We start from the raw sequence: 144,179 nt of genomic DNA on the forward strand, positions 1-144,179 counted from the left end.
ATTTAAGGCAGCCAGCCCATGGCACTCTGGGGCAAATCCGAGGGTTAAGTTTTTCCTTATATAGAATAGAAATATATATCTTCCCCTTTTTAACTTTCTCCTCTAAGACCTGGTTCTGATTCTGGTCCTTGAGGTGTAGCATTATAAATCTAGTCCCTTTTCCACTCAACAGTACTTTCAATATTTATCTCCTTTTCACCATCTTTGCATGGCATAGTTTGGAGTGCTATTCTGGTCACTTTCATGATAAACGTTAGCTTCCTTTCTAAAATGTGTTACCAAGAGCTAAAGACATTTTTGATTGAACCAAGAGTGAATGCATTCATGTGCCTTTCCTCACATGCACATTGTCATTTTCCTTTTTGGCTTCATTGCCTGTCTGATAGATATAAAGTAGAACCTGAGTTGTGGAAAGTGTTTTAACATTTGAAATGTCACCCATTTCCTTTGACTCCAGTTATAGCCCCTTTGAAAAGAATTTGAACACCCTTTTGGTATTATTTTATTTATATTAAAGTATTGTTCTGGCAAGGGCATTATTGAAAACAGGTGTGATTCACTTGTGTTTTCTAAAGGTTTTGAAAATAACTTTGGTGCTGCTGTCTGTACCCAGCTTCCCAGATCATTTGGAAGACATGGGCACAACAGGAAGCTATTTCCTAAAAGACAGTGTAGGCTACCATAACAATTATATTACAGGGGTTAGGCCTAAAATATGTGATAGGATTGGGAATGTTCTAACCTCTAATTGACTACAAAAAAAGATCAGAGCTAATAAAAATATAGGGCAAGATTAAGAGGCAGAAAATCCTGGCTCAGAAAGACCTGAGTTCAATCTCTGACATACACATAAAGGCTTATGGAGAAGGTTCAATTCCCCCCTTTCAGTGGTTTTAGCCATACAATGTAATTACAAATGCTGAGATTGGTGTTAACAGAATGTTAATACCCTATCATCCCTTTAGGAAGTATGAACACCTCTCTGACAAGTCAGAAGGGAGGAAAGGAATAACTTTCAACTGCCATTGAATTAACAAAATTCGGCCACACCTTTGCTGGGCTTTAAATAGCTAAACCCTGGGGACAGATGGCAGTTCAAGAGCTTAGAGCAAAAGAAGAAGGGAGAGACAAAGAATCTAGTTCTTCACTTCTTGGGGGAGGGGGAGAGGGGATTTTCTCTTCTTCATTCCTCCTCTACCACGTTGGTCACTGTTTAGTTGGCTTCTTGACAAAAATACCGGAGTGGTTTGCCATTTATTTCCTCTCTAGCTCATTTTATAGATGAGAAAAATAAGGCAATCAGTGACTTGCTCAGGGTTTCACAACTAATAAGTATCTAAGGTGGGATCTGAACTCAGCCTCCAGGACTGGCATTCTATCCATTGTGCTACTTAGCTGTCCTGACACTGTATTTAGTACTATTTGCCCTTGGAGATAGCCCTTCCAGCAACTGAATGGAGAGCTCAAAACACTGTTGACCAAGCAGAGACACAATCTGGATGGACATGGATATAGAGAAATAATCACAGGGAGGAAGCAGGTTTGAGGAGAGATATCTAGCAGCAGAAAAACATAACTGGCTTTGGACTGAAGAAAGAACGAGTTCTGGTGTGATAGGACCTTTTCCTGCTGCAGCTTCTCTGACAGAGCTTCCTGGTCTAGAAGCATAAAAGTTCCCAGTTGCTTGTAGTTGGAACCTTTCTAACCTGACGGGTGCCTGAGATATACAAAGTCACCATTACCATACTCTGATGGCCTACTGACTTACTGACTAGATGATGGAGACGACTGACTTACAGACTTGCATCCAGGGAAACTAAGTTCCACTGAACCCTTGCTGTGTTTGGGCAAAGTAAATTTCCTTTGATAAATTTATAATAACTTAAGAGGTTTTTTTTTGGTCTCAACATTGAATTTGAACTAAGAGGGTACTAGTGTTAGAGCAATAGCTACAACACTTGGCAATCTTTTGCTGTTGTTGTTCAATTATGACCTCATTCTTACTGGAGTGGTCTGCCATTTCCTTCTCCAGCTAATTTTACAGGTAAGGAAACTGGTGGGGTTAAGGGACTTGTCCAGGGTCACACAGGTGATAGATATCTGAGACCAGATTTGAATTCAAGGATGAGTCTGCCTGATTCTAGGCATGGCACTCTGCACTATCGCACTATTTAGCTACCCTAGCAATCTAGAGTAGAGCTTAAGAGAGAATGTTACAAAGAGAGAAATGACTTGCCAGTGTGACCAGCTTTAGCCACATGTGTTCACTACCTATGTGCATCACCAGTATTGCATTCCAGGTTTGTATCCATTCTTCCTCTAGAGGCTGCATATATTTTGTGGATGACTGTGCCCAGGTTTCAGGGACAGAGGAGGAGGAATGTTTTTATGGTTGTTTTACTATGCCATCGTTTTAAGTGTCTTAATCAATTAACCATATCTACTGACTTATAATTAAGGGGAAGCACACAGGTAGGGGCTCACAAAGTAGAATTTTTAAAAGGTTTCTCCACTACTAAAACCTAAGCCTGGTAGCAGTAGTTGCCCCCTGGGGACCCAGACCATGAGTGCAAAAAAAAAAATAGGTTAGAGGAATAGATGGGGTAATTGTCACTTAACCTCTTAGTGACCCCAAGCAATTCTCTAAGATTATAAGTTATAGAACAATTACTGATACACAACGATAGAGGGATTTTCTTACCAGGAGTTTTCCACACTAATAAAATAATGTCTCAGATTTTAAAAATTAATTTAAAATGTGGAACTAGCCATTTAAAAAGTCCGCTGTCCCATTTCTGAATACCCAGAAGGGAGAAATACCAAATGATTTGTACTAGCTCAACATGTCATGCAAAACAAAAATCAGATGCTGGATTTCCACAGGCCCCAAACCAAGTACTCTGGGTTACATAGATAAATGCTAACAAGAAGTAGAACCTGACAACCTCATCCTTATTAATATGTAAAAAGGAGATGAAGTTAAATTTGTGCAATAGTGTCTTGACCTCATAAGCTGTCAAATCCAGCATAAATGTTTGATGATGAACAAACCCAAAGAAAAGAAAATGTAGAAAATAGAGGACAGCTAAGTAGTTGAAGATTTGGAGTCAAAAAAGAGCTGAATTAAAATCCTGCCTTAGAAACTTACTGGCTATGTGATTTTGGGAAAATCATTTAATCTTTCTCAGCCTCAGTTTCTTCATCCACAAAAATGGGCATACTAGTAACAGATCTTAGCATAGTGCCTGGACCATAGTAGGTTAAGAAAGTCTTGCCAAACATCTCAGAGGGTAGTTGTATCAAAGAAAATAACACATGTAAAGAGTTTCAAAAAATCATACATTGCATTGTCATCATCATCATCATCATTCTTATTATTATCACCAGAGCATGGTATTAAATTTGCTGTCTGACTGTTAGCATCAAGTCTGATGGCTATTGCAAAACAATGTAACTAATCACATATGGCTAGTTAAGCCTCAGGAACAGAGTGAGGATGGAGAGAAGGGGAGCAAAATCATACAAAGAAAGCACCCAGTACACAAAAGATAAGGTAGAACAGTCTGGATTTTGTTTATTACTTTCATGTAATAAAGAACTTTTTCCTTGCCTTTTTTTGTCTTTTCTTTTTTCCTTTTCTTTTTCTTTCCTTCTTTCTTTTTTTTTTTTTAAACAACAAACATTAAGTTGTGAATCAGATGTTAGGGGATGTGGAAGTGGAAGGAAAAGTGGTGACATCACAATTTTTTTTACAACTTTACAACAAATAGGAGTCTGAGTCTGTTGCACCTACCAATGTATAGCAAGGGTGGAAAGGAAAGGCACACTTAGGTTTATGGACCCTTCTCCCCACATATAGAAGGGAGAAAAAAAAAGAAAAAAAAAGAGGTAAGTGAAGAAGACCCACCGGATATATTAATGGACATTTCAGGGTCAACCTGGTAATTGATCTGATACACATTACCAGACAGGGGGTTCTTTACTGTGGCAGGCGTAGCAATCTTCTGGGTCTGGTTTGCTAAGGGGCAGTCATGAGTATTGCATTACATCTGGTATTTTCCAGTGCCAAGTTCTTAGGAGAAGGCTACAAGGTGAAATTCCTTCCTTCTTCCCTTCTCTGCCCTCATCTTCCTAGCACCTATATTTTTAAAGAAAGATTACAATTCCTGCTTAGGGAACAGAGTTATTGACTTCAGAAAGCATGAACCATAGAATCTGAATAGTCAATCCATTAAAAAAAAAGGTGTGATAAGAATAATGGAATAGAAGGACATGCATTTACCCTTGTTACACACTTTGGTCTCTAGACCTTTCAGATTCTCTAAATATCTCCTACACTCTAACTGACTCAAAATGGTTCACGTCAGTCTTTCAAAAAGTTCAAAACAAAACACCTGCAGAAAAAAGGGGGAAAAACCCAGAAGAATTCCCCTATACACACTATACTGTTCATCTGATTTAAATGTAAGCAAAAAAACCAACACAATAATAATGTTCACTTTCTACAGTATGTAGACACAGTTTTTTTTTTCATTTTTATTGACATATTAAACAAAAAAAAAAACCCTGTGTGCATGGACAAATGAAAACTGAGAAAGAAACTGACACACAATCCCCCCTCCCCCTTAAAAAAACCCCACAAGGAAACAAAAAACAAAATTAAAAAAAATCCATTGCCTAAGAAGGCTTTTGCATCATCCATTGTGGTTGGCCTTGTACTCCAGGTTATTTATTAATCACAGCAGGGACCAGCCTGCCCAAATGAATTTCCACCTCATTTCATTGTGTACACTGCCTGTGTTCAGTGGGCAAATGACTGGGGACTCCTCTCAGGCATCGGCCCAAATGCCCACAGTGTGCACATGGCCTGTAGACACACCAGAAATGATGATGGTTACTTTAGTCTCTTCTCTGCTGGCTGAGAATGTCACCATATTGAAATGATATGAAAATATAAGGGGGAAGAAGGAGATGTGCAGGAAGAAAGGGATCTTGCCACCCACAACACTGGGGTCCATGCTGGCAGCACAGCCTAAGGGTGGTTTGAATTGGCACAACTAGAAAGGTAATTTGAATTAGAGGGTGTGGTACTGCCCTAGTTTCTCAAGGGATGTGAAATTATTATGATAACCACGACATTCTTCTTCAAACTGCTTGACTCCAGTTTTCTAGAGGGTTTTAGGGGAGGGGAGGAAAATAAATATCTGATTTTTTTTTCCAAAAGGGGAAAAAAGTTGAACATACTATAGCTCACAAGTATACACAACTGAGGGTGTAAGGCACAAATTTACATGTGGAAGAAAACAGGCTATTCACAGATGTAATCCCACGAAAAAACCCGTGTGATCAAACCATTAATTTATGCATGGTAACAGCCAGCATATTAATGAGTTCACACCATTTGTGTATTTTGTTTGCCATCTCACATGCAAGGTGAAATGAGAGGGCACATCACAAGCTGGTGCCTTCACAGAAAGTATTATCGATTGACACCGCCTTGTTGGCAGCAATGTTGCACTTATGTGCTTTTTTAAAGTTTCTTGCAATTGTTTTAGAAGTTAAGATCTGGGGGCATTTCTTTTTCTCATTCCTTTTTGTGTGTGCATGCCACAGGTCAGAGACCCAGCCAGAAAAGTAACTGATGGACTTAAATAAATATTCCCCTCTTAATTTTTTTTTCTTTTAGTTAAGATCAGACAGTCCAAACAAAAAGTTTAGAATTCAAGTTCCAACTTATTTACTCAGTGAATTTATTGGAAAAATAAAGTGAACTTAATTACTCCAGTTAATGGGATTCATGTTAAATAGTATAACTTTCAATGGGCTTTCTGAAGAGCTGTTCTTAGGATATGTGAAAAAAGTCATTTCCTTAAGAAAAGAAAAAGGTGAACAATAAATAAAGGAGTTATTTGCGTTAACGGTCACGTTATTCATTAAAAGAGAAGAGTAGCAGAAATCTATGACATAATAGCCCAACATGGCATTAATTTGCTAGAACAGGAGGCTGTAACACTGATGGGCATTTCACAGTATCTGCACATAGTAAACTTCTGCCATTGTTAAAGTCTGAGTTAGATTTATCAATGAATTCTTTACTTTTTTTTGTCTTTTTTTCTTTCTTTCATGATTCCTTTGAATGGACTTCAGTTGCAAAGGACAGAATGCTAGGCCAGTTCGGCAATGTCCAATGCAGTCATGGGCGAAATGTCGCAGTCGCTGTTCACCTGTGTGTGTGTGTGTGTGTGTGTGTATGTGTGTGTGTATGTATGTGTGTATATATGTGCTTTTGGCTCATGTTTGTGATGTTAACTTAAGTCTTTTTTTTTTTTTTCTTGTGAGTCAGAGCTGTTATCGAGTGGAAGGGGCAGGGGAAGATGAGGGGTGAGTCCTGTGGTTGTAAACCTTCACCGAAACACGTGGCCCAGTTTTAGAAAGGATTCCACTTTATCCCAAAGAAAAGGACTGTGTCCTCAGCAACACTGCAGCCTTCTTTGTAAGTTTGGAACTTATGAGGCAGTTTAGAACATTGGCTGAGAGGGGCCAATTTCGCTTCACTGTTGGTTTACCACCTGTCCCCCTCCCACTGGGATTATGTACATGCGTCATTAGGTTTCATGGATGTGGAAAGGGGGGCAAAAGAAGGTTTGGGAGGTACATCTGGTTTTAGTGAGGGTGTGCGCTTCAGCCCCGACCGCGTCAGTGAGTTGTATGGGTTCAGGCTGGGTTGCCTTGAAACAGTCACTGCCTGGGTGGGTGGGGTACCATGTACCTGTATGGAGTCCACCCTCTGGGGGGCAGGGGGTGGGTTGTCTCCCCTGCCAAAGCTCTGATTTCTAGAAAGGTGGGAGGAATTAGAAGAGTTAGTATTGTTTCTTTTGAGGGTGGTTGCTTGGTGGCTCCTGGTTAGAGAGTTTGTGGGATAGCTCCTCTTATAGTCAACGCCGTAGGAAGAGGAATGCATTTCCAGTCGTTTGCCCAGGCCATTCTGAGACAACGAGGACCCTGGGGGTCCCAGGGAGGCCTCCCTTTGGGGGACCTTTGGAGGCAGGCTATCCAGGTTCTCCACCAGATTGACCCCATGGTTGGGGCTCTTGCTGCTAAGATGTTCCTTGATGGTCTTGTACTCAAGGGTAGCTGCCTGGTCTTCCAGGGACATCTGCGTTACATCACTCATTTTTGGCTGGTCCACATACTCATGTTGATAGCCCTGCTGAGTGATGGGCAGGACCACCACACTGGGGATGTGGCTCGGGGAAGCCCGGAGGGGAAGTTCGGTGGGAATCACAGGTGAGGACATTGGGGGCATGTCCTTTGTACAGGCATTAATGAGGTTCTGATTCCTCTCCCACTCCCGACTCCCTCGACTGGGCTTCCGCTTTTGTTGTAAAGTTGGAGTGGACTCTGGAGTGGGCAGAGCTGCCAGGTCAAGGTGGTGCTGGTCAGCTTTGATGAGTATCTTGGCAGTATTGCTGGGGGTAGCAAGTTTACCATTATGCATCAAGGGGGTGAGGATGGCTTCTGGTTTAGGGTCCTTAGACTGTGTATCCCCAAAGAGGCCGCTGAGCTTGGTCACACTGCTCATGGAACCCCGGCGTGAATGGGTCAACTCTTTCTCCTTCCTCTGCGCAACAGCCACATCCTTGCGACGATGATCACAAATGCAATAGACAATGATGCCTGAGAAGACGGCCCCCATGACAAAAGCCAAGATGACTGCAATGGCCAAGAGAGTGACTGGAACGAGCTGATCATGGCCTTTCAGATAACTTTCCCGAATCACACCTGCAATAGACATTATACAAGACATTATGAAAAGGAAATAGACTTTTTCATAAAATTTAACATTTAGTATATTAAGTAATAACAGCAACAATTAAACAGCTACTTCTTGTCTTATCTTCAAAGCAAGGTCTTACAAAACAGTAGTTAATTATTCCCTACAACACCTTTGCTAAGTAACAAATAAACTTTGTTTGATGTCTTGTTTTTGTTCTGAAAAGGATATTTCAGGATCTCAAGTCCACACCCATCCTTCATTTGAGAGAATGCCACATTTTTTAATCTGCAAATTTTCTTTCTTTCTTTTTTGGATTTCAAGTCAGGAAGACTTGAGTTCAGATTTGGTCTCCTTCCTCTTGTTCTCTCTCATACATCTATGGTAACTCCAGAAATGGGAGGCCTTTGTTGTTGTTGTTGTTAACCCTTAAATATGGGCTCCAGGGCAAGAAGAGCTAGGCAATTGGGGTTAAATCACATACCTAGGAAATATACGAGGTCAAATTTGAACCCAGGACCTCCTGTCTCCAGGTCTGGTTCTCTATTCAGTGACCCACCTACCTGCTGCCCAAGGAAGCTTTTGAATGGAGATGACAATACTTTATTACACAAATTCTACAGTAAATTGAGCTTTCTGTCTAGACTTTTTTGGCCATCGTCACTGACAAATCTAATTCTAGGGGCACATATTTAGTCCTTAGCAGAAAGGGAAGCTCTATTTATATTCCAGATAACTATGAGAAAGAAAGAGAACTATGAACCAAAAAACATTGTAAAATAAAGAATAAATGCCCACAGATTTCAAGTGTCAATATCAATGTGATTTTTCATTTAAAGTAAAAAAAATGCTATATATACTCTTAATGCCAGAAGGGAAATACTTCTGAATGTTTGAGTGAGGCTTTTTCCTTAAGACATTTTAAAGAATTTGCAGCAAGAGGATCATTTTGTGGCATTTGCAGTGAGCCTGGAGATGTGTCAGGTCCCATTATTGTTTATAAAGCCTGCTGTCACAGTGAGTCTCTTTGTTGGAGTTAATTTCTTCAATTTAATAAAAATTATGTGACTACACCAGTCAATAATCTTACACAACATTAACCAGGATGCTGCATTTTTAAAGAAAGTTACTTTCCCAATTCCTGCTTAATCAGGCACCATGCTGGCAGAAGCTGATCAAAATCAAACAGAGCTTTTTCTTTTTAAAACTGAGTGAACAAAAGTGTCACAATTGTCAGATCAGAAGTGCCTGATGTGGTAGTTTAAAAAATAAAATCCAAAAGACCTCAATTCATATGTCTGGAGAGCCAGAGAACATGAATGCATTAAAGGCATTAACATGCTCTGAGGAAATGTAAACACGATTCCTATTCTGGAAGAAATAGCAAGATAAAAAAAAAATACCTTCAAAGGCCTCAGGAGACATATCCTTCATCTACCAAATCCAATCTTTCTAGAATATGTTTCATAAATTTTACTGGCAGATATCAGAGATACCAATTAGGGTTATATACACACATGCATTAATATTTATATCTACATCTGCATGTAGATATAATCCCATCAAAAAATAAAATCCAAAAAGCATAAAATTTTTCCTGATAAAATACTGGTGCCACAGGAAAGACCTTAGGGGAAAAATATACATTTTTTTCAAAGAAGAAGTTCAGTGATGTTACAGATTTTTCTGTTAATATTTTGAGTATTGAGGAGAAAGGTAAGAGATGCATAAGCTTCATGCTTAAGAAGAGTTCATTTGCTCTTTTTCTCCATCCTTTCTCCAACCTCGTTCCTCTCATTGTTGGTTGCTGTGGAAATGATTGCCCTGTGACAAAGGGCTATGACTTCTAGTAAGGAATAAATAGTGAAAACAGGATGATCTCTTGAGAACCAAAGATCCTGTGTCTAAACACACGTCCTTGATAATAAAGGACAACCACTGCTAAACATCCCTTAAAAAGCAAAAGAAGGCCGAGAAATGGAAGGATTTCCAAATATAATGTTTTTAAAAAAACTTCAAGATTATCTTTGAAAAGCAATAACAGTAGGGGACTCCAGCTACAACTCACACCTTTTATGATGTGGCAGTCTCCAAACAGTGGGGTATCTTACATGGCAATATATTTCAAAACTAAACTAATGTATGTAATGATTTTAAATTTATATTTTCTTAATGTTCTACAAAAACTGTAGTTTTTTCTCAGTGCTACCAACAGGTTGTTGGGTTACTAAAAATCTACAATGGCAAAAAAAGTGTTATTTTTCCATTTTTCAATGACCTGATTGTTTCACTGAAGAGAACATCATTGAACGATGAATATTTTTCAGCTAAGTGCATTTATAGGAACCCACTCTTACTAGTCTTTAACATAACTAGAGAGCAAAAGTTCAAGAAGTAATTCCTAGTTTTTTAAATCACATTTAGAAACTAGAGTTACAGGCATTCCAAAGATAGCCCACTTAATTTGGAAATCTATTTCAAATTTTCTACACAAGTGGTATGTATTACAAATATAATACCCCCTGTGACCAATTCTTCCTACTCTCTGGTAATGTTACTATCAGGGTTGTCAGGGAATCTTACTTAGAAAGACTTTGAATTATATCTTTTACTTAATATTTCTTTTTCTGTTTACTGTATTCTTATATTTCCCTGACTTAATGGATCTGTGATCTCAATGGGGAAAAGGCAGAAGGGGAAGAGGGTTACTGTCTTCTAACACTGAAGATCCTTTTAGGCTTTGTATTCCTGTTTATCTCTTTGTCTCTGCCCTTCAAAGATCCCCTAAAGACATCAGTATAATATTTGGGCTGCTCATCTTCTGTCCCTTGCATTCCCTATGTGACTAGCTTAATTGCCTTTCTGACCAAACTATGAAAATATTAGTCTATGTATTGGAAAATGTAGCATTCCTCGACTTTAGGGCAAATTTTTTAAAATCTGCAAATATTCTTAGTAGCTACTAAAAGGCAATAAGGTAAGAAATTGATTTTTAAATAATTCCATATAGGCTCATGTGACTCTAAAATGGATTGTCTGTATCCAGTTCAGAAATCTATGCTTTTGAGGTTTGTGGACTCCAGATTAAGATTAGATCTAGGGAATGTTGAGTGAATTAATAATTTTTGCTATAATAGATATGTAGACACAATTGATAATGATATGTTCAGTCATTTTAGTTGTATCTGACTCTTTGTGACTCCATTTGGCAACTGAGGTTTTCATTCTAGGTCACCAAAGCAGAGTAGCAAACTTTCATACTATTCTTCCCTCTTTTGTTGTTATTCAGTCATTTTTCAGGCATGTCCAATTCTTCATGATCCCATTTGGGATTTTCATAGCAAAGACACTGGAGTTGCTTGCTATTTCATTCTCTAGGTCTTTTTACAGATGAGGAAACTGAGGCAATCAGGGTTAAATGACTTGCCCAGGATCACACAGCCAATGTCTGAGACTTGATTTGAATTCAGGAAGAGGAGTCTTCCTTACTTCTAGCTCGGCACGATATCTATTGTGCCACCGAGCTACCTATACACATATTTTTACATGGTTATTCTAATATTTGAGGCCCTCCTTTCCTTGTTAGGATTTTTGATATTACAGAGTATTTGTATGTAGGTTCTTAAGTGGAAAATGCAATGGACACCTGTATAAGATCTTTAATATTCTAGAGAAAATAACCCAAATCCATGTTCCCAGAACTGATCAGGTAATTTAGAATTGATTACTATCTTGTACACTTATGTAGTTTTAATTACTTATAGATTTCTTTTGCTTTGAAATCAGCTGAAGTCTCCCCATTTCTGCAATTACATTTTCATAGGTAAGTGTCCATTTGGGTCCAAATGATTCTATACTGCCCGACATCACTGATAGGGTTCCCCATCACCTTCTGAAGTAAATGAGAATCCTATATTTTCCTTCGACCAATTCCTACTTAAAGATCAGAACATGGAATCTGGGAGCCAAGTCAGTAACACATAGATCCCTATTGGTCATCATCATGGAACACTCTGAAAGAAGGAAGCATCTTTACGGTATCTGAGATGAGACTTTTGTTTTTCAAAAGGCAAAGCTGAGAACTCAACTCTGGAAGAGTTACCATACCATCAACCCAATCTGGATGCAAAATTGGAGGACCAAAGCACCCTTTTCTAGCTCTAGTGACTCTAAAGAATATACACTAATAAGGGGTCAGCTGGGTGGCTCAGTGGATAGAGAGCCAGGTCTAGAGATGGGAGGTCTTGGTTTCAAATCTGGTCTTAGACATTTTCTAACTGTGTGACCCTGGGCAAGCCACTTGACGTCCATTGCTTAGCCCTTGCTGCTCTTCTGCCTTTGAACCAATACACAGTATTGATTCTGAGACCTTAAGTAAGGGTTTAAAAATAATATTCACTAGTAGATCTCTCTGGACATGAGTTCCATGTATGAGTTTTTTCTTTTTCTCCTCTCTAGTGAAGGTGCTTCAATAATAGTTAACATTTACTTAGGGCTTACTATATGCCAGGTAGTGTGAAAAATGCTTTATAATTATTATCCCATTCAATTCTCATAACAACCGTGGGAAGTAGGTGCTATTATTATCCTCATTTTACAGATGAGGAAAATTAGACCTACAGGCCAAGTGACTTGCCCAGGGTCTTACAGCTAGTAACTTTATGAAGCTGGATTTGAAATCAGATCCTTCTGACTTCAGGTCCAACACTGTATCCACTATGACACCTAGCTGCCTATCTTCCTTATTGTCACTTACTTGGAGGGGCATTTGTCCCCAAATGTAGGAAATGAAATGGGCAAGAGAAGTTGATCAGGTCTTTTTTATTTTAAAACTCCTGGAACTTTCATAGAGAGTCCTTTCTCTAACTGTTGTGGCTAATGGTACTAACTTGGAAAGTCTAGAAGTCTTCAAGAAGTTAGAAGCAGCATCTCCTGATAGTGAAATGATAGAGAATTCGGGTCTCCCTCTATACATATATGTAGATATGAATGTGTACATGTATACACATGAGTACCTAATGTGGGAATTCACTTAGCTTGACTATACATGTTTATAATAGGGATTTTTTCCCCTTGCTGTTTCAATTAGTTGGGGGTGAGGAGAGATGGAAAAGACAGACTGCAGATCTGAAAACATAGTAAAATTGAATTTAAGGGAAGAAGAAAATGATGTTAGAGGCATCAAAGTGTCAGGTATAGGGCTTAGAATTCTGGACTTGGAGTCAGAAAGACCCGAGTTTAAATTGTGCTTTGTACAGTTACAGGGTATGTGATTTTGGGTAGGTCATTAATCCTTAGTCTCTGTAAAGATGGGAATAATAATAGCACCTAACTCTCAAGGATCTTGTGAGGATCAAGTGAGATAATGTGTAGAATGCTTTGCAGTTATTAAAATACAATGTCAATACTAGCTATTATCATTATAAGAAGTGTATATAGTTCTTGTTCCCACTTCATTGTATCTATCTCATTGGAGCTACTAAGAAGGAAGAGGGGTAGATGGGTGGCACAGTGAACATAGTGCCAGGTCTGAAGTCAAGAAGACTCCTCTTCCTGAATTCAAATCAAGTCTCAGACATTGGCTGTGTGATTCTGGGCAAGTTACTTAACCCTGATTGCCTCAGTTTCCTCATCTGTAAAAAGACCTAGAGAAGGAAATAGAAAACAACTCCAGTATCTTTGCTATGAAAACCCCAAATGGGATCATGAAGAATTGGACATGCCTGAAAAATGACTGAGCAATAACAAAAGAGGGGAGAATATTATGAGAGTTTGCTACTCTGCTTTGGTGATCTAGAATGCAATCTTTAGTTGCTACTTTTGCCAAGCGAAAATGGGGTGTTGTTAATCAATCCCTTTCCTCTAAGAAAAGTATTTTGAATTAATTTGTTAGCCACTAGTGATTTCTCGCCATGCCCTGAGGTAGTAAAAGATTGTCTTTTCCATTTTACAGTTGTAGAAATTGGAGTATACAATACTTCAATGATTTTTTTTGGATCCATTAAGAATGTAATCTCCTTGATGCTCCATCTTAACACTCAAGATTTTTCAGGCCCTAGAGTGATACTTGAACCTGTTCACTTCAATCATATTCCTTTTTTAGCACAGTGTTCTTAATCTTACAATAGTACTTGGACCTCCCATTCTAAGAGATTTTATTTTAATTTAAATTTATTCATAATTAGCTTTAATAGTAAATATAGATTTAATTTAAAATAAATTAAGTCATTTATTCAAGTATTTGGGAGTCACAAATCATAGGATCACATATTTAGAATAGGAAGGGAACTTAGGGGTCATATAGTCTAATCCCCTCTTCTTTTTTCTTTTTTCTTTTGCTGTTGTTCAGTCATTTCAGGCATGTCTGACTTCTTGTGACCCCATTTGGGGTTTTCTTCACAAAGATCCTCCAGTGGTTTGCCATATCCTTCTCCAACTCATTTTACAGATGAAGAAGCAAAGGCTCCAAATTGAGTATTCATCCTCCTAAGTAGATCTGAATCTATTATTATAATATAATTATCTATTACTAGTCAATCAACCAACAAATATTTATTAGGTATCTATTGTCTGTTTAGAAAAGAAATCAGTATCAATAAGATTTTTTTTTCCATTTAATGGATTTCTCAGTCCAGACAGAATCCTTATTACCTTAAAAAGAAAATGTGAATGTCTCTCCCTTCATCTTTCATACTTTTCTAGACAAAGGGATCTCTTTTTGCAACTCCATCAAAAGGCATTCTTTTCTCTCAGTATCTCTTGCTTTATGATCTCAGTGGCTCCCGTGGATTTAATTATTATCTCACTGTAGGTCTATACATCTGGCCTTAGTCTTTCTCCTGAGTTCCAGTCCTGTATCACCAACTGCTCACTTGATATTTTCAACTGGATAGCTTTTACCTATTTCAAAACTAATATGTCCCAAGCAGAACTCATTATCTTTTCTCTCAAACCCACCCATCTTTTGGAATTCCTCACTACTGATGAGGATATCATTCAACCATGTTTCCAACCTTGGTGTCATCTCAACTCATTCTCTCTCACCTCACATATCCAATTAATTGCCAAATCTTACAATTGCTTTCTTCATGATATCTCTCTCATTTACCGCCTTTTTTCTACCCACAAAGGCATCACTCTAGTTCAAACTCTCATCACTCCTTATTTAGATTATTGTAAAAGTCTATCAGTTGGACTCTCTGCTTCAAGTCTCTTTCAAACCATCATCCACTCAGCTACCAAAGTCATTTTCCTAAAGTCCTACCATGCTATCCTTTCTTTACTCAGTAAATTACAATGGCTTCCTATTACTTTGAGGATCAGATACAAATTCCTTTTCTTGACATTTTAAAACTTTTCCCAATCTGGCCCCATTCTATTCATCTAACAGATTATTCCACTCCATCTGGTCTATGGTCTAACCAAACTAGACTATTTGCCATCACTGTGTTCCATTTTCTGCTTTCCATGACACTTGTCAATACAATTCGTCCTCATCTCTACCTCTTAGAATATTTGGCTTTAAGGCATAACTTAAATTCTGCAGGTGGCCTTTCTGGATCTTCTCCCCTAAATTGCCACCCTTTTTTCAACCAGGATTATCTTCCAACTCTTAACTCTCTCCATCTCCCTCTCTGACTCCCAGTCCCTCTCCTCCCTTCCCCCTCTCTCCTCTCTCTCCTCTCCTCTTCTCTCCTCTCCTCTCCCTCACCTTTTCTCTCTCTCCCTCTCAAAATGACTCACATCTCAATTTCAAATAAAATATAAAGAAAACGTCTCTCTTTACACTTCCAGAATTCAGTTCTAAAATCTCAAGCAAAAACTTCTCTCTCATATCCTCCCTGCTTCTTGTGGTGTTCCCCACTCCTCAATCAGTGCAATGGGAAAAAATCCCAACATTTTCCCTTTAGGTCTCAACTCATCTTCAATCAGTTAGGTCTGACAGGCCAAAGAATTTATTTTGCCAGCAGAAATTTATTCTTCAGTATGTGATTTTCTGTAATCCAAGATAATCATGGGTTATACTGTGATGCTTTTTTCCATGTTCTTTTAAACACAGAAAACTTGCTTTTCCTTGAAATCAGCCCCCCTCTGACTGTTCTCTAGTACTATATTCATGCTGCCTGATCTACTGAGCCATACTTTTTGCTTCTTATTGCCTCTTTTAGGTCCTTCACTATCCATTTATTCTCAGGAACCTTTTCTCCTTTGAGGTTTACTCCATCTAGAAATATTGCCCTTTCATATCCTGGTGGTTATTTTCTACTGAATCCCATGTCAATCTCCTTCCTTTCTCAATTCATTATCTAGCTACTGGTCTTCTCCTTCCATCCTACCTCCTGCCCTTATACTTGGGGACTTTGACTTACATGTTTATGTCTCAAATACACCTGCTCCCAAGCTTATCAATTTTCTCTCTTCTTATGGTTTTCAGTTACATTGGATCAGACACTTGGGACTGGAAGGAGGGACCTTAGAGACCACCAAGACCATTTTACAGGTAAGAAAATTGAGGCTTAGGAAGGTTAAGTGATTTACCTAGTGTCACATAGTTAGTTAAATATCTGAGTCAGGATTCAACTCCAGATCTTTCTGATATCATATCTAGTGCTCTATCTACTATAATTCCACCTCAGCCACAGGAATGGTCATAACCTTGGCCATCCACAAACATTTTACTTCTCTAAAACACAATTCTGAAATTCCTCCATCTGATTAGAACCTCTTGATTTTCTGGTCTCCCTATGCTCAATAATCTTAAACTTGTTCTCGGTCCTCATTATAATCTTCAGTCTCTCTCTTTCCCTACTTTGCTACACCATTACCCCTGCACTAGCCTCATTTTCTTCTCTTGAAGATCCTGGACTTTTAGTTAACCAGTTCAGATTTGCACCGTTCTTGGTCCCTGAGTCCCTAGACCCATTGTTTTAGCACCATTCATCCCCTTTTAAGCTCTAATCCTGTGTTATTCCTACCATCTGCTTTCTCCATTTCCTTCTGCTGAATATTGATGGAAGGAATCATTGAACTCTATTGACTGATTCCACTACAAATTTATGTGATTCAATCTCGAATAGACCTGAACATATGCAAACCATCATTTTACTCTTCCTTGATTGACAATTTATCATACAGCAGGTATCCAAACTCTGTATTCTTTTCTCAAACCGCTTATGCCACCACTTTCTCAGCAGAGGGACCCTGCCTCATAATTTCACTGAAAAGAAAAAGACTATCTGTCAAAAGTACCCTCTCCACTTCACTCAACATTTCAAATTGCTTCAGCATTATCCCATATTCTATAAACTATTTAAAAATATTAATAAACAACTAGAAAAGAAACAATGACTTAAGAGATTAAAATGGCTTATTAAAAGTAGATCAATTTGATTTTCTTTTTTGACAGATTAAGCTAGTAGGAAAGGATATGCTATAGGTATTGCCTGCCTAGATTTTTAGCAAAGTGTAAGATGTAGCCCACAATGTATAAAAAAATGAAGAAATAAGCATATGATAATCATTGAATCGCATGGATTTGAAATTGGTTATACATATGGCAGGTAGACTCTAGATCTTTGCTTTGTGCTGTATGACACTTAACAATTTGTTGGACAAAGGCATAGATTGCATGTTTGCCAAATTTGCAGAAAACAAAAAACTTGGTTATTCTTCTACCTATTGCTTCTTCTCAATATCTTTTGATGGATCATAATACATGTTCTTCTCTTCTTTCCTCTTCTCTTCTCTATACATATTCTTTCTCTCGGTGATCTTGCCATTACTCATGGATGGGTATAATTATTTTCTCACTGCAGATGTAATCTATAACTAGCCCTGGTTTCTCTCCCAAGAGCCAGTCTTATATCACTTTTTTGGACAATTTAAACTGTATGCTTTGTAGGCATTACAAACTCAATATGTCCAAAAGAGAATCCATTGTTTTCCCCCTCAAACTTTTCTTCTGAACTTCCCTATGTTTCTCAGGGCACTGCATTTCTCCACATAGATCTGCAGCATTGAAGTTATTCCTCTACTCTTTATTCTGCCTCACTCCACATAGCCAATCAATTGCTAAATGTTTTTGATGCCATCTCCATAACTTCTCTGATATCTGCCCCATTTTCTCACTCATCCTTTTCCAAGTTGTACCAGATATAGCCTAATTACTGAAACAGCTAGTGGCTCATAGAGTTTTAATACTATCATATCCAAAGTGCAACTAGGTTGCCTGAATGCTTTCACCTCTCCATCTTTTAACTACTCTTCTCTTCCATTTTAAAGAGAGTGCTGAGTGGTGCTGACCATTTACTAAATCTCACCACTTGAGCTAAATTTCAAAGAAAAAAATTCAAAAGTCTTTTTTAATGTTTTTGTTATAAAAAACACTAAAAGGAGAGTAACTTCTTATAGTTAAGCCAGGATTCTTTTTTGCCTTTCTATCAATTCATTAGATTGCTTGTTTCCAAGTTAGTGTGATATGATGAATGTGTCTGTCTCCATAGTGAAGTGATTAATAGGCATCTGTGTAAAGCAGACCCACTGACCACAAAGACAACAAAAACGTCTCTGTGTCCTTTTGAAAAATATGCATATGCAAAAAGGGTGAAAATCCTCCCCCAAGCAAGAGTGGATTTGGTTTGTCTTGGCCCTGAGTGCTCAAAAAGATGGCAAAACATCAAGAAAAGCCCTTAGAGTAAGATCCCCTAAAAATAGACTCTCAACTCTGCTTTATAGTAAGACAAGACTGCAATTTCCCTCGAAATCCTCATGACAACTTGGGTGAATGGAATCTAGCAAACCAATTTTTCTTGTTTGAAAATCTTATTGCCATAAAATGTCAGGCATACAGTCCAGCAAGACAGCAAGAATAAGAAAGCCAATCATTTTGCAAAAGCATTTCCATTGCTACACTAGTGCTAGTTATAATATTTATGAAAAAAAAAGTAAAAAAAAATCCCCCAAGTCCCTGAATCCCACATTTTAAAAAGGAGGAAGAATTCCTAACTGGAGACAATTTTAATGTCCTCAAAGCCACACCCAGGCCAATCAGGATGACCACACTGAATATGAAATGGGAGCTCTCTGTGGTTATCACTGCAGGAAACAGACTTTTTATTGTCTCACAGCATAATGTGAACCAGATGGCCCCAAAGTAAACTGAAACACCATCAGACATGGAAATAGAGCTTATTTTTATAAAATGAATGATGAAGGGTATCTCTTTTTGTTGTTGTTGTTGTTGTTGTTGGGGTTAAAGGCTACATTTGGAGAGCTGGTGGTAACCCATTATGTATCAAGTTTACTGTGATTGAATTTGCCTATGTCCAGGAAGCTTACTAACTACCTCAGTATCCTGAGCTCTGTAGTTATTTAAAATTTCATTAATTAAAATGGTATTAATTGTGGCTAACTACAGATGAACTCACTTTACATTCTACCAATCAATCAATATTTATTAAGTGCCTACTATGTTCCAGGCACCATGCTGAGTTACTGAGGGGACATGCTTAGGGCTATTACCCCTGTAATAACTATATTTTGTGCTATGCCATTTATAGAGGAAGAAGATAAGGGTGTGTATGTGGGTGAAATCTATTAAATTAAACATATTAAAAATAAAATAAAAATGAAAATACTGTTTTTCTCTACATGAAAACATGAATTTTTTGTTGGCTGGCTTATGCTTATGTAATTCTCTCCTGATTCACTCATTACCAATGTAGTGTTATAAGCCCATTATGGATGAATGGCTGATGCTTCCAGACATGAATCACAGAATCTTACATTTGTAAGTAACCTTTAAGGTCATCAAGTACAATCTAATCTCCTCTATAATAGGTTTGACAAGTGTCAATTGTCAATTGTTTGACAATTTGACAAATATTAAAAAATCCCTAGTGATAGGGAACTCAGTACTTCCCAAAGCCATGTTTAATTTTTAGACATCACTAATTGTTAGAAGGTTTTCCCTTATATTGAATCCAAACCTGCCTCTTTAGCTTCTACCCATGGCTCCACATTTTGTTCTTTGGGATCACAAAGAACATGTCAAATCCCCTCACGATCCATTTATAACTGCTCAGCAATTTCGACTAATTTAAGTCACAACTATTATCTTCCTATTATGCCGTTTCTTCTTTGACCACACATCCTTAATTCTTTCAATTAATTCTTATATGTCATGAGTTTTCTTTCCTCATTATTCTCAATTCAATCACAGAATCATAGAATATCTTAGAGGTCCTTCAGGTGTAGTGAGGGGGGAAAACAAACAATTAAAAATACCCAAAACACTAATCTGGGAATCTGTAGGTCTGGACTTAAATACTGGGTTTGACTTATGTAATTTCTGTGACTATTGGCAGGTCAATTCTCCCTCCTTGAATGTCATTTGTAAAATTAAATCAATCCTTGCATTGCCTACCTTAGGATGTTGTGAAGAAATCTTAATATGCCATAGAAATGCAAGTTAATACTCTGAAGAGAAGTAACTTGAAACCCTGGGTAGCTGGATGGCAGAAAGGAAGGGTGCTAGATCTGGAGTCAAAAAGACCCACGTTCAAATCTAACCTCAGACACTTGCTATGCGATCCTGGGCAAGTCACTTAATCCTATTTGCCTCAGTTTCCTTTTCTGTAAAATGATCTGGAAAAAGAAATGGCAAACTACTCTAATATCTTTGCTAAGAATACCCCAAATGGGATCACAGAGTCATACATGACTGAAAAATGACTGAACAACAAAAACTTAATACCCAGATATGAAGTGACATCAGTTGGTTCTAAGTCATTGGTTCTAAACCAATGTATGGATCCACAAACCATATATTGATCTGTCATCTTGTCAGTATGGGTGATTCCAAGTATTAGGGCTCTCGTCACATAATATATGATGCTGGGAAAGATTATTTCAGATTCATATAGCTTTGGGAGATTGTTTATGTATATTTTTTCTTCCCTTTGATATATTACTACAAATGAACCTGGGAACCCAACATCTATGTTGATTCTGAAACCAGACAAAGCATTTCTATTTTCTAACTTCCTGGTCTCATCTTCTTCCTTTGAGGTTTTATATGAAGTTAAAACTGTAGGATCAGAAAATAGGCTTACTTAAAAAATTATAAAATCTAGCTAATTCTTTGTGTTATTTTCAGTATGTATTCCCCACCCACTCCTACAAAATAAAGGGAAAAACAAGCTCCAATAAACTGGTCTTTTTTTGGAGTAACCATACCATATCCAAGTTGGCCTTCCTATATAATAATATATTCAGGGTCCACAGCACAAGACAGCTAAGGAAACTTTAATGAGATTTTTGAGAATTTCTTTCAATTCAATTACTTTGGTTAAAATCCATCTTTTTCCCATGCTAATAATACCAGCTAGCATTTATATCATATCTATTACATGCCATATACTATACATATACAAATATCTCATTTGATCTTACAAATATTATCTCATGTAATGAATAAAAATACCACACTTCAGTGGGTCATATGATATAATAAAGTTCTATTAGATAATGGTTTGAGAGAGAGACTGGACTTGTAATTTTGTTGCCAAAAGAAATTGCCTCTGGTAATGCAGGACAGCAACTTAGAGTCTAAGAGATTTTCCTAGAGCTCTGAGAGGTTGAATGATTTGCCAAAGAACACACAATCAAAATGGGTCAGAGGCAAGATTTGAACTCAGGTCTTCCTGGTCAGCTCTCTGTCCGCTAAGATATGCTCTCTCTCTCTCTAGTTGTGTGGAAATGAATTTTAGAACACCACAGGAAAAAAAAAGAATTGAAAATAGTGGTCTTTGAATAGTGGTCTTAAATAAGAGACTTGAAAAGTACCAAGACATCCTGAGTAAAGAATCTCCTGAGAAAATTTACACCACAATCCAAATACCTTTGGTCTTTTTCAACTTCTTTGGCATTGAAAAATAAAGAAATTTTGCACATCTTCATGACTACCAAGATTGACAAATATTTGGTTTTGTAGTTTTCATGCACTGCCTAGGTTTATACTACTCAAAGGTAATTGTATAGATACTGTACAGACACATAAAGTACTTTTACCATTGATACAAGTGGTTTCATTATTAGGGCCAGTCCCCCTAAAAGGGGACTGTAATAATTAAGGATTGATTCTCTTGATTGCCAAAAATGTGTATTCATACCTGCCTAGAAAGCAGAATAGAGGGGGAAGGAGAATGGAAAAACACCACTTTTCCTCTATTTTGAAGCTGAAGTCCTGATCTAATCATCATAATCTATCAGACGAATTCTTGCACATAAAGGAAGAAGATACTTTTAAAATTAAATATAAATTCCTAGAATTAGCAAAAGTATTGTTTTATGAAGTTTTTACTAATTTCCTTAATAATGGCTACCATTTACATAATACTTCAAGGTTTGCAAAACACTTTACAAATAGTATTTCACTGATCCTCATGATAACTCAGAGAGGTATAATTATTACCCCTATTTTTTTTAAACCCTTGTATTTCAGTGTATTGTCTCATAGGTGGAAGAGTGGTAAGGGTGGACAATGGGGGTCAAGTGACTTGCCCAGGGTCACACAGCTGGGAAGTGGCTGAGGCTGGGTTTGAACCTAGGACCTCCTGTCTCTAGGCCTGACTCTCACTCCACTGAGCTACCCAGCTGCCCCCTATTACCCCTATTTTACAGCTGAGGAAACTGAGGCAGAGCTTAAATGACTTGCTCAGGGTCATATAGCTAGTACCTGTAAGAAGTCAGATATGAACTCAAGCTTTCTTGACTCCAAGGCCAGTATGCTACCTACTGTGTCATTAAACTATATATACATAAAAATGCACTTGGAAATTTTACATGTATTATATACTAAGTTCTAGTAGGCAAACCTCATCATTTCTTAGGAAATAAGTATTGTCTAACAAATGAGAGATGCTTATGTTCTGTAGAATTTATTATTTATGAAGAACAAGAGACTATAACTAGAAGTTAATGCTTTTGAATGTACAAAAGGATAGAAGTAATGACACAGTTACTTTCATACTTCCTAACACTATTTCCTCTACTAATAAAGTGTCATCAATGTTTTACTCAACCTCAGTTATTTCAAGCATAGTTCATAATTTCCGTGCTTTACTTTTGTGAGGCAATGCAATTTCAAATGAATATGTGGAAAGGAAAAAACTACTTAGAACAAGAATTTTAAAACTAGCTGAGATGGAATCATTACAATTTTTCTTAGTTGGTCAGTGGCATTTATTAAGCTCCTACTATGTACCAGGCACTATAATGAGCAATGAGAATTCAAAAAAGGTAAAATACAGTCCCTGAATTCAAAGAGCTCACAATTTACTGGGGGCAGAAAACAAGCAAACAAAAATGTACAAATACGTTATGTATAGAATAAATAAGAGATCATTAATGAAGGATAGGTTCTAGGCTTAAGAGAGATTGGGAAAGACTTCCATTAAAAGTGATTCTCTACAGTGGGGTAGCAGTTAGTAAGAATATTGATTTGTAGTTACAATGACTTCTCCTCTAAATTTACCTTGATTCTGCCAGATATATATCTTGTTTATACCTTTAAGTATACATGTTGCCTCCCTCATTTGAATGTAAGCTCCTTGAGGGCAAAGATTCTTTTAGGCTTTCTTTGTTATGCCCAGGACCTAATAGTGCCTGGCACATAAAAAGAGCTTTATAAATTCTTATTGATTAATTGATTGTAGGAGCTCAAATTCATGTTAAAAATGATGTCTGATCATCATATTACCTCTAATTGGGCTTCTGAAACAGCTTATGACCCATTCCATGTGCCCAAGATGCATTTCAAATTTACTGAAGTTTACTTTTATTTCTTCGGTTTGGCTAGTGAGAAATAAATATACTTGGCATGAATATGGATACTTCAGGTCTTTAGAATAAATCAGCAAACAGTCTAACCCTCCATTACTTCCACAATTTCTATGGGACCACAAAATATTGTCTCTGTCTCTGTCTCTCATTCTTCTGCCCCCAACTCCATCTCTTTCTTCTCTCTTATTTTTCTCTTTCTGTTGACTTTTCAGACTTCCCATGCTCTCAAGGCATCACTTATGTACAGTGTTAAGAAAAGAGATGCTAAACTCAAAATTATCTGGTGGCTGATTTGCTCTTCTCCCATATTGAATACTTTCAATTCTACCTTCTATATGTTATGGAGAGAAATACTGTTGGTAGAATACCAAGCTAACCAGAAGTTTTAAACTCTCAGACTACTCTCTCATTGAAAAACATAATATTTAGATCTTAGATTAATTTTTATCAATTATGTAACTATTATTATAATGTATAATAATATAATATAACATCTAATAAAATAATAAATGATTTCTCAAAGATTTTTTTAAAGTTTTGGCTAAAAGCAAATAATTAAATGAACAGGGTAAAGTTGTTCTAAAGTATAAATTATTAGATATTCCAGAAGTTCCATTAACAAGAATAGGTCAAACACTCAGTCAATAGATCTTAAAAAGCATTAAGTTGTCAAAACTAATTCTGGCCTCAAGGATGTTTTTTATAAAAGAGAGGGAGGAAGAACAAAACATAGTAGGAAAAAGAGGGGGAAAGGTGTGAAGAAAAAGGGAGATGAAGAAATAAGTCAAGGAGTGTAGATGTGAATGGAAAAGGTGATTTCAATTTTAATAGTCTAAAACATTTCTCAAAGTTGAATGATCATTTTATACTGCAAAGAGATAATTTTGAATGGAAATTTTAATTATTTTTTAAACCAAGTACATAAATAACAGCTTTAAGAATTCTTTTCTTTTTGGAGTAAAAGTATAATGGGAGACAAAAAGGGTTAGGTGCAATCAAAAGTGAAGATGAGCCAAATATTTGTGTGCCAAGACAGAAAGAAGAAATTAGCTTTCAACATAGCTGATATTTAACTTTGATTTTTTTCTAGCCTTTCCATGATAATCTCATCAAGAGTTTAGATAAATTCAGCAAGTTGTCAGGAGAATACAGAATTAATTAGACCAAATCTATGACCATGCCTGCATGACTGAAGGAACAATTAAGAGTCATCCACATGGGTCTTTTCAATTTTCTCCTCCCCATTAACAATGACGTATACATTAAAACTACTAAGTAATTTATTTAAGAGCCCCAGTACATGCCTTGTTACAGCATTCCCTCATTTCTTTCAAGAAAAACCATGAACTTGAATTAGACATTCCTTTTTATTTTTCTTTGACAAGGGCACATTAATACTATAAAAGTGAATGATGATGTTATCATTTCTTATGTAATCTCCTTTCATTCCAATCCCCTTTCCTTCTTCCTCTTTTCCTGGACAATCTTTGGTTTACCACTGATTTTACCTGGGGTGGGGTTGCTGCTATAAGGAAGACTTAAACTTTTACAAAATGGCAAGACATCTGTCTACTTCATTCACTATATCCAGTTTTAACTTGAATGGCAAGAGAAATCCAATTTAGAGCAATAGTCTGCCAGAAGCTTAACATGGATAATATCCTTAGCTTGGTGTAGAATTGTGGTTTTTATTTTTTTGTTTTTAGAAATATGGCACTGATTATAGATTGTTGTTGATATTATTGTTACATAGATCCCAAAATATTTGTACAGTTTTAAGCTATTAAAGCTTTAAATTACCTTCAAACTTTAACAGCTTAAAACTGGATGCAGATTTTTGGGACATATAAACATATGATTGTTGTTGTTCAGTCATATCTTACTCTTTGTTATCCCATGGACTACAATCATCCATAGTTTCATGGCATTTTGGCATTTCCTTCTCCAATGGATCCTTTGTCAGGCAATCAGAGGTTAAATATCCCATTAGCCCATTATCACATAGCGAGGAAGTTTCTTAGGCTGGATTTGAACTCAGGTCTTCTTGACTCCAGGTTCAGCATTCTATCCATTGAGCCACTCAGTTGCCTTCTTCCAATATACATATGCATGTAGTATTCCATATTGTATGTGTATATTTATGTCTGTGTACATCTACTTTTAATTTCTATCTTTGATTAATTCAAGGAGTTACTTCATTTTAATTAGATTCAATAATTGTGTTTTGAATGCCTACAATTATTTATTAAGGTGGCCACAGTTTTGTTCAGCAAATATCAGTTATTATAGGGAACTGTCCAGTGTTGGCACACCAGTGGATAGCACCTCAACAAATGCCATCTTCTTGAATGCTATTATGATTATGATTTCCAGGTTCCTTTATATGACTCAGTTTCAAACCTATACTACAATGAAAAAAGTATGAGGTTTGTAATCCAAATATATGGATTCAAATCTCATTTTCCTCACTTATCTATCTTACCTAATGAAGGGTAGAGAACTAATTAAATAGAAAAAACCAACAAACAGTTCAAAGAAAAGAAACAAAGGACAAAAATCTCTCTGGGCCTAAGTTTAGTCATCTGGAAAATAATATGTTTGGACTCGTTAATTTCTAAGGTCTCTTCCATCTTCCTATTATAGATTCTATGAAAGCAATAGAAAAATATATAGTAAACATGTACATATACATACACACAACTTATGTAATTTAGAGAGAAAGATAGTTTACCTAAAGAAACAACTTATAAAATTGAGTTTATTCAAAGCTAAAACAATAGGCCTAATCATTCTACAGTCTGAAGCATTTTTATTTCTGCATCTTCCTAAGGAAGCATTTTAAATTCTGCATTGGATTATCAAATAAGAAATAAAATTCAACTCTCTATTTACTTTTCACCATATTTAAGGCATGTAATTAAAGTGATTTATTGTTTTTTGTTAGCTAAATGTGAATTCTACTTATAGGATTTTAGATTTTTTCCTTAAATCATTGTATGAATTTTCTTGACAGAGTAGATATTTACTTTGTTTACTCTATTTACTCACAGAAGTGATAAGAATCTCTCAATTGATTTGCCTCCAAGTTTAGCACAGATATACTTTAGGCTTACTCTAAACCCTAGGAGATTAAATAGGTTATAAATGGTTATTTAGAATATCACATCTCTGGGAGGCAAACTTATACATGATTTATAAATTAGTGGAGTGCCAATGGACAAAATCAAAGGTGTTGGTTTATTTCATCATTTACAATTGATGACAGTAGTTTGTTTTTATGGGGATGATAACAGCACAGTACCTTTCAAGGATGTTGTGAGGATTAAATGAGAAAATATAGAAGGTACTTTAAAGCTCTATGTAAATGTGAGCTCTATTATTTTAAAATAAAATTTCTTCTGATTATTCAGTCATATGTAATAATAAAAACTTGGCATTTATTGAGCATTTCAAGGCTTACAAAGCACTCTGCATACATTATCTCACTTGATCTTCACAACAACCCAGTGAGCTAGGTAATGCTGAACTGTATCCCTAGTTTGTAGATGAGGAAGCTGAGACTGAGTGTAAGTGTAATAAGCAAGTGACTTGCCCAGGGTCACATGGAAGGAGGGTTTAAACTTTGGTCTACCTTGACTCTAGGTACTCCCTTGAAACAACTGGGTGAGACTTTAATTCAACATTTCTATTATACCACTGGTGGTGGTGGTGGTGGTGGTGGTGTGTGTGTGTGTGTGTGTGTGTGTGTGTGTAAACATTTAATTATAATACCAGCCAAGAAAGTACTGAAAATTAGAAATATGCTAATTTGTATATAAGGATATGTAGAAAAACGAGACCTATTTCTAGATTTCTTATTCTAGTTCCCTGCCTCTCACCAACTATGTTTTTTGTTGTCATTTTACAGAGGAGAAAACTGATAGGGTTAAGTGACTTGACCAGGGTCATATAGCTAGTATCTGGGGCCAGATTTAAACTCAGGAAGAAGAGCCTTCCTAGCTCCAGACCTAGCACACTATCCACTGCTCTAGATAGCTGCCAAATCTATTCCTTTCTCTGGTCATAAATGCCCCTTTTCTGGAATAATCTCTATTTAGCACAGAAAAATGAGTTTGGAGATTATCTGGTATACTTACTAGAATTAGTGGTGTAAAGAACAAAGCACCATACTGAGTCAAAGGACTTGGATTTCAATTCTGCCTTTGCAGAATTTAATCTTTCTGGGTGAGATCATACATCCAGGCTCTTAGTATCCATTTAAAAAACCCAACCCTTACCTTCTCTCTTAGAATCAATACTAATTTTGGGGGCAGCTGGGTAGCTCAGTGGATTGAGAGTCAGACCTAGAGATGGGAGGTCCTGGGTTCAAATCCGGCCTCAGACACTTCCCAGCTGAGTGACCCCCATTGCCTACCCTTACCACCTTTCCACCTATGAGCCAAATACACAGAAGTTAAGGGTTTAAAAAAAAAAAGAATCAATACCAATTTTGATTCCAAAGCAGAAGGGAGATAATGGCTAGAAAATTGCAGAAGTAAGTGATTTCTCCAGCCACTAGGAAGTGTATGAGGCTAGATTTGAACCCAGGACCTCTCTTCTCCAGTCCTGACTCTATCTATTGAGCCATCTAGTTGGCCTGCTCTTATTATCAATTAACATCTTAGCTCAACTATATTTTCTCCTCAGTAGAAAACCTCTGAGTGTGTAGGATAGGTAAGTTTTACTGGAAGAGGGAAATGGAAAAATTGGTGCCTGAAGTTCTACTTGGCACAGTGAGAAGCCCTGGGCAACATGAGGAACAGGTACTTACCTATGTAGTGAGAGGGTTTCATTCAATCAACAAGCCTTTGTTAAGTACTTTCTAGATGTTGGGCACTGAATGAAGGAAACCTGAAGGCCAACTATGTACTTCACCATTTTGCCTGGAGGCAAGGCGACCTCCCTGCCTATTCTTAACTTCTAACTTGTTGTTAAGGCACCCTTTGCCTGCCACACATTTTCCAAAAAATTTCTCTTGAATTTGTTCTTGAGAAACACAATCCTTAGAGAGACAGCTGGTATATGGGAAACTTGGTATTGAAACAGAAGAAATTGCAAGTAAACTTGGAACAACCAATGGTCACCTCAACTAATCAAAGTATTCACCAAACTAACTGCCTTGGAGCACTGCTATTTTAGGTCAAATGAAGAGTAGTCCCATGAGAAAAGTTTGTAATATTATTTTTATCTCAAATATTAAATTATCTGTGAATTTAAACTGTGTGCAGGATTTTAAGTATAAAATAATCAAAATTCCTTCTATTCTGCTACAAAATTTTATTTCAATGATACTCTATATTCCAACCCCTCAATCCTCCAGATAAATCAATTAATCAACCAACAAACATTTATTAAGCATCTGCTAGGTCCCAGGCACTGGCTAACATTTATGATTTCCATAAGCTTATTTTGAGACTCCAGATATTTCTTGGCTAGGTTAATTTGGGAAATACTGCTTTGCAGCCATACTAATTTTTTCCTAGACTAAACCTCATCCCTAGTCACAAAGTTCCACTGAATAACAACAGATATCAGAGGAGCTAAAGAGAGAATTTATCACTTGTTCTTGTCATGTCTACCAAAGAGAAAGGTATGGATTTCACTAAACCTCATTTAAAAAAATCTAGGTAACCAGTCAATGACAAGATCAGATTGGAGTCTTTTTTTTTTTTCTACTTTAAGCTACAGTAAAATTTTCAAGGAAAAGAAAACAAATATTGACTATGAAGTGTAATTTTGATCAAATCTGAGGCAAAACAGAATTTAGTTATGATTTCTTATAAAATGTGGAAAACTTTTTTCCTCCTTGATAGCCTTTTATGACTGCTACTGGTGTGTATCTACTCAAACTAGAAATGAGATTGACTAATTAAATAAATGGCACATAATTTAGAGCTTATTGATGTTAGCTTGATTTAAATTGCTTACTTGACCAAAAATCTAATTTTGTTATATATCTTTTCTTTGAACACAATGGGCATATTTCCAAATCATTGATATTACCATCTTCCAAGTAAAATAATCTTATTTCAGAAATATTTCATTACCCATATATATGCGATCCTAAAACTTCTGATTGAGTAGAAATGCTTTAAGAGTAGAATGTTTCTGAATATTAATTTTTAAGTATTTTTTTAGATAATTCACAAAAACACAGGATAAGTCCCATTCACTCTTGCTATCATTGTTTAAATTATAGACTTCTTTGGTTCTCATTTTTTGTGTTCTCCATAAAGGTGATACCAATTTTGATGGAGTCATAAATAAGGCACACCTATTTCTTTGAAACCAGTCTTATAATCCTGCTACTACATGTCTATATTTGGTGGGAAATAAAGAACCCATTGAGGGCTATGGTGATGCCAAACATGACTTAAAAGAAAAAAAATAGTTTTTACTCTTCTTTGTATCGAGCTATGAGAAAAGTAAAATTGTACTCTAAAAATAAATGGGTCTTGGCTTTCATATTTAAATGAGAAAGCCCACCTCAGTTATTAGAGGATAAATAAATTAAAAAATTCAAAACCTGAGAGGAATCATTAAAGTAGAAGTCATGACTACATTTAATTTGTCAACTCTGTGATTAAAAGACAAGATGAAGAGGCTATAGACATCTAGGGACCAGATAAAACAGAGCTATTAGCTGCTCCTACTAACGAATCTAGGACTTAAAAGATATCAAGTAATTCTTAAAAGGGAGTAAGGACAAGAGAAATTATACAAGGTTATTAGGGTAATGAAGGTCAAGGTCAATTAGTTACTGGCAAGAAAAATTACTTCATTTTCTGAAGCAACACATTTGAGTATTTTTATATATCTATTTTTGGGCTTTGTTAGTATGAGTATACATGCATACTGGACCGTCATGCTACTTACAGTTTAGAGGGTAAAGCCTTGGAACATTCCACAGAGGGGCAGAGGGCTAGTCTTTATTATTTTGAAAGGGGGAGACTAAATACAATGGCAGCAGAAGGGAAAGTTTAATTGTGCAAGGGGAAGAACAGTGAACGGTGTTTTGACAAAGGTGAGAAACACATAGAATTAAATCAATATTGAAAACACAGCAAGGAAAGAAAAGGAAAACAAAAGCAAACATACTCTGGAAATGTAGCCTTACTAAGGATAGCTCTCTGCAACCAGCAGCATTTAGATAAGGGCAGATGTTTATTAATTAATCTATGTAACAGTCAAAAGGAAAAAAGGGAATCAGGCACCTGATTCCTGGTTTGGCCATCGAATGTATTATTTTCTGCTTAGTGAAGAAAAGAGAGGTATCTTAGAAACAATTCCAGAGCATATTTAGCTTCCGAAGCTGTGGGCACACAAATGTCACATTTCCATGAATTAACCCATTGAAAGAATATCCCTTTTTCAGTGGCCCACAGATGACCGAAAAGACACTTATACCGAATTGGATGCTGAACACAGATGGATGTGACATCACCAAGGCACCAGGATCAGAGAAAATAAAGAAGCAAATGGATTAAGAATCACTTCAATTTAAGAGACATACATGTGAATGAGAAAAAAAGAAAACAGATCCAAAAGAATAACCCAACTATTAAATCACATCACAGAGCACACTGCAAAATGAAACTGAAGTTTAAAAGAAATTTGTGATGCTTAAAGAAAAGAAATCTACAGGGGTAGGGGGTGTGGAAAGGAAAAAATAAAATCATGGTAAAACATTAAGCTAAATTCTTTTTGAATTTTGCATAACAACTCATTGGCATTGCCCCCCCAAAGCACTTAATCAATTGTACTAGAAAAGTTGCATTTGATTGGGCAAGGCAAGGAGTTAAAAGCACATGTGTAGTGGTAATGGTAGAGACCCACGCAATCACCTCTGCCACCATTGTCTGACAATATGTAGACTGCTTCCAGCTTTGTCAATATTCATAATTAGACCCCAAAGAATGAACAATGCAGAATTTTTAAACTGTCAAGTGTTAATAAGACTCTTTGATAACGTCTACTCCCTGGGGAGACAACCATTCAGAGCAAGCTACCAACTCTATTAGTTAGTGAATTGAAGTGAAAATGATTACAACTGAGAGCTTAAACATTCTGTTAATATTTTTCTTGCATTTCTGGAAGCCTCAGTGTGTATACAAGTTGTTTTGAAGAATTTGCCTTTTGTTCATTGAGAACACAGATGTGACAAACAATTCAGTGACATGGAACCACACAAAACAAATCATAGCTAATGCCCATAGCTTGTACCCTGCTGTGACTGGATTCTTACCCTATCACAAATTAGCAGGGTTTATCCTTGGGAGGTTAAGGGCACCAAGTACCCCTTCAATATAATGAAACTGTTGAGACCAGACCAACAATTTGCTTACTTTTGGGGGGCAGGGAATACTAAAAAAATGATGAAGGCTAAAAAACAAAGGTTAAGGGAAGGTACTCTAAAGAAAAGATTAAAAGGACTTAGCCTGCATTACAGGCTAAGCAATAAGTAGGCAGTAGGACATAAGACATTCTAGTATATAGTCTGAAGAAGATTGATAGAATTAACTTGATATATGAGGACTGAAACAGAGGAAATAGGAAGAAATAAAGGAAAGGGAAATTTAGGATGAAAACATTATAATGGTAAGTGGTAGCCTTCCAAGGGTCAAGGTGTCAGCTCTATCCCTTGAGATGCAGAACAGTGAACTGGACCAAATTCTTGAAAGCAGACAGGAGTAAACAATTCTGAATGGAGTGGAAAGGCTAAGCAAAATAACTGGCCTTTTCAGTTTCTGATTTGCAAGACTCTTTTCTGGACAAGTAAAGGCTTCTTTGGTTGCAGCTGTGACTAAAGTAGCATGTGTTAATGAGGCTCAACAAATGGTGAAAAAAGATTACATTTCCTGTCCCTAGTTGACCAAAGAAAGGAAAGGAAAATTTTGGACAGTTCAAAGTATAAACTCTTCATTTACTTTGGCTTCCTTTCCACTTTTAACAAGTAATATTTCTGCTTGATTAAATTGTATTTAAATTTTCATTTTTAAGGGCAATTATAGTGCATATGAGACTATGGTCCTGTGCAAATATCCTATGGTTTTGGAACTAAAGCATTTGGACAGTTTCTCTGTGCTTTGTGTCAAACAGGAATACTGTACAAAAGTTAGATTCCCCCTCCCTTAGTGATTAGCACATTTGCAGAGCAAAAAGCTGGAAAAGACATTTGTTAAATAAAAGGCACTTTAATCTTTTGTTGCTCTTTTCCGTGTTACATTTTGGTTTTATGCATCTTCACTTTTTACTAATAAGATTGGACCTCTGAAAGATCTTGTTTACATAATCCTTATACTCAGAAAGGCTCATTCCTGCCATTTGTCTATGGTTACATTAATTCAACTTGTTCTCACTGCTTTCTTTGCCTTACCTCATACAGGTGAAAAAGAAGGCGAAAAAAATCACCAAAGGTCTGTCAGTTTTGCTCAAGGCAAGTTACTCCTTCTATTTAACTGAGGAAACTTTAATTTCAAAGGAGTTTATTCCTACTTCTTTCAATAATAATGAGAATACATATATATTATTTGTTTTGTGTGGCTTCCTTATTCAGTGGATATTTTGGTTAAGACCTAAAAGATAGGAAGATTTTGTTTCTGATTTTTCATAAGATTTTAATAACCATGCAGTGCAGATTTATGAAGTATTACCAAGATTTAGCTGGAAGCAGTTACATAGTCTTCCCCCCCACCCTTTTCCCCACAGGAAGAGTTATTTCCAAGGCCTTACCCTTCTTGTCTTGGTGATTATGGGATGAGACTGCCCCAAAGGGATCTGTGCTGTCAGATGAGTCAAGCAGATCCTTCCAATCCTGTATGTGTCCCCCAGACTCATAACCCTCTTGACCCGTCGTATCTGAAGTGGTCGTGCTGGGGAAGAGGGAACTGGAGTGCCCTGTTTTCATCACAGATACAGTTAGGAAAAAACATCATCTGTAAGCTATCCATCCCTTTTTCTGACAGCCCAGAGTTGACACATATAAAGCCAAGAAGTTGACTGAAGACCACTGGGAAAACTGGTGGGTACTGTCTTTATTCTAGAGGGGAAATATAGGCATATATTTTCAGAGATTCTTTGTTGGGGGAACAATTCCATTATTTTACTTTTTTTTTCTCATGTCAGTAATGAAGGGTCCTTCTGTGACTCCACAACTAACTCAGAATTCCTGAGTCCTCAAGTCCTTTGTTAGATATCACAGTGGAGAGATCTGGGAACTTATATTTCTGAAGACTTTGCATTCAAATCCTCCTTAAGACACTTATTAGCCATGTGATCCTAGGCAAGTCACTTAACTTCTTTTCACCTCAGTTTCCTCATCAGACAATGGGGATAATAATAATACCTACATCACAGGATTATTGTGAGTCTCAAATGAGTTTACGCCTATAAAGCATACCTTTTCATTTTACAGATAAGGAAATAGAGGCCTGGTAAGGTGAACAGATCAGTAAGTGGCAAAGCCAGGATCTGATTCTAGTTATAGATTTATGTTCTAAAGCACCAATGGGACTTCTGTCTTTCAGTATAAAATAATGCTATCTGAAAGGGTCTCCCCTTTTTTTTTTAAAAGCCAACTAAGCCCCACCCAGCAAAAAAGAAATTCTTTCTATGTTTCTATAGCTATTAAAAATATACTTGTTGTATCCTGTTATAATAATAAGCTGTCAAGACAGCACATTTGGTGTATAGTTATCTCATGGCTCCCATTGTATAGAAAGGTAAGTATAGTCTTTTGATATGCTAATAACAGATAACATTTGGTTAGTGAATCATAATGTGGTTATGGTCGATTTTCATATAATTGAGGCCTCAGATTCACCCACAAGGCTCAGATTAGAAAGGAAAATGTTTCTGTGGAGGGAGCAGGTGTAGGATGGATTGCGAGAAGCTTGACATGAATGGGAGTTATGGCAAAAGCATTAAACAATTGTTAGGAACCTCCTGTGGATAATTCTGTAAGTCCTTCAATAATCACCTGGCAAGGTTAGAATGCTAATCTGTGTCAGTGAAAAAGCAGTTGCTTCTATTAAGCTTTTGATTTAAAGAAACTCTGCTATAACCTGGCCTTTGGTAGAAATGAAATGCTGCCATTCTGTGGCTTTCAAACTGCGTCCTTGGCATAGTAAATTAATGTGCAGCGGCCCTTTGGACAATGTGGAAAAATACGTAAGTACAATTACTGTGAATGTTTAACTGTTGCATTCTGTAAGGAAGTGGGAGAAATCTACAACTCCACCCTGGTTCCAGTTTTGGATTGTCACAAATCCTTTATTTGGTGAATGAAGCATTCCAAATTTCAGATGGAGAGACAAAGAGCTTATGTTATTTATCTGCTCTAATAAGGAATTGGTTTCTACCAACAGAACTTAATAACATAAATTATAAGCAATACTTTTTTATGAAGGAGTTGATTTTTTTTCATGAAATTTTGCTTCAAGAGAAAAAAGGAGTCAAGGAGATTATCTACTTAAAAAAAATTCCACATCAGCCACAGCACATTGCTGAAGGCATGGGTAACATTTCAGCACAGTGGTTTCTGATCCAAGCTTGTTTTGGGGTCCCACACATACCATTCTTTCTTGCAAAAGGTTGATTCAGATTTAACTACTAAAATATGTTCGTTAAAAACTCAGGAACTGTACTTGTGGATAGAAAAGCTTTCAGTTGCTACATTTCTTCATTTTGTCACCCCTGCACTTATCTTCAAGTTCTAATAGGAAAAGGGTTGGAAAAAAGAGTCTAGGAAATGGAAATTGAGATTTCTCTCATTCCCACTCATTTGTCTTGAGATCTGAAACACAGTCTCAATTACAGTACTCTCGGGTTTGTGATTGCTGTACTGAAATATGTGGTCCAGCTTAAATTAGAATTCAGCCTCCAACATGAGAAAACAATTAACAATAGTTTTGTGAGGATCTGGGAATTGCAGAACATACCACCAAGTAGCAAGGATTTCTTTAACCCACATTGATATGCATTTTGTAAACTTTCCATTTAACAGTGTTCAAGGGGTGATTTTATGGTAATGTTGTAAGTACAGTTTAGGGAGAATGTTTCTAAATATGGTCATCTTGGGGAAATATATGCCTGAGGGACACATTTTCTGAGGAAAGATTTCCTGGACCATATGCTGCAAATACATGGAGAGCTCATTGGTAATGGAAAGCTATGGCTACAAGAGGAAATTAATGTGGACCAGATGGTAGTAAGGTAGGAGAGTGTTTTACACAAATGTAAGAAATCAGCTGATGCTCTCTATCACTAAAGTGTTAGTCTAGTACACACAGACAAGATTTCCTATATGCAAATGTAGAGAAACCATGCTGCTTATGATTTACTTAGCAGAAGAAATCAAGGCAGTCATTTTTTAAACTTGTGTTTCTGAGTACAATATAAGCAACCTGTATCTCTGGTGAATTAAGCAATCCAAAAAAGCAATACCTGACTTTTCATAACATTTTCAAAAAATCCCAGATGGAAAGAGCACCATGAAGCACACATTTTATCTTTTAAAAAAATCAGTCATCTCTTCTCCAAGTTAAAACAAAAGATTTAAAAAAACCTCTTATCTTTTTTTACAATCTGACATAAGAGGTTGTATCATTTGTTATGCATTCCCTATGAGACTCTTGGAACCACAATAATGCCACAAAAACAGGCACTCATTTGTAGATACAGTACTGCATAATGATAGATTTGTAAGCTATAGCTTTGTTACTATTAGTGAGCTTTACAGTCAAATGGGAAAAGGTCAGATTTCTCTAAGTGGAAACTATGCTCAATTATTCTCATAAAGTCAAAAAGATACTTTTCTTTTAAGGCAAAGTAGACTGCTCAATATGCATTTTATTGTTTCTCTATATCTACAAATCATTAAGATTCTAGAGGTTAAGATACTTTATATACTATCCTATTAACCACTACTTCAATCTAATTAGACACTGACAGCCTACATCAACACAGAGCAAGAAAAGAGGGGAAATAATTAAGGCCCAATTCACTAAAATGGTATTTTTGCTTATGTAGCAATATTTTTGCACAATAGGGGGGAATTTGAATGGTTTTCGTTGACCTAGAAACATTCTCTCCATAGCTTAGTGTTTCATGGAGGTCAAGCTATAGATTTGAGTTCAACATTGTACCTTCATTACGGATGGAAAAGTTCATAACTGAAATCCTCATGCAATTTGATTTTTTGATTCATACTCTTGGCAGACAAGAACTCTGAAGATAGTAAATATTAGTCTTTGTCTTAGGTCCTGTGCCTTCTCACAATATTATTATATATATATATATATATACACACATATACATACACATGTGTATGTATATATGTTTCAAAACAGGTATATCTCACATTTTTTATGAAATAAGCAATATGTTAGAAAGGCCTCTATTTGTCCATGTGCACACCTGTTTATAGTTAGTAAATGTCCTTTTTCTGATGGCTGATCTATAATTTAATCATGTGATAATGGAGAAGAATTTGCAGGGAGAAAGGATGAGGTCAACAGTTATGGATCATATAGGAGTCAAGAGCTCATACTTCAATTTCTCCCTGCAAGAAAATTTACCTGGTGACCCCGTGTTACAATTTATCTCAGCATGTATGATTGCTGAATTCAAGGAAATTTGGGACTTAAAGTTTGGTCCATTTCTCCATTCCATCTGACAAGGATTATTCCATTATGGAAACTGATCAGCCTTGACTCCACAAATGATAAGAGTTAGAAGAATCTCTTTTGAATGGAGACGACCATTTCTATAGGACGGTTTATTATAAACTGCCTTTCTTTCTATGGTACATTACACTTCACATTTTTGGTGGGTAATGTTTTGGTTTCAATGAGACAAAGGGTAAAACAGAGCTTTGTGGGATACATAAATCCATCTTACTCCAAATGAGAGATCAGTCTTAAGGACTTGTATAGATGATGATAGTTGGGGATCATATTTGGACATATGAGCCAAACCATAAGCCCTTTTATACCATAAATTCATATAGCAAATAATTTTTTCAGTCCTCAGATCAGGAAGAGCATGGTATTTAGTGATTTCTTCCCTATTTTTCATTATCAGTAAATAATATTACACCTTCAACTCTAATTATACGATTATAGCCACATTACACAATTAACTATAGATTAGTTAGAGGAGGTATAATATTATACAGTTTCCAACATAATTCAAAGTCTAAATTCAATGTCATATGTTTTCAATTTGTCATGGGGGGGGTACTTTTAGAAATGGTAAGTGGTATTTCCAGCTATTCAAATAAGAAGCTTGATATAATCAATCTCTATAAACAATGTTTTTGATTTATGTGTTTCTCTTATCATTATCTACAAATTTTACAAAACACAGCATGGACTTCAATAATGAGATTTTCAATCGTCCATATATCACCATTCCATTCACCAATGTTCCACCATTATTTTCTCACATTAAAAAACCAAAATATAAGATTTTAAAGGTAAATTCCATATCTAAAGATAATCACAGTTATTTTGAGCCTGAATTTTGATACATGAGTGATATTGGAAAGCCCTGACAATATTGGGCTGAACTTTTAGGCATCATATTGGCCTTCCTTTGGAGCAAGGGTGTCCTCTGACTTAGAATTTCTTAGTGTGGGCAATGTCTGATCAGTGGAGCATGGATTGACTGTTTATAAATATTATTTTCCCCATGAATACACCTGTGTACACAAGCAACCCTCAAGAACTTGTTAAAGTTGGAATTAGACTATCTTATACTTTGAATATTTATGCTGAATGAATTACAATATTTAGGACTCCATTTCTGGTATCAATTGCCTTGCCAGTAAATTTTGAACCAGTATTAGGATGTATTAAGTTTAGTGAATTGGGCCCCCCACTAATAAATTATGCAGTCTCTGATGTTAAAGAATGGAAACTATGAAACATACTGATGAATGACTTGGGGAGAAATTTTAGAAATATTCATAAACTGACCATGCACTGTGTGGTAAGACATTTCATGAGCTGGTGGAAGAGTTGAAATGTCTATGAAAGAAATAAATCAGGACAAAATAATCAATTTAAAAAACCCAAGGCTTAAAAATACTCAGAAGATTAATGAGAAATATGTTCAATTAGATTCCTCAGCTATTAAATGATGAGAGTAATATTTTCTTACCATTCAGTGCCACAAAGGAGTCTGAAAGACAAAGAAGAAGAAAATTACTTAGTACATGATATATTCATTTTCATAATTTTTGAGGGGCATTCTTTTCATCAATGGAAGGTAACAAATTCCCTCTTTGAGTCTAGCTCAGCTGCTACTTAGGAAATAGATGATGATACGATCTGATGATAATTAGGACAAAATTCAAAGTCATCTCAGTTTTTTAGGATGTATGAGAGACCAGTCTACACTAACTTTACCACTGAGGACCCAGAATCACCCTGAAGCTACAATAGAGCATAGAGGAGGATTTGAGCAGAGGATTATAATTGTTATAATTTTATTCTTTAGTATGGCATACAAGTTTCAAGTGAGTGGCACAATGGATAGAGTGCTGGACTTGGAATCAGGAAGACAAGCTCAAATCCTGCCTCAATCACCTATTTAGCTGTGTGAATCTAGACACTTAACCAGTTTCAGCCTCAATTTCCTAATGTGTAAAATGAGGGTAATGTGTCTACTTCATTGGGTTTTTGTGGGGATCAAATGAGGTAATAGATGCAAAGTATTTTGAAAACTATAAAAGGCTACATAGATTATTAGCTGAAAGATATAGGAATGTGTTGTTTTCATGTTTTATTCCCAGGACATAATAAGAATATATTGATGGATTGTTATTAATAATATCAATAACTAACATTTATATAATCCATATTTCTTCTCCTTTTGATAGCTAACTCCTAGAAAAAGCTGTTTACTCTAGTTGCTCTTTACCTCCTCTTTTCCCCTCTTCTTACTTCTCCATCTCTTGCTATCTTATTTCTGACCTCATCATTAAAATGAAATTGTTCTCTTCAAAATTAAAAATAATTTCTTAATTGCCAAATCGAATATCTCATCTATGTCTATAATTAGTGGTGCTCCAAGGCCCCAGATGTATTCTCTCTATATGCTTCTTCCCTTTATGTAGTACAGACAAATGAGACATCTTGCTGTTCTATATACATTTATTCTACATATCTGGAATGCGCTTCTTCCTCAGTCTCACTTTTAGAATCCCTAGTTTCCTTTAAAGTTTAGTTCAAAAGCTTTCTCCAACAGAATCTTCCTTCAGCCATGCCTCCTCCTGCCTGGCTGTGGTGCTCCAACCCAGAATTAACTTTGAATTTGCTTTGTACATTTTTTTATATCTACTTATATATGTTCATGATGTTTTCCCCAGCAGAACATAAGCATTTGGAGGGCAAGACTCAGCAGTTAAATGCTTGTTAATTGCCATGTTTTCCTAATAATAAACTATGGAGTATATAGTGAAAATGTGAATATCCTCACCACATATAAATAAACTCAATATCTAAATGGTATCTCATTATCACAGAGCAAGTAATTGACCAATGTGGGATATGAACTTGACTCTCCCCACTCTGCTTCAACTGAATTAGCACACATACACACTGCAGTAACAGGCAGTCATCAATACAAAGTAAATGCTCTTTCATTTCTCTGTCTGCAATGCAGAACTTTATAATTTTTATTATTTAATATTATGTTCAATTTTTGTCTGGGCTCCAGTGCTCCACCAATTGCTTCCTTTGAAGTTAATGCCTTAGCCAAAAGGCAAAAGATGCAGGAAGACTGGAAACAGAGCTAATACCTGATTCTGTCTGACATTGAATTTTTCCTGAACACACCACCCAGCTTCCAAAAACCATCTCAATATTTTGATTTCTATTCTGTTCCCTGATACTTGACCCCCTGCTGCTTCCCACATTGCAAGGTTAAGAAGACAGGAAAAAGTGTGCTTCGAGCCAAATATATTAAAGTTTACCTACAGAAACAACATCCCATGAAAATGGGACCAAAGGGCAATAGGAAGAAGAAGCAAAGCTCATTAAGTGCCTGGTTATCTTATGCCCTGAACACATTCTAATATACATAACCAACATAGTGTAGGTACACGTACCCCAAAATATTTCACATTCATATATGCATATATATCACATTGACAAGATTGCCTTCATTTGTTTCTTAAGGCCTGAAACTCTATCTGTAGGCACAGGAGATGGGACTTTGTTCCTAATATTAGTAGAATTATAGTTCTGACATGAACCAACATAAGCTAGGAAATTTTAGGAAAAGGTTTATTGTCAGTGATCCCAGTGGACCTGATATCAGACCAGATTATAACAAATGAGCCCATAATGAAATAGTAGCCTTAACTATGAATTTCTACGACTTGGAGAACATTTTTTAAAAAACATTTATCTCTTGTCTTAGAGTCAACACTAAGTATTCTTAAAACAGAAGATTCAAAGGCAATTGGGGTTAAATGACTTGCCCAGGGTCACAAGTAAGGAAGTCTCTGAGGCCAGATTTGAACCTAGGTCCACCCAACTCCAGATCTATTGAGAACATTTTAAAAGCGCCATGTAGACATTTTATTATGACTTCATAAATATAAAACAAAATCACATGGCTAAGACCCTACAGTTAATGTAGAAATGATTTCTTAATAAGAGTGATTTAAAATTTTTCTTTCTTAATTAGGAGAAATTTTAGTTCCTTAGTTTTAAAAATTAAATTAACACATATCAATGAAAAAAAAACAAAAATATTTTTCAGTAGTGTCATATTCATTATTCTATACCATTGTAGTCAAAAATTATTTTCCATTGCATCTAAGAGACTACAGCAGAGCAGAGTGGGTCACTTTCTCCTTTAGGACCACTGAAGATATTTTGACAAAAGGTTATTTATGAAATTGGAACTACAAAGTTACTTTAAAAGTTCTTTGAAATAAAGTCTGCATGTGTGTTCCTTCAGAGGTCAGCACAGGTATATGGGTTAACATTTTTCAAAAAGTGATATTTGACATTTTCAGCTACTAACTACTTAGTTGGTTATTTCTGAAATTCATTTTCCCTTATCCCCTAGAACCTGTGTCTCAAATGCCGAAGGGCATGGTCTCACCTTGTAAAATGGATTACTTTTAATAATATTTTTTAGCAAATGTGGACAAGTAAAGCAGAACTCAGCACAACAACATTCCAACTTCTCATTTCTGAGTTTTCTAACTCAAAAATGACTAAACTAGTTTAGTTAAAAATGTCTAAGACAAACAATGGCTAGTCTTTTGACTATATTTGGCAGGGATCTTGAGTGTGAAAGCACATCATGTAAAGGGCAAAAATGTTAGTTTTATGCTGTAAATACTGACACAAAAATTCATGTCCTCCAATAATTAATGCGTTTTAGAGCTCAATTTCTCCCAAAACATAATTTCTATGAAACATGTACTAGCATGTGTAACATGCCCCCCTGCAACATACACATCCTTTAAAAATATTGTTATTTTAATTATTTCTGTTGCTAATGTGTTTTTCAGTATTATCAACAACAGCACCGTGCAAGGAACAATGATTTGGGCATCTGTAAAGAGACTCTGACCCAAGATAAATACTGGTAAAAACTTAACTTACTTTGGCAGTCACCCAGGCCATCTGTATTGCCGTGTTCTATGTCTTGTTCAAATGCCAGTCTTTTTTTTAAGGCAGAAAGGAAGGAAGAAGGAAAGAAACACAATAGTATGAGTAATAACTCAAAAAACATCCTTAAGTTTCATTACTGAAATAATGTAAATTTAATAAACTGAGGAGGTATAAAGACGGACTAGTTGCTTTAATAGTCTAATAAGAAGCCAATAAAAAGTAAAAACTAGGGGAAGAAGTTCTTTGCAGATATTTGAAGATATTTTTTATTATGGTTCAGGGATGATTATTTAATTTGCATATGGAATTTATGCATAGAATTGCAGAAATGTACAGTGGAAAAACATCTTAATGATGTATATGAATATTAAAAATGATAGAGGCTTGTATAAATATATAAATTAGTATTTTAATTAAAGCCATGTTGATAGATAAAATCATTAGACCACGCGCTTGTAAGCATTCAAAACTGCCGCCTCCATACTGCCTCCTAGCCAAGCCCTACTCGCCAAAGAAGAGAGCTTACTGGCAAAAGAGAGCCACTCCCTCCTAACCCACGAGATTTAAGCGCTCCCCTGCGTCAAGACGTCGGAAACGGAAACCAGTTGGACCATGTTGGATCACGGGAAATGTAGTTTTGATACATTTCCCTTGTCCATAGAAATATATACACTTTTAGATGGTTTTTTTTTCAATTTCCTTTTTACATGTATTCCACTTCTGTTTTCAATTCAAGTGAATGGTTAAAGAAAATGGGAAGGAACCCACCTCCTCCATTTCTCTGAGGTCACTGGGAACCAGTTCAGGTATGTGAGATATATTAAATAATGATATTGATTTTTAATAGTAGCTTTATATCAATTTAAAAATTAATTTATTCATTTAATTATTTGTCCACATGACCTCTGACCTTCAAAGAAGTCTTCTTCCAAGACTTCACATAATCCTGCCACTGTTCAAAACGTTTCTGAAATTATAACTCCCCTTTTGAAATTGCCTTCACAGAAAACATATGAACCCTACAATAAAACTGGTCCCATTGTCCTAAAACTACTCCATGTTGTTGTTTAAAAACAGAAAGAAATATATATATATGCATATATATATATAACTTCCAAATTGAATTATTCAGTTTTATTACCATCTTATTCAAAAATTTGGTTATTACCAATAATCAAATGCCCCTTCAAAGGATAAAAATTTACTACCATTTAAAAGTATATTCAAAAGAATGTTATGCAGACATCAAGAAATGTTTTCAGTAATCACAGAATGACCAGAATAATTGTTTTACTTCTCAAGAACACTACTTTGAAGGGGAAAACACTCTTTTAGATGTATAAGTTCTGTTTTTTTTTTACTAAAACCAGACTCATTATCTTATAGTCCTCCCATATAGAGAGAATAATCATTTTTTAAGATGCCTAACTTTTCTTAGATCATATCTTTTGATCGCTTTTCCTTTTACTTGTGAATTCATGTAAAAAGAAATGAATTTCTAAAATAAACCATCAGTTTTGCTCCTTGTTAGTAGTTCTGATAAGAGTCAGCTACTAGGTTGATTTTAAATATTTGGCAACAGCCCAGTATAGTTTCTTTATATGCAGTATAGTTTCTTTAAACTAAGGACGTAGTCTGTCTGTCTCTATTTATCTACCTCTTCTCTATAATATAGCTACTACTCACTTGTTTAGTGGAATGGTGATTAAGGATGGGAATTACCAAGATTCTGAAATAGGAAAATGGCCTCAAGGGAGCATGTAGAGTCAGAGATAAATGGTTGTATCTCAGCTCTTCTCTTTTCTGTCTTAGGGAGGTAGAGAGCATTGGTGTAAAAAAGCTCCATTGACTGTTATGGAACCTGCCTGTGAAAATACTGTCTCCTGAATATTTCCAATGTTGCCATGAATGCACTAGAATTGTTTCAGTAGGTTTTTTAAAAAAAGCCACTAACTGGTGTTAATAAAGTATCTTATTGAAAAGTAGCAACTAAAACAAAACTTACAGGAGGGGAAGTTTCTGAATCTAGCTATCTCGCTAGCAACTTGCCAAGAATTGATTGATTACATGTGGAGTAACAAGGTTAATTGTATTCCAGTGCAGAAGAAAGGACTTATTGATGTGAATACCATTCTCACTGTACAAATACACTGTTTTACAAATATGAACAATCTCTCCTTAGTAATGTAATGGGAAATGAGTAGAAAGCTGCTTCTTTTGTTTGACCAAATTGCTTTGGGAAAATAGCAGGGCAATCCTACAGCTTTGGAACCCAGCTGCTGTAGTATCATGGTCTAGACATGTTCCTAACATTCCCTCTCTCTGGGGAATGTTTGGAGGCCCCCTGTGTTTCCTTCCTCTATATTTTTAACCAACCTCAGGACAATTCACTGCCTGCCAATTTGCATCACATGATATTGTGGAGTCCTATTTAATCCCAAGGGGAAAAAAACAAAACAAAACTGGATTGATGATGTTTGCATTCACAGGTGTATGTGAATGAATGTCTAATTTGCATAAAAGCTAATTAATGCTGGTAATTTCAATGCTCTCCTCCTCTTGGTATTCTGTTGCTTACTTGGTATGGGGTGACAGATGTGTGCATGAACCTCCTTCCTTTACCCACCCACAGTATGGATCTCTGGAGGCGATACAAGTCCTGCAGGAAAAAAGAGGACCAGGATCATTAGGAATCATTCTAACCATACTGTAGTTTTCAATAATGCATGATATAAAAATGCATACTTTTTGCACTTTCCATGGCGTTCACACCGGCCAAGTGGAACCTTTATCACACAAGTAGAGAAGGCCACGTATAGAGAACTACTTGCTTTGTCCAGCTGCATCCCCATAATCCTCTTGTCTTCTATCCCGTCATAACTGCACCTGATTTGACAAAGTAGTATGGCATAATGAATGAAATCTCCTGGGTAATTTCCCCCCTCAAAAAAAAAGGTGATTTTCCTAGCCTGAGGGGGAGAATTTCCCAGGACAAAATGATTTAGTAAGGTGAATTAACAAAGTTGGTTACATTTTCTTTTTCCACCAGAGGAAAAATTTCTGTATGAAACAATTTCACATTAACTTCAAAACAATAACAGCACTAAAATTTATGACATAAGGCAATTGAAAGTACAAAATTAATCATATCAATATGGCCTCATGATATATAAAACTTATATATGCCATGATTTCTTTTTCACAAAATTGTTCTAACTGCATGATACAGAAACATCACGTTTTCACACATAACTACTTATACAGAAGAGAACGTTGTACACACTTTTCAGGGTTGTAAATGTTCATCTCCTCCAGGAAAAGGCTATCATTTAGGAAACCATTGTTTCCTGTCCTAGCCAAGAACTTCAAGATGATTCCTTTCTCTGATCCCAGGAAAACCACAGTGTGGTTCTGATGTGGCCCGGCAGCAGTATCTACAGCAATTTTGGTCAGGCGGTATCTGTAATGACAACATTGCTTTAAAAAAAACAACTCATAATGTTACTCTATCATTGAAGTGTTCTTTTTCCCACTTCAAAAACTTATTTTACTGCTTTCTAGCAATTACTTGAAGGGAAATATATGCATATAAATAATGTTTTTGAGCTGAGTTGGCCTTTGTTTTCACATGTAGAGGATTAGCACAGCTCCAAATTTGGAAAAGCTCGTATAAGTGGGTTTAGGCAAGGTCCCATGGTAAAGGGTCACCAATAATCATCTGTAACCACTTAGTAATGTTACTCCAATAAATGGGAATGAGGAGAAGTAATTGATATATTTTGTAACTTTCACATTATTCTCATAGATGAAAGGGTTGAACATGATTTTTCCACATTTTTCCATTAAAGAGTGATACCTTTGTCAACACACTGTCAAAATGAAAGTTTAATTGTATAGCCAGACTCTGGGGGGAGGTCTGAAATGGGTGAGAGGGAGCAAAGACTTTGCTTTTCATATATGAAAAGGGGCTTACATTCAGAAAAAAGAAACATATGCATGTTGAAGCCAAGGGATGAATTAACTCAGGCAGGTAAATAGAAAAGCACACAGGTGTCAAGAACAAGCCATGTTAGGTATCCTTTCTCTAGCAAGGGAATTTTCAGTTAGGAAACAAATACCATGTATTTGCTTTGCACTGAGTTATTTATACAAAGCAGGCAAAAAGAACTGACAAAATGGGTCTTATACGTGCAGGAATGAAGAGCTGGCTTTTTGTTGTTTTTGTTTTGTTGTTTTTGCAGCCTTGAAATCTCATTTCTATCTGTGAATACTTTAGCTCAATACTTGAAAGAAGCAAACTTTTTTTTTGGTCTGGAAGACTACCAATTTCAGGTAGAACTTCAGAAACCTCTTAAATTGTTTGGACATCACTTCAAAAAGATTATAGGAGAATTATTTAATTATTATTACATAACTATTTTCCTTATTGTTGCCTCATTTCTGGATAAGGACTAGAAGTATAATTCTTTCTTCCAACATACAAATGCAAACGCTATATATTTTGATCAACAATTCCATATTCTTAGGAACAAATCTAGGCAACTCTCTGAAGCAAAAAGAAGTTGGGGAGGAGGCAGCTTGGTGAATCAGTGGATTGAGAGCCAGGCACAGACATGAGATATATGGTATTGATTCTTTTTTTTTTAAACCCTTACCTTTTGTCTTAGAATCAATACTGCATATTGGTTCCAAGGCAGAAGAATGGTAAGGGCTAGGCAATGGGGGTTAAATGACTTGCCCAGGGTCACAGAGCTAAGAAGTGTCTGAGGTCATATTTGAACCCAGGACCTCCCATCTCTGGGCCTGGCTCTCAATCCACTGAGCCACCTAGCTGCCCCCTACAGTATTGATTCTAAGATAGAAGGTAAGAGCTTAAAAATTTTTTTTAAAAATAAAAGACCGGAGTGAAGGTATCCATCTACATTGTTAGAGGTAATCTCTTCAACAAGGAGTTCCCTATGCTAATGAAATCACAGGTCCAGTGTTTACCTCTACACTTATTCCTATCTTTGTTTTGTTTTTATACATTTGATTTAAGTGGTAACCTGAAGGAAAATTCTTTGCATTTCCTCTACAAGTCATCTTATGTTAAGCAAGATTGAAAATGTTTGAAATCTTTAGCTGAAAAGTTTATAATGGAGACTGTGATTTCAATTCAATTCCATCCTATCCAACTTCTAATCTGTGGCTAGATCTATGTCTAATACAATAGAAGAAATTTGTGAAATTTCAAAGCATATTTCAGGAATATATCCTTTTGCCATATTAATGAGAGAAAGTTAATTTGGAATCATGGTCTGAATGATACTTACCTGACCATTGTTCTCAAAAACCATGGCCTATTGACAATGGAAGGTACTGCTTCATCCATGAGGGGATGTGTCTTAATGAAGTTTAGGGTATCATCAGGAAACTCATTGGAGCTTCCATATTTTTCTAATGATGCTGAACCAGCACAGCAACCTGGTCTGGAAGAAAGCAGGAGGGAAGGAAGAATAGAGCTTATTTAGTATCTTATGGCAAATTCTCTGCATGAACTGCTTCTCTAAGCACTTAACATTAGACAAGAATGTACCACAGGCTGAGGAAAGGAAGCTGACCAATGCAGAATACCACCAAATAAAGTATGCTTAGATTTGCTCTGGGCATGTTCATTCTTTAGTAGAAGTCTAGGACTCAGTTTTGCCTAGGTTGGGAATAATTTGGTTTACTACCAGAGGTACAAATAAATCTCAGTAGATGGACAATGGTGCTTGTAACAAATGAATAAATTCAGGGTCTACTTATTTGTATATTCTTTAGGACAGATATTGTTCACTCCTAGAGGCTTAACTATACTCATTATCACATTGATGATGATCAATTCAGACTTTTACTGTTCAAAGTGAGGGAAAAATGAGTGGAGTCTTCCAATATTGAGAAACAAAGCCATTCAAAATCTAGCCAAAGGGGGCAGCTGGGTAGCTCAATGGAGTGAGAGTCAGGCCTAGAGACAGGAGGTCCTAGGTTCAAACCCGGCCTCAGCCACTTCCCAGCTGTGTGACCCTGGGCAAGTCACTTGACCCCCATTGCCCATCCTTACCACTCTTCCACCTATGAGACAATACACCGAAGTACAAGGGTTGTTAAAAAACAAAAAACAAACAAACAAAAAAAAACAAAAACAAAATCTAGCCAAAGGTTCATATTACTCAGCCTCAATGGAATCATCCCCAGCATCAAGAATTCAGATTACATTTTGTTGCCTTACTTTTTTAATAGACAAGTGTCAAAAGCAAAGGAATTACCAAAGCTCTCTGAGGAATCATTTAATTGGAGCAAGAAGAATAAAAATCTGACTGCCTTTCACTAAATTTTGTTGTGTTAGAAATCATGGGACATTCTATTCATAAAACCAGCATTTTCTGGTACAAAGCTCCTAGTGTGTTCTCCTGGGTGTGGAATTATGGTTAATAAGTTCAGTCTAGACCAGTGGTTACCAAACTTTTTTGGCCTACCGCCTCCTTTCCAGAAAAAATATTATTTAGCACCCCCATCACATACTATCACCGCACCTTTACAGTTATTAACTGCCCCCAAATGCACCTGTGGCCATCACCGCTTCCCTGGATTGCTACAGCACCCACCAGGGGGCATTGGGGCCCACTTTGGGAATCACAGGTCTAGACCATTGAATTTCACTCTTTTGTATGGCCACAGTTGTACTCCTAACCTAGGCCAGGTTTGCAAGTACTTTAGAGGGGGAATTGGGCAAAAATATATGAAAGGATCAGTATGCATACAGCATTTTGATACATTAAAACTTCAAAGCATACATCACAATTGAACTGGGTGAAAACAATGCACAGGATTATTATTATAATTATTATTTTAACCCTTAACTTCTGTGTATTGGCTCCTAGATGGAAGAATGGTAATGGGGGTCAAATGACTTGCCCAGGGTCACACAGCTGGGAAGTGTCCGAGGCTGGATTTGAACCTAAGACCTCCCGTCTCTAGGCCTGACTCTCAATCCACTGAGCTACCCAGCTGCCCCTTATTATTTTCTAATATAGCATCTCCCTGGGTTGACTCAATCCCTTGGTTGTCTAGGAAGTAGCTGATCCAAAGTAGTGCCTTCAATCAATTAGCAAATTACTTATAAGTTTTTTGCATCCTCAGGAATGCCTCGCATTGTTAATTTTTAGTTAATCTGCTGCAACTGAACAATCATATAAGGCATATTAAGCTTTCCAGATATATCTTCCTGAGAAGGTTTCTGAACTGGGCAGGCTGTAATCCCAGGCATCAAAGTCCTCACAGCCTAGATTTCGCTATAGTTCTCCATAAGTTAAACTTGTTCAGGATCCTATTGTAGCTTTAGTTAATCAGCTCTATATTCTGTATGAATTTCCCTCCTTCTTGCCTTTTAATTTCTTCTGATTATGGACTTGACAAACATGAAAAAAGACTGTATATGAAGTCATGAATTTGAGTATAAACAGCTAAAGAGAAAATACAACTAACACTACTCTTCTGGATGGCATGGATGGTATTAGTCCCCACCCTCAGTCTCAATCTCAGACACTTGGTTCAACATTGTTGGTTCTGGCCTTGGCTAGATTTGGGTTTGTTTTTGTTTTTCTAACTCTTGGGTGTTGGTACTGTACCAACAGGTACTCTGAACAGTCTCTGAACAGAACTCTGAATATTACACTGATCTTAGGTATCCTACACAGAATTCCTCAATCACTTGTACCCTGGTTCTGAGTTAACTTTATCTCCTGCTTTAAAAGTCAGGGTATCAACTGGGAGGTTAGTTCTGTTTCTGCTCTGATCAGCCAGGTCTGAAATTTGGCTTCAGGTACCTACTAAGTAGAAATTGTGCTTGATTGTGTACTATCATGTTAGGAGCAGAAGGTGCCTTCAGGTCCATTTTAGGGAGCTTGTGTTAGCTTCCCTAGCACAGCTTTTTTTTTTCTAGCCTTCAATGACTTCCCAATCTTTTCCTGGAATTCATACTAGTTTCTCTGGTCAGGTAACTCAACCAAACCTCTGACAGCTTCTGGCTATCTTGTTGCTAAGTTATATACTGGATAGAAGATCTTAATTTTGTTTCTCTGGTTTTCTTTATTATTTGTAAATTGGTGCCACTTTTTAGATATTTTCTGGTCTTCAAGTGGGGTCCTCTTCAACATATCACACTGCCATCATAATTGAAATCTTCCCCAATATCTTAAATTTTTAAGTGGTACATCTTAATGGTACATTCCAACAAATCACTTCTCAAGAAACAATCTTCCTCCTCCTACCCCAATACCTTCTCATTAAAAATCAATGGGTTATATTCAACTGCCCAATAGAGTTTATATATTCCCTTTAGGGAAATGAATTCTGGGAAACAGTATAGTTTCATCAATTGAGTGCTGGACATGGAGTCAGGAAAACCTGACTTCTTTGAATCTCAATTTTCTCATTTGTAAAATATCAAAGTTGGACTCAATAACCTCTAAGTCTTTTTCTAGCTCTGGATCTATGAATCTATAACAGCAAGGATAAGTCTATTTCCAAGTTTGAAGATTAATGTACAGACTGCCAGACCTAGAGATTATCAAAGCCATTCCTGATCTGGAGATTCTTTAGGAAGTTTATTCTTCAGCTGATGTAAGACTTCAATTATGCCAAAACAGGGACCTTAGGGCTGTGTTGGCGAACCTATGGGAAGTGTGCTGGAGGGGGCTGCTCCACTCCCTCTCTCCACCAAGCATGAAGACATTTTTCACTTCATCCACTCCTCTGCCCAGCAGCCCAATGGGAGCACTTTCTCCCTCACCTGTCTGGGGTAAGGGGGCAGCTCACACAAGGCATGAGGGTGCAGTTTGGGCACTTGGTCTCTAAAAGGTTCCCCATTACTACCTTAGGGTCTGAGTTCTCCCCATTTGAAATGAGCCAGAAATATCCCAATCGTCAACTGCACTAACCTGGGCTTTGAGAGGAAGGTGTAGCATTTTTATCTGACACTTCATTAAATATTGAAAAGCAATAATTGCTTTAAAATATAATGTTACATCATGACTCAGTGGAAAGACATCATCTGCAAATGGGGGCAACTAGAGAATCTCATCGTCTCTAGGGAGTGGCTTTTCCATTTGGACTCTGTACAAGAAATTTCATTGATATCACCATAGGACGCTGGGAAAAGTACTTGATTTGGAGACAGAGAATCTCAAAATTCAAGCTATGGCTCTGCCACTTACTATCTGTATAATCTTGGGGTAATTTTGGACAGGTCACTTCATCTTTTTAAGCCATAGCTATCTCATTTGTAAAATAAGGGAGGAATGAATTAGACAATATCTAAAGTCTGTTCCAATTCTAAATTGCTACTCCTTTGATCACCAAGTGGAGTGCTGGTAGACCTGGGAGGTGTCCCAGGCCATTCCCAGTTATCTTGACTTATGTCTTGCCAGAGAGTAAGGCTGATGACTTTGTACAACCCTGCTACACTTAAATCCAATTCATGTGCAAGTCAAGACATCATCTTATGATATCACTGGTCCTCTTCAGAAATGAAGGACAGACAACAACTACAACTATCTTAATTCTATAGCTGACAAGATGCATGCTTAAACTCTCTGACCTTAGTCTTATCTGTACAATGAGAAGAGCTAGAGTAAATGATCTGTGAGGTCCCTTCTAGCATGGGCTAAGCTAAGCTTTAGAAAGTTAAGTAAAATATCAGCAAGTGACTATTCCTTAGTTTAAGGTTAAAGAGCTAGAAGGTGACAACATGACATGTAGGCACAATAAGCATTTTCTACAAGAATCCATTTCTATGTTTCACTGTAATCTGTATTTTGCATTTCCAACACAAAACGGATTAGTACTTTGGTAGGTGAATATATGTTCTGTAAATGCAAAATAGCAACATTACTATCCACATAAAATTGTAGTAGATAGGGATATACCTGGGTTTGGGAACCCGCTCATCAGGAACTGGTGTCCATGTGGAATCTGGAGATTTCTGTTCTTTGAATCTCCCAGTGAAAACATTGGCAATGTCAACCATGTCATAGGCACAGACTGCAGACCCAGGGATGCTGCAACATAGCATTTCACCGAAAGTGTTACCTATACAGTAGTGATGCATATATTTTTGACTTGAAAAACATGCTTTCAGAAATCTTCACGTCATAGGCAACTCGGTTCAAAACTTTCTAATTTGGAGATTTTGATAGTTCAATCTTTGAATTTATCAGAACCTTTTACAATTTTTTCTTTCCTCCTAGCCTCACTGCCCTTTAAGACTGATACCATTCAAAGTATGAGGGGAGCAATCTACGACTTGGTTATTTAAAAGTTTTTCTATTCCCAGATATTAATTATCAATCAATAACCCTCAGAAGTCAACCTCTAGAGAGTATTCTGCATGTCTAATATCTATGGAGCAAAAATACTCTTCATTCACTGGTGCTGACCAATACTTTCCTATTTATTTGGTATACTTTTGAAAAACTGCCTATCTCCAAGAACTAACCCATTCCATTCTGCTGCTTAAGCATTCCAAATGTAAAAAACATTTTAAATCAGACACAGTAAATTTAAATTTTGACTTCCTGTTTATCTGCATAAGACTAAATAACAACCTTATAAGTCACTACAAAGCACTGTGTAAATAAAAAAGTATTATATAAATGCTAAGTAATAACTATGATAATAATCTCCACCTATAATTACATCTTTGAAGATACTTTTGGAAGGACTTATAGGTTTTTCTTCAGTAGTAGCAAAGCATGAATTATTCATTCATCTCTATTGTTTGCACATAAACTCATGTTTGTCTGAAGGTAGCTAGTCCATTTTGATCAAGTAAATAGTAAGCACCAGCTGGCTGAAGGTTTTAATCAGGCTTTTAGGTAGTGGGCTGTTATAGTCCAACATCAACGAAAGACAGGGGACACTAGCCCTTTTAAGTGTGGGAACATTATCAAAGAGCTGAGAAAACCAATTTTGATACATTGCATATGCTGAAAATGATATGGAAAGGATTTCACAAGTGATTAGGAGGATTTTATGCCCTCTTAATTTCATAATACAATTATTAACATGTTAATATAAATTAAAAATATAAGTATTCTAAGTGAGTTTTGTATAAAGGGAGAAAAAGTAGACATAAAGGCTAAAGTCCTGAATTTTAAAGTGAGCAACATGTATTTTTCATCAATTTGACTAAGAGGGATTTCTAAACATTCTAGAATTGTAATTATTTTTTTAAAGCCTTTCCTTGACTATTTACCTTTTATCAGAGGCAACATGTCATAGTAAATAGAGCTGGCCCTCATGCCAGGAAGACCAGGGTTTAAGTGTTGCCTTTAACATAGTAGCTGTGTGGCCTTGGATCGGTCACTTAATTTCTTGGTGATTCTGACTATTCTCTAAGACTCTCATTTGCAGAGACGTGCCAACTTGAACTACTAGAGGGAGTTTCCTCACTCAGGAGTTCCCTATACTAGTGAAATCAGAAATTCAGTCTTTATCCTTATCGTTCTATATCTCCTAGTGATAAGTACTGCATGGCTTTTTTTGTGTATGTATGTTCAAATTAAAATAAATTTTGCTTTGAGAATTTCATATCTCTTAAAATAACTAGAAACCCCTTAGGTAGTTGCCAAACCAGAATAGAAAATAACATTTGGATCTGGAAAGAGAACTGGGTATATTTAAGCTGGGAAGTCATATGTGTGTGTTTTTTTAATTGAACTGAACAAATGCCAATTTTCAGGATGTAGAAAGGAGGATATGGTAACATGGGCATGTAGTTTGTATGTATGTACGTACATAAATACATTTTAAAAGAGTAATTTTAGAAAAATGCTTTGCATGGGGTTCTATATTACTTATAAGCCAGTTACTATATATTGGCTGCAACGTTAACCATAAAATGGGCAGCTAGGTTTAGGAATTAGGAAGACCTGAGTTCTAATACAACCTAGTGACCCTGGGCAAATCATTTAACCCCATTTGTCTGAGTTTCCTCATCTGTCAAATAAAGAAGAAAATGGCAACCTATTCCAGAATCTTTATTAAGAAAAAACCTAATTGAGTTTATGAAGAGCCAGACATGACTGAAAAATGACCACAAAATGGTCCAATTAAAGGGGTGCTACAAAGGGTACTAGCCTGAGTTTCTGAATCCAGGCAGACTATCTTTAAAACAATGTTAAACAGGTAGATCTGTATTTATTAAAACAAACAAACAAACAAACAAACAAACAAACAAACAAACAAACAACAAATTGTAGACTTGAGATTGCACAGTTCTCTCATCACACAGATGAATGTAACAAAATATTTGGGTGTCTTAGGATTAGCTGTCCTGTCAGTGGAGTCTTAGCCCCTACAGGGAATTCTGAAATGTGTAGTCCCCAGAGAGAGGGCATTTACTTCTTACCTTAATAGAGACTAGGACTATCACAATCTTTGAGCTAGAGAGATAGACTTCCTGTGGTAGTGGGAGCTTTTGAAGAAATCTGAATCTGTAATGGAGTGGAAGGGGAAGAATATGCCTGCTGGAGACAAATGGGATAGAGTGGAGAGAGGAACAGCAGCAACAGGACCATGCTGACTGGGTTCCAGCAGCTGACTTGAATTGCATTCTAAAACTAGGAACAGGGCAAGCTCTGCTTTATGTACTCAAAACAAAGAACTACTAAAACTCATGTTATAGACTGGTCCCTTTAATGATACTCTGAGGGTTACTTAAAAAGTGAGGAAAACTTCAGAAAGATTTTATTCTTTCCAATTCTCCTTTCTTCATACCTGCTTGCTAATAGTTGCTACTATATGATTTTTCATGCTAGTCCTTTAAGTTGTTTCTTAATTCTGATTTATGAATGAACCATGTTCATTTGTAAATACTTTGTTTACCATATCTGCTATGTATTTCATGCAGGGAAAGAGGAAAGTGAGAATAACAGTAACTAATTGGAATTTACAGTTAAAAAACAGATATGATGACCATATTTGAGTCTGACCTACAGAACCTATGGAAAAGAGGATGTTATGGTGATGTTTTTATTAATAAGTTATATACAAAAATATATAAATATATTTTAAAAGCAGATATATATATATGCATATATATACATAAAAGCTCCCTAAAATGTCAAAGAAAAGAAACTATGTAGAGCACAAGGCCTCTAGGCTACAGAAGGAGTCTTTGCCACTTGGGCACCAGACCCAAAATGCAAATCTGCAATTTCAGATAGAAAAGAAAAGGTGGTTGGGGGCAGCTAGGTGAATTAATGGATTAAGAGCCAGGCTTAGAGATGGGAAGTCTAGCCTCAAATACTTCCTAGCTGTGTGACCCTAAGCAAGTCACTTCACCACCATTGCCTAGCCCTTGCTGCTCTTCTGCCTCGGACCAGGATTGATTCCAAGATGGAAGTTAAGGGTTAAGAAAAAAAAAGAGGAAAGGTGGAATGGAGATGTATACCAAAGGTCACATCCTTTTAGCTACCTAGTAGAAGGATAAAGGTGTGACCTGGAAGAATCTGAGTCCCCCAAATTATACAAAGGTTGAAAGTAAAAAGATCTTCCCTGCCAACTTTGCTCTACAGTGACACCTACTGGTTATACTAACAATCCTTTCAGCATCCAATGGAAAAATTCATAGTATAAATTTGAACCCATTGGGTCATGTTTGCACTCAGGAAAGTAGTTGCCTTTTCTCCACATAATTGAAAGGCAACGTATTATTTTTTAATTTTAAATTTTTTTTTAACCCTTGTACTTCGGTGTATTGTCTCATAGGTGGAAGACTGGTAAGGGTGGGCAATGGGGGTCAAGTGACTTGCCCAGGGTCGCACAGCTGGGAAGTGGCTGAGGCCGGGTTTGAACCTAAGACCTCCTGTCTCTAGGCCTGACTCTCACTCTACTGAGCTACCCAGCTGCCCCCACGTATTATTTTTTAACTTGTTCTTTTCATATCTTTTTAACTTGTTCAAGGCTGAATCCAATATATCAAAATTTCTTCACAGAATCTTTTACTTATGATTTCATCATCACAGACCTGGAGCAATTATTCGATAGCATCACTATTTTGCTATCATTTAGGATCTCCCCAAGTTTTCTAAATAGCTATTGTAATAAATACATAAAATCATAGGATGTTACCACTAGAATAATTTTACAAAAACTTTTTAACAATTAAGTCCTACTGAGAGAAAATGACTTGCTCAGGGCCATATAGTTAGAAAAGAGCACAGCTAGAACCTAACCTCACATGTTATAGCTCCAACATTACACCAAGCACTTAGAGGATTGTATTCTCCTTAGAATACCACAAGACCTACAAAGAGCTCAGCTTATAGTCCTTTGTAGTCTGCTTTTATAAATAGGCCCAGACTTATAATCACTCTTTACACAGGAGTGTCAAACTCCTATCAGGTTATAAATGATTTAATTGTAAAGATAGAGAAATTATAACTAGGGATGCTCATACCAAGTTTGTTTTTAGAATGGTTTTCCTTTATTCTTGGTAGGATTGAGCTATTTTACTTTTTCTGTGCCTCAGTTTCCTTATTTGATAACAGAAAACAATTAAGTTTAGTGATAGTTGACATTCTTGAATAGACTATTTTAGAAATATTAATTAACTCCATTATATCCTAATCGTCGGCTCTAAAATTGTCCTTGAGGTCCATTATAGGGGATAGCTTTAAAAGTAAAAATGCCTTGGGTAACTAAATATTCTTGGACAGGGTATAAGATGGATTTGATTTATATCAAATTATATTCTAAAATGGTATTTCAGTCACCAACTCACATTTTAAAACATTTTATGGAGAAAGAATGTGACCTCCAGGTAATTTACTTTCTCCTCCACCCCACCCATATTACCTCTAGTTAATTAATGTTAGAATCAAGATGACAAGTCTCAGATTCCCCTAATTCATCAGCTTCCAACACTTACTCCTAAGTCATCTCCCTTTTATGAAACCAGCTCCAAGGCAACTAACTATAGGGTCACACCCAAGTGCCTGCAATCTGTGCCTGCTTCAGAAATAAGCTTAAAAAGATGAATATGTAAGTGACCCGGGTGCCATTTTCATGTAAAAGTCCTTTGTTATAATACCCAGAAGAGAAGCTCTGCAAAGCAATCTGTAACCAAGTACACTAGTCTCTAATGTTCAGGGATGTCTAAAAAATGGCAAATAGCTATTATATTTGTGCCAATTAACTCTTTAAAATGCTAGTCACCATCTCCTTAAAAGATAGAGAAAAGCACAGAGAGACAAAGATTAAATTGAAAGCATGAGAATAGCCTTGTATCTAATTTCTATTAAAAAAAGACACTAATCTAATGTGTGCTCATAAATTACAGAATTTATTGATGAAAACTGGATATTAACTGCTTTTTAGCTGCACATAAACAGACAATTTTCTTATAGTTGCTAATATGGTACATTATAAAAGAAACCTCCTGGAAAGGGTAGAAAAAAGGACAAGATAAGGTCAGCAGGCACTGCATGGTTACCTGTTGTAAGGTGTGGAGAAGGTTGCTAGGACAACATCACGGCCATTAATATGGATAACATCTGTAACTGCCTGAAGTATGTTGAAATAAAAATGTGAATCACCAGGAACTGAGCAGTTCAAGCGAGCCTTGAGAAAGGAAGTCCACTGTTTTTCCAGAACTCTTTGTGATCCTCCCATATCATTCTTGCAAACCTGAGCAACTCTTGGGAAAACTACCTAAAAAACAAGCAAAACACAAGGGGAAGATGAACATGCTTGTACTGTGAAAGGGAGGACCTTAGCAGAATTCTGCTTTTCTTCAAAAATTGAGCTGGAACAACAAGGTGCTTAATTTAATCCTGTGTTTCTATAAGCTGTGGAAAATAAAAACTGGAATACTCAGCTTTGGAACAGTGTGCTATAAAAGATAAGGCTGTGGCATTTAATACATAAATCCTTGAAGAGATCGGTTGTCAGCCACATTAACTCATTTCCATATGGATTGCTGCTTAACTTTTTATTTCCTCAAACAAAGGCACATTTTACATTAAATATCCCTGAAACCCACTGACTGCCTTGGTGCCTGATATCTCTACTCCTTAAAACACTTCAGATTTAGCTGGTATTTTATTTATGCCCTCCACCCTTGGTGACCTGAATCATTTCATTGTATTTATCTGGAAAGCCATTGTGTCCAAATGTTTTTGTCCAATATTCTTAAGACAAAAAAGGAAAAGCCAAAACCTTCCTATGTTTACTCTCTTTATCCTGGACTGCCTATTGTACTTGAGAGTCAGGTTTCTCAAACTACTTGAAGCTATTTTTGGAATCAAGCAAATATCCGTGGGGTATATTTTTTTTGGTAGAAATAGTTTAATACTCCTTGTTACTGTTATAAACTGTTATACTGTTCAAATCGTGGAGTGAATACTGAGAAAGCATGATGTTTCACTTTGACCAAATGTGAGCCTCAGCAGCAGGACCTTCTCAAAATGATGACCCTGTCAATATGATTTATGGCTCTCATTGCAAGGTCATTCATAACGACATTGCTCCTGAAGTAGATTCCCCAGAGTATTGCAAAGGAGGCCACAGTCTCCTCACTTACCTTTCCCATGCTGTTGTATTCTACTGCAATTTCCCTAAAGAAGAAGTAGATATAGTCACCATAATCCACTGCTTGGACAAAATATGGTTCTGTGAACAAAGAGATACTTTGATTGGGGATATGTGATACAGGGTAAAAGAAAAAAAAAGTTATAATTTATTCCATAGTCCATGGATTAATTGAATACTTGGAACCATTAGATATTTGGTAACTATTCATTCTAATGACCTTATAAATATGTGTTGATAAGGCACATTATGGAAAGTCAAAAGCAATCGTACACAGAAATGAAAAAAAAAGAAGTTTTGACAGTTTCTGCCATTTTATTTTTTTTTTAACCAAGAAATATAAACACTTCAGAATAGACAATAAACATTTCTGAAAGCAGCTGTGAATCTTATGGAGCCTTTACTTCCTTTCCCTAACATTCTTCTGTACTCTATGCCAGACTACCAGTAAAATGTGATGGCCCTATCATATGGGATGCTAAAATGAGAGTTTAAAGCAGAAGAAGATGAATGTAATGTATTTGATTGCACTGACACTGGTAGTTTTGTTAACACCTCTAGTAACTCACAGGAAGGAAAAAATGGAGGTAAATAAATCATCTGAGATAAAAGAGGCAATTTACACTTTCCTATCTGTCAGAAGCTATTGTTAAAATGAAACTACAGTATTGTCTGGAAAGACTTTAAGTCTCCCACCAGACATGCATTTTTTCTCTCCTTTCCTTTTCTTCAATCCTCCTTTTCATTGTTTACTCACCTTTCAACCATTTTGAGTCATGTTTGACTGTCCTCAGGGTTGGGCTGTCTCCAAGGCTCCGATAAATGACTGCATCTATTGCAAGGAAGTCAGTCACTGTGGCAGAATACAGCTTTCCATCTTAGGAGAAGAAAATAATGGTTAGAGAGGAGGACAAGGTGAAGAAGAAAGGGAAAATGTAGTAAAGGTGTGGAGAAAAGTCAGGCAGAAGGCCTTCTGATATTTGGTAGAGGAGAACAGACAATTGTGATAAGCCAGTAATCTATAAAAAGAGAAGCCCCCAAATCTTACCCTTATAAATTGAGAGTATGTGAGATTAAGTTTAAGGGAAAAAAATCCTGGTAATTTCTAAGCAGTTTGCTCTGGAATAAAAGAGCAAATGAAAAATGTTCATTGTTTTACTTGATTAGAGAAGACTTAAATGATACCCTGAGGCCAGGTCTCCTTGGGCACTACTGCTGCCCCCCAAACAGCAGGTAATTAGACATGACTGAAGTTAGAAGAAGAGGCCACTTGTATCACACCTAATTACAAGTACAAATGCAATTAATAGAGTAGCCTTTAACCTGAATAAGTGAGTGAAGTACAAGAAGGTGTGGGAAACGGATCAATTAATCAATGATCACTTCCACAGTATCTACTCTGTGTGAAGCACTCTGCCAAGCTCTGAAGATACAATAAGAAAAGTGACACAGTCTCTAACCTCAAGTAGCTTACATTCTAATGGAGGATATATACATATATGTATGGATAGGCTATGTATATTTGAATAAATATAATAGCTAGATTCATATAACATTTTAAGGTTTATAAAACACTTCATGAATCTCAGTATATGCTCGCAACAATCCTAAGGGGTAGGTGCTATTATTATCTCCTTTTTACTGATGAGGAAGGAAACTGAGAATGAGAAAGGTTAAGTATGATTTTCCCAAGGAAACTAGTTCATAAGTGTCTATGGTGAAACTTGAATTTAGATCATCCTGACTCCAGGACCTGCATTCTATCCATTTAATAATATACAACTGTTTCAGCTAAGTTGTGTAGTGGATAGAGTTCTGAGGGAAGTCAGGGAGACTAATATTTCTGTGTTCAAATATGTCTGCAAACACTTACTTGTGACCTTGGTTGTTAATTGGTGACCTTGGGTAAATCACTTAATCCTGTTTGCCTCAATTCACTCATCTGCAAAATGAGCTAGAGAAGGAAATGGCAAACCACTCTAGGCTCTTTGTGAAGAAAACTCCAAATGGCATCATGCAGAGTCAAATATGAATAAAAATGACTGACCAACAAGTTCCACTTAGCTTCTATCTATCTATCTTTCTATCTATCTTTCTATCTATCTATCTATCTATCTATCTATCTATCTATCTATCTATCTATCTATCTATCTATCTATCTATCTTTATATTTGATCATATAAGTAATAGGGAGGTTATTGAATAGGGAATTAAAGTGGTCAAAGCTGTTACAAGAAAATAACTCTGATAGCTACTTGGAGAATGTAATGGAGGGGGGAGGGGCCTGAGATAAAGAAACCAAATAAGGGGCTATTGAAATAGACCAGATGAGAGGTGATGAGGGTCCAAACTAGCATGGCAGTTTTGTGAATAGAGAAGAGGGGTGTACCGTAGACACAAAAATTATAATATTAGACAACTGACTAGATATATAGAACAATTAGGAGTGAAGAGTTAAAAGAGACACTGAGATTGCAAAGTTGGGTGACTGGAAGGATGAAGTACTTTTGACAATAATGGGGAAATTCAATAGAGGGGTGAGTTTGAGGGGGAAAATAATGAATTCTACTTTGAATATGTTTATTTTGAAATGCTCATAGGACATATACTCAGAATGTCCAGTAGGCATGTAGTCCTGGAGCTGTGAAGAGAGATTAGGGTTGATCCATGGACCTGGAAATCATCTACATAGAGATAATAAATAAATTCATGGCTTATTATGTCAATAAATGAGAAAGGATGACATAAGGAAAGAGCAGAGACCTGGGACCTTGACTTGAGAGTACATTCACCATAGGAAGTCAGATTGCATAATGTTTAGATGAGAAAGAGGAAAGGGAATGGAGACACTTGTGTAGACTGCTTTTTCAATGAGTTTGGTTGAGAAAATGATGAGAGAAATGGAAATATCTGGCAGGTATTATAGGATTTAGTTAGAGTTGTTTGGTTTTATTTTGTTTGGATATCGGAAACTAGGAAATATTTGTAGGAAGCAGGGAAGGAACCAGTAGAAAGCTAAAAGTTGAAGACAGATAATGATTTGGGGGGGAAGGGAACAATCTGCTGGAGAAGGTATGAGATCAATGGTACAAATAGAGGGGGTGACTTTGATGAAAAGGTCATCTCTTTATAAGAGACTGTAGGAAAGTAGTGAATGTCAAGAGAAATTATGTGATCTGCTAACTTTCGATGAACTCTCTATGGACCCATAGGCTTCGATAAAAGTAGCTCTCTTGAATCTAAGCTACTAAGGATTGCCAGTTCTTTTTAGCTGTCCTGCAGATGAACTATCTTAGGTGTATTGTCTATTCCAATTAGAATATGAGCCCCTTCAGAGTTGGAACAGTGATATTTTTCATTTGTACCCTAAGTGCTTAGCACAGTGGTTGGCACATAAAAAAATAATCATATTAAACAAGCTATCAAACTACCAAATTCTATTAGCATGAATAAATAATGAAAAAATGATGATGATGATGATGATGATGATGATGATGATGATGATGATAGCTAATATCAGCATAGTATTTTAAGGTCTGCAAAGTACTTCGCAGGTACTGCTTCATTTGGTCCTTATAACAACCTTGAAAGGTAGGTCCTATTATTAGTAGTAGTACTTTATAGTTGAAGAATCTGATGACTTGACCACAGCCACACAGCTAGCAAGAATTTAAGGCAGGATTTGAATTCAGGTCTTCCTAACTCCAAGTCCATAACTCTATCTACTGCTCCAACCAGTTGCCTAAATTAAATTATATTTAAAAATAGAAAATCATTTTGTTGATGTAGTTTTTTAAATGGATTATATTCTTTCAGGAATAAAATGGCAAAATAATTGCATGGTTTATTTTCCATTAAGAAATTGCACATTTATTTTCCATTCCTTAGTATAGTCCATTGTTTAAAAATAGCTCCCACAAATCATTAAAACAAGTCTTCCAATATCTACATCATTTTGCTTCTTCAGCTTTAGTTCAGGTAAAAAGCAAAAGGCATTTGCATCACATATGCCTTCTTTCAAAAAGCATTGACATTTTAATTGGTTCAGAGTGGCCCTAAATAATTCTCCACACTTAAGTAGGACCTGTGAGGCCATTTACAAATAAGAAATGCTAATGAACTATATCTATCTAGCTACACACTTTAAATACTTTTGATTATATCAAGGTGGCCCTTGAAAATTTCAACTCCTTCACCCCTTAGTAGATATATTATGAGTTGCTGTAGCCCAAAAAATCCATCAGCTCAGCAACCATCTGGCAATAAGCCCTTTCACATTTAGCCCATTCAGATGGTCCCTGAGCTATAGACATACTGACTTTGAGTCAGAAGATTCAAAGAATTTCCACCAGTTAGTGTTTGTTTTAGAGTTTCTTTGCTGGTATTGTCAGTGAAAGAAGGAACCTAAGATTACCTTGATACAGCAGTGAAGTATATTGATACATATATGTGTGTGTGTGTATATATATATATATGCATATATATATATATATACACACACTGAAATGGAAATCAATGGCTTACTGTCTATAGCCCTTGAGCTAGGAAGGAGTAGCAGCCCAAGGTTAGGAACAGCTTTTACTCCCTCCATTAGAAGAAGCCATCTGCAAAAGTTTGGAATAGAGACTTAATATCAAAATGCTTTGTGAGATCCATAAATCCTTGACATATTTTGCATTATTTCTAGATTGCCATTTATATGCTTCACTGTTATACATATATGTATAAAGGCAGCATTGAAACCACCACCATTTGGCTATGATGCCTTGATTAGGCAAAAATATTTTTGATTGAATCAAATAATCAGAATTGAATAGGGCATGTAAACTTCCTTCAATGAAAGCCATTGTGTGGGAAAAACTGGAACACAACCCAAGTAATTTGTATAAAAGAGAGAAACTATCTCTGAATGGGGAAAAGAGCAAATGAACCAATCGAGGGTCGAGCTGTGGGAAAGAATAGAGTCATTGGTTCCAAAGGGATATCAAAGAGGAGAACCTAGGTTAAGGCAGATCCCAAGAAAAAGGCAGATCTTCCTCCCAATTTCCTTATCAGATTCCCAGTCACTATAATGTAATCTGCTGGGTTTGGGGTTTCCTGGAAACTGAATTTTTTTCCTACCACAAAGAAGTCAGGGGTTAATTGGAGACAGGTATAAAAGTAAGGTAGAAAGCCCAGACTCTGCCCAAGTGTTAGGAATTTTCCTAACTGGAGGCTCATGATAATTATAATTAGACATAAAATGAATTCTTTTAAAACTTTATTTTTTAAATTTAGAATATCTTTTCATGGTTACATGTTTTATGGTTTTTCCCACCCCTCTTTCCTCCCCACTCCCAAAGCAATTCCACTGGGTTATACATGTATCATATAAAATGAATTCTATAAAGCTAAAGAAGCTGGAATTTAGGGGATCTAATTGGCTGTGCTTTATATTGCCCCTAGACTTTAAGCTAGCATTACTGTAACAGGATATCACTATACATATATATGTATGTATACATATATATGTATATATATGCAGGCATATATACACACATATATAATTACATATACAAGAACAAATTTAAGGGAGAGCCCTTTTCAGTCTTAGCCAAATGGGAAGATGAAATACTTTTGAGTGTGAGCTATTTATGTGCTTATGTAGGGAAAAGTCACTTCAGGTATGTGTTTCATTTATATTTTCTAAAAAATGCAAGACTGAGTAATTAAATAGCATGTTAAAGGGCCAGGACAGCAGATATCCTGTAGATATTAGAGGGGTAGCAGGAGCTGTGCAACTGAGAAGATGCTAGGGCATTTCTGCTATTAGTCTGGCTCCTTTCTAATTCTCCACACAGGGTTCTGTGATCATATGCATTCTTTTACAGTGCTGCTCCACAGTAATATTGTGCTGGAGATTAACCCATGTAAGCTTTCTTCTATACAACTTACCTCTACAGTGTATGTGTTGCGGAATCAGGCTCATTGAGGGTGCTTGATAATGGTAAGGGTGTGTGTGTGTGTGTGTGTGTGTGTGTGTGTGTGTTAATGGTAAGGATGTGTGTGTGTGTGTGTGTGTAACATCCTTGGAGAGACACACACATACATATAGCGTTTGCATGCCCAGACTGCAATTACAAGCTGCCTATGAGCCCCCCGCATTACCTCAAAGAGGGGAGAAAGGAAGTGCTCACTTTGGTAGGCTGGACAGAGAGGTGGGGCATGCAAAAAATGTCCTGGGGGCTGGCAAGAAGGGGAACAGAGCAGTTCTCTGAGTGACGGCTCTGCACTAATGCCAATACTTCTCCAATGTTTCTCTATAACAAAACCCCTCATATTTTCTTTTCCTCACCATACCATAGTGTACGCTTTTAGTTTTTATGAAGGAAATTATAGCCAACTATAGCATATACTCTACCAATTTCCCCTATAGCTACCTCACATACACCGCTGATAATAAATTCTTAAATAAATTTCTAATTAAAAAATGAAATAGAAATCAATGGTTTATCATCTCTAGCTCTTGAGCTGTGGAAGGAGGCCCAACCCAAGGCCGGGAACTACTCTTACACCATATACTTGTAGAATCCATCTGTCAAAGCTGGGTGGGGTTAAAATCAGGGATGGGAACAACATGGCTCTTGGAACTCCATAAACCCTTGAGTTTTTGTGTATTATTTCCAGATTGCCTTCTTCAGGTCCCAGTGTTAATAATCATCGCTAATGGATTTAAGACTATACCTTGACCTCTTCATGCTTTTGCTACAATGACTGAAGTCTTCTGGTATGAGACTTAAAGCCTTTTTGATTCCCCATAGTCTCTTGAATAATGACTTTCAGTCCATTTTAGATAGTCTACAAGGTTTTATGCTCAGCAAAATCCTATCCTAGGTAAGCATTTGCAAGGCTGGAGGGGGAAGTGGGGTGATACTCTTAAAGAATAAGCACCTTCCCTTGCCAAAACAGGGAAATGTACTATGCACCTATCTGGTCTGAAAATCACAAAGGAATGAATCAAGGTGGCAGAGAGGAAAATGTATAATTTCTGAATTAATCACCAATGAGGCCACTATTAGTTATAGTTGTCACCTGGGAATCTAAAAGCAACTCTGAATTCACAAATACTCCCAAAGGAAATTTATATTGCCAGGCTTAGATTTATGAAATAAAATGTAATGAATAAAAAAATCCAGCAAATTTAGGGCAGATTATTTACCTGCAAACAGGGCAACATTGGCATGCTTGGCATCATAAGGGCACCTGGCCATTCCACTGAACTCATCACCAAAGGAGTCCAAAGTATCCATCTAAAAAAAAACAGTTGCATTTATTCAGTAACAAGAACTAGTTTCTTTGGGAATGTTCTGGAACATTTGGAAATGCAGGTCACTGTCAGTAAAATAATAACAACTAAGGCAAACATCTGGACATTTCAGGACCATACAAATCTTTTCTCTTTTCTTCAATTTTCCAATGACCTGTGTCATGAATTATGAAGAAATGACTAAATTTTTGGATTTTCTTTTTCCTATGGAGACCTGACCGATGTAGGTCAAATCCCAGAAGAATCAATTTTGGGCACTTTTCCTAGGTTTTAGTTTTTCGAGGAATGTAATGTAAGTAAAGCAGAACAAGGAATAGCTACAAGTATAACATTAGAAGCCATTTTAAACTCACTTTAAATTCATTATAGAGGTACAAAGGACGATAGTATTTGTCTAGACTAAATTGGCTTCCCACTCCCAAGAGAAGTGATTTGTCCAAAAGGTGTGTGTGTGTGTGTGTGTGTGTGTATTAATATTCTTGGAGAGACACACACAGAAACATATACATATATATACCCTTGAACATATATATAACATATACATACATATATGTCAAAAAGCATATATGGAGAGACTTCCGGGTTAAGATGTTGGCTGAGTAGAAGCTGGGCTACTTCCTCTCCTTACCAACAGATATAGTATACATCCAAAGGAGAAGAAAACAAAATCCAGATGAAAGAAGGGACCCCACGATAGGAAACAGTATGGAAGATACATGGCATTTGGGCACTTCCACGCTATAAAGGGGGGAAATAGCTCCCATCAAAATGCGAGCAAATCACCCTTCCCCCAACCCACCCACAGTACCAGAGTCAGAGGCTGCGCTCCAGAGTTAGAGTGAGCGGGGGCACAAAATCTAGCCCCTAGGTAGCTAGCTGGCACTACAAGGAGCTTGCCCCTGAGAGCAACAAGACCTAAGATCCCAGGTGGCTGGAAAACACATACCTTGGACATGGGAGTGGGGCTGAGAAAGGCAGCAGCAGCACCCAGAGTGCTCAGACTCAGGGGAAAATCTCAAGTGGAGGAGCAAGTGTGGGCCAAGTCCAAAGCTGTGGGCAGCTGTCTAGGAACACCTGCTCGACCCTAAAAACAGCTAGAACAGAGACCCAGAAGGGTCCCCAGAGAAGACAAGAGACTCACAAAGTAGCCTCAGGCAAAAAACTGCTCCCTAACTCCATACAAAGAGAATCAGATTGCCTTACTCAGACTTCAGGCAGATAAAACAAAATGATACCAGTAAAGGCCAATCAAGAAATAAACAAGAAGGACAAGAAAAAAGCTCAAATATTTGATAACTTCTGCACAGAAAAAACCCAGAAAACAGAAGAGGACAAACAATTAAAGACATCCAAACCTTCCCAAAAAAATGAAAATGGGTCACAAGATCTTAAAAAGTTCAAATCTGAGATTACGAGAAAGATAGAAGAGATCTGGCAAAAAAAAAAAATAACAGTTTAAAAGCCAGATTTTTGCAATTTGAAAGTGAGGCTCAGAAATCAAATGAATTGATAAGCAAACTGAAGACCAGAAATGACCAGCTGGAAGCTTTGAAGAACCAGACAGACCAGATTTAAAAGGAAAACCAGTCTCTAAAGGCTAGAATTGGGCAATTAGAAGCTAATAATCTCTCAAGACAACAAGAACAAATAAAACAAAGTCAAAAGACTGATAAAATAGAAGGAAACATGAAATATCTCAATGAGAAATTGACAGATCAAGAAAACAGGCCTAGAAGAGACAATTTGAGAATCATTGGCCTTCCTGAAAAAACAGAAATTAATAGAAATTTGGACTCCATACTAAAAGAAATTATTCAGCAAAATTGCCCTGAAGTTCTACAACAAGAGGGCAATATAGACATTGAAAGGATCCAAAGATCACCCTCTACACTAGACCCTGAAAAGACAACCCCCAGAAATATAATAGCCAAATTCAAGAGCTTCCAAGTAAAAGAAAAAATATTACAAGAAGCAAGAAAGAGACAATTCAGATATCAAGGGGATAACACAGGACCTGGCAGCCTTCACACTAAAAGATCACAAGGCTTGGAATATGATATTTAGAAAGGCAAGAGAACTGGGTCTACAATCAAGGATCACCTATCCATCAAAACTGACTATATATTTCCAGGGGAAAGTATGGACATTCAACAAGATAGAAGATTTCCAAGTATTTGCACAGAAAAGACCAGGACTAAATGAAAAGTTCGATATCCAACCACAAAAACCAAGAGAAACATGAAAAGGTAAATAAGAAAAGAGGGGAAAGAAAGAAAATTCTTATTCTTAAATTTACCTCTTTAAGGGTTTTAAGATTAAATTATTTGTATTCCTATATGGAGAAATGCTATGTGTAATTTTCAAAAACTGTATTCACTATTATAGTAATTAGAAGAATTATTCATAGGGAGAGGTTGGAGAACTAAATGGTCTAAGATGAGATGGGACAGGGAAAAAAGAGGGGGGGGTGAATAGTAGATGGCATCAAGAGAAACTTGAATGAATAAGAAAAATAGGATATTCTATACCACACAAAGAGAGCATGGGAAGGGGAGGAGATCGATACTATTATAAAAAGGAGAGGAAGAGAACATTAAGAGGTAATATTTAAACCTTACTCTCAGCAGAATTAACCCTGTGAGGGAAGAGTAGCTATATCCATTAGGATATAGAATTCTATCTAACCCTACTGAGAAAGTCAGAAGGGATCAACCAAGGGCAATAGGGGAGTGGGGAGGTCAAAAAAGGAAGGGGAAGAGAGGAGGGAGGGAATTCATTAGGCCTTAAAAAATAAAAAGAGGGGAATAATAAGGGAGGTGGTGGAAAGGGAAGTAAATCAAGGGAGGGGACAAGAGGGACTGGTCTAAAACAAACCACTGATTTAAAAGGAAATAGGCTAAGAAGAAGAGGTAGAACTAGGAGAGGATACCAAAATGTTGGTGAATACACAACTGATAATTATAACTCTGAATGTGAATGGGATGAACTTGACCATAAAATGGAAGCAAATAGCAGAATGGATTAGAAACCAAAATCCTACCATATGTTGTCTACAAGAAACACATATGAGGCGGGTGGACATATACATGTTTAAGGTGAAGGGCTGGAGCAAAATATTTTGGGCTTTGAATGAGAAAAAGAAGGCAGGAGTGGCGATCATGATCTCTGACAGAGCCAAAGTAAAAATGATTTGGTTAAAAGAGATAGGGAAGGTAATTACATCCTGATAAAAGGCAGTATAGATAATGAGGAAATAACAGTGCTCGACGTGTATGCACCAAACAGTATAGCATCCAAATTCCTAAAGGAGAAACTGGCAGAGCTCAAGAAGGAAATAGATAGTAAAACCATACTTGTGGGAGATCTAAATATTCCCCTTTCAGATTTAGATAAATCAAACCAAAAAATAAATAAGAAAGAGATAAGAGAGGTAAATGAAATCCTAGAAAAATTAGATTTAATAGATATGTGGAGAAAAATAAATAGGGACAAAAAGGAATACTTTTTTTTAGCTGAATACTTCTTTTCAGCTGCACATGGTACATTCACAAAGATTGACCATGTAATAGGGCATAGAAACATCACAAACAAATGCAAAAGAGCAAAATAATAAATGCAAACTCAGATCACAATGCAATAAAAATAATAATTAGTAAGGGCACATGGACAGGCAAATCAAAAACTAATTGGAAGTTAAATAATATGATTCTCCCAAACCAGTTATTTAAAGAAGAAATCATAGAAACAATCAATAATTTCATTGAAGAGAATGACAATGATGAGAGATCCTACCAAACTCTGTGGGATATAACTAAGGCAATACTCAGGGGGAAATTTATATCCTTGAGTGTATATATTAACAAATTAGAGAGGGCAAAGATCAATGAACTTGGCATGCAAATTAAAAACTAGAAAGGGACCAAATTAAAAATCCCCAGCTAACGACCCAATTAGAGATTAGAGAAATTAAAGAAGAAATCAATAAATATGAAAGTAAAAGAACTATTGAATTAATAAATAAGACTAGAAGCTGGTACTCTGAAAAAAAACGAACAAAATTGACAAAGTACTGGTCAATCTAATTAATAAAAGGAAAGAACAAAACCAAATCATCAGTATCAAAGATGAAAAGGGAGACCTCACCTCTAATGAAGAGGAAATCAAGGCAATCATTAAAAATTATATTGCCCAATTATATGGCAATAAATATAGCAATCTAAGTGAGATGGATGAATATTTACAAAAATATAAATTGCCTAAATTAACAGTAGAAGAAATAGAATACTTAAATAATTCTATATCAGAAAAAGAAATTGAACAAGCCATGAAAGAACTCCCTAAGAAAAAATCCCCAGGGCCTGATGGGTTCACAAGTGAATTCTATCAAACCTTCAAAGAAAAACTAATTCCAATACTATACAAACTATTTGACATAATAAGCAAAGAAGGAGTTCTACGAAATTCCTTTTATGATACAAATATGGTTCTGATTCCAAAGCCAGGTAGATCAAAAACAGAGAATGAAAACTACAGACCAATTTCCTTAATGAACATAGATGCAAAAATCTTAAACAGAATACTAGCAAAAAGACTCCAGCAAGTGATCACAAGGGTTATTCATTATGATCAGGTGGGATTTCTACCAGGAATACAAGGATGGTTCAACATTAGGAAAACCATTCACATAATTGACCATATCAACAAGCAAACCAACAAAAACCACATGATTATCTCAATAGATGCTGAAAAAGCCTTTGACAAAATACATCCATTCCTATTGAAAACATTAGAAAGTATAGGAATAGTAGGGCCTTTCCTAAAAATAATAAACAGTATATATCTAAAACCATCAACAAACATCATATGCAATGGGGATAAATTAGAAGCCTTTCCAATAAGATCAGGTGTGAAACAAGGATGCCCATTATCACCTCTATTATTTAACATTGTACTAGAAACACTAGCAATAGTAATTAGAGAAAAAGAAATTGAAGGTATTAAAATAGGCAATGAGGAGACTAAGCTATCACTCTTTGCAGATGATATGATGGTCTATTTAAAAAATCCTAGAGAATCAAATAAAAAGCTAGTTAGCAAAGTTGCAGGATGCAAAATAAATGCACATAAATCATCAGCATTGCTATATATCTCCAAAACATCACAGCAGCAAGTGTTAGAAAGAGAAACACCATTTAAAATCACCCCAGACAATATAAAATACTTAGAAATCTATCTACCAAAAGAAACACAGGAATTATACAAACACAACTACAAAACACTTTCCAAACAATTAAAACTAGATCTAAACAATTGGAAAAACATTGATTGCTCATGGGTAGGATGAGCTAACATAATAAAAATGACTATTATACCCAAATTAATTTACCTATTTAGTGCCATACCTATCAAACTACCAAAAAACTTTTTTACTGAATTAGAAAAAAACTATAACAAAGTTCATTTGGAAGAACAAAAGATCAGGAATATCAAGGGAAATAATGAAAAAAAATGTGAAGGAAGGTGGCCTACGAGTACCAGATATTAAACTATACTATAAAGCAGCAGTCATCAAAACAATATGGTACTGGCTAAGAGACAGAAGGGAGGATTAGTGGAATAGACTTGGGGTAAGTGATGTCAGCAAGACTATCTATAATAAACCCAAAGAGCCCAACTTTTGGGATATAAATCCACTATTTCACAAAAACTGCTGGGAAAACTGGAAAACAATATGGGAGAGATTACGTTTAGATCAACATCTTACACCCTACACTAAGGTAAATTCAGAATGGGTGAATGACTTGAATATAAAGAAGGAAACTATAAGAAAATTAGTTGAACATAGAATAGTATACCTGTCAGATCTATGGGAAAGGGAAAAATTTTAAACCAAGCAAGAGTTAGAAAAAATTACCAAATGTAAAATAAATAATTTTGATCATATTAAATTAAAAAGGTTTTGTACAAACAAAAACAATGCAACCATAAAAAGGGAAATAACAAACTGGGAAAAATCTTTATAACAAAAAACACTGATAGAGGTCTAATTACTCAAATATACAAGGAGCTAAATCAATTGTATAAGAAATCAAGACATTCCCCAATTCATAAATGAGCAAGGGACATGAATAGGCAATTTTCAGATAAAGAAATAAAAAGTATTAAAAAGCACATGAGAAAGTGTTCTAAATCTGTAATAATTAGAGAAATGCAAATCAAAACAACTCTGAGGTATCACCTCACACCTAGCAGATTGGATAAAATGATAGAAGGGGAGAGTAATGAATATTGGAGGGGATGTGGCCAAATTGGGACATTAATGCATTGCTGGTGGAGTTGTGAATGGATGCAACCATTCTGGATGGCAATTTGGAACTATGCTCAAAGATCTCTAAAAGACTCCAGCCATAGCATTGCTGGGTTTGTACCCCAAAGAGATCATAGATAAACAGACTTGTATAAAAATATTTATAGCTGTGCTTTTTGTGGTGGCAAAAAACTAGAAAATGAAGGGATGCCCTTCAATTGGGGAATGGCTGAACAAATTGTGGTATATGCTGGTGATGGAATACTACTGTGCTCAAAGGAATAATAAACTGGAAGAATTCCATGTGAACTGGAAAGACCTCCAAGAATTGATGCAGAGTGAAAGGAGCAGGACCAGGAGAACATTGTACACAGAGGCTGATACACTGTGGTAAAACCAAATGTAATGGACTTCTATTCTAGCAGCAATGCAATGTCCCAGGACAATTCTGAGGAATTTATGGAAAAGAACACTACCCACATTCAGAGGAAGAACTGCAGGAGTGAAAACACAGAAGAAAAACAACTGCTTGAACACATTGGTTGATGCGGACATGGTTGGGGATGTGACACTATACAACCACACAAATGCAACTATCAATAATATGTAAATAAGTCTTGATTGATCACACATGTTAAAACCAGTGGAAATGCCCGTTGGATATGGGGGGGGCTTGAGGGGGGAGAAGGGGAAAGTAAAAACAAGAATCGTGTAACCATGGAATATCTTTCTAAAAAAATAAAGTATATAAAAAAAGCATATATGTGTATGTGTGTGTGTATGTATGTGTGTATAAACACATATGGAAGGAGGAAGAGGAAGGGAGTGGGACAGAAGGGGAGAGAGAGAGAGAGAGAGAGAGAGAGAGAGAGAGAGAGAGAGAGAGAGATGGTCTAAGAGATGACTACAACCCAGATCTCTGGATGCCCAATCTAATGCTTTCTATTATTAAATAACCCCTCCTTGGTCCATGAAACCTCTCAGAAATGCAGCATTTAAAGCACATTAAAGTCCATAAAGAATTCTCTATTCCATGCTTTTAAGCATTAAAAAAATCTTGTTTCTATGAAATTCAAGTCATTGATTATGTAGAAGGCAGTAGAAGGTACAGAGGACACAAAAAAAATCTCTTCCCTTAAGGTGATCATATTCTGCTAAGAGCATATCATAGACAAGCAAATAACTATAAATAAAAGGCAATTTGAGAGGAAAGTACTCCCTGGTAGGAAAGAGGGGTATGAAGAATAACTTTGTAGCCATTATTTATGTAAGGGGGGGGGCTGATAAATAGGAGTTCCATTCTTCAATCATATTCATTATTCTACCTGCTTCCTATGATTGGAGTTATGTAAGCCTGCCTCTAGGCATGCTTACTGGAGAAGCCTTGATCCCTAACTTTGGGCTTCAAGTAGATATTCTGTTTCCAGTCTACTAACCACATGGTGAAGATTTGTGATTGGCTGCTGAGCTGGAACTGGGTGTGCATTCAAAAAAGCCAGAATGAAATTCTCTTTCCTGCCTGGCTTCATTTGAATGAGTGGGCAATGACTGTTGTAAGCCTACAAGTTGGAAGAGTTAGTGCCAATGGCCTAACTCTGGGGTCAACTTGTGACCCATAAATGCAAAGATATGCTGTTGTTTCAATTCTGTTGCATATATTCTTTCCTGACTTGGGTGGATTATTGGAGATAGAATAGCTTAAATTGTGACCTTGTGAGCTTTTAAAGTTTGGGAGACACATCAGAAGTCTGGGAGTTGGAATGTCTAACAATTTGTGGATAGCTGAGCCCAGTCTATCAGAACAGTTAGTATACTGACCCCAAAGCCAAAATGCCAGGTCCTACAAGAGGGAGGGATTCATCCACTAGCTATTTTTCATTTAGAAAGTGAACTTGGTGGGGTAAATACTTGGAAGAAATGTCTTTAAGTTTGAGCCTCCTCTCTCCAGAGGCCAGTTTGGTTTAGGAGAGAGTGTGTGTTTTAGGGAAAGACGTTTGCTTTGACTTTTTTGTCCCATCATTCAGGCAGAAATACCTCTGTTCAATCTAACTGATGACTATTGTTTAAATGATATCAGTTTGCTAATCACTGACAATTGATACTGGGAGAAGACACAGAAACGGTCACTCAAGCCTACTCAGTAGAGAAGAATCATCCCTACCCTCTATGAGTTTGAGGGAGAGATGGAGCCTTGTTTGCTCAGGACCAACTCCTCAGTGTGAATGGGAGTTGGGATAAAGGAAAGGAAAAGTGTTAAGTGCTTTACAAATATTGGTATGTGCTATTATATCCTTACTTTATAACTGAGAAAATTGATGCAAAAATAGTTTAAAAGTCTTGCTCAAAGTCACACAGCTAGGAAGTATATGAGGGCACATTTAAACTCAGGTGTGGAGGAGGAGTGCCTCCACACTCAACACTCTATTGTCCCATCTGCCTTTTTCTTATAAAGGCTACATTTAGTTATGTTTCACTTTATATCTGGGTCCTAGTTGCTTCAGCTAAGGGCAGTTAAGGAAACTGAGATATAATAAAGTTAAGTGCAATAAGCTACAAGATCATTTTTGTATTAATTAATTCAAGGAACCTAATCTTATTATCAGGAGAAGAAAAGGAACATCAGAGGGAGGACACCCAATTACTAATTTTGATTCCATCTCTTGTGAATAGTCTCTATGATGTGATAGGTCTCCTCCACTTCAAAGAATTTTGAAATGGCTTTTATTAGAGCTGTGGATTTTTAAAAATCAAAGTTGAGAATATAAAACTATAGTATTTTTTAAAAAAGAATCTTCCTAAGAAAACATGACTTTCAGACACTTTAAAATAAAATGATCTTGTTGTACTGCCACTACTATCCCAATCCATTTTTACTAAAACCTTTTGCTGATATTTTATCTGAACATGGGCTTTCTGATGAACTGTGACAGACTCTGGTCTGCTGGCTCTGGAAAAGATTCAAGAGCGAGGCTTTTCACTCTTACCCAGAGCAGTGCATGCTCTGTAAACTCTGCAAGAGAGAAACAAAACACTTGGGGAGGGAGGGGAGTGGGGGCAGTAAGAGAATTTCTTCTTTGTATACCTACTTCTAAAATTGTGGCTGTAGCTAAGTTAGAGCTGAGAGATGATGTGAAATTATTCTCTGCTGATTTGGATATTTGGAAGGATATGGAGATTAAACAGCATCAGCAGAATAGTCTGGGCCATAGAGAAATCCTATTTCCATGAAGTAAGAATTAATCCATGCACTAGTCATAAAATCTCAGACCTAACAGCAACCCCTGGGAAATTAATTCACCATAGGATACAGATAATTATACAAATAACCAAACTCAACCTTACATTGAAGTTCCAAAGGTTTTAGTGAACAATGGAGAAGGTGTATAGAGGATTATAGACAGAACTGTAAGAGTCCTTAGAAGCCATCACATCCAATCCTCTTTTTTTTTTACAGATGAGGAAACTGAGGTCCAGAGAGCATAGCTTAAATTCACCATTCTTAGCCTTAAAAGTTAGGTATTAGCAAATCTATTTCATGTTGTAATCTTTCCAACACATTCACCTTACTTGAGGGGCACAGAGTGTACATAAATCAAAGGCAGAGTTCAGTCAGAGACCATGAAAAAATAATCCTTCTTTCTCAAGTTATTCTAATAAACCTTAAGCTCTTAAACTATGGGACTTAACTTACACAAAGGATGATCTGTGTTTTTTCTCATTATTTTTAGTCTTTGTGTTCAAATCTTTTAACAGAAATCAGTCATTTCTGAAAGAAATACTCTAGGATAAAAACACATTTGAAGTGTCAAGTTTTCCTTCACTGAAATTCTATATTCTAGCCTCATCTGCTCTTTCACCTTCTGCCTTTGAGAATTGATCTTCTCAGTACCATGCCCAGGATGCCTCAGTGCCAACTATATTGTTAAGATATCAGGGCAAGGAAAATCACTAAATGTATTCTTGTGACTTCCTAAAGGTCCCTAAGGTGTATCCCAGCAGTTGTAAGTAGTAAAGCAAAGATGAGTATCAACATGGGTTATGTATCATGAGGAATAGAATATCTGAAAAATAATAAGCAAGACCATTTAAATTCTTTGTATTGTAATGCCAAGAAAACCTGCATTTATAATAAAGGAAAGCTTTCCAGCATGGGATTTGTTAGGAGCATTAAACTTAATGAGGACTAAACAATGACAAACAGGAATCGAATACTAAATGGTGGATTTGATTCTGAAGATCCAGCTGTTTGCTATGGGACAATCAATTGAGATTTGGGGTATGTTTGGGTAAGTAGAACAGGTTGCTACCAATTACAACCTAATACCTAGTATTAAAAATATGACCAGGGAGAGAGATGAGTTTGTACCCAATGCAGAAATTTCCTTCAGGAATTAACTAAACACAAAGACAGAGTTGCCAAACTGGTCAGCATATGTATTGCTGCCCTTTCCATTGTAGGATCTTTGAAGTTTCTTCTCCAAAGAGACAAAGGGAAGGGAACAGCAAAGTGAAACAAATGGAGATGGACTCATATATTACTGTTATTGCTGCTACTGCTGCTTCATCTTCTTCTTGTTCTTGTTCTTGTTCTTGTTCTCTTCCTCTCCTCCTGTTAACTACTGCTACTACTACTACTATGGATACTAAGAGCTCCCTTTTTTCTTCAGGGATGCTTCTAACAACAATTTAATCACACCTAATTGGAAGTGTTACATTTCAGAGAAATGGTTGGAAATGTTTTTTGTATGATGGACAGTGTCAAGTAGGACATTCTCCTTGTCATTCAATCAGAAGATTAATTTAAGATTCCTAAATTCTTCAAAGTTGCCTATTCAGAAGTAAACTTGCAGTTTCAGATGCATGTTCTTGAAATTAGGAATGCTCTTAAAGTAAAAAAGGGGAGAACAAGAGAGAAGGGAAGAGGAAGGGTGATAGGAGAAGAGAGATGAGGTGAGAAAAAAGAAAGACGAGGAGGAAAGAAGAAGGACTTATTATAAACTATATATTGGGGAACTGGACAAAGAATAGGGTTTTACAGAAACTAACTTTGCTCTGTAGGAGCCCTAAAGATGTGTCAATCAATCCTGATCAAACAGGAAGTTGGGAAGCCTGCTCAAGCTCACTCATGTGGAGCCATACATTAAGTTGAACAAGTGAAAAGAAACTGGATAGTGTTAAATTATAGTTCTTAGCTTGTTGCAGATACAGAGTAAATTACAAAGTACCTCCTAACCATATGGTTCCAGACATATAAAAGTAACATTTACCTTATAGTTTCTGCAAGAAGGGTTGAAAGCATTGGTTCCACAGACGAACAGTGTATCATCATTTTTCTTTAGAAGAACTTTAATAAAATTGTGACACTCGTCCTGGGGGGAAAATAGTTCAAAATGTACTTTTTCAGATCAATTTCTTTTAATAGAATCCATCATTCATTTTGTATTGTGATCCATTGTCATCAAGGTTAAAATGAAGGAAGCCTAGTAGTTATTCTTCTATCCAGGTTTTTCCTCTCCAAAGATTAGGGTGATAAAGAATTTCCATTTTTTTAATCAATCAACAAATAAATCATTTAATAAATTTTCATTAAGGGCCTATTTAGAATGTATCCTTGGAGGGATAAACTTGGAATATATATAGTTCATTGTACTTAGGTTCTGAAAAAGATATAAAATCAGCTCATCAAAAACAATTAGTATCTCCAGGCACTATCAGGTACTGGATGAAAAAACCTCCCTCCTTTCCTTCCTTCCTTCCTTCCTTCCTTCCTTCCTTCCTTCCTTCCTTCCTTCCTTCCTTCCTTCCTTCCTTCCTTCCTTCCTTCCTTCCTTCCTTCTTTCCTTTGTAGATTGGTGCCAGGTTGTGAAGAACTTTAAATGACAGACATAGGAATCTATATTTGGCACCTATATAGGCAGGGGTAGGCTAAAGCCAGTTTGAAATGCTGAGAGGTGGCTTAAATTTTCAGAGGTATAAACACCTTACAAATTGGCAAGTGTTACAAATCTGGGCTTGCTTTATTGTTTTACTGATTTCTAGATATAAGAAAGTGATGAAAAAACATTAATGTATATTAAACTTAAAAATGAGTTGTATTTCTTACTTCACCCCCATAGAACTGGCTGTTAAAACATTTGCCAGCACATTCCTGCCTAGAGGTAAAGGGAGTCATTGGAATAGTAGGATGACATGATCAGAACTATTTTTGCAAAATCACTTTGGCAACTATGTGGAAGATAGATTACAAATGGAAGAGACTAGGAGGCCAATATACTAGAAAGGAAATGAGGGCCTCAACTAGGCTAGTGGTCATTTGAAGAGACAGATGTGAGAGATTTGGTACAAACATTAAAACCTGGCAAATAATTGTCTATATGGGGTGAGGGAGATTAAAGAATTGAGCATAACTTCAAGGTTGGAAACCACATTACTGGAAGGAAGTAATGATATAAATAGGAAAGTTCAGAAGAGGAATGAATTTGTGTTTGTATGTGGAAAGATGAGAGTTGTTTGGAATAATAAATAGGGATAGAGATGGTGGCTGTGATGTCACTGGTATATGGAACTCACATGTAAGGGAAAATCCCTCTACCAATACAAGCTGGCACCTTCTCTGTGATTTATAGTCTTGATGAGTTGTTTAAAGCTGTCAAACTCAAATAGAAACAGGGGCCACTAACCTATATGTAAGGATTCCTTCAGGCTACATATTGACTTTATTTTAAAATATAATATTATCTTGCCTTCTCAGTGGATTGGGGAGGGGTCTGAAGGAGGGAAAGAATTTGGAATTCAAAAAAAAATTTTAAGCTATAAATAAATAAATTTGAAAATGCAATATTATCTATGTTCTATTGCATTTTTATTTATCTTGTTAAATATTTTCCAATTGCATTTTAATCTGTGCTACTTTTTTGGACCAGGAGCTTGATTATCTCTGATCTACAGCACTGTGAAATTAAATGACTTGTATAAAGTTAACCTGCCAGAATATGTCAGAGGTAGGACTTGAATTCCTGGGTATGAGGCCAGCTCTTTACTATGCCAAGGTGAGTTTTTATTCATTGGTATTACTTATTATTTTAGAGTATTTCTATATAAGTATAGCATTACATATTTGTTATAATATTACTAATATATGATGCTTTATTTTTCATATTAGACATAAAGCATATTATTATATTACCATATGAATATAACATTTGTGTTTATATTAATTGCGCAAATACATTCTATTATAGTTAATATAATAAAGACACAATACTCTAGTTATATAAAATGCTATATAATAAGGACAAATAAAGCCCCCAAAAGAAAGGTTAGTGTTTATGTTGCACAGGCAATACTAGAACTGAAATTTCCCAGTATTAATTTTAATATCAGGTGTTCCTGCAGTATCTTGATATAGCTAAGACTCACAATTCGAGTGTCTTTTTTATGTTGCCACATTACCAAAGGCACAAAACTCTGTATTTCTACTTGCAGTTTTTTTTTATGAGTCCTTAAAAGAAACTCCCAGTGCTCAAAGAGAAGCAATGTTTAGCTCTTTCAGACAGTACACCTATCATGGTGTCCACAATCCCTAGTGCAACAAGAGCATTTCACAATGCTGCTCTGGCTGCTGTCGTAATGTTTCATCACATTAAAAGCAAACTATTTTTGCAAATTAGAGCCTTCAATAAGTTGATGGAAAAAGCCATTACTGGGAAAGAAGTGAATGGCAGTATCTATTCCACATCACAGACAACGACTTGATTTAACAGTCAAAAAACCTAAACCAAAGTGGCAGCTTCAGGAGGAAAGAAAATTGCCTACCTTATGTTTTCCCTTCATTCTGCATGTGTCTACATCAGCCTGTCTAGATTTCCATGTCAGTTTCTGCAGGGATCAAGAAAGAAATCAATTAGAGCTCAGAGGTTGTTGCATTTGATTTCAAAAGTAAGAGTTCCCTTGGGGAAACTAGAAGCTGAACATATATTTATTGAAAGCTTTCAGCACCCATTCCCCATGATTAATTCACCATAACAACAAAAGATCAGTGATGCAAAATGTTCATTTCATTTTGAGCTGCTCTATATTCATTAAACTGCAAAATAATCTTCTGTTACTTGACATGCCTAAAAAAAATCAGGAAGTAGATTTAAACAAAAAAGTAGCCAAACTAACTTTTAGACATGTGTATTCTTTTCTAAATCTCTTATCCTCACTTTTCATTTGTTATCCTTTTAACAAGGGAGCTCTTTTTTTTTTAAGTATAAAGACTCTTTTTTGGTAATCACCCTAATGTTTAGGTTTATTTTAAGTAGGCAAAAAAAATTATCCAATTTGTCTTAGGCTTATAGGTTAATGGGCTGAGTAAATTTTCTGATTGTATTAAACTTAAGGAGATTTTTATAAAACCAAACCATTCTCTTGTGTTGTTTTAAGAATCTCAGGATAGATTGTTGTGCCTATCTGAAATGAGTAATGGTTACACAAGGGAGAGCCATATATGCTTTAGAATAAGAAGAGATTTTAGAGATCTAGTTTCTCGCTTAAATGAAGAAATAAGGGCTAGGGTCATTAAGTGATTTACTCAAGTGAATTACTGAAGGAGTAATTAGCAAAGCAGCATCTAAAACTAAGTCCTCTCACTTCAAACTCTGTGCTCTTTTCACTTTTCACTTTTTTTTTTTTAACAAATGTAAAAGGTCAGAGCAAATTTAAAATGCCAAGAAATGGGAGCACTGCACCTGAGTGATTAAATCTATGCTTTGGGATGTGCCTATGCACATGAAATGATTCAAAATGATATTTTCCAACACAAGTACAATTAAAATATTATGAGAGCATATAAATTGCATAGATTTCTACATTGCAAACAGAGTTCAAGTAGAATTATCAAAAATTTTAACTGAAAGTACCTTATGTATGTCATCTAGTCCAACTTTCTCAAATTTAAAAATAAGAAAACAGAGATGAAGTCACACGTTCTAGGTCACAAAGCTAATGGAAATGAATGTCATTACCCAAGTCTCCCCACCTCCCTGATTTCCCCCTTCCTGAGTCCAATGCTCTTTTTACCTCCCCAGGATGACCTAGTTTCAGAACACAAAATCTCACACACGGTGAAAATCCCCCCCACCCCATTTTTTAATGCACAACATATTTGTGCTAGTATCCTTTAAGAGAGGTTAGGTACTAATTTGTGTATTTTCAAATAAGCACTAGCTGAAAATGAGATCACTCCTTCCAATTGATTCCTTGATTCCAGAACCCTGGTTTAGAAACTACTTACTTTGCTACAATAAATTTCTTCTGTGTTTGATGTGTCTATATCAACAGAATAAATATGGTCCCTGTAAAGAAAGGAAAATTAATATAAAGGCAATGCAGTAGTCAAGATAGTTCATCTTCTTTTGAATTAGTCATCAGTGGGTTGATAAAATGTTGCTTATGTGTAAGTACAGTATTCACACACACACACACACACACAATTATGAACACATACCAGAATGGAAAAGGCAAAGAGAAGAATTCTTATAATAGTCTGCTTCTACTGATAAAGCACAACTGAATGTAAAACTATATCTTATTCCAAAGGAAGAAATCAAAATCCTTTCTGATAAAATTTAAAAATATGCATATAAGGAGTTCAGGAAAGACAATTCTATTTGTTTTCTTGGTTTATAGATGTTCATCTGCCCTAAAATTGGCTAAAATTCCATTTCAAAAGAACCTTGATACTCATTATGCCACATTTATTCAGCCAGAAAGATAACAAGAAGTTAATGTTCTTTTTATCTCTCTTACACATCTCACTATAGCTTTCAGCTTTGATGGTTTGACAGACAAGTCAGAAAAAGAGAAGATGGCAATGACAAAATTTTTTCTAGAAGGCGCCTGCACATCACGATGGTCAGTCAGTTTAGGTTATATAAGGCATTTTCCTGCAAAAGTTTACATTTCTTTCTTCTGTTCTCCTCCCTGTCTTTACTAAGAATTTGCTTCTCTTAAAATGAGCTGCCAATCACCTCTTGGAGGAGGGAAACAGAACACCTCAGGTGTGGGGCTATATTTAAATATTCCCTTCTGTGTGAGCTGAGCACAAGGACATTTTTGTCTGAAAGTCAGAAGAAAAGGAAAGAACTACACCAAAGTAAGGAAATGAGGAGGGGGTTCGGAATGAAAGCAAAACATCTCATTTTCCCTTGAAATAACATTGAATTTTTCTAAAATGCAGGAAGTCCCGGGGCTGGAAAATTACCCAAGCTTTAAACTAGGTTCTCCAGGCTGAGAGATTTTCTGCCAGCCAACAGGCGACCCTTTCTCACCTCCCCCATCTCTTTTAAAAGTCTCTAAAGCCAGGATTCACTTTATTTTTATCAGTTCTGGCAAAAAACAGGGTATGCTTCTACTAAGCAGGGCGCACAATGATCCATACAACCACACAGAAGAGTAACAAGCAGATCTCCTCTCACGTGAAGGGGCGGGGGATGGGGAGCGGGAGCAGAGTTGTTAATGGGAACTGGTTTAAAAGAACAAAATCCTTTGCCTGCCACTAAACACTGAATACTTGGGGGTGGAAGGCTGGCTAGTCGGCTTAGAAAATTGCTGAATTGGGAAGTTTCTTCAGGCGTCAGTAGGAAAACAGAACTGTCCTTTACTTTCAAACCTTCGTGGATTATTTGTTTGACTTCACTGGTGGCGCCATGGTCCAGGTCATTACTGGCATAAAATTACCTATTACTTTGTTATCAGCTTTATGGATGACTTCAGTTCTTTCTTTTTCTCCACCACTCCCCTTTCCCTGCACCCCCTACACAAAAGTGAGAGTCATGTATCTGAATTGTAAATTAAGAGCTAATTATTATGCATTGGCAACACCTCAGAAAGTTCTCAGATTGTCCTCTTCTTGCAAGGCCTGTTTATGTTAATTAGTAGTTGAGATTTTTCTTTTAAAAAAAACAAAAAACAAAACAACTAACAGCAGATAAAACTAAATTGCGATTCAAAAGAGCTCTCTATCCCCCAATCCCCAGATGCTGAACGCTTTCTCAAGCAAAGTAATCCTGGGAATTGAGGAGACTTTTCCAAAGGTGAGTGGGAGAGGGAAGCAGGGAAAAACATGAATGAAGCAACCTGCTTTCTCGGCTAATGACAAGCACTTTCTATGTGCAAAATCTCAAAATGGACCAGCCCTTAAAAGTGCTCTCAAGTATGAAAACTGCAGGTCTGTAGCTACAGGCAATAAAGGTAAAGAGGTGTTTTTGTTCTCCCTATCCCACCACCACCTCCTAGAGCATTCCCCAAGGGTACAGCTGTTTGTTAATTAAGCTATTCTAACACAAACTGACTTAATCCTAGTATTTCCGATTTCCCACTTCCAGTCAGCAAAATTGAATTTTGTGGCAAAGGCAGGAGCCACAGGGAGGAAGGAAATTTTAACAATGCAATTGGCAGGTTCCCTGGCCACCCAGGAGGAGGGGCTTTCAAAGTGGCTGCAGTGAACACCTTCTAGCCTGGTTCTCTGGGTCTTTGCACTGGGAAAGTAGGGGCAGGGGAGAATAGAAACAAGCAAAACTGGGATCCCAGGCAGATTGCACATTTTCAGCAAGGTGGCATATCTCCTTTGGGAGAATGAAGCTGTTTGTTAGATTTTTAAATAGACGTATTGAGTATTTTCAAGGTATATTTGCTTAGATGGCACACCTCTGGTATATAAAACCTGCAACTGATCTGTTTAGTTATAGCAAAGTTTTTCTGTCTCATGAAACATAAGCACCTTACTCATATTTGAGATTCATTCAGGATTCAAGTTTTTCTTTATAACTACACTAACCTTATCTCTAGGGTTAAACTGGGAGGCACTTTGGGGATCTCTGAATACTTTCCTTTAGAAAAAGAGGGATATATAAACTTCATCTAGCTCCCTTGAGTTACAGATGAAAAACAAGCCCAGACAGCTAGCCTCAGTGACCTGCCCCAAGCCCCAGTGGTAGAGACAGAGATGGGATTAGAACCCAGTTCTCCTGAGGCATATCTAGTGAGGCACTCTTTCTACTACACATTACTGGAGCTATCTCATCTATCTGTGTTTACTTTCTTTTTTTCCCTTCCAGAGAAGCAACAGCAAAGTGAACAATTCACAGAGGATTTTGAAGTCTGCTAACATTCTCACAGATAGGCTGTTTAATCATTTGTTTTGACCAGGTTTCAGATAATTGAGTACAAATGTAACCTTTAGCACTGCAACATTTAGAAAAAAAAAATAAAAAATGACATTCAAGAAAAGCTGATATTATGCCTAAGGGATGGTTGCTGAAGACATTTTTCAATTAATTCTGCTGAGATGCTCTTTGATAACTGTCTATGGTAGCTGTGCACATAAGTGACCATGTTTAGATTAGCTCCTTACAGCTTTATGTGGTAACAGAGAAAGAGTAAAAAGTTAGGTGTTTCTCATCTTGGCAACAATTCTATCCTAGTCAAAATGGGGGACATTCTTCCATATTTACCCTTCCTCAGTAGTTTTACTCCATATAGGAAAGTGTGCCTGCTTATTTAATTAAAATGAACCCCATACGCTGACCCTGAGAATGGACTCTTGGCCATAAATGACAGATACTATCAGTATCATGCTGATAATCTTGTCTGCCTTTTTCTTTAAAAATTTCAGAACTGATTTTGTCAAATCCCATGCCATGTTTCACAACTCACCAAGAAAGGAATTTCTTGTCTCAATTATTTCTTCTCAAAGATTAGGCCTATCCTTTCATCTAGTCATTCTCATGAATGAAGAATACCTATTCAGTAACCCTTTTATGAACTAGAAGAAGTGCTAAAGAGAACCTTGTCCATTTGATCTCATTTCCCCACCTTTCCTTGCACTTCTTGGTAAATATATCCTGGTCCAAACCCTCTTCTTTGTCTTTCTTTCTCAACATTTCCTCTAGGTTTCCTTCTACACCTTCCCTCTCCCATTTGCTCATTTGACTTTCTAATCTTCCTTACTTTTCTCCTTTGTCAGTTCAATTCTGGTGTTGAAGGGAGTTATGGTGTGGCTGAAGAGGATTATTCCCTCTTCTTTGCCTTCAATCTTGTCTGAAGCTTTAGGAGTTCTTATAAAGAACTCCCCATATCTAGACATAGTTCACCCTAACCATATTAACTATGATCCTAGCCACAGTTTACCACCATTTTCTTTCCATGCCACTATAATAACTCCCAATTTCCCTTCACTTTTTCACTTTTTTCCCTGGGTATAAGAGGCAAATAAATTACTACCACTACCTCTGGATAGGGCATGACAAATGATTGTCCTATGGAGCCAATCATAATCCTCATGAATTCCCAAATCTAATGTCTTCCCCTATTGGAATGTACTTATGGAAGGCAGAAGCTGATTTTCTTTTTTATTTGTAGCCCCAAAATTTATCATAGGGTTTGGCATATAGTAAGCATTTAAGTAAGTATTTTTCTTTCATAAATTCATTCATACCTTCCCCTAAGTCTTCAGTTTACATTCTTCCTCAGAGGCTCATATTGTAAAGTCTTTTTTCATTTTTTTTTTGGTTGGTCTGGGAACTCTTTATTTTTTTATTTTTATTTTTTAAAGTTTTTATTTTGAATATTTTCCCATAGTTACATATTTCATGTTCTTTCCCTCTCCCCCAAATCTCCCTAACCCCGCTTAGCCAACGTGCAATTCCACTGGGTTTTACATGTATCATTGATCAAGTAAAGCCTTTTTTTTTTTTAAATAATTGTTCCTCTCCTCTATCTCTCCTCCAAGTTCTACATAGATTACTCAGGTTGTATTTCATAGACCTCACACAGTCTTGATTAGCAAGATCATAAATTTAGAACTGAAAAAGTTTGAGGTCATCTAGACTAACCCCATCATTTAGAAAAAGAGGAAATTAAAGGCTAGAGAGGTGAATTAATTTGATTAATGCCCCCTAGATAGTAAGAGACAGCCAGAATTCAAAACCAGATCTTTTAACTTTATGATCAGCCTCCTTCCCACTGTTCTATGGATCCTTGTCCTTGATCTCTCACCCTCTCCCTAATACATCTCATCTTTATTTCTTTTATACACTCATCACATTTTTTTAAAGCCCATACCATTTGTCTTAGTATCAGTTCTAAAACAGAAAAGCAATAAGGACTAAACAATTGGGGTTACGAGACTTGCCCAGGGTCTCACAGTTTCTAAGGTCAAATTTGAATCCAGGACTGCCTGATTCCTTGCCTGGCACTCTATCCACTGTGCTACCTAGCTGCCCACTCACCACATTCTATTTTGTCTCTGTCTCACTCCCCAATTAGACTGTAAGCTTCATGAGAACAAGTCCCAAGTCTAACCTTACTCTTATAGCTTATCTAGTACCTAATAACAGTGGGTTATAGATAGTAGGTATTTAATAAGTGATTGCTGAATGACTGTTAAATTGGACTTCTGCTAGGCCTAGTACCTGAGACGATTCTTTAGTAAGTTGTAGCTACTACATACAATCCAGCATCATGTTCTCCTTTTCAAAACAACTAAATTCATGATCACCTTGTTGAATCATATTTACCTAGAAGGTCTCAGAAATCCTCAAGGACTTCATGTGCATTTCATTTGCTATACTTGCTCACAGCCAGTTCTTCCCAATGTCCTGTTTATGAGGCTTGAATTTCCTCTTTACATTAATAGCCCCAGGAATTGTTGCTCTTGAATGCCCTATTTAAACAATTTTAAAAATAGGACCATATACTTCTACCACTTGTCAAGATTAGTTTGAATTCAATTTCTGTTTTCTAAAGGGATAGCCGTGGTAGATAAGTATAGTAAATAAAATGCTCTTATCAGAATCAGTGATGGAAACCTTTTCATCTAGGACAAGGACCAACCAGGTGTTCATGCCCTTCATAATACCTCTTCCCCTCCAAAAACAATTTTCAAGTCTTACTTAAATGACTCTTTTCTAATCATGCAATCTAAGTGATTTCCCCCATTTTCTGGGTATTATGTTTCTAGAACATAATTTTAAAATTTCCCTCCAAGATAAAACAAGGCTTCTAGTGTGACTCCCAGACTCATACTGGAATTCCTTCCATAGCACTCCCAACAAGTAGTTTTCAAGTCCTTGTTAGAACACCTTCAGGAATTCAGTACTTCATAAGGCAGTTCATTTCATTTTGGAAAGGCTCTGATTATTAGAAAGTTCATTCTTATATTGAGCTTCAATCTGTGCACATGTAATTTTTCACTTCCTAAATCTGCCCTACAGAGCTAAAAAGAATCAATTTTAATCCTTCTTCCATATGATAGACCCTAAGATACTTAAAGACAATTATTATAACCTCACTTAGTTTTCTTTTCTTTGGGCTAAATTTCCTCAGTTCCTCCAATTAAACTTTATATGAACAAAATTTAGTGTCTCCCCATCAACCTAGTCACATAATCTATTTTATGCTCCAGTTTGTAAATGTTCTTCATAAAACATGGTACCTTAAAGTGCATACCCTAATCCAGATATGGGTAAAAAAAAATCCAGACTATTTTGAATTCTATGCTTCTATTAGTGCAGCTCAGATTCTCATTAGTTTTTATTTTCCCCTTGTGGATGCATGTTGAGCTTAGGTTCAACTAAAAGCCTCGATTCTTTTTCAAACAAACTTCTGCCTGGTCACATCTTCTCTATTCTATACTTATATTAATTTTTTTCTGAACATTAGAGCTGAATTTACATTTATCCTTTAATCTTGTTATAATTGAAACCATATTTCCAGTCTGCCAAAAATTTTAGGACCCTGATTTTATCAGCTGACATGTTAGCCAGCCCTTCGAGTTTCTTGGCATCCATAGATTTGCCATTTTTGCCTTCATTTGTTGATAAAAATGATGACCAGGAGATAGGTGAGAACTGAGCTTCCTTCTAGGTTTACAGTGATCCATTATTCATTAAGACCATAAATTTAAAGCTGGAAGGGTCCCTTGGAGATCATATAATTCAAGGCCTTAATTTTCCAAATAAGGAAACAAAGTCAGAAAATGACTTGCTCAGGATTACATAAGTATTAAATAGCAGAGTTGTTTGGAACCCAGGTCCCTTGACTTTCAAATCCAGTGCTCTGTCTCACACTGTCCCAACTCTTTGGGTACTATCATGTAACCAGTTATGCTTCTTTATCTTGTCCATAAGGAAATCATAAGAGAGCTTTTCAGATGACTTGCATAACTATGGGTGCCCTTTGCTCACATAGGAGCCATTCCTTCCAGTTTATCAGTTGAGCAATATTGTATGAAAATAAGCTTATTGATACATATAATCATTTAGCTTATTAATAAATAATTATTGCTTGAAATGTTTTCCATGTCTATTTCACCTGAAGACTATGCCTCTCTTAAGGCAGCCCAAGACTGCATTAACTTTTTTGGCTGCCATGTCACACTGTTGACTTACATTGAATTTAAAGTTTACTAAAATCCTAGGTTGTTTTCAGAACAACTACTGGTCAGCCATTCTCCACTGAGATCTTGTACTTGTAAAGTTGATTTTTTTTTGTACCACAGTGATAAGCCTTAACATTTATCTCATGAGATTCTTCTTCAGCCCAACATTCTAGTAGTTTGTCAAGATCCTTTTGGATACTGGCTCCATCATTCAGTGTGTAATTTATCCTTCCCAGCTTTGCGCCAATTTTTTTTATCTATGCCTTGATCCAGAAATTAGAAAAAAAAAAGGTAAACAGCATAAGACCAAGGAGAATTCTCCTTGCTTTTGGGGCACCAATTCTACCTGGCATTGGGGTTTTCATTATGACAACGGAGCAGATAATCTGGCAGGTCCTAACCAGGCAGAATGGCTTTGAGTAGATAACCTGAGGACCAATTGGGAGAAGTTAATCACCTGAAGATTATCTATTAGGTAATTTTTTTGAGTCATAATATGCGAAGACTGGCTACTGATGGAATACATTCACAGTTAATCAAATCAGTTCAAGATTTTGGCCTTTCCTAAAGAATTTACTGTAAATTTTTAAAACAGTTTTTAGAACAGAAACTATACTGAGCAACAGTACATAAGTATATAACGTGGGGCAGGGATAGTTATAATTTAGACTGTCAAAAGAAATACCGCACCAATGAAATAACATACCCATAAGGTTGTATGTGTGTGTATACATATATATGTATATATAGATAGAGATATAGATAGACAAGAGATATAGATACATATAATACCCACATCTATAAAGAAGAGAGAGGGGGCAGGATAGAGGAGATGCAGAGGGAGGGAGACAGAGAGACAGAAACACAGAAGCAAAGAGAGAAAGAGGGAGCCGGCTAGCCTCAGAGTCTTGAAGACCTGGTTTCAGGTCCCACCTTCGATACATATTGGTTATTTGACCCTGAGCAACTCCCTTAATCTCAGTATCCAGGCAACTCTTTTAAGACTATATTTTAGAAGATGATGACTCATATTGGTTAGAAGAAGTTCCTCACTGAAAGTTTCTGATGAAACCAATGAAACACAGATCTGTTAAAAAAAATTACACATACATACATGCACACATTCAATTTTACTGTAGATTATTTGGGTTTAAGTTCCTGAGACCTACAATTCCCTCATGAAAGCCTAAATTAAAGTAATAGACATGGAAAATCTTTAAATAAGTAATGATAATTTTAACAATTGCATGAAGATTTTAAAATTACTGTATATTTTAATCATTTAAAAAATTGTACCATGAAATCATAAAATAAATTCATGACTGAATAACTTAAGGACTTTGGGATGTACAAAACTTTCCCTGGAAGGAATGAGGAAAAATGTCACTGACCTGGCAGCAATGTAGAGGGTTCTATTCATTATCACAATCATCTGGATGTCCAGTCTGTGCCTTTGTGTGGCGTTCCGTCCTGGCTTGTGGCCCACAAACACCGGATACTGTTTTGTATCTGTGAAAAGCAGAGTGGGTAGGGAAGTGGAATACAAAAGAAAACCAAGGGAAGCAGAAGGAGGAGGTTTTTAAAGGGGAAAAAAGAGAGGACAAGATCATAGAAATAAGGCATGCACATCACCCTCCAATATTGCTAACATTTCTAGACTCTGGTTCTCGTTTCTCTTTTTCCAATAGGAGATACAAACTGATTAAAATTTATTTACAGATTTTAAAAGAAGTACATTTACAATTTTTGTCAGTTTAAAATTATGTTCTTCTTCCCTTCCCTCCCACCTCCTCCATCAGCCCCCATAGATCTAGTCTTTCATACTGTTTTCTTTTCAGTGTTAAGCCTTAGGGGCTGTCTGCCAAAGATTCTCCCTTGATACAAAGTTATCCGAAAGTAGCCCATCACTGTAAAGTCAATATGGTCTAGTGGTGAGAGCTCAACTTCAAGACCCAAAGGATAAAAAATATACTCCCCACTGCCTTCCAGTCAAATTGGTCTAATACTGCTGGCTGGCTGTTTTGTTTTCGAGGAATTGTGGGCAGTTTATTGTTGTGAATGTCTAGCCGATCTCTTTGGGGGTGGATATGGGAGAGGAGACAATCACATCAAAATTGGTCCTGAAGGAACATGGAAAGGCAGAGACTTTTTTGGCAAGGCATATTAGAAAAAAATTTTCACTTAAAACATACTTTTAAATTTAATCTGCTTTATTTTAATTAATTAATTTTAATTTAATCTCCATTACTGTCTCTTTTTAAAAAATAAATATAATTTCTTCAGTTTATTTTAGTATAAACTTTTTATTGAAGTAAAATATTTTGGTTTGAATTACCCATATGGGTTGATACAATGCTAAAAATTTAAAGAATCACTTAGAATTAGATAATTAAATAACTATTATTTATTTAAAAGACTTACTTTAGCTCAGATACATATTATATGTAATTGGCTTTCAGAAGCACAAAGACCAAGAAATTAAAAGGATATCTATACATCTAATAAATGTGCCTCAGGCTAACAGTAATTTTAGATGAATCAACAAAACAGTATATCAAACTCTGATTTATAGGATTTACCAATTTCCAAGATGTAAATACTCGCACTGAAAATTTAACAATCAGCTCTCAAGAGTCCGCATACCTCTGAGGCAAATAATTCTGCAACATTATAACACTGACAGCCATTGATGAGAATGTTTTCCTTTTGAGCTCTCATTGGCTGAGGACATGTAGTTGCTATTAACACCTTAATACTCAGGGATAGAACACATAAAGAATAAGGAATTCAGAGCTATCAACTTAGACCTCATAGATTTGAACCCCTGGTTAATTTATAAGGAGATTGAAGGCCAGGGAGATTGTAATTTGCCAAAGGTCACACATATAACAATTAATAGAGGCAGGATTCTGAGTCCCATACCAATAAGTGTTCTACTATATCATACTGTCTAAATCCTAACATTTTTCTGTTACAGAACATATAGAAGCCAGCTCCAGAAAGCACTGTCACCCTCAGGTATACCTTCTTAAGAAATTGAGAGGGAAAGACCCTCAGAGTCCTTATCAACAAGAAGGAGGAGGCCTGGCAACTGCCAGTGAATGCTATCTATAGTTTGACTAAAAATAATACAAACCCTCATCTCTTGGTTAACTTACATGGCTAGAAGCATAAGTGTGACTTTGGAGAATTTTTAAAAAGTCCATTGAGCTGTTTCTTTTATTTAGCAACTCCTATGCTGTTTTCATGACTCGGCTACCGGCTAAGTGTAGATCCATGAGAAAGTCAATAGATACTCTGACACTTAAATCTGTATCATTTCACCGAAAAGCAGAAGTTTCTTCTTTAAACTGAAATCAAGATTTTTTTTGGGGGGGTGGTGTTAGGGGAAGTGGGGTATAATAGTAGTAGTGATGGTGCTAAAATAATAAACTGAAAATCTTTTAGGATTCAATCTCAAAAATCAAACTATAAAGTTCTAAAACTCTGATTTATGTTAATGCTAAACATTTTTTAAATCTTAGACTTTTCTTATATCCACAGTGGGAATTTTTACTAGTAGACCCCCACATAATTCATTTATCACCCAAGTTTTACCACCATTGTGATGCTCGACTGAAGAGCATAGGGTTTTCAGATTTTAGGGGCAGGGTCTCTACCATGGAATTTCATCTATCCTTTTGTCCAAAGAGTTTATTAAAAGACAATCTGTCTCTCTTAAAAACTTAGCTTTGAGAGAGATGTAAAAAAAAAATGAGGATTTTCAAAATTATGGAATTGAGTGACAATAAAGACATACATTTAGGTATTGAATGACCTTGAATATTCCAAGAATGGACTTCTGAGTGGTGGTACCAAAGTTTACAGACAAGACAATCTCTTCATATTGAATCCCGTACAAACATCTAATTATGCATTATCTAGTATTCTTTCATTGTTTTTGCATGTATTAATTAGTCTTTTCTGCACAACTGGATTACAAGTTCCTTGAGGAAAAGGACCTTGTTTAATATCGTTTGCATATTCAACCAGTAAATGTTTGTTGACTCACTGATACTGTTAGTACTACTGACTTGTTTTGCTGCTTACAAAATCACTATTTTGGAGATCCTCAGAATGGAATTCTGTGTTTGCAGGAACCCTAGGGAAACCAAATGAACCCCTGAGTTGCATCTGATGCTACATCTATTCTGGCAATCCAAAAAAGACAGAACAAATAAAAGTGTTTCCAAACTCAATGGGCCTGGCAGGTGCGTGTGAATGTAGATACAGTCTATACTATTTCAAAGTTAGATAACCTGCTAACCTGAGATGATCTGTGAGATTGTTAATACTTACAGTTGCCATGTGAAATACTGATTGGCTCAGAATCTTCTGGGAAACCAGCCCCAGCAAAGTATAGCAGTGTGAAATATAGCAGCAAGGCTTCTGACCTCATAGTAGTTCAGTGGGGAGACTTTATTTCTTTACTTCACCCTGCCAAAGACCAAAAAAAGAATTTTTCTTTCTTTTTTCCTCTCTTATTCAACTCCGTGCAGCAGGATGCTATTTGATTGTGCTAAATTTAAGAGAAAATGAAAACTCTGCTTTCTATCCTTTCCATTATAAATTGGACAATTAGCATAGTTTAACAAAGGGAAATACATGCATTCCTACTATCCGCCAGTCAACTCCTCCAAACTGAGGACTGGTACAATGCAAGATCCTTTCTAGTGAACAGCTTTTGATTCTTTATGGGCTGTTAGGTAGAAAGCCTTCTGGTTTTAAGGAAAATTGGCAATTAGAATTCTTAGGGAAATACTTTGTTCTTTTTCTTGGCAAGTTAACATAATTAGATGATGGTAGTGGGCACAAATAAAACCATACCACAGTATCTAAATGAAAACAACAGTAACAATGAAAACAACTGATTCACACCCCAGGTAGAGCAGGCAGGGAAGCTGATAAAATATACTGAACTTCCCCACCCCCATCCCATTACTCATTTATAAGTTCAGTTTTAAATACCTTGCAATAAAACAATGGAGAATAGAACTATCTAAAAATAATTTTTGTCCCCATTAGCTGCTGTACTCACTCAAAAATCATATTATATATATGAAAATTCCCCTAAACCATAAAGATAAAAAGATCCACATGGGGACCACTGGATACAATGAAAGAAAACATTGTGTAATAAAGTAAATAGCTTATAATTCCCAGGCAGATTTTAGTTAGATGTTGATCTACAGGGGGAAATTAATGTAAAATGAAGCTATCCTTTCATCCTTCCCGAGTTCTAACCCTTTGAAGTTGTTGGCCAAAAATTATCTTTCTGAACATAGCTATTTTACAGAACCCCATCAATCATTTAAAATTTGTGCGTAGAAAAGAAACACTTTGTATACTAGATTGTCTTTGAAAGTTCATTCGATAAACAAAATACTAAACCTAACGAGTGCTTTTACCACACTATTTAATATTAGACACCTATGGCTCTTTCTTTCACCCCTCTCCTCATTGCCCCTCCCCCAAAGCATTAACAAGTCCTTTGTTGCATTTCAGCATATAATTTCACAGCCACAGCTGGGTCTTAATCATTACTCCAATTGGAAAGTGCACATTAATTAATTTACTTTATCTCGAAAATAAAAGGATGGGGGGAACAGTTCCCTATCTACGTCCCTGAAGTGTGGGCTGAAATTCAATTATAAAGCATGGCTTTAAGAGCACTCCATTACTATGGGGGCAAAAATTCCCTCTGTATTTATGTCTAGAAGCAGGTTATAAGTAGTGACAAGATAAGCTTGGTTGGTTTGGTATGTTATAAAGGGTTGGAGCTCAAAGAAAGGCATCTCCAAGGTCAGCTGGGATGTCACTACCATCTACCATGACTGTTGTCAGTATTACAATGAGGAGGAGGATTCAATAGCAAGAGTAAGTAAAACATGAAATAGAAACTAGCTAGCTATTATGTCTGAGATGGAAAAGCATATAGGGAGGAGGAGGGAGAGATAATAATACACTGAAGACTCAAGGGAAACATTACAATATTAGGCAGAAGCATAAGTTACCTCTGAGGCTTTGTAACATTAAAGGAAGAATAAAAGAGAAACAAGGGCTGATTTTTCCCACTTAACAACTCATCAGAAATACAGTATCTACTTTTAAAGACTAATTTTTTATGCTTTATATGAATGAGAGGTTTTCATGCTTTATGTAAGAAATGAATTCCTATCTCTCTACAAATATATTATTCTTTCTATGAATGTACTGTAAGGGAACAAAATAAAGAACCACAGCTTTACTGAATCAAGAAATTTCAATTATTGCAACCTTATAATTGCTCTAGTCAAATGCAAAGCTCTTCCCTAAAGTGAAGAAGATCATCTCAATGTATAGATAGTATAATTGCTTGGAAATTGACGAATCAAATCTATGTTCAAAGAGGAGGCTATATCATCATTGTCATCAAAGCTGGCCATAGTGCTCTAAAGTTTACAAAGCACTTTATAAATACTATCTCATTTTTATTCTCACAATTACACTAGGAGGTGGGTGTTATTACTATACCCATTTTATTGATGAGGAGGCAGACAGAAGATAAATGACTCGCCCAGCTTCTAAATGTCTAAGGCTGAATTAGAACTCAAATCTTTCTCCCTCCAGGTCCAACACTCTATCCATTGTGACTCCAGGTGGGGAAAAGGTGCCTTTTTGCTTCTCCATATACCACTTATCAGGTATGATATGTTATGAGTAAATATGTCAAAACAGCACTGATTAATGTGTTGTAGGCATTTAAAACTTCTGAGATTTTGAGCTATTATTCTTTCCCTATTAAACTTTGCCATGTAAACAAGCAGAAAGAGAATTCTTTTGTTGAAATGATTACTTTGTGGATAGATGCCACTTGTCTCTTCATTTTCCAAACTGTCTGAATCTTCTTTCCAAGACCAAGTCTATACTGACTTTGAGAGAGCTAAGATAATAACAATATACAAAAATATAAAAATAGCCACATATTTTATGTTAATATTTGAAACTCATGTTAGTTAAGGGATTTGCCATAAAATTGACAAACATGAACTTTCAGATTCATCTAAAACTTCTATGAACACGAAGCACATTTATTAGGTTTAGCGACATTCTCTTAATTTCCTGGTCTTCCTTTGTCCTTTGTATACAAGCCAATTCAAGCAATTATTTAGCTATTTTGATAACTGCATCTATTCATGAAGATAATTCAAGGTAAAGTATTTTACTTCCATAGACCAGTGATGGGCAAACTTTTTAAAAAGGGGGCCAAAGAAAAGGAAATGCTCATCTGTCAGTGTTTTTAAGGCAACTCTTTTGAAATTTCATTGTATTGTATCCTACTCATTGTATTTGTCAGATTAGGAATAATGTCGCATGGTGGATAGAACATTTCAGGGGGCTGCATCTGGCCTGTGGGCCATAGTTTGCCCATCACTGCCACAGACAGTTTATTTTGCTACAATCACCAGGATAATTAATTGTCTTATTTCATCTCCTGGGGCCTAAACAACTGGTACACATAAATATATACTATTTTGTCAGGATTTTTAATAAAGATTTTGATATTACTTTTGTTTCGAGAATTCACTGTCAATCTTGAGAACATTTTGACTTTTAAAAAATGTATTTATGGTGAATCCATTTAAATTCTTTCACATTCATCTAGAAATAATTATATTTATTGGTCTGAGTTAAGTGAAAAGGTGTGTGTTGGCTTTTTATTTTTGGTTATTTAAAGCTGACACATGATTTTTATTGCTTTTTTTGATCTACCAAATCAATGTGGATCCTGGAACTGTTATGAATGAATATAAGGTCATTATTATTGGTTGCGTTAGATGAAACTAAACAGTGCTGAATACAAACTGGCCACCATCTGTATTCAGATTTTTGGGATACTAAAAGCCAAACAAAATAGAGTTTAAAAGATATCTTTGAGTTCTCTAAGAATATTCTTGCCAAAAGCTGTAAATCAGACATACCTAAGTAAGTTTAAATATGTAAGGTGGTGGAGTATCTGGCAAGAATATCCAGTGTACAGTCAAAGGATCTGACTTTAAAATGACTGTACTATTTAATTAGGTATGAATTTTGACAAATCACTAAACCTCATTAGATCTCACTTTCCTCATCTGTAAAATGAAGGGTTTAGACTAGATGACTCTAAGGTCCCTACCAATTATACATACAATGCTATTAAAGTCCAAAATTTTATTTTTAAAAAAATATAACTAGAATTTCCTTTTCCCCAAGTGTCTTCCTATTATACATTACATTCAATTTAACAAACATTTAATAGATTCATTGAAGGCATCTTAGAGATCACATAGCCTAGTCCTTAATTTTAGATCATTTGTCAGAGATCAAGGTAATGAGAAACAGAACTAGGTTTTGAACCCAAATCCTCTTACTATAAACCCAATGTCCTTTCTTCTTCACTGTGTAATTACTGCGTGCAGGGCACTGTGATAGTTTAGATAAGACATAATTCCCCACCTTCATGGAACTATACAGTCTAGGACAGTGATGGGCAAACTTTTTAAAAAAAAAGAGGAGGCCAAAGGAAAGGAAATGCTCATCTGTCAGTTTGTTTCTAAGGCAACTCTTTCGAAGTTTCATTCTATTGTGTCCTACTCATTGTATTTGTCAGATTAGGAATAATGTCGCCAGATGGATAGAAGATTTCAGGGGGCTGCATCTGGCTCCGCAGGCTGTAGTAGTTCACTACATTCTGACTGAAGTTAGAAATCTCTACCTCTCATGCTTCCCACTCATTACTTGAAAACATGCTATGAACAATCCATCAATCAATGAACAGCTTATTTGTGCACCTGTTGTTATAGGCCAGAGTTAAAACCTTCTTCTGGAAGTTTTCTTTGACAAGCCCAGAGAGGAGTGATTTCTCTTTTTAATCTCCAATAAGTTTTAGGATAGTGAATCCTATCAATAGGACACACTGGCCATTATTGGTTAGCTTGGTGTGTGTGTGTGTGTGTGTGTGTGTGTGTGTGTGTGTGTGTGCGCGCACGCGCACACACCTTGTTTCTCTCAATCCCAATTGCTATTTCCACAAGGGCAGAGACCTCATTTTGCATCCTCACATCAATTAAATAATCAATAAGCCTTATCTAATTTGTACCACTGTGCAACATATTGGAGATTTAAAGCCAAAAGTAAAAGTTTCCATCCTCAAGGAGCTTATGCTCTAGCTTGGAGAGAACACATAAAAAAATGTATAGGTATATATATATATATATATATATATATATATATATATATATATATATATGAAATAGATTTTTAAAATGTAAGATATTTGGGGATAGGAAGAGGGAGACAAGAAAGGTTTCATGTAGAAGTTGGAATTGGATTCTTAAAGAAAACTAGGAGGAGCAGCTGGGTGGCTAAGTGGATTGAGAGCCATGCCTAGAGATGGGAGGTCCTAGATTCAAATCTGGCCCCAGACACTTCCTAGCTGTGTGACCCTGGGCAAGTCACTTAACCCCTATTGCCTAGCCCTTACCGCTCTTCTGCCTTAGAACAATACAGTATTGATTCTAAGATGGAAAGTAAGGGTTTAAATAAACACACAAAACCCCCTAGGGATTCTAAGAGGTAAGGAGGGAGAGCATTCCTGGAATGGGAAGGATACCAATGTAAAAGTGAGGAGAGGAGATGGGAGATGGAGTTGGGTATATGAGGAACAACAAAAAAACCAGTTTGCCTTGACTGGTTTTGACAATTTATTCAAGAAGAGGAGTAATATGTAATAAGGATGACTTAGCACCAGGTTTTGAAGGGTTTTAAATGCCCAATAACCAAGTTTACTTTTCATCCTAGAGAGGTAGTAGTAAGACACTGGAGTTATAAACTTCAGTAATAGAATGACTTAATCAAACCTATCTTTTAGGAAAATCACTTTGAGAGGCTCATAGATTTTTGTTGTTCATTTGTTCAGTTGTGTCCAACTCTTTATGATCCCACTTGGGGTTTTCTTAGCAAGGATACTGAGACAATTTGCCTTCCTTCTCCAGGTCATTTGACAGATGAGGAAAGCAAGGCAAACATGATCATACTTTTGATCTTTGATCATGCACCTGTTAAATGTCTGAGGCTGCATTTGAACTCAGGTCTTCCTGACTCCAGGCCTGCTGGTCTGTCCACTGTGCTTTCTAGCTGCTCTTCAATTAGTGAATGGTTAAAGGGATTATGGTTCTTGAATAGGATGGAAAATTATTGTGTTGTAATGATGATGAATACAGAGAAGCATGGGAAGGCTTATCTGAACTGCTGTAAAATGAAGTAAGCAGAAATAAGATGACAGTATGCACATTAAATGCAACAATGTACCTGAAAAGAATAACAAACCAATCACTGCAGTGCTATGAAATTATAATGATCAGCCAGCCCTGGAGACAAGAGGTCCTGGGTTAAAATGTGACCTCAGACACTTCCTAGCTGTGCGACCTTGGGCAAATAATTTAACCCCAGTATCCTAGCCCTTATTGCTTTTCTGCCTTGGAAAACATTTTTAGTATTGATTCTTAAAGACAGAAGGTAAGAGTTTTTTTAAAAAAGAAAGAAATTATAATGACCATGCTTAGCCCTTAAGAAGAATAATGAGAATATAGTGTCAGATTTTTTAATACATTGATTAGATTTACTGGACTTTTAACTTCCTCCTTTTTGTTCTTCATTATTAGGGATGGTTCTCCAGGGAAGGAAGGAAGGAAGGAAAGATAGTCTGGGAAATGAAGATAATGTAAAAATAGAATGTACTGATAAAGTGCCATTATGGAAATAACAATTTGGTCGAGGGAGACATGGTATATCCACCCAAAATAAGATAGTAATACAAACGAGTAGTGCCCAGAGAGTTCTATTTATAGGACTTACTATCTTAGCACTTACTAGAGATCAAAAAAGGAAAATCACTCCTATTTTGGGCTTGTTAGAAAAGACTTCACTGAAAAAGGTTTTAACTCTGGCCTTGACAAAATTAATTTAAAAACAACAATGATAACAACAAAAGGAAATTCACTGAAAATCTAGAGAGAATGGATTGGAATGGGAGAGAGATTTTAGTTAGAAATCATTTAGGAGGCTATTTCAATAATTCAAGATATGAGGGCTCTAATTAAGATGATGTTCATGTGAGTAGAAAGAAGGGGCAAAATATAAGATTTGGTGGAGGTAGCAAAACTAAGATCCTAGCAACTGATGAGATATGTAGGTAAGAGATGGTAAGGAGTTAAGAATGATTTTAAGATTATAAACCTGGGAGGCTAGAAGGATAATGGTGCCTATGAAAAAAATAGTAAAGTTCAGAAAAGGAGTAGGCTTGGGAGAATAGATAACAAATCCTGCTTTGGATATACCTAAATATTATCCAGTTTGAAATATTGAATAGAAAATTTCTTATATGTCATTGGAGCTCAGGAGAGTAACTAGGGTTGGATGTATAGATATGGGAGTAGTCGGCATAAATAATCATTTAATACGGAATGATATTAAAGCAATAGATACTTATCTATTGGTGGGATGTGAGTAAGCTGTAACATAGCATCAACCAAGAATTATCAATGGAAGATACATAAAGGATATCAGTGGAGTAAGTCACATGGCTGGAGAGTCCAAATGCTGACAATGGTGAGAAATACATTGGGTGCTCTTTACAGGAAATTATGAGAAAACATGTGTAAGAGTCACACAGTGAGAGAGAAGGAAAGGTTGTGATTTGCCTCATTTATGAGCTCACTGATCCGAAGCATTAAAGTAATAATAAGAAATTAATTTCACTTGATATTTGCAAGCTTAAAATCTCCCTTTAAAATCTCTCTTGGAAGTGCAGTCTTTGGGATGGGGAAAAAGTTTCTATATCAAGTTGATTGGTTAGTTGTCCTTTGTACACAAAGAGGACCAAAATGATATCAATACTGTACAGTATGTCCAACTGTGGCTGATCAAACCAATTTTAGCTGGGAAGCCTCTAATACAGATTGGGCACAAAGAGCTCATATGAACATCTGAGATGTAGGGATGTCTCTAAATCTGTACATTGCATGTTTGTTTGTTTGTTTGTTTTTTGAGCTACTGCAAAGTGAGCTATTCTCACCTTCACCACTTTTTCTATGAAAAGACCACCTCTACCAAGTTTTATAAGATGGTGAAAATAACAACTACTTCTTGACTATTTAAAAGGATTATTTCAAAACATAACCAGTAAGCAGAGCTTTGATTGAGTGGTCCAAGTCCTTTGCAGAGAGAAAGTTCAGAAAATGATCATTTACAAAGATCTATTTATTGACTAAAATCTGTCTCAGAAAGAAAGCACAGTGCATAGAGCACTAAATTTTTAAGTCTGAGTTCAAGGCTATTTACTGGTGTGACTTTGGACTGGTCACAGAACCTCTTGGTGCTCTAGAAAATTCTCTAAAGCTGTTACAAAGAAGGTAAGGAGCTGCTTTGATAGAGCAGGAGTTCCCTATTAGTGAAATCACAGGTGTAGTTTCTAACCCTTACTATTATTATTCCCACTGGAGAGGGGAGAGATTGTGTAGTCTGTCCTGGGCAGCCTAGACATGATGATTACACTGATAGGGATGGCTGTTCCCTAATTCTAGCATAGAAAGCGGTAGCTCAATACTTAAAAGCTCAATTCATAGTCCGAGAGACAGACTGTTCCACTAGCAGTGTGGAGGAGACATTAAAGAGTGGGTGGGGAGTGCTGAGGGAGAAGAAGGGTGGGAAGATACCTCAAAATAAAAAAGAGAAATTCTATCCTGGCACATATGTTATGGTAACTTTGTAAAACACTTCACAGCTGCTATGTAGCCTGAAATGTGTCTGCTGCCACGGTCAAAAAATTTTCTGAAGTTATGTGTGAGTGCGTGAGTGTGTGTGTGTGTGTGTGTGTGTGTGTGCGCGCGCGTCCATGTCAATGTGCCTGTGTGTTTCAGGGGCAGGGTAAGAGGTTGAGGGGTGCAGGAGGCTTTTTAGCTTCTACACATGAGATCTATTAATATGTTAAAAAGTAGAAAGGAAGAATAAGGCTCATTTCTCTTTTTATTCATCCCTAGGTCCACAAAAAATATGTATCTTGATCCTTCAACGTTAAGATACAGTCATATACAGCTTTATGTACAATGGATTTACTTAATTTAAAGATCTTTGGGTGCTGTCTCCAATGACCTAAATCACAGGCCTTCCATGCCTTAGTGAATTGACTTTGGCTAAAAAATTCATCACCTGATAGTCATCCCTTTTGCTTCTTTTTGTTTGCAACCTCTTTGCTAAATCTTGCTAAGTCAGAATGGATTCTTCCCTAGAGATATGGTATTCCAACACAATCAGAGACTCTTTCCATTTACCAGATAGCCATGTGCTGGTTCTCCACCTGAACATGAGGTCACTTGAGGGATGGGAGAGATCTTTCCTAGTGTACTTAGTATATTTAGTTATTTCAAAATATGGATCGTTATTTGAATAGACAGGAAAAAGAAAATACAGTAGAATGATGAAAAGAGATAGGTAAGAAGTCCAGGGAAAAGGATATAATGTTTTAAATAATGGAAATAAAATATAATAGTTAGATGGTAAGATAAATCGAATATATCTACCCTTAAGTAGCCAGAGTTGCTGAGAGCCTTTAATGTCTTCACTAATGAAGATCTATGAAACAAGCACATAGTTGATATTTAAAAGGTGAGCATGAAAAGATTCACTCAATTTCGTGCTATAATTATTGAAGGTTTGAGGTGAAAGATGCAAACATTTTCCAAGTGGTTCAAGGAAGCTCTGATTATCCTGTAGTATACTCATATCGTTAAGTGTAAATATTTTCCTCCTTTCAGCTTCTCCTCATTTGGGATGTTTTACAAGCAATAAATCATCCCAAACTATGTCAGCTATGAAATGGAACAGCCCTGCTTCCTGGTTCAGTAACTGATAAGGTGAAGTTTTGGATGGCCCCCATGCCAGAATGAGAAACCTTCCCTGAAGAATGGTGGAAGCAGATGTCACTTCTGAAACAACTTGGTCTACTTAATCCTGGAACCTGTCTTGCAGAGATCAGAACTACTGATCACCCTCACACACAAGAGGAAATTTTAAACAAAACGAATGAGTATTTAAATAGAGAGTGCCCTCCATTGACCTACGTAGTACAGTTTCAAGGACTTTAGCATTAATAGGAAGCTGTCATTTGGATTCTCCAAAGTGGGGCCGGCATACTCCAGGGGGTGTGCAAGGCGATTCATTGGTGTGTGTTTGAAGAAAATATTAGAACAGAGAGCAGCCCAGCTGTTCAGTGCACTTACAGCTGCCACCTGGCTCTGCTACTCTCCTCTTTCCCCATCCCCCAATGCAGGCTGTGCTAGATAATCAGCTGTGTGTGCTCCTCTCCAGGCTGGCAGGTGGGCAAGCAATCCTGCACCACTCAGCCCCCACATACCCCTTTCTTTCCCCCTACAGCCCTCCTATAGTAGAGTACACTCTCTATGTCCCCCCTCCTGAACGAGAGCACGCTGAACCCTCTTCCCTGGGAACAAGGGCTCTTCCAAAGCTTTGGTCTAGAAGAAAAAGGAGGAGAATAGGATGGGGGGGGCAGTGAGAATCATTCAGAATTTGGGGGATGGAGGACTCAAAATGGTTCCCAGGGAAATGAACTCCTTGTTGCCTTGCCTAAAAGGCAGGCAGGCTCTTATCTTCCTCGGGCCCTAGAAGAACAAAGGAGGCTTAAGAGGGAAAAAGCAGCAATGGCAGCTAGCATGAGGTGAGACAAGATGCAGCAGCTGTTGCTACCAGGTTTCTGGAGGTTCGTGAAATCAAACACAGAACTCTCTCAGAGCTGCACCCTGTTCCCAAGATACCTAGCTCTCTCCCCCCCTGCCCCCAACCTATCAGACAGCTTGGAAGCAAATGAAGAAGGCCATCTAGCTCCAGGAGACCGGGGCTTACTTGGGCATCTTGCCAAGTTATCAACTTCTCAGCATATGGAACTGCTACCCTCTGGACCTGGGACCTGACCCTCCAGAGATGATATCTCCTTTCCTATACTCCTCTCAAGGAAGATGGGAACTTAGTATTAAAATTTCAAAAAACTTTTGCATAATTGGTGGATGGGATCTAAAATGAGTAAAATGATTTATTAAGTTCAACCATTTGATGCACTTCTTCCATTTGCATCTATGTACCTTTGGAAGGTTTATTTTTTCAACTGTGACAGCCATTCAAATCAAGTATTGTAATAAACTGAATTTATAACCAGCTCATTGAGTCACTGTCACAAAGTATTAAATGAATATTTTAAAATAAGATTCACTTGCATTATTTTCCCTAAAAAGTAGCTTCAAAAAAGTAGAAAAATGATTAACTTCATATTTATGCCATCCTTTAAGATTTTTATTTTTGTGTATATTGTATAATATATGTAATTTTAAGAGAATAAGACATGCGTATAATGTATACAGAAATAAATATACACACATGAGACTGTACTTTTAAAAAGTATTATTGGCAGTGGTGCGTGATTAAAAAACAAAGAAAACAGTGGAAGACTATTGACTTTAGGAAGAGTCAGCCAGAAGGATATTTCCTAATCGAATGAAAATAGTTCAAGGCTTCTGATAATAATCTTTCTTGTATATTATCTACAGAGACCACCTGCACTGAAATAGTTCCATTAAGGTATAAGGCCAATACAAATAAGAATAATAGCTTGATAAAGCACCTGGCTCTCCTCCTAATCATTGGCAGGAATATAAAAGCACACATTTCAGAAGACAGAGAAATGTCATAGACCACATATATTCATTTGTCTGGAGAAAGGAGGAGTCATGCCAAGCAATCTTATCATAAATATTTGATAACTTCATAGATTACTGATAAAGAAACCAAGAACCTAAAGGCCTCGTCAAACGTCATGGAATAAGAAAGAAGTAAGATTGGAGTCAAGGTTTCTTTATTTCAGTCTAATGCACTTTCCATGACACCAAATTTTATACCAAAATCAGTCTATGATTTTGTGGGGCAGCTGGGTAGCTCAGTGGAGTGAGAGTCAGGCCTAGAGACAGGAGGTCCTAGGTTCAAACCCGGCCTCAGCCACTTCCCAGCTGTGTGACCCTGGGCAGGTCACTTGACCCCCATTGCCCACCCTTACCAATCTTCCACCTATGAGACAATACACCGAAAGTACAAGGGTTTAAAAAAAAATCAGTCTATGAGTTAGAATCCTTCTAGAAATTTGTTTTCTGTTGCTATTTGTGCATTGTCTATGGGCAGGGCAAGAGGGTCTGACATTGGCTTTTTTTTAAACCCTAATATCTTTATATATATATATATATATATAAAAATATATATATCCTACTATATTAATTTTATTTGTTACAGGACTAGGCAATGGGAGTTAAGTGACTTGCCCAGAGTCACACAGCTAGGAAGTGTCAGACATTGGCTTTTTAAAGTATTTTTTTTTCTGATAGTTACCAGACAGCTCTCCTCCACTTGTTGTGGAGGTATCGTGAGGCTCAAATGAGGCAAGAAAGGCAAAATACTTTGTAAACTTTAAAGCACTATGTTGGGCAGCTAGGTGGCTATAGAGACAGGAGGTCCTGAGTTTAATTCTGACTTCAGATGCTTCTTAGCCGGGCGACCCTGGGCAAGTCATGTAACCTCTATCATCCAGCCCTTAGTGCTCTTCTGCCTTAGAACCAATACAAAGTATTGATTCTAAGAAAAAAGGTAAGGGTTTAAAAAAAGAGCACAATGTCAATTACAATTATTGTTATTAGCCTGCAGTCACCAGGCCTGCAGTCTGATGATGACTTCATACCTGAGCCTTCTTATTTCACTCCAGCTGAGCACAAGCAATGGTTATAGAGCAATACAGGGGTGTGCTGGTTCGAATGTTTAACAACTAGGCTGAGGGGATGGGGAGGGGGGTGGTATATGGTGGAGAGAAGGTATGCACATACTTTTAAGTTTAATCTGCACTATTAATACTTTCTTATATTTATTTTAAATATATTTTTATTTAATCAAATATTTCCCATTACGTTAACAAATTTTAGTATTCATTTAAAACATTTTTGAATTCCAAATTCTTTCCCTCTTTCTCACCCCTCCCCCTCCTTGGGAAAGCAAGCAATTGGATATTGATTATACATGTGAAGTCATGCAAAATGTATTTCCATATTACATTGCTGCAAAAGAAAATGCAGACCAAAAAACCAAAGCAAAATAAGAAAAATATAAGAAGTATACTTTAATCTGCATTAAGCATTCTTCAGTTCTCTCTCTGGAGGTAGATAGTATATTTCATCATGGGTCCTTTGGAATTGTCTTGGATCAGTGTCTTGATCAAAGTTAGCAAAATCTTTCACAGTTGATCATCACTTTCTTAAGCTTAGATAATCAACCAAAACAATGAATCAAACTCTAATTTGTAGCTGCTGATATCAGAGGTATGAATATTCACGCTGAAAACTGAATGGTCTTTCCCTGGTTAGAGTTGGTTCTAGCACACTCTGGCATCTGTCCAGTTGTCCATCTTTCTGGTTGTCCACTGATCCTTTTTTGACTCCCAGTGGAATTGAATTAACTTTTGCTTAAATTTTGCATACTATAAATTCTTGATCCTGAATTTAGGGACTGTGGCTTCATTGATATGGGGAAATCTCAAATAAGGAAATTCTTTTTACCAAAATAGACTAGATCCTTCTCTGAAATTTCTACAGTTACTTGCCTAGAGAAAGAGTTACCAGGAGCAATGAAGTATAAAGTTACCTGTTTAAAGACTACAACCCAGATCTTGAAGACCAATTTTCTATCCCCTACACTGAGCTGCCTCTAACCCCAGAGTATTAGAAAATCTTCAGGCCTCAAAAAACTTTAAAAACAAAAAGGAAAGGGGGTGTCATACTTGTTCAATGTCTTTTTAGATTTGTGCTTTTCCTCCTCTCTTACACACTACCAAGTTTCGATGAGGCCCCAGACACCTGTACCACTGTTCTTTTTCATTATTTTTCAAGAATGTCATGATTACTTTTACCAACATCCCTTCATACTTGAAAATTTTGTGATTCTATAGGAACTACCTAAGGCTTTTGTAAGAAGTGGATGAGTTTTCCCATTTCAACCTTATGCGTAGTCTAAAAATACACCCAAGTTGAAGACAACTTTTTCCTAGCCATTGTTAGTATATTAAAAGCATAAGAGATGGTGATTATTAGAGTTTTCTATAAACCTGTCAGAATTCTGAAATAAAATGCTGCAATATTATTTCCTATGACAGATGTATCATTACTAACATATACTTTATTGTACAATATCAGCATGGTTAATAGAAAACAGATAGGCTACCTCAGCAACATCCATCTTCCAGATCCTGACTTGGTATATGAAATTTCAGGACTAGTTACTTGCCTTGATGTACCCTTTTCCCTCCAAAGAAGTGGAAGTTGTATCAATAGCAACACAGACATACAAAGACACTTAGAGAATGAAATACTCTTTTTCCCTGTCATGAAGGAACACTGAAACATGGCAGTCCTAGATGTTTCCAGAGAGTAAGGTTCTTTAGAGTAGACTCTTCTGTTTTTCTGGGTATTCCCAGCAATGACCATAGCGCCTGACATTTTGTTGTTGTTGTTCGATCATGCCCAACCCCCTCAGGATACCAATATTGTCCGTGGGGTTTTCTTGGCAAAGATACTGATGAGGTTTGCCATTTCCTTCTCCAGTGATTCACCTTTTGCCAGAACCCTCCACTATGACCTGCCCATTGTGGGTAACCTTGCACAGCATAACTAATAGTTTCCTTGAGCCCCTCTACCATGACAAAATGGTGATAAAGAAAGGGACCTAGTATATAGTAAGAACTTAATAAATGCTTGCTGACAACTAACAAAAAATATTATGGAAACTTGCGGAAACTCTGTTCTTTATTTTGCTGTTGGGTTTTTTTTTTTAATATCTTTAGCAAATCCCAATAAGGCAAAACCCCTAAATAATTCTCTCTTGAACTAAACTCTCCAGGTCAGGTTTTCTTGCTACCATACTTTTCATTTTTTCTCTTGGGCATTTAATGATTCACATTTCTTTTCTTCTTTTTTTTTAAACCCTTGTACTTCGGTGTATTGTCTCATAGGTGGAAGATTGGTAAGGGTGGGCAATGGGGGTCAAGTGACTTGCCCAGGGTCACACAGCTGGGAAGTGGCTGAGGCCGGGTTTGAACCTAGGACCTCCTGTCTCTAGGCCTGACTCTCACTCCACTGAGTGTGCCCCCACATTTCTTTTCTTCTAATCAGAAGACCAAACATATATTTCACCATAGATTTGTGTCTACCCAAAAGTCTAGATTAAATTTGGATCACCCATAACAAATCATGGTGATACCCAGCTCCTGGCTGCTGCCTCCTGTAGCCATGCACTCACAAACACACACACACACACACACACACACACACACACACACACACACACACACACACACTCACTCTTCTTTTTTTCTCTTTCATCCTTACTTCAAATAGTTATAATCAAGTATACAGATACAGATATGAATATGGATATGTATGTATTGATTTCACATAAGGAACTGGGTAAAAGAAATTCCCTCTAAAAATGTAGATCAACAACTTGTCTACAACTTAGTCTCACAAAGTTGCCTTGGGGACACTAAAAGGTTAAGTTACTTCCCAAAAGTCAGACAGAATGTATCAGTGGTACCTAAGCTATTCTGAATCCAAAACTTATATTCTGTTCTGCCTTCCTCCTTGCCGCTGTCCATCTCTCTCTTGTAACCATTTCTGTTTCTTTCTGTCTCATTGTTTTTCTCTCACACATACACACACATCCCTTAGATAGAAATGAGAATAATAACTCAATTTATAATGTACACTTGTACCTTGTTCAAAACTCATTCTTTGATCAAAAAAGTGAAAAAGTCTGCTTCTTAACTGAATAAATCAGGAGAGAAATGTGAATCTCTATATTCAAATTTATTGTTGGATAAAGATAGACACTGGAGTTTTAATCTAACTGATAAAAGGAATTCCAGAGTGAGGAAACTCCTACAAAAGCAAGTTAACTCCTCTTCAATTTGGAGTCTTAGTGGCCTAGAGTAATGGGGTCAAGCTCAAATAGAAATGAAGGCCACTAATTTGTACACAAGGATCCCTGAGGACCACATATCAACTTAGTTTTAAAACATAATATTACCTTTGTTTTATTGTATTTTTATTGATTTTGTTAAATATTTCTCAATTACATTTTAATCTGGGTCAAGGGCACATAGGAGTGTTGTGGGCCACATGTCTGACACCTCAGCCTAGAGTGCTAAGAGAATTACTTGACTTGTTCAGGGTTACACAATCAGCAGGTGTCAGAGGTGGTATTTGAAACCAGGAGTCTTTGACTCAAAGGTATAATTAATGTAAATTACCAAGCTTTGGGCAATTATTGATATCTTTGTTGGCCTTGCTCCTATAAAAAAGTAACTCATTAATCTATCTTGTTTACTAAAAGCTAAATAACTTAAGTGTTTCCCTAAAAGCAACAAGCAATTTAAACTGAGAGAAGGGAAGAGAGGAGTGAGGGTAAGGAGAACCAATGTACTACACAGCATTTTATAGTTCAAAAGTATCAAATCTATAAATATTTCCCTCCAAAAATACTTGCTCTTTAAAAACTATCAAGCGCCCCACCTATATATACAAAGCTTATCATGATCCCTTCAGTTGTTCATTACTGAAATTTTTTTGTATTTATTTATTTTTCCTGTGCTTAGGTTATCTACCCTATTCCCCACCAATACAATGTAACCTCCTTTAATTTTATCTTTAGATTCCTAGCATCAAATACAGTGTATGGCATCAAGAAGGCCCCTAATAAATTCCTTTTGAATCAATCTATTGGTTAATGAGTGAATTATTGACCACATATTTTATGAAGACAGATCTCTTCCATGGCAATATGGGCAAGGTCTAAGAAATCTACTTCCACTTGCTGCCTAAAGTGTTTAAATAAGATACTTTTTAAATGGCTTACTTAACAAAATAGCAATAGGAAAATTTGGGACAGATTTAGTGATTCAGCATATGGAAGTGGCCAGGGCCTACATTATTTTTTCCTGAGTAAATTAATTTATTTGCATAGGAGTGGGGTGGGGACCAGAGGAGAATCTCTTTACAATACCATGTCTAGAACCTACTAAGTTAGTACTTAACATATTTCTCTGGAACAGTGATTTCTAATCATGATTTTTTTTTAAAACCCCAGAGGATCTCTAATCATATCAAGAAGAATTCTCAAGGAATTTTCATAGGAAAATTAATCTGAACTCACCTTAATTAAATAATAATATTATATTATGCTAGAAGGCATTATAGGCCTAGGATTCTTGAAGGGCAAAACATGGACACAGTAATGAAATTCTAAGGAGGTTGGGAATTATTATCATTAATTCAGTTGTTCCTGATTTCCTTATAAAACCAGGATTCTCTCCATCTGAAGGATATGTAAGGACAGACTGCCCCCAAATAATTATACAGATTAGAGATAATAATAATCTTTAGAACTATGTTACCTTATAAATCATCTAGTATACTCCTCTCATTTCATAGATGAAGAAACAGATGCCCAGAGAAACTGAATAAGTCATCTAAGGTCAGGAAGATAGTAAAGTAGCAAACGCAAGATTTGAATCCATGTCTAATTATCTTCAAATACAAGTCATCTCTCACTATGCCACATTGCTAACTTACTCCCAGATATTCTTCTACCATATATATGTTCCAATGATGTCAAAGACAGAAAAGTCTCAGGCACACCCAAATGTTACTGAGACACTTTTGCAATAGCAAACAACTGGAAACAAAATATGTAGATGTCCATCAATCAAGGATAGGCTGAACAAATTTTGATACATGGATATAATGGAAAATTCCCAAGCCACAAGAAATGACGGATTTAGAGAATTTAGAGAAACATGGGAAGATTTTTTTACGGACTAATACCAAGTGAGGTAAACAGAGCAAGGAAAGCAATATACATGATGACTAAAACAATTTAAATGTAAAGAACAATAAAAATGAATTAAACTCAGTAAGTACAAAGTCAAAGCTTGGTCTTGAAGAAGAGCTAAGAAAATATATCTTCTTTTTGATTGTGGGAGACTCTTGTGTAGAATGCTATCAGATGTGGTAGACATGTAGGTTGGCTTTGCTGAATTTTTGTTTCATTTTTTCTTTGATAATCTTCATTATAAGGAAAGTTAATTGGGGAAAGGGGTAAGGATGTAATTGGAAATCAATGTGAAATTTAAAAAGGCATCAATAAAACAAACAAAAAGCCCAAAGGGTACTAACCACTGAGTTACGTTTCTATTATAATTCCAAATTGTTTTCCAAAATACTTGGACCAATCCTGGTGGTGAGTTTTTTAAAGCACCTTATGGGTAAGCATTATAATGGCTGTCAACAACAAAATATTACCATAACAATAACAGTGTCCCCAGCCAATCTACACTCCATCTGCATTCCTCTGTCAAATATTATTGCCAAATATAATCAACTGTAAGTTGCTGGTATAGCCATTTCTATCCCTTCTCATTATTAGTGGACATGACTTTGTCAAAACCACCCCTGAAGGGTTCTTGGTATTTTCCACAACCTGTACTATTTCCTGCTTTCCTAACATGGTGTGACCCTGATACTTAGAGTCAACTAATCATCTAATCCCTGAAGCATGTAGGTAATTGCTAACTGGCAGTAACAGTCTCTGAGCTCTGGTATGTCTGGACTCATGCCCCACATATTCCCAAATTCCATATTGTAAATAACCCTAACAGATTGAGTGACTAATTAATATAATGGAAAAAATCTGAACCTTGAAAATGTTTTGAAGGAAGGAATGAATGAATGCTTATAAGAATGAGTGAATGTCAAATAATTTATTAAGTGCTTACTATGTGTCAAACACTGTGACAAACATTAGGGATACATATATAAAAGCAAAGGCTGTTTCTGTCCTCAAAGAGGTTATATCATAATAGAGGGCTACCTTGCTTATAAGAGAATAGTTTCCAGGTAGGGCTACCTCTGTCTGGAAAGTTACTGGGATGCGGCGGCGGCGGCGGTGGTGGTGGTGGTGGTGGTGGGGAGCAAAGGGGAGAAGATTGAAATATCTCTTTTGGGAATAATGGCAAATAATTTTTAACATGGTCCCAAAATTGAGGGGGTGGGGACAAGGAAGGGAGGGTCTATATAGCAGTAAGGAACCCTCCAAAGTTGTTGTGAAGAGACTGGGAAGTATGGGTTGCAGTGAAACATGGCTATAGCATCTCTGAATTAGTGGTCCATGTGAAAATAACAATCATGAGGGTGAAAGGAAGGAAAGGATGGATGTGAAGGGTTGGAGTTTCAGAGATGCAAGGGTTAAAACCTCTAGTATATAGTTTCTAGTTTGGGTTGGTAAGTCTACAAAGATTATGAGAAATAGCTAGAAGGAATAACATTATTCACATTTTTAAAAAATATACATTTTTTCTTTACCTCTTTTCTTTTAGACTCAGGCTCATTCTCTCTTTTCCCCTTATTTTCCTTCTCTAAACCAGACCATAAGCATCAAATATAGTGTAAATTCTAAATAGTATGAATTCCAATTCTACAACACAATGAAGACAAATAGTTAATAACTGATAACCCGGATACAAGGTTAATTACTATAGTCTAAATTATCTGGAGAGAAAATTCTATATGCAAATATCACCAATTAACCCATGAATATAAAAAACCCCACAATTCCTGTAATTAATAGAACACCACACAGCCACTATAATTACGATTTCTGCCAGAGAGACCAGAATCATGAGGAAATGTGAAATTATGCAATAAGCAAGATTGTGACAAGTGGAAACCCAAATGAGGCGCTAAGGGTCAGACAAAGAGAGGTGATAATTCAGAGAGAAAGAGTGAAAGAGACACAGGCACAGCAAGCCAGACACATGCTGGTAGATATTCATACCAGGATAATACAAAGCTCTCAGTACACATAGTCTCCTCTTTTCTTCTAGGGGAACTAAAAACACAGAAGAATAAATGATGCTAAAAGCTATACTCAAACCACAGGTTATTTTGGAACATAGGTTTTATATGTATCATATAGATTTTTGGATATTTTGAACAGTAAGAGCAAAAGCTATTGAATTCGAATGGATGAAGATTGATTAATGGATGAGTTTGTTGGTGAAAGGGAGATTCACCCAATTTATATATTTTCTGCAGTTTTAAATATTTTGTGATAATCTATTGATTTTTCCAAAATAGCCATTTGAAAAATATGCTCTTCTTCCTTCCTCTGCCAAGTGAACTTTTTCTTGTAACAAAGGAGGGAAGCCATGCAGGAAAACCAAGAAACATATCCACGAAGTCCGATAGCATATGTGATGTTCCATATCCATAGTTCCCCACCTCAACAAAGAAGGAAGAAGAGAAGGACATTTTCTCATCTCTTTTTCAGAAACAAACTTGGCAAATAGTGTTGTTTTGTTTTTATTCCATTTTTCCCATTTTATTTTCATTTTTATTCCATTTTTATCATGGTAGTCATTTTGTATATCGCTTTCCTAGTTCTACATATTTTATTTTGCATCAGGTCATGTGCCTTCCCAGGAATCTCTGAATTCTTCCCATTCATCATTTCTTATGATGCAGGAGTAGTCCATTGTATTAACATTTCAGTGGGTTTAGTGATTCTCCAATCAATAGAAATAGGATTTGTTTCTACTTCTGTGCTACTATGAAAATTGTATCATATGGGACCTTTCTTTCTTTCTTTGACCTTTGTAAGACACATGATTAACAGTCTGTGAATCCATTACTTTATCATTATTTGTGCCTTGTTAAGCCCCAGCCCTAGATTACTCCCACCATATACCTTCTTCTCTCTTGCTGTTGGATGGGGCTGGAAGAGGTCACACAACTCTGCCGCCTGGATCCACATTAACTTCATGCTGTCTCATCTCAATGGGAACTTTATTAAAGGCAATCCTTTTATTCTTCCTTAATTGACTCCTATCACACACCTCAAGTAGTCATTTCAAACCTTTTCTTCTCTTCTCAAACTTACCATAAGACCCTATGATACTCTCTCAACTAAAGATTTCACCTCCTACTTTACTGATAGAATAATGCTACACCATGCTTCTTTAGGTGGAGAGCTGGATGGACTATGGGTGTAGAATATTGTGTGCCCTGTCAGAAATGATTATTGTGTTCATTGGTCTTGCTTAATTGCTTTTTTGTTGTTGCAAGGAAAGGTTTACTAGGGATTTGAGGGGGGGAGGTTCATATCCATAAGTGACTCTGACGTAAAACAAAAAGATATTAATAAAATGCTTAGGTTCAAAGTAAATAATTTAGAGAGAAAAATTTAACAGGCTTTGAAATCGTTGTCCTATTCTTTTCTCCTCTGCTTCAGTTTGATGAAGAGGTGGTTCTTCTCCCCCATCTACTTGTGCTGTTGATACCCTCCCTTCCTATCTTCTCTAGCAGCTTGCCTCTACAATTACCCTCATCTCAATTTTCTCATCTTTCTCTTCTCTGCTGCTTACAAACAGACTCATCTCATCAATCATTAAAACTTTCTCTTGACTTCTCTCAAGCTATCGTTCTTTTTCTCTTCCCTTTTAAGGTGAAAATTTGAGAGGAAAAACTATCTACACTAATTTTTACTTTTCTTCTCACTCTCTTCTTAATCCCTTACAATCACTTTCTGCCACATCACAAAACTAAGTCTCATTTCTCCAAGTTTACCAATGAGGTCTTTTAAAAAAATCTTATCTAACAAAAGATCAAGAATATCAAGGGAAATAATGAAAAAAATGTGAAGGAAGGGGGCCTAGCAGTACCAGATATTAAACTGTACTATAAAGCAGCAGTCATCAAAACGGTATGGTACTAGTTAAGAGACAGAAGGGAGGATCAGTGGAATAGACTTGGGGTAAGTGACATCAGCAAGACAGTGTATGATAAACCCAAAGAGCCCAACTTTTGGGACAAAAATCCACTATTTGACAAAAACTGTTGGGAAATTTGGAAAACAATATGGGAGAGATTAGGTTTAGATCAACATCTCACACCCTACACCAAGATAAATTCAGAATGGGTGAATGACTTGAATATAAAGAGGGAAACTATAAATAAGTTAAGTGAACATAGAATAGTTTACTTGTCAGATCTCTGGGAAAGGAAAGATTTTAAAACCAAGCAAGAGTTAGAGAAAATGACAAAACGTAAAATAAATGATTTTGATTATATCAAACTAAAAAGCTTTTGCACAAACAAAAATAATATAGCCAAAATCAGAAGGGAAACAACAAATTGGGAAAAAATCTTTATAACAAAAAACTCTGACAGGGGTCTAATTACTCAAACATACAAGGAGTTAAACCAATTGTATAAAAATATCAAGCCATTCCCCAGTTGATAAATGGGCAAGAGACATGAATAGGCAATTTTCAGGTAAAGAAATCAAAAGTATCAATAAGCACATGAGAAAGTGTTTTAAATCTCTAATAACCAGAGAAATGCAAATCAAAACAACTCTGAGGTATCACCTCACACCTAGCAGATTGGCTAAAATGAAAGAAGGGGAGAGTAATGAATGCTGGAGGGGATGTGGCAAAACTGGGATATTAATGCATTGTTGGTGGAGTTGTGAACTGATCCAAGCATTCTGGATGGCAATTTGGAACTATGCCCAAAGGGCTTTAAAAGACTGCTTGCCCTTTGATCCAGCCATACCATTGTTGGGTTTGTACCCCAAAGAGATCATAGATAAACAGACTTGTATGAAAATATTTATAGCTGTGCTTTTTGTGGTGGCAAAAAACTGGAAAAGGAGGGTATGTCCTTCAACTGGGGAATGTCTGAACAAATTGTGGTATATGCTGGTGATGGAATATTATTGTGCTCAAAGGAATAATAAACTGGAGGAATTCCATGTGAACTGGAAAGACCTCCAGGAACTGATGCAGAGTGAAAGGAGCAGAGAAGAACATTGTACACAGAGACCAATAACACTGTGGTAAAATAGAATGTAATGGACTTCTGTACTAGCAGCAATACAATGACCCAGGACAATTCTGAGGGTCTTATGGAAAAGAATGCTACCCACATTCAGAGGAAGAACTACAGGAGTGGAAACAGAAGAAAAACAACTACTTGAACATATGGGTTGAGGCGGACATGATTGGGGATGTAGACTCGAAACTACCACACCAATGCAACTATCAACAATTTGGAAATAGGTCTTGATCAATGACACATGTTAAAACCAAGGGACCACTTCCCAGCTGTGTGACCCTGGGAAAGTCACTTGACCCCCATTGCCCACCCTTACCAATCTTCCACCTATGAGACAACACACCAAAAAGTACAAGGGTAAAAAAACAAAACAAAACAAAAAAAACCCAAGGGAAATGCACATCAGCCATGGGTGGGGGGGGTGTGTGTGAAGGGGAAAGTAAGAGCATGAATTATGTAACCATGTTAACTTTTCTAAAAAATAAATATTAATAAATGTTTAAAAATCTTATCTTTCATCTTAGAATCAATGCTAAGTATTAGTCCAAGGCAGAAAACTGGTAAAGGCTAGGCAATTGAGGTTAAGTGACTTGCTCAGAATCACATAGCTAGGAAGTATCTGAGGCCAGATTTGAACCCAAGACCTCACATCTCCAGGCCTGACTTTTTAACCACTAAGTCACCTAGCTGCCCTTCAATAGGCTCTTAATTGCCAAAACTGTTCAAGTCTTTTCTCAGTCCTTGATCATTTTGGCCTACCTGTGGCATTTGATACTACTGACCACTCCCTTTACCCTTAGATATTCTCGTCTTTTAAAAATTTTGTTTTATTCCTACCTATTTGGCTACCTTTCTCTGGTCTGTTACGCTGAATGATTTCATCATCGATCTAAAGCTGAAAATGATGTTAGGGGCTATCCAGTCCAACCCTTTTAACAGATGAGGAAACTGAGGTATAAGGATGTTAATTCACTTGTTCAGGATCATACAATTAATAAATATTGGAGCTGAGAATTCAACCCAAGGTCTCTGCTTCCACAGCCAGTTTTCTTTCCATAATACCATGCTGTTTCCCCATATGCCCTTTTCTAATTTGTGGGTTCATCCCAGGGCTTCTGTCCTGTCCTAGCTCCCTTGCTATTCAACATACTCTCTCATCAACTCTCATGGATTGAACTATCACTTTTAGGCATATGACTTTCAGATTCAGGTACCCAGTTCTAATCTCTCCCCTGAACTCTAGACCACTTCACTAACTGTCTGTTGGACATTTCTAACTAGATGTCATATGCTGTGGTTGTAGTTTATTCATTTTTCAGGTGTGTATAACTCTTTTCATGACCCCATTTAGGATTTTCTTGGCAAATATATTGGAATGGTTTGCCATTTCTTTCTCCAACTCATTTGACAGATGAGGAACTGAAGCAAAGACAGTTAAATAACTTGTCCAGAATCACATAGCTAGTAAATGTCTGAGGCCAGATTTGAACTTAGGAAGAGGAGTTCCTGACTCTAGGCATGGTGCTCTATCCAGTGAGATACTGGCTGCCCTAGATGTCCCACAGGCATCTCAAATTCATAATGTCCAAAACAGAATTCATCACCTTTTTCACCAAACCTTCCTCCTTTCCTAATTTTCCTTTTTCTGTTAAGGGTACAACTATCCTTCAAATTATTCAGGTTTGCAAATTCAGTCATCCTTAGCTCCTTCCTCTCCCCCACAGCAACCATAGCCAGTTGTCAAATTTTGTCTATTACACTCCTCTAAAGGCAACTAGGCAGCACAGCAGATGGAGCACTAGGTCTGGAGTCAGAAAGACTGTTCAAATCTGACCTGAGGGTCTGATTAACTGTGTGCCCCTGGGAAAATCATATAAACTATCTGCCTTAGTTTCCTCAATGTAAAATGATAACAATAAAAATAATAATAGCACCATCCTCCTAGGGTTGTTGTATGGATCAAATGAGATGTGTATAAAACACTTAACACAGTGCCTAGACTAGAGCATCCTTCCTTCCTTCCTTCCTTCTTCTTTCACATGTATCCTTTTCTCTACTCATACTGCCACTATGTAGTTCAGGCTTTCATCACCTCTTGCATATACTATTGAAGTAGTCTCCTAATTGATTTTCTTACCTCAAGTCTCTCTTCTTTCAAATTTATCCTCTATGATGCTACTAAAGTGATATTCCTAAAACAGATGTCTGACCATATTGCTCCCTAATTCAACAAGTCCACTGGCTCTCTACTGGCTCTAAGGTCAAATACAAATTCTTGTCATTTAAAGCAGCTTATAGTCTAGCCAGTGATGGACAAACTATGGCCCATGGGCCAGATACAACCCCCTGAAATGTTCTATCCGGAGGCACAACATTATTCCTAATCTATGAAATACAATGAGTAGGATACAATACAATCAAACTTCAAAAGAGTTGCCTTAGAAACAGACTGACAGATGAGCATTTCCTTTCCTTTGGCCCTTTCTTTAAAAAGTTTGTCCATCACTGGGTTCCATCCTAAGTTTTTAGGTTTATTAAGCACATTTTACTTTTATATAGCCTATGGTCTGTCCAGATTGTTCATCTTATTTTTTTCTTGTGAAAGACATTAGTCTTTCACCTCAGGATATTTCTATGCTTCTGGGCTTTGCCTGGAATTCACTCTTTCTTTACCTGTCACTTTAGAATACCTAGTTTCCTTTTCAAGGTTCAGCTCAAGTTCCACTCTTGATGAGAAGACTTTCCTTATTGCTTTTATTGTTTGTACCTTTCATATAAATTATTTTATTACCTTTATATAGTTTTTGTTTTTGTTTATCTATTTAAATGTTAATCTCTCTTCTCCCTGCCACCATCCCTAGAATGTTTCCTAAGGGTGGTTTATTTTATTTTTAAATTTATTTTTATTAATCTATTGGAAGGACCTAACAAATTGCCTAGCACAAAGTAAATAATTAATTCCTTTGGGAACAAATTAATAAAGGGTGATATTCCCGAGGCCACTAGTTACACCACGCTTAGTTGAATTCTTTCAGATGTTTTTGTAGAAATTCTATCCAAAAATATTTACTAATCCTTATTAATTTTATCACAGTTGGGCAATACTGTAAAGATACAAAGATCACCATTATGTTTAAATTTATAACAGTCTTGCACCCCATGACCCCATGTATATGAACTCATTTACTATTTCTGATATAGGAGAACTGAACTTATTAATGGAAAAACTACTTTAAAGTCAGGCTGATGATGTCACTTCCAGGAAAATGTAGTAAGAAGAGAGCTGATATATCAGGATGTTATGACAAATTCAATTGGAGGCTCTTTTCTTTCACAGCTTTAAGCCAGTCCTGTTTGGAATAGGGTGGATCCTTTGGCAAAATCTTACTACAGACAGAGATCTTACTGGCTGCTAGCCAGGCAGCTTTGTCCATGATAGAATGTGCCTAGAATGGAAGGACTAAAAAACAAGGCTTTCCCATTTGGAATGACCCTCAATATTTCAAGTTCTTAGTTTAATGAGTTTTTTAAATCTTCTGATCTGAAGCCAAACTGACCTTTGCCAGCATTTGCCTAGCCTATAAACAGGAGGTAGATGAAAATGTGATATGTCATTAAGCAATCTTATTTAGCTTATTTCTGGGAATGTACTTTATACATTTGTTTGATGGTTTGTTGGAAACTGTCTGTTATGTCAAAACAAAAGATATCGTTTTAAAAAGAAATAAAGTTAAATGCCAACTTTAAAAAAAATGACAGAAATATACAGTATTCATATATTATTCCTTTTTTATTCCCTTAGAACTCAGAGTATCATTTCTAAGGGCATAGTATAATTACAATATTCCCTTCCTGAGAACAGATCTTGTTTACTGCTCATTAGTGAACTTAAAGTCCAAAGACAAATAAAACCTAATGAATAACTTGACTTTGCCCTTTTTATTAATCCTTTCACAGTGACTCATTTACTTTCTCCCAAGACTTGGTTGGCTGGGTCAGCCAGCTGAGTTGAAGATATACAGATGTTGCTGGCTAGATTTTGAGGAAATAGAATAATCTTCCTGCTTTCGTCTGCTCTAGAAGTCTAGAACTCCTTTAAATATACTAGTTCTTTTGGGGTTGTCCTTACTACAGACGAAATGCATCTTGCTGTAGATTTCTCTATTCTCTAAGCTTTCTGTAAAAAAATTTTGCTCCAGCAGGCTTTTGAAGGAAACATGAGATTCTGAAAGGTAGAGGTTAGAAAGAAAACGCATTCCCAAATGAGACAGATAGTACAAAGCTGGGCTTTAGAGCAGAAGAAGGGGAGTAATGTATAAGGTTGAAAAGTTAGTTTAGGGCCAGGTTATAAAAGGTTTTAAATGCTAGAAGATCTTGTGTTTGATTACAAGAACTCATGGAGTTTACTGAGTAAACTTTAGGAAAATCACTCCTCAGATGTACGGAGGATGGTTAGAGAGTCTCAAGCCAGAGAAATCAAACAATAGGCTATTGCAATAGTTTAGGCCAAAAGGTAATGATAATTAGTACCCAAACTAGGATCATAGCCATGTAAGTTCAGAGAAGGGGCTGAAGTAAGGGATATTATGGTGGTAGAATTGTCAAGGTGTCATAACTATGTAGGTGAAGAGGAGAACAAAGCATCAAAGAATATGCAGTTTGTGAAACTGAGATACCTTTGGGAGGTCCAGCTTAGAAATATTCAATAGGCAGTTGGAGATGCACAGGTATAGCAGAATATAGCAAGTAAGTCTGGTTAAATAGATTTTGGAGTTATCTGAGTTGAAAAAATTACCTCATGAGAGCTAAGTTCATTAAATGAGAGTGGAGAAGAAAGCCATTGAAAGAGATCTGATATATATATATATATATATATGTATATATATATATATATGTATATACAGTTAGAGGCCATGATATGAGTGATAAATCAGCCAAAATCATCATTATGTTTGAATTTATCACAGTCGTGCACCAAGAGTTGAGAAGGTTCAGTTGGATAAATAGGAAGAGATATAAAATATAACAGTGTCATGGAAACATAGGGAGGAAAGGATATCTAGAAGAGGATAGTAAATAGCATTATATGCTGCTGAGAGGTCAACAAGGATGAGGATTGAGAAAAGGCCATTGAATTTAACATTTAAGAGATCAACAGTAACTTTGGAGAGAGCTGTTTCAATTGAATGATTATCCTGCAAAACAAATTGCAAAGGGTTGAGAAAAGGGTGAAAGGAGAGGAAGTAGGACATTTATAGACAACTCTCTCCACAACCCCCTACCCCAAAGTTAGTATAGAGAAAGGGAGGAGAGATGACACATATAGACTGAAATTTTGAGAGTATCATAGTGTCTATTTAAGGTTAAGGAAAGTCAGGATGTGTTTGCAGACAAAATTGAAGGAGTGAAGATTGTGAGGAAGAACAAAAGTACATGTAGAGGAGTTGACCAGGTCAAGGAAAAGAATGCATTGTCATCAGGGAAAAATGAAAGATGATATTAAAGGTTTTTAAGATTAAAGGGAAGGAGAGGAAAGGAAGTTTCTGAGGAATTATCTCCAGTCCTTCAGTAAAGTGTGAAATGAGAGCCTAGATTGAAAAGGGAGCTAATGGTGGGGGAGCCTTGAAGAGATAAAGTTTGGCAAAACTTCCATGGTTAATGAGATAATCATTTAATTATCTCATTGTAGTGAAAATATCACTGAAAGAAATAGCATGAACTTCTGATTGATTTTTGAAGTCATAGGCTCTTCTTGTGATTTCCTTCAGCTCCTTTTAGCAGCCATTAAGTGGGAATGGAATGAAAAAAAGATGATGGGTAAAATCTAGAGTTAGGATTTTGCAAGGAACTAAGCACATTGTTAGGAAAGGTAAAAGAACAAAGATTTGTGAACTGAGTACAATGAAGAGTTGAATTGAGTAACTATAGGTGGTTGAGATTGGAAAAGTGAAAAAAATGAGGTTAGAATGAGACTGATTGCTTAAGCATTTACTAAGAGATATGGGAAGATTGACAGACCTGATGAAGATAAAGAACATTTTTAGAATTGGTAAAGGCATAGACAAAGATGAAATTATAAGAGGTTATGATTTAATAGTGAGATTCCAGTGTTTTTGATCATGGAAGTGGAATATTTGTGGAGGATCCTAACATTAAATGTCTGTTAGGTGAGGCTGAGTATAGGACTTCTAGTTCAAGGGAGGAGACTGGGGAATGTCTTGATGTTTGAGGGGCCACAAACAGCAAGTTAAAGAAGACTTAAGTTTTGTTCCTTAAGTTACTTTGTTACTAAGACTTAACTTTTGTTACTGAACTCCTTGAGAAAGGACAGAGAAGTCCTGGGTCCTGATAGATACTCTTACTTTGGACGAAAATCTGAAAAGTTAACTAAATGATGGGTCAAAAGGAGATTTTTCTTCTATGTTTGTAGAAGACAAAGTGCAGCCAGTAGGATGTAATATATGGGGAAATTTATGTGAGAACAAGTAGATGCAAGAAAATTAAGAAGAAAATGTGAAATGAAGAGGTTTGATAACTATGAACTAGAATTCCATTAGGCACAGTGGTAGGGGTGGGCAAGACTAGAGTGGGACATGAGAAGGGGAGGGGTAAAGTGAATGGGGATAAGAGAATGGGAAGTAGAGATTGGGGAAAGATATGGCTTGCCATTAGACAACCTGCTAAATTCATTGTTATAGGGATTTGGAGAAGAAATGGTAGATATCAATGAGTTGGGGGTATTGTAGAGGGAATTCCTTATGTTCTAGACTGCTTACGAAGTTCCTTCCAACTTTGAAATTTTGTTATCTGTTAATTCTGGCAAGACAAGACATTTCATGTCCCTAAGCCTAATTTTTCCAAAGAAATGAAGCTGGGGATTATAACATACATCTACCTCATTTGGGAATTATTTTAATAGAAGAGGCTGCTTTGAGGCAAGAAAAGGAAACTTAAGGATTCTAAAAAGGGTACATATAATTCTTAAACGACTAACTGGCAGTAAATATCACATTTCTGTGAGCTAATTATAGAATGTTAGAAATATAAAAGTTTCTTTAAAATAACACATAAGCACTACTTTACAGAGGTAAGACTGGATCCCTTATAAAAATGGCATGTAGTGTTTTGTGTATTGTCAATGCTCAATAAATATTTAATGTGTATGTTTGAGTTGAATAGCAGATTTTTAAATAAATATCATTGATTCCTACAGTGATCCTGAAGTGGGAGAAATTATAGATAAGAATTACCAAATGTGTTTTGTGGATAAGAAAGCTGAAGTAGACCAAAACTGAATGACCTTTAAAAAGTCTTTCTACACTTCCAGAGACAGAGCATGGACCAAAGCCTTCTAATTTCTGCCAAGCCTCACAGGCTTTCCAGGAACCCTCCCCTTGCAAAAATGCTTAACCACTTACTAATGCTTTTGGATACCAGATTTATATATGTTTTGTCGATGGTGAAAATGGACTTTACCTAGAACTATAGATGCAATGCAAATAGCATTTGGTCTGCTACTCAATCATATAAAAACTGCTTCAATGGCACATAAATGTTTATTTTTATCAACTTTCAAATGAAAATATAAGCATACAAAAAAGCAAGACTCACTGAATCACACATGTGAAGAATTACATTAGTGTTAGTACCCTTGATAATTATAAAGTTCAAAGCTTGTATCTTCTTTCTCCTAGTTCTCTCTCCCTCCTCATCTCCCTTCCTTTTTTTTCTTTCTTACTAAAATGATTTAAACTTTGGATCAGGAAGTATTTTTCTTTTCTACATTTGTAATATTCACTATGAGTGGGCTCAACTCACTGCTTCTTCTGAAGCATTCCCAAGCATATGCCCTCTTTATCAGAAGCTGAATCTCCTTTGACAACTCTCTCAGACTTGGAAGAACTATTCCCCTAGTATTCTATAATGGAGAAATTAGACATTAACTGAACCTGGGGAATAACTCCCTTAACGTAGAACAAGAAAGTGATATAATTGACACAAAACTTATAGCTTTGATGGTGAAAATAAGAGGTACAGAAGAAGAAAAGATTTGGGATTTAGGGGAAGAGAGTGGGTTGAAGATTACAACCCCTTTTCACCACTGTGGCCTATTCTAGAAATAAACTGAAAAATGCTACTTTTCTCTCTCTCTTTCTTATGCTAGATCCTCCTTCCTCACTGAATGTCAAATATATTTCTTCCCCTTAAGGATCATTTCCCCAAACTTTATTCAAAGATAGTTATTTCTTACTGTTCCTGTGATCAAAGGCAAGTCACTGAACTTCTCTAGGCCTTCAGTTTCCTGATCTATAAAGTGGGAGAGTCAAATAATTTCTAAGGCCTCTTCTACCTACCAATCTATGATCCTAGATATTTTCCTTTGTTGCTGCCTTTGAAACCTAATTAGATGAAAATCATCAGTAGTAACCAAATCATATTCATAATCTCTTCTGTTTCAATGTCTTTCAACCATAACTATGTTACATCCATCAATCATAGTTCCAAATCCTGAGCTCCTGCCAGCTTGGTTTTGTGGTTTAAGAAGTAGCTAAGTTTCCCTCATCTCTCTGCCCCTTCAACCTTATGCTGTCATTACAAAACTCCCTTACTTGAACAAACAACAATAGGGAACCATACATACTTTTTTGTGAAAAGTTAGCTTGTAAGGTATTTCAAATGTAAACAGGAAATCAATCTATTTTTATTTTATGACAGGTCTGAAGTATAACTCCTAATTAAGCAAACCAAATTAACAGCACTTAGAAACAGGGTACTGAATGCTCAGTGAAGAAACTCCCCACTTAGGTTTAGCAAAATACCTTTTCTGCTTGAAATTCTCTGGAAAACTGGGAAATATCCATATGGTTACTGATTGTTACAGAATTACTTACTATATATATCATCTATAACTGGTCATCCTTGATTTAATTATCTCAGTGGAAGGAAAAGTCCATGAAAGAATCATTTTCCAATTAAAGAAGCATGGACTGGAGTATTCGTCTCTCTTGTGAACACAATTTATAATTCTTTTTTATACTCTTTGTACTATCTTGGTTTTCTCATTACTTGCTGGTTGTTCAGAGCCGTGAATCTTAGCCTCCTGGACAAGAGGGCATCCTTTTTTAAAAAAAATCAAGACTAGCCACTATAAAAAACAACAATCATTACCAAGATTTCAGAAGCAAATTCAACAACAACAACAAAAAAACCAAACAGCTAAGACTAAAAACAAAATAGCCTTTTATTTTTCTGTGTCCATAACCTAGAGGAGGTATTTATACATGTGTATACATATTTTATAAGGGGTTTGATAGGGTCCAGGTGTTCCTGGATTTTTCTGAGTCACTGTGTCACTTTTATTACTTACACTAACCAGCTATATGACCATGGTGGAGTTACTAAATAATCCTGTTTTCTCCTCTGTGAAATGATAACATGATATTTAGACCCTTCCAGGGTCAGGATAGAGTCCTGAAGCTCTAGCAAAAGTTTTATGAACCTCTGCTTGGGACCCTGGGACTTGTTGTCTTTTATTAGCCTTAGAAGAAATGAAACAGAAGGTGACCTACACTGGGCAGGGTAATACCTCCAGAGTAAGCCTTTGAATTAGTCTATGAGGGAGTAGGAAGAGATGGGACTTGGAGCTGGGTAGCAGCAGTGGTGTTAGTAATATCATCCCTTGCCACCTGAGAAGGGGGCAAAGTATAGCAATCATGGTGACTAGAATGATAAGTCTTTATCCCTTCCTTATCATGACTGTTTATTATCTATCATTCTTATATGACTTAATTCCTCAGTTTCCCTTAATTTTTTTTAATTCTGATTTTCACTTTTCTTCAAATAAGATATATGGTCAACAATAAGAATTGTATAGTGCATGTTTATACATTGATTATTCATGACACAGTTAATGGGAGAAGCTGATAATGAGTTAAAATTCATAAATGATGACAAAGGCTAAGATTCCAGTCTCTAGCCAGTAGTTGAGTAATCTCTTAATTTGGGGCCTTGGGATCTATGTAATAATTTTTATTAACTTTCCAACAGGCAATATTTAAACTGGACTTGGAGAATTTTTCATGTCTTAGGTAAGGATATAAATGAGGCAGAAGTGCAAAAAGTAGTAAACCTCACTCTGTCTTCCAGAATCATCAAAGTTGAGAGGCAAGATAAAAGTCAGGGTGACTACAATGGCCTGAGATACAGTGAATGGCTTTGGCATCTTCCATGTCTGACCAAGCTCTGAGCACTCCACATCACCTTCTTCAGTCATCTTTAAGGCCATAAGAAGTCAACATTCTCATCTACTGGTTCCACCAGAAGACCTCCCCTGCTTGGAGTAAAACATCCCCCTAAGACACTGATGGGTTTGAGGCTTGTCAAATACCCTCAACATGGTTTAGCCTGTCTGCTAAGATGGTTTTACCTGAGTGTAGCAACTGTGGATACTATAGCTTCTTGGAAACATAAGAGAGAGTTGGGTGAAAGGTGGATACCAAAGGTGGGTGAGCAGCAACAAATGCTTATGAGTGAACAACTGAAATATGAAGTTCATTTCATTTAGTGCCTTCTTAATATAGTGGAGAATGTTCTGGTCTATTTGTTCTATCTTCTGGACTATATCACACAGGAGACCAGGATCTAACTTTCTGGTAGGTCTAATTCCCATATTTTTCCTCAAAGATAGTATGAAATAGTCAATAGAACATTGATCTTGAAGTCAGGAAAACTAGGGTTCAAATCCCACCACAGATATTTACTAGCTGTGTGATGTTGGGTAAGTCACTAAATCTTTCTGTGCCTTCATTTTCTCATTTATAAAATGAGGTAGTTGGCCTCGATGACCTCTAAATTCTCTTCCAGCTCAAAATCTAGTGAACTCATGCCTACTTTCTTGGAGATTTTCCTGGAATTGTGATTTTCTTAATGAAAGTAAGCTGAATGTGTCATATGTCAGGGACAATATCAGTTAACTTTGTTATATTTCTAGCATGCTCCAATAAACTGAGAATTAGGGGCCATCCTTTCCATTTTTCCACTGAATTTCTTTCTGAGTTTTTGTGGCAACTGTAATGCATGGTAGTTCCCAACATGCCCAGTCAGATCACAAGGTAAAAATACTAGCTGGTGTAATGAACTGGCTGTGCAGTATCTCCTCCCACAGACTCCCGAAGTAGTCATAACCTATCAGGCCTGTCCTAGTTTCTCTTAAAAGAGATAGTCTAAGAGAGGTTGAAGGAAGTAAAAAGAAGGGGAAAAATGCATTTCTCAGATCCCATTCAGCAATATGCTTAACTATCATAAGAAAAATTCTGAAACTATAGGCAAGAAGAGATAGGCTAATTTGCCTTTTAATCCTTTCTTATTTGTGAGAAAAAATGAAAACACATGAAATGAATACTTATAACATAATTCTCAAGTAAATAAATGCTGCCCCACCTTGTGAGTCATCTGTAAACTTCTGGGGCTGATGATATTGAATATGAGGAGTAGGAGTAGTGGAGTTCAGCTTGGACCAAAAAGATTCAGATGTTATTTTCTAAGGCCATTTCAGAGTGGATTGGAAATACTGTTACAGCTACAGATGGGACCGTGTTTCCCAAAGGACCTTCAGTACCGACTCTAAAAGCCACTCTATGCATGCCCCAATGACATCCATCAAACTGACTTAGCATCTTCTAGGACAAATAGAAAAGGCCATTCATCTTGCAAATTTAGGAACACAAGAGATATGAAATATAAATGAAATATAACACACTGGTGCTCTTACAGCAACACTAATGCCTCTACATTTTACTGAAATCCCTGACCTAGTTACTTCTCCCAGAATATGGCTTAAGTTCAACCAATGTAGAGCACAAGGGAGAAAATGTTATTATGAGAAAAGTAAAATGTGCATTTCCCAAGTTCTGTATTGTTAAATTTATGACCTTAATATTGTATCAATATAGGTATTTTCATTCAACTACATGGACAATGAAGAAAGAACTTGGAAAAGTTCAGCAAATTCAGAATCCCCTCAATGGGAGATCACTGATAGCACTAAATTCATTTACTGCTGACAATGGGTAAGTGCAAATTGCTTCCTAAAGCTACTTACTTCTCCAAAAGCCTGGATTCAAACGTTACCTAGTGCACATGCCCAGCTTTAAACTTGGGTAGGGTCTCAGTCAGAAAGAATATTAAGTAATTCAGCACATCTGCTCTAAATGGGGAGGTAGGTGAATCTTCTAAAATGTGGGATGCAGGAAATTGAATGTGGCCAAGAGAATAGTACTACCAAATTATCTAAATGTTTTTGGTATCTGTGACGTACACTGAGTATTTTTAAGAACTCATATTAGTAGATTCAGAAAGTGATTTTTAAATATGTAATAGACCATCGAAGGGTAAAAGTTCAAAACAGATGAGAAGAGTAAATAATTAGCTACTTTTCTCCTAAGTATTTGGCTTGTGTTATTTTAGGTGCTATGATAAAGGAGGCAGGTAACTGACCCCTATTATTATGGGAAAAACATTTTCCATTGGTTTTTGGCCAACACATTCTCCATTGTCCAACAGCTATTTTCATTTCTTTTGCCAGACCAGTCATGCTTAATGAAGCCTAATTATTATGATTAAGTCTTTGGCAGTTGGAGTTAATAACATAGCCTAGAAGTTAGAAAGAATTCAGAGTTAAAAGCAAATGTTGGGACACCACAAAACCTTAGATAAGATTAAAGTCTGACAACAAACTAACTTTTAACTATTCCATCCAGGGCTGAGGTGTCATTATTTTACAATATCCAGTGCCAAATATACCAAGTGACTGAAAAGGCTTATTAACAGGTAGACAAAGAAACCACCTTCCATGTTGGCAAAAGAAGGGAGAGGATCTAGAGCAGGGTTGGAGAATCTTTTAGAGTTTGCATGCTCAAACTGCACCCTCGAAGCCACCTGAGAACCCCCTGTATTACCCCAGGCAGGGGAAGGAGGAAGTGCTCACATTGGGCTACTGGGCAGAGGGTCAGGGAATGTGAAAAATGTCCTTGGGTGCTGTGGAGAGAGGGAGGGGAACAACTCCCTTCATCACACAGAGGTACATGTGCCATGTATTCACCAACATGGGTCAAGAGGTTTCTCTTCAATCAGCAGTTTCTTGTAGAAAAAAAATTAGGTGCAACTACATTTAGACCATTTTAAAATGAATCTATACCAGAAACTTAATTTGCATCTCTCCAGGAGACTCACATTTCAGTCCTCTTTCCCTTTTTCCTTCCTAAATTCTTGAGTGACTATTATAACACAACAAAGAATTTTCTTTCCATTCCCAAATCATCTCTTTGAAATTAGAAATGAATAATAGTAAGCCTTTGTAACCTCTTCCCCACTTATCTCTGACTTGTAAGAATGATGTAGATGAGAAGAGAGAAAATATTCAATTTTAAGAAAACAAGAGATGCCTTGCAACTACACAGATCTCTTACTTAAGTTCTCTATTTCTCTTTCTCCCACTATAACATAATTTCTCCTGTCAGTAAGAAGACTGATACAACAAGGATAGTTGATTATGAGGTGAGTCAACTCAGGTAAATTAACAATGAAACAGATGACTTTGTGTTTGTACGTTTGATACTGATTGGGCTCAAATATCCATTGAGTTAATGACTATGTAGTAAGCTGGGCAGCTCTTGTGAACAGGCTTCATTACACCACCTTAAGCCTTTACTCAGCACTGGTTCCTTTCTTGCAACCCTCAACCTGGACATAATCTTAAAAGCAGGCAAGCTTCCAAAAAGCAAAAGATAATTTACAGCTAGTGGTCTAAGTCATGACTGACATGCACGGCTACTTCCCAGACAGGCATTCACAGACTTCAACATGCAAAAGCTATAAGCCTTTATGTCCCAGCTCTCAAAGCAGATAACCAGAGGCTGACTGTGGCTATGTCAATCTGTCATTATGTTCCTTAATAATATTCTGCTCTATAGTTGCCTATGGCTGGCACCTAGAAACTTAAATTTTGCTCCTTCCCTCATTCCCAAATGCCTTACATTTCAAGATATGCTTTATCACTTATTATTTTAAGTTAGCTAATTTGTTCAAATTATATAAATGGTAGGCACTGAAAGTTTCCTGTCAACTCTAATATTGTGTCTATAGTATCACTTAATCACAGAATCATAGATTCAAAGCAGAAATAGGTCTTAAAAGGCCAATTTCTTTATTTTACAGGTGAGGAACTGAGGCACAGGATAAAATAAGGAGAACCAGGAGAACAACTTATACAATAACAACATGGTATAAGCAACTTTGAAAGCTGTAAGAATTATGATCAATGCTATGACTATTGATGATTCCCAAAAAGCAATGATGAAACATATCAGAGAAGTGATAAATTTAGGATGCAGATCTGAGAAAGCTAAGGAGAAAATTTATTTTGCTTATTCAATTTGATACAATAAATTTGTTATTCTTTTCTTTTTTCCCCAATGGAGTAGAAAGGATAGAAAATAGATTTCTGTTCATTTAAAAAAAAACCTGAGAGATAGGGTTGCTATAGATGTGAAATGTTGCAACCACTTTTGCATAAGATCAATATAACTGTTCTGCTTTGGACAAGGGACTTCTCATGAAGTAGGAGTAATCTGTAAATATTTGTAATGCAAAAAACCCCTCACATCAATAAAACTTTAAATAAATTTTTAAAGGATAAAATAGACTTAAATATGATAACAAGAATAAAGGCATAGAGATGGGAGACAGAGTATGTGTCAAAACATCATTCAATTTAGTGAAAGTGGTGTGATGAAAATCAATTAACCACTGAATGGCTGGCCAATTATGTTAAAAGTCTAGATAGAGGCATTAAAAGTCCATGGTATTTATTTACAAATGGAAAGTTGGTCCATGATTTTGACCAAATTTTTCATTTATTTTCTTTCACTTTTTGTATTACCTGCAATTAGCTTATACCCTCCTCCATTCAAAATGGCACTGTGCTGTATTAATATCAGAGTTAAATGCTGCTCTTCTTGATAAATAAACTATTATCACTTACACTAATTTATAAATTTATAAAATGATATAAAATTAAAATAAGTAAAAATTCATAATATGAAATTCATTTTTACTTATAATCACAAAAGGACATTTAAATTCTATATTAAAGTATGAACCAAAATCTTTGTGATCTCAAATTGTAGTGATTTAACTATGCAGACACCCCACCCATTACACATATTCTTCATTTTAAATATGTATTTTCTTCAATAAAGTATTATGGTTATCATTTCCATGCAGCTGAAAAGATAAATGTCCATTCTGTTTTCCTCTTATAAGTCTGTCTTCTGGGAGGTTTAAAATTATAACTTGACTGTTCCAAACTGTATTAGATTGAAATTTGGCAGCTTAGATATAAATTTATTTCCAAAAAGGAATGGAATCTAGTGAGATATTTGTTTAAAATTAAAATTATTTGGAGTTTAAAACCATTTGGGGAAAGTTTATTTGGCATAACTTTTAAAATTAATAACCTTTTATTTGTGACTTCATACATGTGTATTTTGAAAGGGTAGAGCAAGTTCGTTGTGTATGGGGAGATGCTAAACCTATGTAGTTAAGACAGTAAAAACACACTGCTGAAATTATAAGAATTGTGATCTCCTTTGACAACAAAACAGCATTTCCTCTGATGTATCAAGCATCACATATTCATATTAGCTTCCTAATGTAAGAAGGAAAGATGCTTTTGTCATCAATAAAATAATAGCAGTTTCCCTGGGCTTCTCTGGTTAATCAATCAAATCAAATCAATCAATCAAAATGAATTAAACTTTTGGCAATGTAGGGTTCCAGAGAAAAATGTGTTCCTGATACTGTAGACCAGGGTTGGAGACCCTTTTCGCAGTTCGAGTGCCCAGAGGGCAAATTCAAGCTACCAGAGAGAGAGTTGAGGGAGAAAGTGCTTGCTTTGTGTGGCTAGAGAGAGGGGTGGGACATGCAAAAAATGTTCTGGGGGCTGGGAAGAGGGGGAACAGAGCAGCTCCCTGAGTGCCAGCTTTACCAGAGACTCTAGACTCTTGCAGTGTCTGATAGAATATAGGGTATAGGAAGAGGCAAGAGGAGAATATGTGATAGGCATCCCCTGTGTATTCAACTGTTGTCCATTACTTCCTTCTGACTGTTTCCCCAAACAGCATGAACATGTTCCACTAAAGAATGAGCAGAACCTCATGAAGCCATTTAATAAGGTGGACTTCAGAATCACAGAATTATGAGATTCTGGTGTTGGCAGAGGCCTCAGGATCTATCTAGACTAGGCAATCCACAGCTGAAAAGGAATCTCTATCATAACACGTCTGACAAGTGGTCATTCAGCTTCTGCCTGAAAATCTTTAGTGAGGAGAACTCTACTACCTCCCAGGGCAAATGATTCTTCCTATACTCTTAGCACTTTTCCAAAATCCTATGCTTTGGTCTAAGTCCAAAGAAATGGACTGGGTTAATCTTGGAAGTTTCTTATACATAAAACTTTCCTTTTAGTTTGTTCCCCACCCAGGGGCAAAAGATTCACTCCAAAGCCTCCAAATAGTCAAAGTAATTTTCATCTTTTTGGTATCCTTCCATATCCCATGAGACCTATGTAATTTTCCAAGTCCGTGCTATTATTTCCCTAGGATTGAGACATCACCTCCACACCCCAACTATCCTACTGGAAAGTACCTGGGATTGTCCCAGGGCAATTACTTCTAGTTGGTTAACATTGCTCTGATCTTACTAAAAGTTATGATTAGGTATAAAGTACAGTGAACTACTACTACTTTCTCATTCTCTCTCTGGAAAAATGTAGTTTGTTCAACATACTTCTGGATAAACACCCAAATGCCCTTCTATGTAACAGTTCAATATTGATTGTGAGTTACCAATATGGATGCCAGGCCTACAAATCTCCTCAAGGGTGGGAGCTCAGGGTGCTTATCACAATTTGTTTTATTGTAAGATCCTCTTGGCTGTTCAATGGGTTTATAAAGGCATCCTTAAATATACACACTAAAAATCTCCTTTCCTGATAGTAAACATTGGTAGATGTCATAGGGAAATGTTAATATTCATGTGTAATCCAGTGGACTAGAATAGGAATTCCATTTGACATGTTTGCTTTGAAAACACAGTCTCTTTGCATACTGTCACACATAAACCAATTGTTTAAGTATTATTATTAGCAGGAGCAACAGACAGTGATGACAGGTGCAAACACTTTATAATTTACAAAAACACTATCAGTGTTCCCTATTGCCTGTGTAAATCCAGAAATACATTATAGGTAGTTAGCATTGCTTACACAGCCCAATATATTCTAGCACTGATACGACTTTTAGAAGATTCCTTATTGGGAATGTCTACAGCTAGTTTGGTCCCTTTATACCATTAACTTAAATTGCCCAAAGCTGTTACTCTTGTCTTCAATGTAACTAGACATAAGTGTCCTGTACCACTAGATAAATGTATTTCTTTACATACAGGGTGTGTTAAATATTCTTTTAAAGGCAGAAATATAACCTTCTGCATTTACACAACAACAATGAAGTGGCAGGCTACATATAGCAAGCACTGAGATCTACCTGAGGCATGACTACAGTGACATAATGGTACCTTTGCTCTAAGAAGACAACATTTAGAGGATGCCAACACCACCATCTCCAGGTGGACTTTCTCCTCTTCCAGATACTTTTCCTTGGTCTCTAGCCATCTCCCCATTCTTTGAGCAGGATAAAGACTTCTCAGTCTCCCAGGCCATGTTTTCTCTCTCCAGTGGCTACTTATCATTCAACTATTTAGTGTGTCCAACTCTTAGCCCCATGGACCAAAGTTATCTATCCATGGGGTTTTCTTGGAAATGATACTAGAATGATTTGCCATTTTCTTCTCCTTATGAATCCTCCTGCCAGGTGGTTAAAGATTAAGTGACTTGTCCAGGGTCACATAGCTAAGAAGTGTCTGAGGCTGTATTTGAACTCAAGTCTTCCTGACTCTAGGCTCAGTGCTCCATTCACTGAACCACTTAGCTGCCTCAGTTGTCGCACCCCAGGTGAAATCAACCTCTGTCTCTCCATTGCTCAGAAGCAACAGTTCCCAGATTTAAGTTCTATTAAATCTCAGTGCTACCTTCTATACATAATATAGATACTGGAACTGAGGCAAAAACTCTACATTTTGCCTTTTGTCAAGTGGCCATAATATCTTGACCAACTAGAAACTCTAATGAAGGAAGGTTTTAGTTAATTGACTTGATGATCAAAAGTGAGTTGGTCAACCAATTAATCAATATTTATTATTCATACCAGACACTGCTAAGTGCTAGGGACACAAAAGGAGGCAAAGACATTCCCTGTCCTGAAGGAGCTCCTAATCTAATGGGGTAGTTTTGTGTTGACCCCTTGCTGAAATACTTCTTTAATATTGCAAAGAGACTTGTGGTTTCATCATTTTGTGTATTCTCTTCAGTACTTTGTCAGATCATGCTCTAGCTATGTGTTGACAGATGGTTTTCATAACTTTGTGGCTAAAGGAATAAAAACAAATCATCTACTAGGGGGCAACATTCTGGGATGAGCCTCTCTAAACTTACTTAGGTTGATCCTCAAACACAAAGCCCACCACTGGACTCTTACCTGAAGCCTTTCCAACATGGGAGAAGCTTCCAGAGCTTTTGCTCCAGTAGCATGACTTTTGAGAACTTAAGGTCACCTTCACCCCAAAATCCCAGTAAGGTTGTGAATCTTTCTATAAAGATGTTCCAGAAGTCTTCATACACTAAGATTTGAGAAATTTTAAGATATTAAAGTATAAAACTGTAATAGGATGTCTTGGAAGAATTCTGTATTAGGCTTTTCATAGAAAATAGAGGGTCCTCATTATAACTGACTTTGAACCCTGAGGATCTTGGAGCTCAGAGTAAGCATTGTGAATATCAATGATCACTGTACTGAATTGCAGTTGGAAGTGATTTAATAATTGCTCAAGTGATGAGCATTTATTAAGTTCCAATTATGTGTCAAGTACCATGGTAGGTTGTGGAGATACAAAAAAAAAAATGAATAGTCTCTGCCCTCAAGGAACTTATGTTCCACTGAGTTTAATAAGCACTGTACTTACACAAATATCTTTATTCGTTTGTTTTTATACTAAGCCACAGATACTAACTTAACGAAAACTTCTATTTACTTCTTTCTTTTAAGGAAAGGCAATGAAATAAAAATTCCAATTTATTGAGAGTTCTGGTTAGTTGGGTTCTACTCCATCAAGATTTTACTGTGCATGAAATTCACACTGATAACCAGCCTGATCATAGGGATAGCTACAGGGCAGGGGGGATACAGCTCATGACTTCATGCCATGTGTGCTTTCACCAAGAGATGGGATCAGGAAAGAAAATGTAAGGGGCTTTCTATATGGGCAGATTCAGTGATTATAATATAATGAATCTGGTAAAGTCGGCCTGAAGGTAGCAAATCAGTGATGCCTTATAAGACTGGGGAAGTCAATAAGGCAAGATATGTGATATCACTAATGCAAATCTGACACTTCCTCCATCCTTAAGAAAGACTGAAAGCCCAAGAATGTTGAGATCCTGTAACAGTGCATGTTATAAATAGGTCTTTTTGGATACTAAATTCCAGTGCCTATTCTTTCCTTCCTGCCCAAAAGGGAGCTTATGCACTCCTTTCTGGAAACAAAGAGATGAATATAGCACATCCTTCTTGTCAAAATCTGATGGTAGAATGTAGAATGCCAAGACAGGTAAGAATATCTCTGTTCTCACAGTATAGGTTGCTGAGAAGAGGAAAACATGTGTTTACCTCATGGTGACTTTAAGCTTTCCCTACAGAACTGTCCAAGAGTTAAAGCTGCTAGAATATAGGGTTGTCATAGTTACATGATGAATTGCTCTCTCCCTCCTCCTCAACTCCTAGCATCCTGTGGGCCATACTTAATTTCTGGGATCCATGACCTAGACAGGCATATGGGAAACTGCTGCCACCAAGTAATGTATGTACTATATACTTAGCTCAAAAATATATATTTAAATATACATATCATGCAGATATCTATATGCTTTCACAAATATAAGCTCACCTGATCCTCATAGCAAATGTGGTGAGAAAGTAGGTAGTACAAATACAACTAACTCCATTTTACTTATAAGGGGAAAAGTCTGTGAGAAGGAAGCAGATACATTATTTCAATTTTATAAATAAGGAAATGGGGGCTTGAAGAAGTTAGATGATGAAAGTATGAAATAGGAAATAAGGGGGAAAGGAAAGAAGGAGAGAGGGAAGAAACTGAGGAAGGAAAGAAGGAAGAAAGGAAGGAAGGTGGTTGGGAGAGAGAGAAGGGAAGGATAAAGAAACAAGGAAGGAAAAAGGGAAGAAAAGAAAGAAAAGAGGGAAAGAATAATAAGGAAAGAAGGAAGAAGGAAAAGAAATAAGGAAGGAGACAAAGAAAAAAGAAGGAAAGAAGGAAGGAAGGAGAGAAGAAAAGAAAAAAGGAGGGGGGAAGGAGAGATGAAGATACAAAAGGAAGGAAGGAGGGATACTTTTTTGGAAAAAAATCTTTCTTTGAGTTTTTTAAAATCAATCCATATCTTAAGTTATTAGGAAAACATATTATTTAAGGAAAATCTATTATGAATCCAATTATAAAGTGGAAAATCTTTTTGGAAGGTAGCTAAATCATCCTCTATTTTTCTTTTTAAAAAAATTCTGACTGAATAATCATTTAGTATTTTATTTATTCCTTTGAAAATATTTAAGAAGTTCTGTATCATACATCATACTCACTAAATCTAGCCCATAGTAAAAAATTTAATAGAAAAATGTTTAAATTTCCAATTAAATCTGCTATGTCCACTTGCTTGTAGAGGTAGTTTCCTTGAGCTTCTGGCCACAACACCCAGAAATAGCCTCTATGTAGATTTTTGGCTTCTGTGGACTCAAACCCACCCATCAACAATATTTTGACACTCCAATTCATATTGAATTTTAATTTGGATAGCAAGGGTGCTCCCTTGACATCCCTCCTTTATATTAGGAACAGTCGAAACTACTGTTTACTTACAAGGAAACAAAAGAGTCCTCTCCCCAGCTCTAGGATTGCTGCTTGGCTGATTTTAAATAGATGAGACTGACCAGATACTGACCAACAGTCTGGTGAAGAAAGAGACATTGTCCCAGGGAGCCAATTCATGGGAACCTTGTCAACACAATCGTGCACTCCCTGCAAACCATAAGTGGACTGTGACCTATCAGAATTTAGCTGTTAAGTTTCAGTGAGATGAGAGCAAAACAGAAAGGTCACTGAGTGCCAACATATTGAAAAGGCATTGTGGCAACAAAACCCTGAAACAAAAGTTGGCAGGCAAACAAACAACAATCCTTCCTCCCCCTCCGGGATCCCCAATCTACTCAACCCTATTTACAAGGAATTGACCAAATAAAACAGGCCCCAACCTTCCATTGAGTATGCTGGCAAAAATCCCAAGTCCAGCTTTCCATTGAATAGCTCAGTGAGCCAGTGTTTCCTTCAGGTACTATATTGTCAACAGCATGATGTTCTCAGCAGTGACATAACAGCAGCTCAATACAGACAGAGGTTGAATGGTGGGCCAGCTTTTGGTTCAGGCCTGGAGTGATAAAGACCTGGTGTTCTTTTGTGCCTCACAAAGACTACTTTGCTAACTCTTAAGTTCAAATCTCATGGGCTATTAGGAGAGGTAGAATGGACAATGTATCATATCAAGGGTAAGAATATTCATTACTTCTGGACAAATGGGTCAGTAGTTATCACAACATCATGTTTTTAACATCAATTTGGAAGCCATGTTTGCATCAACTAGGTCTTAAGAAAATTGGTGGAGATTTAATAGTAATACTTCCCCCGAATTCTCTTTCCTTCCCTTTCCCACTCTTTGCTCAAAAAGGTTTTATACATGAATGAATCCATTTCCTAAGAGTTATCCAGTATACATAAACTATTAATAGCCAGTGTACAGGCTGCTTCTAAGTTGAATAATATAAAATATTATCATAAAATGTTAGAGCTAGAGGGGACCTCAAGAGTTTACCTAATGTAGCATGTTATAGAAGAAACAACACAGGACTGGTAGTCAATAGGCCTGTGCTCAGATTCTGACTTCTTGTCTTACTCCCTCTGTGACTTTGAGCAAGGTACTCTCAACCTCAGCTCCTGATCCATTAAACGAAGGGATTAGATTTGACTATTTCTCTCTAAGATCCTTTCCAACTCTAAATCAATCAATAAACATTATTATTATGCACTTACAATGTGCCAAGCACTGTGCTAGACATTAGATCTACGACCCAAATGGATCTATAATTCTATGGTCCTTTGATCTCTCATTTTACAGGTGAAAAAAAAACCTGAGGTGAGGTCCAAATGTTTGGCATGATTTGTTCAAGGTCACAAAGCTGCTTGAGACATAGATCAATTGTTAGGCTCTGAAATTGCATTTTTCCCATACCTATAAATGCACATGTTATGTGCTTGCTGACTGCTGAACTAATGTAGCTAAAAAGAGAAATCACCAGAAAGAATGAAAAGGGCAAAAATAATATACTGTCCTTCAAAAACAAAGATGTTGCTACTGGATATGTATTTTTTTCCTAAGAGTAGTGATGAATTTGTTGCTTTTCCACACCTGGTTCTCCTTGTGCTCATCTGTTTCTGACAAGCACTTCCTGGTGATGTGACAGGAGTCCAGGAGTAACTTCTGAATTGGCACCAGTTTTATAGTTAGAACATAGTTACTGGAGATGTTAAACTTGTGCATGTGGAGAACTCCCTCTCCCTTTCCCTAAACTGCTGAGACAGTAACTGACTTTAATATCCTACAAATTTATTTCATGCCATCAACCAGAACCACAAACTTATTTTTCTGCCTTTAGAATATTTTTTTCTAAGTAAAGCAACATTATCAGCAAGTATTACTACCTGCTTGAGCTTGTTGAGCAGTAGACTTCCCAGTTTCTCAACCGGAATAAATTGACCAAGTTAAAAATGCCCAGAGTTACCAGCAACATCTCCTTGTTCTTCTGCAATGAGAACCAGGATCAATCTCAGCTGACACTATTCAGTTAAGCAATGTGAGATTGTATCCAATTTTAGGTCATCATTGCTTATTCTCCACATAGTGGTGTCTAGGCAAGTAGCAAGTATAAAGAGGACTGATACACAGCTTTGAACAATTCCATATACCACATGTAAGGAGACCCAAGACCAAACCAGGTGTGTTGACTATACCTTATGTCACCTCTCATCCTTCATCAGTCTCTTCTCCTGCACTAACTTCATTGGCTCACCAAAAGTTCTATTACCAATATGCTTCTGGTCACCAAGACTGATCTTTATCTACTCCCCAAGTTCCCTTCCCAATAAGAACCAAATCCTTAAATCTGCCATTAGAAAGTGTAATTGTGTAATTGACCTCTTTGTATATTAGGCACTCTTTGAGTTACAGGGGGACCTTGCCTTCTATGCTATTCATAGTAATATCTGCTCATTCATGAAATAATATATTTTCTTAGTGTTTAGAGAATATTAGAATATTTTAGCAGTAATGTGCCTTTTGGTATAACTCAGAGCAGATGTATACGTTCTCTGCACCAATGTAGATCATAACTCCTCCATGTTTCTTTCATGAGTTGCTGTGGCCAATAAATTAATCAGACTGGTCCTTTGAAGTAGAGCGAGAATCCATTTTCATGTCTAAACTCAAGGCCTTCCAACTTTCTAATCTGTGCATCACTGGCATAACTCTTTTGAGACCAAAATCACCTCTCTTTCATAATGAGACCATAGAGGATGACTTTAGAGAAGAAACTGATAATTAACAGAAAGGAATTCAGCAACATCATAGAAATAAGAAACTTGAAAACGAGAAAGCCTCAGATCAATGCAATGACTAACCATAATTACAGAAGTCCAATGATAAAGCTTGTTACCAGCCTCCTGACAGAGAAGTAACAGACTAAAGTTGAAGAACGAGACATACGGTTTCAGATGCAGCCTATGTTAGAATTGATTTTGCTGGCTTATATGTATTTGTTAAATTTTCTCAATTGAGGGGTAAGTGGAATGGAAAGAAACTAGGTATAATGTTGTGTGTCCAAAAGAAAGAAGAACATGTTTTTGAAATATATAGAAGAAAACAAAAAAGATACAAGAAGGAAACACAGACAAGTGGGACAGCTTTGAAAATAAGAAGTTGAAAATTTCTTATATACTTAATAAAAGCTGACTATATAAAGAGATTCACATTTTTATGTCCCCCTTCTATATCTCTTCTAGCAGGTCAATGAAAGTGCTAATTTTAGTTTATGTCCATTAATTTTACAGTAAAACATGGGGGAAGAGGGGAAAAAAACCAACTTCACGTACCACAATCAAAGTTTCCTTCATTATTACATGGTTGAGAATATTTCTAATCTTAAACTTTCTTTTCATAATCATTCAAAACCACTGCTTTTAAAATAGCTGAGTAAACAGTAAATTACAGGAACTTGATGTATGCCTTTTAGAATACATAGCCTTGAACATTACAAAGTCATGGGGTACACCACACCTATGATCTTCTATCTGCCATTTTGTCAGTTTGGCCATGAAGTAACTCTATTTTCAGACCTATACATATATGTCTATCAATTTTATCTGTGGTCTCATGTCATTCTTCCCAGCAATTGAACCATTTATTCACAGAGACATAGATATGAGGCTTGATCCTCCTCATATCCTTCTATACTGATTGCCATTCTTTTTGCCTGTGGATAGAGTGGGGCAAAATGATTGGGGAGGACCACAAAGATACCCTTGCCTTTCATCTGTGTGTGAGTTTAGGTGTGTATATGGAGCTGGACACATCATCTTGAAAAAAAACCACAATCATTTGGCCCTAACTGACATTTCCACTGCAATATCTTCTTTGGGGGTTGCATCTTTACCAGCTGGTACCATCATCAGCCACCTACTAAAGATCAACATTCTATCCATTGTACCACGCAGCTATAATACCTTGAGTTAAAAAAAAATTGCTACCAGTAAAGTTGAATCTTTTTCATAGTTTTCAGGATGTACTGCACAATAAAACTAACATTCATGCTAAAAATGGTGAGGAGTTGATAAATTTAAATGATTATTGTCTCTGTAGTCAAGGGACCTAGAATCAAATCCTGCCACTGATGCTTATTGCCCAAGTGAAGTTAAGCATATCCCACCAAGGGCTGTTTCCTCTGTAAAATGGGGAGATTGACCTAGAAGGCTCCTAAGTTCCTTTCTAGCTTTAAGGCTCTGATCCTATTATCTTAGGATGACTCACAACAGAGTTTGTACAGTCATAGTCTTTATATTGATATAAACTTTCTAGAGCAAAATAAAAAGACCCAGATTTAGAAGGATTATTACTTTCACATTCCTAACTATTCCAGACGGTCACTAGTCAGTCTTAAGGTTGGGAATATGATAACATTCATGTAGAGATAAAACTGAAGAATCAATCACATGCTGACACGCCCGGGTCAAATTGCTAACTAGTGATAATCAACTTGTTTTATAAAGTCCAAAAATTCAGATTCTGGTCAAAATCAATCATGGACCTTTTGTTTAAACCTGATTATTAATTTTCATAAGAAATATTGATTCTATTTTCATGGGAAAGATAGAAGCTATATATTATTTACCCTCTGTAATGATTTTTCACATTTAAGTAACTAATATTCTTTGGATTTTGAATACAATATCATGAAAGCATGGTCTCAGGACTAAATGGATAATGCAAAATATTAATTGTTGTATTACTATATATCTTTAAATCTGCTAACCATCCTCTTATATAAGTTTGCTTTGTCACTTCAGAGCTCTTATTATTCCCATTATAGATTTAAATACAAATTAATATTTAAAGTCACTTTGGTAAAGTCTTAAATTTATACATAATCCCATCTGGGTTACTCCCTCAACTTGCTCTCACATTGGCAGGTTGAGTCCTTGGAGGATGGCTGCTTCCTTGAATTCTAGGAGAAGCCCTGTGAATGACTACTCTGACCACTATAGCCCACAAGACCCCACTAATTTGCTTCCCATAATAGTCATGCCAATAGACACAATTAGCTCTCAACAGAGGTATTTACTAAGATGGTATAGTTCAAAGAGCAGCTACTAAACAAACTTCCTCTCATAAACCTACTTTTTTCCCCAATCATCAACTTTTATTGAGGTTCCCAGGAACCCTCGTGCCCTGCTGCCCCAGGTAGGTCTGGGTGGCGCCTAGGAGAAATCTTTAGGCTCTAAGTTCAGGGATTCACTGTCCTGCTGGTTCTGAAATTGTTGCTGCTTCTTATACAAATGGGCTGCCTGGGAACTCTAGGTTTCTTCTGGCTTCTTGTCTTTTCACACTTGGGACAAATCAGGGAAGCACTGGGACATGCCCTTGTCACTCTCCACCAACCCCCAGGCTGCCAAATAGATGGGGGAAGACAGAGAGATTGGCACATTTAACCTCCCATAGGATGGTTGGTTCTGGCCTGTGGTTGGGGGGTGGGGGTACAGTTCCTTTGGCCTGGAAAAATACAAAATACACAAAGTATAGGTGGGAAGAATAGCTTAAAAATTAGGATACAGTGGTAGTGAGCTACTCAAGTAGGATACACATGCAGTAAAGGTGACACATAGTTCCTGGAAGTTCTTCTTCTTTTCCTAGAATAATCATACTAAATTCCTAAGGTTGGCTCTTTTCCATGACCTTTCTCTCAATTGCCAGGGGTAATGGTCCTTCAAACAGCTTCCTCCCTTGGGTAAATATTTCTCTGTATTTGTATCCATTCAGAGTATGTCTTTGAGGATCCTACCTATGCATATTTCCTACTGGTCCATTAGCTTATCTTCAAAGCTACATGGCTAGTGGAGAAAGTAGGATAGAAATTCCCTCCCCTCTTCCTTAGAGAGTTGACTCAATTACTCTAAACTTAGGCTATCTCAAGTTCCTCAGATCTTAGTTATTTAAAACCCCGGGCTTCTTGTTGTTCACTCATGTCCAACTCTTTATGACCCCATGGACCACACTGTCCTTCTCCAGTGGATTAAGGAAAATAGATTAAGTGACTTGCCCAAGGTTACACAGTCTGTAGCTGTCTGAGGCGCGATTTGAATGCAGGTCTTTCTGACTCCAGGCTCAGTGCTTTATCCACTGAGCCATCCAGCTTCCCTAAAGCTCCTAGCGGGCAGGGCTATAGTAGTTCCTCTCTTATCATCTGCAGTTAATCCTGGCAGTCAAAGTTCAGTTCTGCATTCACTTTCACTTAAAAAAAACAAATCTTTTTTGGTGGGTGGCCCATAGAACCTCTAGCTGAGGGACAGGAGCAGAAAAAGTACAATATATAGGAGGTCAGTGAGTACTTGCTTATTTCTGTGATTTCAGCCATCTAAAGGTGTTCCAATAATTTGTTTTTTTTTTCTTGCATTGTTCCCTCCTTAATCAGAGAGATGTTGACATCTGATAAAAGAGATCTCTGATAATGAGATCTGGGGAATAGACCCATCTTTTATAATTAATTTAACAGTTCATTAATAGTTTGTGATTAGATTTTGGGGCTTTCTGTAACATCAAGCAATCCACCAACAAGCATTTATTAAATTAGGCAGTGTGTTAGATATTAGGTGTGTTGATACAACAAATATCCCTTTCAGAATTTTGCACCGAAATGGAGAACATAACAATTACATATATGTGAAATAATACATATATGTGAAATAAATACAAAGAGAATTCAAAGTAATTAAATATAGAGTAGTTACATAAGGCAGTATAGGAGGGAAGGAATTAGCATTTGGGAGGAATCAAGTGAGTTGGGGCAGGCAAGAATAACTCCCTTTCCCTCTTTCCCTACACATGAATAAGCATCTAATTCTACAAGATGATTAATTTATCTAGATTAAGATTAGGATTTTCACACAGTGAAACATGGCTCATTTTAGATTTATTTGTTATCACATATCCACCTTCAGCTCAAAATTTGCCCTACCCTTTCTTTCCTGAAGAATCCTGTGATTACAGTCAAAACCTTCTTCCCCAAACTCACA

General features: G+C 36.6%; 1 protein-coding gene across 2 annotated transcripts; it reads right to left on the reverse strand.

Annotated features, from left to right (window-relative positions):
- Positions 1–4,619: 4,619 nt before the first annotated feature.
- On the reverse strand, positions 4,620–93,382 carry SEMA6A (semaphorin 6A). Of its 2 annotated transcripts, XM_044661973.1 has the most exons (19): positions 93,283–93,382; positions 90,336–90,453; positions 81,799–81,859; positions 80,337–80,399; positions 77,789–77,890; positions 66,107–66,197; positions 59,666–59,785; positions 58,901–58,989; positions 57,812–58,029; positions 52,242–52,373; positions 47,607–47,762; positions 45,578–45,754; positions 45,040–45,180; positions 44,873–44,953; positions 42,286–42,344; positions 38,819–38,839; positions 38,635–38,685; positions 33,389–33,553; positions 4,620–7,782 (listed from the first exon to the last, which is right to left on the reverse strand). In XM_044661973.1, exons 1-19 carry the CDS (start codon positions 93,380–93,382, stop codon positions 6,590–6,592), a joined length of 3,138 nt encoding a protein of 1,045 aa, XP_044517908.1. In that variant the 3' UTR covers positions 4,620–6,589. The 2 variants fall into 2 exon arrangements, with proteins under 2 accessions (XP_044517908.1, XP_044517916.1); XM_044661981.1 differs by lacking the exon at positions 38,635–38,685.
- Between the last annotated feature and the right edge of the window lie 50,797 nt (positions 93,383–144,179).

The sequence above is a fragment of the Gracilinanus agilis genome, chromosome 1, assembly GCF_016433145.1.
Source record: "Gracilinanus agilis isolate LMUSP501 chromosome 1, AgileGrace, whole genome shotgun sequence".
NCBI lineage: Eukaryota > Metazoa > Chordata > Mammalia > Didelphimorphia > Didelphidae > Gracilinanus > Gracilinanus agilis.

Excerpts from the sequence above, each read along its gene's own strand:
- SEMA6A (XM_044661973.1), bottom strand. The coding sequence starts at position 93,382 with ATGAGGTCAGAAGCCTTGCTGCTATATTTCACACTGCTATACTTTGCT. Across the intron at positions 47,763-52,241 it reads GAGCGGGTTCCCAAACCCAG|ACCAGGTTGCTGTGCTGGTT; the intron begins GTATATCCCTAT and ends GCTTTCTTCCAG. Across the intron at positions 7,783-33,388 it reads TAATCACCAAGACAAGAAGG|GTGTGATTCGGGAAAGTTAT; the intron begins GTAAGGCCTTGG and ends TGTCTATTGCAG.